General features: G+C 40.9%; 1 protein-coding gene, 1 long non-coding RNA gene and 2 pseudogenes across 2 annotated transcripts; 3 read left to right on the plus strand and 1 right to left on the minus strand.

The window, feature by feature from the left end:
* Positions 1–3,053: 3,053 nt before the first annotated feature.
* Positions 3,054–4,180, minus strand: LOC101711740 (TLC domain-containing protein 4 pseudogene; annotated as a pseudogene).
* Positions 4,181–5,139: 959 nt separating this feature from the next.
* LOC101711369 (alpha-ketoglutarate dehydrogenase component 4 pseudogene) lies at positions 5,140–5,614 on the plus strand (annotated as a pseudogene).
* Positions 5,615–16,872: 11,258 nt separating this feature from the next.
* Positions 16,873–18,396, plus strand: LOC147823730 (uncharacterized). The gene is made up of 3 exons (XR_015443398.1): positions 16,873–16,950; positions 17,528–17,610; positions 18,173–18,396. It is a non-coding gene; the product is annotated as an uncharacterized LOC147823730 (long non-coding RNA).
* Positions 18,397–35,964: 17,568 nt separating this feature from the next.
* On the plus strand, positions 35,965–103,422 carry Rassf3 (Ras association domain family member 3). Its single transcript, XM_021241425.2, has 5 exons — positions 35,965–36,612; positions 93,438–93,545; positions 95,634–95,850; positions 98,046–98,155; positions 100,713–103,422. Exons 1-5 carry the CDS (start codon positions 36,502–36,504, stop codon positions 100,860–100,862), a joined length of 696 nt encoding a protein of 231 aa, XP_021097084.1. The 5' UTR covers positions 35,965–36,501; the 3' UTR covers positions 100,863–103,422.
* The last annotated feature ends 15,308 nt before the right edge of the window (positions 103,423–118,730 follow it).

Raw genomic sequence — 118,730 nt, forward strand, 5'->3', positions numbered from 1 at the left:
CAGGAGCTTTGTTTTCATTTTTTCCTTCTATTTTCACTTTTTTTCTTATCCCTTCCTTCCTTCCTTTCTCCCTCTTCCCTTGTTCCCCTTCCCATTTGAACACTTTCTTCCCATTTCCAAACATCCATTATATGTTTCAGTCCTTATTTCCACTTTCAGTTTCTCACATCAGAGAAATAATGTGGTATTTAAACATGCGTGTCTGATTTATTTCACTTAAGAGTATGGTCTCAAGTCCATTTGGCTATAAGTGTCTGAAGCACATCCTTCTTTATGGCAGAGTAGTATAAAAATAAACCACATTGGGGCTGGGGATTTAGCTCAGTGGTGCCATGCTTGCCTCAGAGGTACAAGGTCCTGAGTTCAATCCCTGGTGGTGGGGGGAATAAAAAAACCCACATCTTTTTTATCCACTCATCTGTTGATGGGCATTTGGGCTGTTTCCCAGATTTAGCTATTACAAATTGTGCTGCTATAAAAATGGATGTGCATATATTGTTACAGTATGATTCTTTTAATTCTTTGGGGAAGGTACCAAGAACAGGTATAGCTGGGTCAAATAGAACCTCTAGTTAGTTGCTTGAGAAATCTCCACACTGATTTCCACAGTGATTGCACCAGTCTATACTCCCACCAGCAGTGGAGAAGTGTTCCTTTTTCCCCACAGCTCCGCCAGAATTTGTTATTGGTTGATTTCTTGATAGCAGCCATTCTTTCTGGAGTGAAATGGAATCTCAGCATTGGTTTAATTTGCATTTCACAAATGACCAGTGATGGTGAACATTTTCTCATATATTTATTTGCCGACATTTTCTCATATATTTATTTGCCGATTCTAATTCTTCATCAGAGAAGTGTCTTTTTATTTCAGATGCCCATTTTTTATTGCATCTTTAAATTTGGGGGGGTCTGATTTTTTTGAGTTCTTTATACATTCTAGATATTAGTCCTTTATCTGAATAGCTGGTAAAAATATTTTCCCACTCTGCAGGTTGTCTCTTCACTCTGTTGGTTGTTTCTCTTGCTGTGCAAAAGCTGTTTAAAAAGATGAGGTTCCAGTTGTTATACTTTGTAGTATTTCCCATGTGGTCTTGGTTTTGTCCATGAAGTCTTTGCCTACTCCTATGTCCTCAAGTGTTCTACTTATTCTCTCTTCTAGCAGATTTAGTGTTTCTGTTTTAATATTTAGGTCTTTGATCCATTTTGATTTTAGGTTAGTGCATGGAGAAAGATATGGGTCTAGTTTCAATCCTTGGCATGTGTAAAGCCGGTTTTTCCAGCCACATTTATTAAAGAGGCTATTTTTCTTCCAGTGAAGGTGTTTGGCTCCTTTGTCAAAGATAAGGTGGTTGAGTATGTCTGGAGTTGTTTCTGCATCCTCTAGTCTGTTCCATTGATCTTCGATCCTCAGGTCTGTTCTTTTGCCAGTACCATGCTGTTTTTATCACTATAGCTTTGTAGTATAATTTAAAATCAGGGATTGTGATACCCCCTGCTTTACCTTTGTTGCCCAGAATTGCCTTTGCTATTCTAGGTCTCTTCTGGTTCCCAATGGATTTTAGGATTGTTTTCTCTAATTCTGTGAGATATGCTATTGGGATTTTGATTGGGATTGTATTGAATCTGTATAACAACTTTGGAAGTGTGGCCATTTTCACTATGTTGGTTTTTCCTATCCAAGAACAAGGGATATCTTTCCATTTCTGATATCCTCTTCAATCTCCTTCTTCAGAGTGCTGTAGTTTTCAATGTAGAGGCCTTTTACTTCCTTTGTTAGACTGATTCCTAGGTATTTCATTTTTTTGGATGCTATTGTAAAAGGGATTGTTTTTCTAATTCCTCTCTCTGTGAGTCTGTAATTCAAGTACAGAAAGGCTATTGATTTTTGAATGTTGACTTTGTATCCAGCTATGCCACTGAATTTGGTTAGCAAATCTAAAAGTCTTTTGCTGGAGTTTTTGAGGTCTTCTATATAGAGTATCATGTCATCTGAAAATAATGATAATTTTTTTACACCCACAGAGTCATTTATTTTCATGTTAAGACTAATTTTGATAACCAAAATGCTTGTATTAAATTACCTTATTCCTTCCTGCTTTTTTAAGAAAGACAGAAGTTCAAAGCACTCAAAGTGCTGAGTAAGCAAGTGTGCGTGTAAACTGAGTAAAACACAAATACCGATTATTTTGTCATTTTGGTCTAGTCCAGAAGAGGCCTATTTCAGGAGCACGACAAAACATACTGCATAAGAAAACTACTGATAATGTCAGGCTCTGAACTCGGGAGATTTTACACATAAAAATAATGTATTTTTTGCCTGCCTCACAAGTGCAAGTTCCTGAGTTCAACCCCTGGTATCAAAAAAAAAAAAAAAGTACAGGAGCAAATAATATATTTTTCTTAGAAAAAATAAAAGGGAAGCAAGACAGCAATGCTAAAATGATTTTTCTTATAGATCTCATCTACAGTATTAGCCTAGTCCAGTGGTGGCAAACCTATGGCACACGTACTGCAATAGCTGTATCACTGAAAGCTCTAAAAAGTTCACCATCACTAGCCTAGTTATTTATCAATGTGAATTCTTAGAAGAATCTCATCCTTAAAGGAAGTCCACAATATCTGCCTTAAGCCTTACTACAAAATAAAAAGAAATAAGGTGATAAAATGCTAAAATAGAAATAAGTGACATCTAAAAAAATCTTTAAACCCAGGAAGTATATTCCATGATCAAGCTAATGAAAAATCCTCAAAATGAGTAAAATACTTTATTGCTAGTAGATGATTGCATATCTAAAACAGAAAATGTCACTTTTAATAGCCTGGAGAAAAGATCATGTCAACAATTTGGAAATGAAAACCTACATAGGTGTTGACACAAGAAAAAAGTACAACGCAAAAAAATGTGGAGAGTTATTTACAAATTTAAAAGTAGTTCCCATCTTTTCAGCAAAAGTGGCAGCACATTAAGTACACCAAATTATCACAGTCATCTCTCCACAGAGAAAAATGCTAATGCAGGCTATGAGATTTCTGAAAAGATTCACCACTATATCTATAACTTTTATTTAAAACTTTAAGATTTTATCCATGCTTATAATGCAGAAGAAAAGAGAAAATCTTGGAATAAAGACTAAATTTTAGTTTCTTCTAAAAAGAAGAAAATATGACACTGAAACCCTGAATAACAATTATAATTCATAAGGAAGCACAAGAACATGCCAATTCATCCTATTAGTAAATATAATGCTGGGTAGTAATGAAGATTGCTTATCTAAACAAAGGTGTTTGACAAACCACACCTTTAATCAAGTTTTCCATTCTGAAGACTATTATTGGCTTTCTCTTGTCTGATGAGAGAGATGACTTTGATGCACCCTTTAGAGATTTTGATCATCCACATGACATTCATCACATCCAAAACAATACAAGTAGAGATCCAAGAACACTGGATTACAAATCTCAGCCTGATGTAGGGTTCTGTTCCATACATGGAATACAAGAAGCTATAGAAAGGAAGTATTACAGCAATCCGCACAATGAACACCACTGTCATGAGAATTCCATTGATGACATTAGCTTTGGAAAACTTTGGATACTTCAGAGCTTCAAAGAACCACCGCTGATTCACAAAAGGTCTGGAAAGCTCTGCAAGCAGTCGAAAATTTGCAATGTATCCTAGCACTTGATATTTCAGTACAAAGCAGTATGTGTACAGCACTGCACAATGATGAATTATGAAAAAATTGTCACTAATCACTTTCCAATAGAAAATGAGAATCAACAAATCAGAAATGAGGTACCCTGAAACAGTAGCAATATTTAGTTTCACAAATGATGAATCACTCCAAAATGGATCAGCTCTAGTAGCATCATCAAAGAAGAAAATATATAGGCCCAAAATCCCAACCACCAAAGAATGGCATGTAGATACTACCCTTGAGCTCCATTCAATCTTCTCTTCCAAACTGAGACTATTAAAACCTGAAGAAACTTTTGCAGAAAACCAGTAACTTACAAAGTGGAAAAGAAACTGAAAGGTGAGAAAGCTGGTACAAAGAGTGCTAATGACCAGTTTGGTGTCGGTATCCATATTTCATCAACAGGTTTTGGTCCATAATCAGCTGTTCCCAAGGAGGATACGGAGCAGCAGCAGTTCACAGCAGCAGAAGCAGCAAAAGCAACAAGGGGCTGCAAATAATGATAATTTAACTTCTTCCGTTTCTATCCTTATTCCCTGTATTTCTTTCTCTTGACATGACTTCTTTCTGTTTTGTTTTGTTTGTTTTTGGTAAGGGGGATTGAACTCAGGACCTTGCTCTTGCAAGGCAAGCAGCAGCACCACAGAGCTAAATCCCCGGCCCCAACATGACTTCTTTTTAATTTCTAATTTGCCAAAAACTATGACCCAAATTGTAAAAAAAAATTGATGCAAAAATAAGAATTCATTACATTTCAAAATGTAATAAAACAAAATATTCAATTAACACCATATATGTTACATAAATAAAAAACAAAGGCACCCTGAGAACTTAAGACAGAAACCAATTATTTTTTACATTAAAAATGTCAGAGAAATAAAAAAAAATTTGTTGTTGTTTTGAGATGGGGTCTTGCTGTGTAGTTCAGGCTGGCCTTGAACTCACCACTTATCCATGCTGGCCTCGAATTTGTGGCAATCCTCCTGCCTCAGACTCCCAAGTTTTTGGATTACAGGTGTGCACTACCATGCCCAGTTGTAATAAATATTTAAAGATGATACTCTACAAAAAAAATAATACTCTGTAATTAAATTAAGACAGCAGTTCAATAATGAAGGCCTTCCCACATTTTAGCATTGCTTAAAAAACATGACTCTAAAAAACAAACAAAAATTAGTGTACAGGGCTCTTTGGGAGACTGAGGCAGGAGAGTTGCAAGTTCAAGCCAAGCGTGAAATTTAGCAATTTAGCAAGACTCTGTCTCAAAATAAAAAGCCAGGTGTGGTCGCGCATTCCTGTAAGTAATCCCAACACCGGAGAGGCTGAGGCAGGAGGATTGCAGCGAGTTCGAGGCCAGCCTGAGCTACATAGTAAGTTCAAGGCCAGCCTGAAATACACAGAGAGACCGAAAAATAAAAAAGATACCACTGCAGCTGGCTCGGGCCCCGGAAGCTCCCCCTTCCCGGGATCATGATGGGCAGCAAGATGGCGTCTGCTAGCAGGGACGTCCAGGTGGTCAAGCAACATACACCATTAATAAGGTTTCCTGACAGAAGAGACAATCCTAAACCCAGTATATCAGAAGCTTTGAGATCAGCAGGGATCCCATCTCACTCTTCTGTAATTTCACAGCATTCTAAGGAAAGTAAATCACCGGAGTTGCTGACGCATCCGGGTCCACCAGACACTGCAGAAATACTAAAAACGCTGCCTCGGAAGTACAGAAGGAAACTTATATCTCAAGAGGAAATGGAGTTTATGCAACGTGGAGGTCCAGAATAATGATCGTGGCTGCTGTTTGTCATCAGACAAAAGAATTATCTTTACAATAAAGGACTTCCAAAATGACATATGAAAAGTTGTTTATTAAACAACCTTAATAAATCTTCTGCAAAAAGAAAAAAGAAACAAAATTTAGATGGATACTTGTATCTTTTAATTTATGTATCTTGGTCAGCTTCTCCACAAGCTTACCTAATTGTTTATATACTTTATACTTATTAAAGTATACATTTGAAAATGTTAGCCTATTAATTTACTCTTAACAAACTAGAAAAAGCACACCATCTATAGTAAACTACAGATTTCCTATGATCTCACTTTTCTTTCTGATTCTGTTTAGAAACAGAAAAAACTTACTAGATAGAATTACTGCATTAGGGAAGTAGTTTTCCTGAAATTAGATGAGAATCAATAAAATAACTACATTACCCTTAATTCTGTAATGTTTTTTCATTCACAAGATTACTGGAGTAAACTGGCTTAATAAGCATATCCTATTGTAAATGATTGGTAAGTATATAACCAATGACTGGGATTAAGACATGGAAGACAATTCAAAAAGATGTATTTGTAACCTTTATTCGGAAAAAAAGTCAGTATAAAATGGAAAATCAAGAGATTAAAATGAATATAGATAGGAATTTAAAAAAAAGAAAAAAAAGAAAAAGAAGGGCCGGGGATTTAGCTCAGTGGTTCTGGCGCCTGCCTCGAAAGCGCAAGGTCCCAATCCCGGGTACCAAAAAAAAAAGAAAAAGAAAAGAAAAGAATGAAGATGAAGCTCACTGTGAAGGCTTTCAGTTCAAGCCTTAGAACCAAAAGAAAAAAAACATAATTTAAAAATATTTAGAGCTGGGCATAGTGGTACACATCTATAATCTCAGCACTTGGGAGGCTGAGGCAGGAGAATCACCATGAGTTCAAGGCCACCATGGCCTACATTAGTGAGTTCAAGGCCAGCCTGAACTACACAGCGAGACCCTGTCTCAAAAAAGCAAAGCAAGTGCTGGGGATTTAGCTCAGTGGTTCTGCCGCCTGCCTCACAAAAGCAAAGTCCCAAGGTCAATCCCTGGTACCAAAAATATATATTTAGTATATGTGCTGCCGAAGTGAGCACCCAAAAATATATATTTAGATGTGCTGTTTAAAATCAACTGCTTTTCTTTTTCCTCCATAAAAATAAGATGTTCAAGACTTGGGTTTTATTTGTAAGAATCCAGTCTGTAAATACTTGATGAACATGAACTTAGTAGCTCAGTTCTTTTCTATAGGAAAGAATAAGACCAAGACAGATCACTTTCAATAACCATTGTGTTCCATGGTAATTATTTTGTAGACACAAGTCCATGAATCTGACTCTCAAATAAAGAGGAAGAGAATCCTTCATTTCATTGAAAAGAGAGGAAGATGAGTACACACACACACGCACACACACACACAGGCATTTTTGTTGCTGTTTTGGAAGTGCTAGGGATCAAACACAGGGCTTCCTACATGCTAGGCAAGCATTCTACCACTGAACTTCTCTCAGCCCCGACACAGGTTTTTAACTAATTCTAGACTTTCCATTACATATGGAATTTAAGGCTTTAAGGTGATCTTTCGAATATGGGTAATACCTACTGTGAAGTAAAACCTAAAGTATGAATTCCAACCTCATTTTTTGATGTCAGTTTCTGCTGTCGTCTGTATATGACAGTAGCCAATCACAAGTAGCCAACTACTATACCAAACTGCAGTCCAGTTGGCTGTGAGGGAACCCGAGTCTCAGGGTTAGTTCAGTGGGGATGTGGAGATATCATTTCACTTCTTTGATACTCAGTTTCCTATCTGTGAAGAGTCAGTAATTACCACCCTTTAGGTGAAGCCGAGATAACTACATAAGAAAGTGCTGTGAGCATTTTAAAAAGCATGGTCCAAGACACGTCAAGCTGTTATTATTATACTCTGTTATTTAATTTCTCCATGTAGAAATGCACCCATTAACTGAAATACCTCTCAATGACATGGTGAAGCTCTATCTTTAAGATTTTTAAAGGCCTTTGAAGATGAAAGGGTGCCAAGAGTTGTTTTTTTGGTTTTGGGGGTTTTTTTTACTTGAGTTCCAGTCTCACCTGAATTAAATGACATGAGGGGGCTATGATTGTGTTCTAGTGGGATTATTAAAAGTAAAGAGCATCTGTTCTTTTGAAATTTTTTATTATAAAAATTAACACAGAATAGAGTGGTATAATATATCCCCTCATGCCTGTCATTCACATTCAACAATTGTCAAGATTTGGCCACCTTCTTTGTTTCGTTTCTGTTGTTTGAGATTTGGTCTCACTATGGTTCTCAAGCAAGCAATCTTTCTTCCTCAGCCTCCCGAATAGCTAGAATGAGAGCCCAGCCACCAAGCTCAGCACTGCATTTCTTTTATTCATTTTCTGTTTCTTTCCTTCTTTCTTTTCTTTTTTTTTTTTTTGGTACCAGGGATTGAACTCAGGACCTTACACTTGCCAGGCAGGTGCGGCGCCACTGAGCTACATCCCTGGCCCTCATATTTCTTTCTTTTGCTCAATCAAATTCCAGACATTATGTCATTTCAAGATATACTTCCTCAAAATATAGAAATAATTATCAATTACTTTACCATATAGAATACCTTTAATTAATTAATTATTTATTGGGGGATGTACCAGGGATTGAACTGCGGTCCTTGCACTTGCGCAGCAGGTGGCAAAACCACTGAGCTAAATCCCCGGCCCTACTTTAATTATTTTTAAAAGGCAATACCAATATAATACTAATGCAGTTTAAAATTACTTGGTGAGACAGGTGTGGTGGCACATGCTTGTGATCCCAGCTCTCAAAAGACTGAGGCAGGAGGATCCCCTCGAAGTTCGAGGCCAGCCTGAACTACATAGCAAGACCTTGTCTCTAAAAACCAAGGAAAATAAAACAAAACAAAAAATTTCTTGGTGATTATTTCGTACTTAGAATATATCACACTATGTACAATAAAATACTTAACTCAAAAAAATTTTAAAAACATTTTATTAGTGTACATTTGCAGGACATGATGATGACATTAATCATGGGGACTTGGTACACGTATATGTATATATTCTCGATGTTAGTCCTTGGTTCAAGGACTACCTGGCAAAAATGGTTTCCCATTCTGTAGGTTGTCTCTTCACTTTTTTGGTTGTTTCCTTTGCTGTGCAAAGGCTTTTTAATATAATAGATTCCTGTTTGTTGATTCTTGATGTTCTTTCTTGTCCCACTGGGGTTCTGTTCAAAAGTCCTTGCCTATGTCTAGGTCTTCAAGAGTTTTACCTATTTTATCTTCCAGCAAATTAAGTGTTTCTGTTTTAATATTTAAGTCTTTGATCCATTTGATTTTAGTTTAGTACTGGTGAGAGCTTTGGGTCTAGATTCAGTCTTCTGAATGTGGATAGCCAGTTTTCCCAGCATTTCCTGAAGAGGTTATCTTTCCTCCAGTGTATGTTTTTGATCCCTTTGTCAAAGATCAGATGGCTGTGTTGGGTGTGATGGTGCACACCTGTAATCCCAGCACTTGGGATATTGAGGCAGGAGGATTGCTTTGAGTTCAAGGCCAGCCTGGGCTACATAGTGAATTCAGGGCCAGCCTGAAATACAAAGCAACACCCTGTCTCAAAAAAACCAAAAAAGGGTTGAGGATTTAGCTCAGTGTTTCCACTGCCTGCCTCGAAAGCACAAGGTCCCGAGTTTGATCCCCAGTACAAAAAAAAAAAAGACCTGGGATGGCTGAAAGCACCTGGGGTTGTTTCTACATCCCCTATTCTCTTGCTGCTTCTTTTTTTTCAGATGGGGTCTTTCCATGTAGTTCAGGCTGGCCTTGAACTCATAGCTTTGTAATATAACTTGAATCTAGAGGGGTTTTTTGTTTGTTTGTTTTTTGCAGTACCAGGCATGGAACTCAGGACTTTGCACTTGCCAGATAGGTATGGTGCCACTGAGCCACATCCCCAGCCCAATGACTTGAAATCCAGGATTGTGATGCCTTCTTCTTAGTTTTTGATGCCCAGGATTGCTTTTGCTATTCTGATTCTTTTCTGATTTCATATGAATTTTAGAGTTGTTTTCTCTAGTTCTGTGAGGAATGCTGCTGGAATTTTGATTGGGATTGCATTAAATGTGCATATCAATTTTGGTAGTATGGCCATTTTGACAATATTAGTTCTGCCTGTCCCAGAATAGAGAATATCTTTTCATTTTCTGATGTACTCTTAGACCTCCTTTTATCAGAGTACATAGTTATTGACGTTATTATTGAAGTCTTTCACTTCTTTTGTTAGGCTAATTCCCATTATGGTTTGTGTCTAGATGTCCCCCCAAAGCCTCATTCAGTCAGAGGGGTTTTTCAGAGGTGGCTGAATGTAGAGTGTGTGATACTGTGATTAAGGGTGTGTGATTACTAAATCATCCCACTGATTGGTTTGGCACCACTCTAATCAGGGTAGTCCAAATAAGATAAAAGGGGAAGAAAGATGTTGTTAAGGTCTCATGTTGCCTTTGCTAATTTCTACCCACTGAGAACTGTTACCCCTCTGCTGTGTGCCACCCTGCCTTGAAGCCAGACAATTATGGACTGAAACCCTCTTCAACTTTGGGTGTCAGGTATTTTGTCTCAGCAACGAGGAAAGTAACTAAGATGGAATTTGGTACCAAGAATTGGGTCATTGCTGTGACTGTACCTGGCCATGTGGCTCAATAGCTTTTGGAACTGGCTTATGGGAAGGGAAAGAGTTGGGAAGGGAAAGAGTTAAGAAGGGTTCAGAGATGCTGGCTGAAAGAGCAGAGCTGGAATGCCTTAGGCTACACTGTGTGGGAGATTCTGGTCAGAGCTCAGAAGACCAGAAGGCTGATAGAAATGCTGCTGGTAAAAAGCAGGCTTGGGAGGTTTCTCCTAGAAAGAAGGACTGCATTGGCCATTGGACTCCAGATGAAGTGTGTTATACCTTGGCAGAAAGTTTGTCTGCACTTTGCTCATGTCCAGACACTTTTCCTGAGACTGAGATTAAGGGAGGGGACTAATTAATCTCACTGAAGAAATTTCAAAGCAGTCTAGTGTTGAGGTTGTGACCTGGCTGCTGTGGGGGCTTTTAGCCAGATCTATGTGGGCAGTCAGGAGCAAAGGGCCCAGCAGGATGATTTAAAATGTTTTGAGTGTATTCAGAAAGGAAGCTCCAGTAAAGCTGTGGCCTGCAAAGATGGAACAGAGGAGAAATAGTTTGCTGAGAAGACTAGCAAGGAAAAGCCAAGTATTTCAGAAGAAGACAACAGAAAAGATGGCCTAAGGACATCACAAGAACCAGCAGGACTCCAGCCTTTGCAGCCTCAGAGTTACAAAGGTGAGAGACTTCGCTTTGAGAAGAGAGCCCCAGAGCACCATGTTCCAGAATGGCAATGGGCTAGGGAAGCTGTTCCTCGGGATTTGGTTCATAGCCACCAAACCCCTACAGCCAAGAAAGAAGGAAGCCTGGCTACCACCCCAGTTGGCAGCAGACCTTGGCATCATCCACATGGTGCTGGTTTTAGGCACATGCAGAATGCAAGAGTTGTGAGGTCAGGAAGGCTTCAACCCAGATTTTAGAAGAAGGCCTGGGAGGCCAGGCAGTGTGCCCCTGAAAGGGCAGTGTGTGAAGCTGTGAGTGTGAACCCAAAGGTACAGTGGAGACCCCAGAAGTTTGGAGAAGGAATGTGGATCATCTGAGGAAAACTGTAAAGAGAGAGCAGAGCCAGCCACGGAGAGAAGCCATGGGAGCTGACAACCACAGAAGTGCCGTAGAGGCAGAGCCACCCAAGTCTTTTGAAGTTCACAGATTGCCGGGGATGCTGGAAGTGGAACTGTGGGATTTAATGTTTGCCTTGCTGGATTTTGGACTTGTTTTGGTAGCATTGCTTTGTATCCCCCTGTTTATTACTTTTGGAATGGAAATGTCTATCTTGTGCCATTGAATGTTGGAAGTATTTAATTTTCTTTTCATTTGTACCGGGTTTCACAGCTAAGAGTTTGCCTGAAATCTCAGAGGAGGCTTTGAACTTGGACTTTTCAGTAATGCTGAAACTGTTAGGACTTTGGTAACTTTTAGAGATGGACTAAATGCCTTTTGCATAAAGGGTTGTGCAAGATTCTTTGAGGGGCCAGGGGCAGAATGTTATAGTCTGTGTCTAGATGTCCCCCCAAAGTCTCATGTGTTCATTGGGCTTTTTCAGAGGTGGCTGAATCTAGAGTATGTGATGCTGTGATTCAGGGTGTGTGGTTACTAAATCAGTCCACTGATTGGTCTGGCACCACCCTAATCCCAGTAGTCTGGATAAGATAAAAGGGGCAGAAAGATGCTGTTAAGGTCTCGTGTTGCTTTTGCTAACTTCCACCTGCCATGAACTGTGCCCCTTCTCCATGTGCCACCCTGCCTTGAAACCAGCCAATTATGGACTAAAACCTCTATGAACTGTGAGCTGAATACACCTTTCCCCCTTTACCTTTGGGTGTTGGGTATTTTGTCTCAGCAACAAGAAAAGTAATTAAGACAATTCTTAATCTCTCTCTCTCTTTTTTTTTTTTTTTTGTGGTACCAGGAATGGAACTCAGGACCTTGGGCTTGCCAGGCAGGTGCAGCGCCATTGAGCTATATTCCTGGCCCAATTCTTAAGTACAGTATCTAAATTTTCTTGAAGCTATTATGTATAGTATTGTTTCCTAATTTCCTTCTCAGTGGGTCAAAATACTTGATTTTTTTTTTTTACCAGGAATTGAACTCAAGACCTTGCACTTGTCAGGCAGATGTAGCACCACTGAGCTACACCCCCTAAAATTTTAAAGTACATTCAGTGCAGTTATTTTCTTCGTGTATTTCCCATAGTAAGTACTCAGTTAGGCTCATTTATTTTAATTTTTTTTAATTAACCCCCTTTTGCTCAAACTTACATTTTAATTTTGTAAACATTCTTACAGTTTCAGGGTCAGAACTATAGACCAAGATACATTCGCAAAAGCTGTGTTCCCTTTTTATGTGTTTCCCTCAACCCCCTTAAAATAACTAATTTTTGTTATTAATTTTTTTCCTCTGTTGACGGATGGATGGATGGATGGATTGATGTGCTGTGGGGAATCAACCCAGGGATGCTCTGCCCCTGAGCTACATCTTTAGACCTTTTTACTTATTTACTTAATTTTAAATTTTGAGACAGAGTTTTGATAAGTTGTCCAGGTGGGCACAAACTTGCAATCTTCCTGTCTGGAACTCCCTCAGTGCTGTGATCACAGGTGTACTGCAGAGCACCTGGCTCTGTGGCTTCTTTTAAAAGATCTTGTCTGGCCAGGTGTATCACCACACTTGCCTGTAATCCCAGCACTTGGGAGGCTGAGGCAGGAGAATTGCCACAAAGTTCGAGGCCAGCCTGGGCTACATAGTGAGTTCAAGGACAGCCTGAACCACATAGGGAGACCCTGTCTCAAAAACAAACAAAAAAACAAACAAACAAAAAACAAACATCTTTTCTAAGTCAGAGATGTAGTTGGGTGATAGAGTGTCTGACTTTTACTCAAGGCCCTGGTCTTCCCCACCCCTGCAATTCCAAATAGCTTATGTATGGAAGCCTTAAGTTTACTCTTTTCCCTCTTAAGGTTGATCATTTTAGTCTATGAAACAAACTAACAGTGGATGCCTAGCAAAGTTTATTACATGCCTAAGGCTTTGGAGTATTAGACTGGCCTTCATCTGGAGCTAAAAGCAGTAGGGACTTGGGTTTCAGGGTAGAGGGCAGTGGCACAGTTTATGAAGGCTGGGGAGAGGAGGTCACAGCAGTCTGCATCTGTTATGCAGATACAATCTCCTAGGTAAAAGTCACCTGTAGCCCTCTCTCTGGGTCAGATGTCAGACCCCCAACCTCCTCTCATGGAAAGCTCTGTCCTAGGCAGGAGGGAGGATATCAGATCAAATGCCTCTGTCTTCATCTATTTACTAATGAAGATAGATGCAATTTGCTTTTACAAAAGGCCAGGTTTTTCTTGTTTGTTTGTTTTGGTACCAGGGATCAAACTTGGGTCCTTGTGCTTGCTTGCGCAGCAGGCAGCAGGCGGTGAAACCACTGAGCTAAATCCCCGGCCCAACAAAAGGCCAATTTTGACTGTAGTGTGCAGTTTCTCTGAACAGCTAATTCTCAATATGCCAGAGAAATGTATTTCAGGTGGGATATTTTACTCTCCCACGCATACTATAGAGTTTTGCACTTTTCTTTAGAGATGGTTTATTCTAGAAATCATTCCATATCAATGTACAGTGCTCTGATTTCCTTTTACAGCTACATAGCATTCAATTTAGCCAATCACCCAAATAAACCAATTGTCCAACAAATGGATATTTGTTTTCTTTTTCTCTTGTGGTGCTGGGCATCAAACCCAGGGCCTCATGCATACTAAGCAAGTGCTTAGGAAATTAAGCAAGTGTTTAGGAATTAAGAATTCCTACTTCCTGTAACTTTTAGTAACAGTTACCAGTTCGATAGGGAAAAAGTAGTGTCTCCCAGTAATTTCATTCATTTTTAATTTTTTCTTGTTTGTTTGAGACAAAGTCTCACTACCGTAGTTCAGGCCACCCTTGAACTCACTATGTTGGCCGAGCTGGTCTCAAACATGTGGCGATCCTCCTTCCTCCGAGTGCTGAAATTAGAGGTGTGCACCACCATGCTTGGCTCTCCAAGTACTTTTACTTTGTGTGTTTTGTTTTGTTTGGCAGTGCTGAGGCCAAACCTAACTCCTCCTGCCCTGGGAAGTGCCTTGCCCTAGGCAAGTGATCTAACACTGACCTATATCTCTAGCCCTTGTTAGTGTTTTTATTGTGAGTGAAGTTGAAAACTTTTTGTGTATTTAAGGGTTATTTTCCCTGGGTGGGGTGGTGCACACCTGTAATCCCAGCTATTTGAGTGGCCAAGCAGGAGCTCCATAAATTTGTGACCAGCCTAGGCAATTTAACGAAACCCTTTCTCAAAATGCAAAGGTTTGGGAGTGTAGCTCAGTGGTGGAGCACTCCTAGGTTTGATCCCCAGCACTGTTAAGAAAAAAAAGGTTATTTTCATTTATTATTCTGTGAACCATCTGGCCTCTTCTTTTGCCCATTCTTGAGAGCTTGTTAGGAGATTCTAGCAGGGGAGCACAGCTAGTCCTATACACTTGACTGAGTCCTATACCCTTGACTGAGTCTTATACCCTCCTCTGTCAGGGCTGGTCATCCTCCTCAGCCAAGCAGTTTCGGGAGGGACGAACATCGAGCAATGAGGGAGGAAGGGTCACCTGCCTAGCCAGCCAGATCAGCCGAATCAACCCTAGTGATCAATGGGGTGACAGATGTCACAGCCAGATCGCCCTCGCGTCCATTGCCCATTTTTCTCTTGGGTTATTTATTACTCTTCTAGATGTTTGGAAATGCTTCATGGATCATGGATATTTGTTCTTTGTGACAAAATTTGCAAGTACTTTTCCTTGTTTTGTTCATCCCCCCCATTTTAAAAATCAGTGTATAATTTATGTACTGTAGAATATGCCCTTGTAAAGAACAGAGTTCAAATTTTGACAATTGTGTAACCCATCGTGACCATGATAAAGATTTGAAACAGTTCCTGTCATTTGCCTCTGATTTGAAACAGTTCCTGTCATTTGCCTCTGACTCTGTCTGTTGCATTCTATTTTGCTATGATGTTGCACAATTTTTTTTTTAGCTACCACAGCCATGATTTAATGCAGATAGTTTCTTTCCACACATATATCATAATTATCTTGTGGATTTTAAACAAATAGATTACTTATCGTGAATACAGTATATTCTACTTGGTGAGGTGAGGACACATTGTTAAAACTAATATAGTTACTTTTTTTCTGTTAAAAGAATTTATATACTTAAAATTTAGAAATTCCTATAGCAGATCTGGATAGAATTGTTCTTTTTTATTTGATGGCTCATGGAGCAAGCCATAGGATGAAGTGGCAAACAGGAATTTGAGTAGTTTTGCTGTTTCCAGCACACTGCTGAAAAGGATGAAGTAAGCCACTCCAAAATACGCCTCCTTGGTGTGAGGATTATTTTGAGCCAAAAGCAATTGAAGAGTGGCACATTCAAGAAGAGTACTAAAGGACTGGTGATTTAGCTCAGTGGTTCTGCCACCTGCCTTGAAAGCACAAGGTCCTGATTTCGATCCCTGGTACCAAAAAAAAAAAAAAAAAGAAGAGCACTAAAAATAGTGCATAAATTTCTCTTTTGAGGGACTGGGGATATAGCTCAATTGTAGAGCAGGTGCTTACTTAGTATGTGCAAGGCCCTGGGTTTGCTACCCAGTACAGCAGGGGTAAAAATCTTTGTGTAAAGTAAATTTACGTTTATAAAGAAATTTTCCCTTTGTTAAAGTGTCTTTCTCTCCTGTGCCAGAAAGAGAAGAACGATAATCACTAACACTGGTGGCTTGAATCTACCTGAACAATTTTACCAAATAACCTTTATTTGTCATACATTTCCTAGTCAGTTGTTTGTTTGTTTATTTGTTTATTTGGGGGAATGTTCATTTGTTTGTTTGAAATAGGGTCTGGCAGTGTAGTTCAGGTTGGGTGTGAATTCATTACGTAGCCCAGACTGCCTCAAACTCGGTGATCCTCCTGCCTCAGCCTCCTGAGTGTTGTTTACAGGTGCACACCACCACACACAGCCCTAGTCAGCATTGTACAACCCACACCCACACCCCCAAGTCAAAACTGGTTCTTCTACCTTTTATTAAAGTGGTATACGAGGTATACAGTGGATACAAGGATAGTTACTTCTTTGGGCTTGATTCTCTCCCAGTGAAACTCTTGTTTGTATGAGGAGTAACCATTTTTCTCCTGCATGTGTGTCTTTTGTCAGTTTCATTGGTAGGGCCCCAGCCACTGCAGCTAAGAGGATAAAAGAAAAAAGTTCCTTCCTCTCTTGCCCTTGCCTATATCACATGAGCCTTGTGAGTTTAGTGGGAGAATGAATTCTGTTTGTTGTTGTCTGTTTGTTTGTTTGTTTGAGACAGGGTCTCCCTATGTAGCCCAGGCTGACCTCGAACTCCTCCCAATCCTCCTGCCTCAGCCTCCCCAGGGCACCACCATGCCTGGCTCTGAATTCTGTTCTTGACAACAGCAATCAGTGATTAGCAAAGTTCAAGGACTGAGAGCTCTATTTCCCAATGTACAAGTGCTCACTCTCTGCACTGCAGGAGTGTTGTCCTAGACCACAGGAAGTTTCATAAGCCAGTATCAGCTTGTTTGTCTGCTCTCCTCCATGGGTTACAACACATGTCCTACCCACTCCAGTCCCCAACCCTCCTTTCCTCATGTTGTAACACAATGCAGTGAGTTCACCTCTTAATGAGTGCAAACCCAGTAAGCACAACCAGGAGGTAAGAGTGGAGAGAGAATCATTACTTGCAGCAGGTAAGGAGGACACGGGGGTAGTTTGCAAAGCAATGCTGTCCTGGAACAGAGAGAGCAGGGTTATTTTATTGGGGAACCTATACACAATCATATAGGAAATCACATTAGGAGTGGGCACATTCCTGAGCATGCACATATACACTTCTGAGCATCAGTTTAGGGTCATAGATCACATGTTCTAAAAGGAAAGATGGCAGACAGAAGCACTTTCCAACAAAGAATTTAGTATTATAATGAGCAAAGTATACTCGAAGTTGCCTAAAAGAATGAGTAAAATTACTCAGGGACCTTGGCTGGTTCCTATAAGTTTCTCCAAAGAGTTTTAGCTGAAATAAAAAAAACATTAACTGTCCTTTAAAGAGGTAGCAGACCCCCCTACCCCCCACCCCCCCAGTAAGTGTGAGTAGGTCCCTAAAGTGTCTGCCTCCCTTAGTGGCTAGCAGTGGCATGATCTGATTCAGTTTCCAAATGTCTGGCAGATAAAGTCTTACCTTCTCAGTTTATCTTTTAAGTCCTTGACCTATCTGGCCAGTTTTTCTTTTCACTTTTTAAAAAATTTCCCTTTTGCTTTTTAAAGACAGGATCTTGCTATGCAGCCCAGGCTGACCTCAAACTCATGGCAATCCTCCTGCCTCAGCATCCCAAGTGCTGGGATCACAGGTGTGTACCACCACGCCTGGATTTATTTTTTATCTCTCTCACTCTCTCTCTCCCTCTCTCCCTCTCCCTCTCCCTCTCCCTCTCCCTCCCCTTCTCTGCATGGGGAATAGAACCTAGTCACTGAGCTGCACCCTCAACTTCCCAATTTTTATTTCTAGTTTTTCTCAATATCACATGTTTGTTTCAGGCTGCAAATAGACCTTTCTTCTCCCTATCTTCCTAGTCCCTTTCTCTTGTCTATCCCCACCACCACCACCACCATACCGGGGATTGAACTCAGGACCTTGCACTTTTGAGGCAGGTATGGTGCCTCTGAGCTAAATCTCTGGCCCTTGTCTATTTCTCTTTTAAGAATCAAATTAAATCTCACCTCCTTTGAAGACTTTCCAGACCTACTCATCACTTTCTCTTGATCTTTATGTTATAGTTCAAAGTATTCCTCACAGATTGATTGACCAATCACAAATCTCTGACATTATTATATAATTGTTCCATGGGATATGTTTTTTCTTCAACTAAATCATAACCTTTTAGAGGGCAGGTCTTTTTGTGTCTTGTGCAGTCTCCTGGGTGTTATGGACCTGGTGAGGTGTCAGCAACAAAGTAGTGAAGAATGGATGTCATCGCACTGACAGTGCAAGAGGAGAGAACCCTTGCTGTATGGCCTCCATAGGCAATCCTCCTTTTCTAGGGACAATGTATGCAGCCCAGTGTAAGCTGCCTCCCAAAATAAAAATTCTGCATCTACCATTGGCCCTCTATTTGTAAATTAGGAAACACATCTCCCTGGAATGCCTTTCTTAAACAACAACAGTAACAAGCAAAAGGATTTCTATTTATCAAAAGCTATTATCTTAGACAGATTTCAAAGTCAGATTATGTTGGGCTCTGGATAGAGATAATCCTTCACTGACAAACAGATTTGTACCTGTTTTGGGGCCGGTGGGCTGAAGGGAGGCCTGGTCAGGTGAAGTTCCCAAAGGAAAGAGCACACATGGAGCAGACATTACAAAGCAGGAACCAAACTTTTTTTTTTTGGTTAGAAATTATATTTATTATCCCCTGCCCCCATCAACAGATTACTTCTCAGAAACATGAAGATATTATCCATGTCATCAATTAGTTTATAGAAAATAACTCATATCCTGTCAATAATATATTTCTGTCATTTTTAAAACAGCCATTTTATTTCTCATGTTAGTTCAAGAATAGTTTTATGGTGGCTTTTTTTTTGGATCAAATCAACACAGTCTTTGTTTATAGGTAACAATTTCCTGACAGAGCCCCTCCCCCAAGCAGGAACCAAACTTTAATTTCCAGTACACAACTTATAGTGGCCATTATCAGTTTTTCTGAGACACAGTGAAACAGCTATGCAAGCTTGCATGGCCATGTAGTACACTGTCCATGGCGATTTATTATTATTATAACAAAGTCCATCCTGCACCCGCACTAAATGACAGAGTTGGGTCCTCAGGTGCCCTCGAGCACCCTCAGCCTCCCGGGCTTTGACAAATCTGCCAGTGACCTTCTACAACCCTGCGTTTGTGACAATTGTTCCATCTAGCCATGGGATACTGTCCATTTCTCCCTCCACCTCTTAGGATTAGTGAAATTTCAGACAAAATTTTCAGCAAATGTCCTTTTACTCTGCCTAGATTACAAAATGAATATGTCTGTGGAGAGGAGACCACCACACAAGTGGGTGATGATGCACAGCCGTAATCTTCCAACCACAACTCTGCCATCAGAGACAATGCCAGTGCTGAGGGACCATAATCCCCCCAGCAAAGGTTCCATGGCAATAAAAGAATTCAAGTTCTCTGTATGTGGATCCAAAATAAGGGTAAACAACTTAAAGTCCTGTAGTGGATGTATGAGGGTTAGGAAGTTCTAAAATTAGTTGTAAGGACTGATCAAAATAAATATTGGAAAGTTTAGTGTCATGATCAGGTGACTAAAAGCATTCTTTTCTCTTATTTAAAATCTTTGAGGTTGGGCATGGTAGAACATGCCTCTGATCCCAGCTCTCTTGGAGGCTGAGGCAGAAAGATTGAAAATTTGAGTCTGGCCTGAAAAATTTAGGGATTTAGTTAGACCCTGTCTCAAAATTAAAAAAAAAAAAAAAGGCTGGATGTAGTTCAGTGGGAAGGTCTTGGGCTCAATCCACAGCATCAACAATGAAACAAAACAAAACCAACAAAAAGCTCTGAATGGGGGCTGGAGGGGTGGTTCATGGCACAGTGCTAGCCTAGCATGCTTGAAGTCCTGGGTTCAATCTCTAGCACCACAAAAGACAAAAACAAAAAGCTCACCAAACACTGAGGAGTAAACATCTCTCACACTAATGCACTCTCTACAACATATTCCCCACCACTGTACTAGAGGCTGAGAGTAGAGCTCAACGGTAAAGCACTTGTCTAGCATATGTGTGGCCCTGGCTTTAATCATCAGCACTAGCAAAAAAAAATCAGTTCACTGCTAATCACTTCTGGCTGGCAGAAACCATCAGAATTTTCTCCAAGGCAGACTGACTTCACCCTTCCTCTCAGTGAGTTGAGCCCCAAGGCAGTGTTGGAAAGTGGTTAGCAGAGTGCACTTAGGACAGCTTTGCCACCATGGTTGTGACATCTACCCCACCTTGCCCTTTCTTGGAGCAGTGAAGGATGAAGTGAGCTCCCATAGACCACTCACCCAGAAGAGTGTGATACACAGCAAGAGCTCAAATAATGCACAGTGAAGTTTTTCCTCATCTAAAGGGCCTTCTTTAGGAACTAATATTTCAGAAATTTAAAAACACAACACCAGCTGCTTCAGGTTTTGTTTTGTTCCCTACAGGACTTTTTTCACTGGACATGAATAAACTAGTTCTTTAATGAGAGTGTGTTTATCCAGTAAAATTCCCAAGTATTTGAGGAACAACCCAACTAATTAAGTTTTAGTTTCAAATAAGAGCCCTATATCTTTGCCAAAATGATCCAAACATTAAAGCTGTTTTGTTTTTCCTCATCTGAGGGAAGCTAGAATTCTCTACTGTTTCATTCCTCTTTTTAGCTTGGCTTAAATCATAAAAATAAACCTTCAACTGTGACCTATACTTAGGTTATAATAGAAAGTGTAAATTATGAACAAATATCTTAGACTCCAGTAGGTTTGTGTGGTATTGCATTGGGGGGGGGGGTTAGATATTGCATTTTTTACAAATTTACAAAGCTATAACTTTTTAAAAAAGTTTTTATCTTTTTATTTATTTAGTTAGTTTTTTTGTACCAGAGATCGAACTCAGGACCTTGTGCTTGCGAAGCAGGCGTCAGCACCACTGAGCTAAATCCCCGGCCCTTATCTTTTTATTTTTTACTTTTCTGCAGTGCTAGGGATTGAACTCAAGGCCTTTCTAATATAGGCAAAACCATTATACCACTGAGCTATGCTATTAGCCCCAAATGAATGGCTTTTTTTGTGGTGCTGGGGATTGAACCCAAAGAAATATTTTAAATGATCGTTACATACTATATTTAGTTTCTCAGTCTAAAACTAATTTTTGCCCTGCAATATTTTTGGTCTTTTTCTGTTTATAATTTCCATGGGAAAATCAAACCATATATATATATGCAAATTTCAGCCGTGTGTGGTGGCACATGCCTGTAATTCTAGCGCTTGGAAGGCCGAGGCAGAATCACTGCCATGAGTTCAAGGCCAGCCTGGACTACATAATGAGACCCTGTCTCCAAAAAAAAAAGTGCTAATTTTTTTTCTTCCTTTCTTCACAATTTTTTCTTCAAACAATTGCATCCCTCTACAGTGCGTATTTGAGTTTTACCCATCTAGCCCTGACTTAAATTAGTCTCTTTTTTTTTGAAGCAAAACATTTATTGGTATATTTTAGATATACATAAGGATAACATTCATCATAGGGAATTTGTACCTGTACGTGATATATCTTCCTTCTTTTTTCCCATTCCCCCCTCTTCAACCTCTCTTCCCCTCCTTATTTACAAAAGCTTTGTGTCCAGTTTATCTACTCTCTTTTTTCCTTGTCCCCTCTTTCCTTTTGCCCTCCCCCCTCCCTTGTTCCTCTTCTCATTTGAACATTTTCTTCCCATTTCCCAATATTCAATTTTCAGTTTCTCTTACCAGAGAAACAATACAGTATTTAAACAAGTGTGTCCAATTTATCTCACTTAAGAGTATAGTCTCAAAATGGATCCATTTAGCTAGAAATGTCTCAAGGCTATCCTCCATTGTATAGAAAAACTCCACATATTCTTTATCCACTCGTCTATTGATGGACATTTGGGATGTTTCCAAGTTTTAGTTATTACAAACTGTGCTGCTATAAACATGGGTGTGCATATATCGCTGTGGTATGATGTTTTTAATTCTTTTGGGAAGATACTAAGAAGCAGAATAGCTAGGTCAAATGGAATCTCTAGTTTTAGATTTTGAGGAATCTCCACACTGATTTCTACAGTGGTTGTTGTACCAGTCTACTCTCCCACCAACAATGGAGGATTCCTTTTTGCCTACAGCCCTGACAGCATTTCTTATTGATTTCTTGATAACAACCATTCTTTCCAGAGTGAAATGGAATCTCAGTGTTGTTTTAATTTGCATCTCTCAAATGACCGGTGATGTTGAACATTTTTTCATGTTTATTTGCTATTTCTACTTCTTCACCTGAGAAACGCCTGTTCACTTCATATGCCCATTTTTGGACTGAGTCTTTAAATTTGAGTGGTTTCATTTTTTTGAGTTCTTTATATATTCTAGATATTAGTCCTTTGAGGAATAGCTGGCAAAAATTTTTCCCCACACTGTGTGTTGTTTCTTCACTCTGTTGGTGGTTTCTTTTGCTTTTCTTTTGTTTCTTTTTTTTTTTTTATTAAGATGAGAGCCCAGTTGTTGATTCTTGGTGATGTTTCTTGGGCAATCAGGGTTTTGTTCATAAAGTCTTTCACCAATGTCTTCAAGAGTTCTACTTATTATATCTTACAGAATATTTAGTGTTTCTGTTTTAATATTTAGATATTTGATGCATTCTGATTTGAGTTTAGTGCATGGTGAAAGATATGGGTCTAGTTTTAATCTTTAGCATGTGGAAAACCAGTTTTTCTAGCACCATTTATTAAAGAGGCTATCTTTCTTCCAGTGAAGATGTTAGGCTCCCTTGTCAAAGATAAGGTGGCTGAGTATGTTTGGAATTGTTTCTGCATCTTCTATTCCAGTGATCCTCAAGTCTGTTTTATTTAGTTTTGTTTTTTTTCCAGTACCATGCCATTTTTATCACAGTAGTTTTACAGTGTAATTTCAAGTTGGAGATTGTAATGCCTCCTGCTTTGCCTTTGTTGACCTGAATTAATTTTTTCTGTTCAAAGTCTCTTTTGTTTCCAAATGAATTTTAGGATTGTTTTCTCTAATTCTCTGAGATATGCTATTGGTATTTTGATCAGGATTGCATTAAATCTGTATAACAATTTTGGGAGTATAGCCATTTTCACTATATTGGTCTTCCTACCCAAGAACAAGGGATGTCTTCTCATTTTCTTATATCCTCTTTGATCTTTTTTAGAGTACTACAATTTTCAATGTAAAGATCTTTTACTCCCTTCATTAGATTGATTCCTAGGCATTTCTTTTTTTGGGGGGTGCTATTGTGAAAGGTGTGGTTTCCCTAATTTCTGTCTCAGTGAGTTTGTTATTTGTGTGCAGGAAGGCTTTTGATTTTTTGAGTATTGACTTTGTATCCAGCTACCCTACCGAATTTAGTTACTAAATTTAGAAGTCTTTTGCTGGAATTTTTGAGGTCTTCTATATACAGTATCATGTCATCTGCAAATAATGATCATTTAACTTCTTCCTTTCCTATCTTTACTTCTTTTATTTCCTTCTCTTGTCTAATTATTCTGGCTAGTTTTTCCAGAACTCTATTGAATAACAATAATGACAGTTGCCATCCTTGTCTTGTTCTTGATTTTAGAGTGAAAGCTTTCAGTTTTTGACCATTTAGTATGACGTTGGCTGTTGGTTTTCCATAGATGGCTTTTATTAGCTTGAGATAAAGACCATCTATTCCAGTTTTCTGTAGGAAGTTTATCATGAATAGTTTACCTTAAATTTGGACTTTGTCAAATGCTTTTTTTGCATCTATTGAGATGATCATGTGGTTTTTGTCCTTGGCTCTGTTAATATAGTGTATTACATTTATTGATTTGTATATTTTGAACCATCCTTGCATCCCTGGGATGAATCCTGCTTGGTTGTGGTGTATAACTTTCTTGGTGATTTGCTGCGTTTTGTTTGCCAGTAACTTATTGAGGATTTTGTGTTTATGTTCAGTAGGGAGATTGGCCTGTAGTTTTCTTTTTTGGTTGGATCCTTCTCTGGTTTTGGTATCACAGTAATGCTTCCAAGAATGAGTTTGGGAGTATTGCTTCCCTTTCAATTTCATTAAAGAGTCTGAGGAGTAGTGGCATTAAGTCTTCTCTAAACTTCTTGTAAAATTGAGCAGCGAATCCGTCAGGGACTAGGCTTTTCTTTGTTGGTAGGTTTTTAATTACACCTTCAATTTCATTGACTTTTATTGGTTTATTTAAAATTTTTGTATCTTCTTGGTCTAGCTTTGGTAATTCATATGTATCTAGGAATCTGACCATTTCTTCTGTGTTTTTTATCTTATTAGAATACAGGTTCTCAGGGTAGATATTAATGATCTTCTGGATTTCTGCAAGATCTGTTGTGATTTCAACCTTTTCATTCCTAATTACATGGATTTGAGTCTTTGAGTCTTTTCTTTCTTTTTTTGATAAGATTGGCTAAGGTTTTGTCAATTTTATTTAATCTTTCAAAGAATTAACTCTTCAATTATTGATTATTTGTATTGCTCTCTTAGTCTGTATTACACTAATTTCTGCTCTGATTTTTTTTTTTTGTACCACAGATAAAACTCAGGACCTTGTGCTTCTGAGGCAGGTGTGGTGCCACTGAACTAAATCCCTGGCCCTCTGCTCTGATCTTTATAATTTTCTCCCTTGTAAAAGTTTTGTGCTTGACTTGCTCTTCTTTTTTTGAAGCTTGAGGTTCAACATTAGGTTGTTTATTTGAGCTTGGTATTTTTTCTGATATGAGAATTTACTGCTATAAATTTCCCTCATAGGACTGCTTTCATTGTGTCCCATAAATTCCAGTGTGTTGTATTGGGATTATCATTTAATAGGAAAAACTGCCTAATTTCTTCTTTAATTTCATTTGTGACCCACTGGTTGTTCAGGAGGGTGTTATTTAATTTCCATGTGTTTTCATAAACACATGTGGTTTCTTTTGTCATTAATCTCCAATTTCATTGCTCTATGGTATGATAATATGCATAGGATAATTTCAATTCCTTTGTGTTTACTTAAGCATGTTCTATGATCTAGTATGTGGTTTGGTTTGTACAATGTCCCATGTGCAGGTGAGAAGAATGTGTATTCTCATGTTGTGGGCCTTAACACTGTAGAAATCTACTGAGTCCTTTTGCTGAAAAGTTTGGTTCAGTTCTGATATTTCTTTGTCTAGTTGATCTATCTATTTGTGACAATGGGGTATTGAGGTCCCCCATTACAATAGCATTAGTGCTTATTTGATTTTTTTTTAATTTTTCATGTCTGTAAAAATTGTTTTATATAATTGGGTGCACTGGTCCACTTCTTCTGTAAATAGAATAGCCACCTTTGCTTTTTTCTGGGTTCTTGTCATGTGGAATATTATTTTCCATCCTTTGATTTTAAGTCTATGAATTCTTTTTTAATTAAATGTGTTTCTTGTATGCAGCATATTGTTGGGTTTTGCTTCTTGTTCCATTTTGCCCATCTGTTTTTTTTTGATTGGTAAATTGAGACCATTTACATTGATATATAACTGATAAGTATTAACTTACCCCTGTCATATTATTTTCCTGTTTTTGGTTCCCTTTTTTCTCCTCTGTTTAATTGCTTACCTTGCTTGGTGGATTCATTCTGTTGGGGTTCATGGAGTTATAGTCCTTGTTATATCTTTCTAGAATGTCCTTCAGAACATTTTGGAGTGCTGGTTTGGTAGTCATAAATTTTTTCAGGTATTCTGTGTTGTGGAGGTATCTTATTTCTCCATCAATTTTGAAAGATAATTTTGTGGGGTACATCAACTTTGGTTGGAGTTTGTTTTCTTTTGGGGCTTCAAATACTTCATTCCAAGCTTTCCTTGACTTGAGGGTATATGTTAAGAAGTCTGTTGCGATTTTGATGGGCTTTGCTTTACAGATGACTTGTTTCTTTTCTCTAATAGCTTCTAATATTCTGTTCTTACGTTGAATTTCTAGAATCTTGATTTTTTTTTTTTTTTTTTGGTACCGGGGATCAAACTCGGGTCCTTGCACTTGCACAGCAGGCGGCGAAACCACTGAGCTAAATCCCCGGCCTAGAATCTTGATTATTATGTTCCTTGGTGTAAATTTTTTTTTTTATTAAGACTAGATGGAGTTCTGTATGCCTCATTTAACTGTATGTGAAATTCTTTTTCCTTGCTTCAAAGTTTTCTGCCATTACCTCTGTGGACAGTTTTTTTTAATGTCATTTGTGCTATCTCCTGCTTTTTCATTGACTCTGATCAACCTTTTTTTTTTTTTGTACCGGGGATCGAACTTGGGTCCTTGCACTTGTGCAGCAGGCGGTGAAACCACTGAGCTAAATCCCCAGCCCTACTCTGATCAATCTTATGTTATTCTTCTTTGCATCATCTAGCAATTATTGGATTGATTTTTCCTGGTCCCTTGTTATTTTTAAGAGATCTTTCTTTTCATGATCATTAACTGCAATCTTGTCTTCTACCTCTAATATTCTGTCCTCACATTGCCTCATTTGCTGCCTGGATATCTGTTTGAATCTGTGTCATGGATTCCATTTCTTTCCTATGTTGGGCATTCATGGTTTCCATCATTTTTCTAAGCTCCTTTATGGTTTTTTTTTTGTACCAGGGATTTGTGTGTGTGTGTGTGTGTGTGTGTGTGTGTGTGTGTGTGTGTGTGTGTGTGCGCCAGGCAGGGGCAGCGCCTCTATTTTTATCTGTATTGGCTGTAGAGTGACTAATCCTGTCTTTCACTGGTCACCATCTCTATGGTCACCTGAGAAAGTACTTTTGATTTGATTTTTCTAGAGCCTCATTTACTTTGTTACTTCCACTGTTACCACTTTCGAGCATCCAGGTGGGTAGGTTTCAAATTGTTCCATCTCATTGCCCCTGGGTTTGCCTTTGGTGATCTGGAAGTTTGGGGGTGCATCTTGCTGAAATGTTTTCTCATTTTCTATTTTTTTGTTTAATTCCTTTGTCAGTCCTTGTAAATTTTGTATGATAAGTAGCTTTATTGCTAGTATTTAGAACCCTTAGGAAATGACTACTTCTCAGAGATCTCTTCCAGGTGTAGCTAGCTGGCTTTTGGATTTGAGTACCCATCTCTTCAATTTATTGGGGATGAGAAGTTGCCACCTATTTGGCCTAATCCCTGGTTCTTTGGCACTGGCCTATAGTATTGTTTATGACCCTTAGGCAATCTCAGTCTTGGCATACCAGAAAGAACAACTGATTAGAACAATTATGTCCTCTTGGCTAACGTAGTACAATCCCCAATAAGAACAGCATCAAATACAACCTAGAAAATGACAAACTGTGGTAACTATTGATTTGTCACCTTTAATCCTATGAACTAGATTTGTGGTTATATAACAATATCTAAATCAAACCAGAAAATTGTATACAATATCTATGCCCTCAGTCGGGCAATTTTACCTTCAGAGGAGAAAATTTAAAAGGAGTTAGGATGAAGAAATAGAGAAATAGAAGAAGAGGAAGAGATTAGAAACTAGGCTGGAGGACAAAGGAAGGTTACACAAACTTTGAGGAACTGATAAAGAAGACAGGAGCTAAAAAGAGAAGGAAGAAATAAAAATTGAAACAGAACAGAACAATGATAGAAACTAGAAATAATATTCACATTATATAAAAATAAGAACAAACAATCAAGAAAAAAGAAAGGGGAAAAAATAAGAAAAAAAAGTCCACTTTAAAGCGTGTCTCTGCTGTTCCTGGTAAACAAATTGGCCACATAGAGCCCAGATCTGTGCTGATTAATCCCAATAATTCAGCTATAGATTTACAGCGGGTTAGTGGACAATCCCAGCAAGCCTGCACCTTTAGTTCTGAAGCTCAGGCTGGTTTCTAGGGTTTTTTTTTTGTTTTTTTGGTACCAGGGATTGAACTTGGGTCCTTGAGCTTGCACAGCAGGTGGTGAAACCACTGAGCTAAATCCCCGGCCCTCAGGCTGGTTTCTGGCTGTGAGGCTGGAACCTAATTTGTTTAGTCTGTGACATTCTGTGTGTCACCTGCTGGCTTGAACTCAGCTTCTCGACCTCCTGCCAACTTGAACTTGGTTCCATCACTCTGATGGAGCCAGCCTGCAGCTGCTCTAAATTCTGAGCTCAGTAGGCCCCTCTCCAAGATGGCTACTGGCCAGTCACCCTCTCCAGGGGGCCGTCTGAACCCGAGTAACTCACTAGCCACTGCAGTCTGCTGCACCTACTGTTCTGTTCCACTGGTGTGTTTGTGGAGGCCTCTGGGGTTGCCAGTAGTCACTGTGCAACTGTAGGTTTGAGCCACTCTTCCCACATGGTGAGGGGTCAGGGAGAAAGTGGTACCTGCCACTTCCTTCTTCTTTGGTGAAGTCTAAATCCCCAGTCTGCTTCACTATTATGATTTAAGTTTTCAGAAGTTTCAGGTCTGAGACCCCCCCTACTCTTATTCCATAATCTATTGGTGAAGTTCCTGATGCCATTAAAATATAATGGTTTTTTAAAATTGCAATTATCAGGGCTGGGGATTTAGCTCAGCAGCATCGCGCCTGCCTTGCAAATGCAAGGGCCTGAGTTCAATCCCCTGTACCAAAAAAAAAAAAATCCAATTATCTTCACTTTAGCTTCTAAAGTATAAATACTATAAAATTAAGAAATATTCCAGGCATACAATGAATTTAGACAAATTTTAAAAATTAGTGTTTCCAATGCCCAGATAAAATACACATTAACATTTTGTCCTATTTGCTTCAGCTTTTTCTTCTTTAAAGAAATAAATGCTAAATAAAGATTGCTCCCCATTCTTTCCTTCACCCTCCCACATTTGGGATATGGCCCTTCCACCCCCAGAGGCCTCTCTCGTACTAAGCATATTCTCTGTCACTGAGCTATGCTCTCAGCCCCCCCTTGTTTCTTTGTCTTTTAAAGGAGACCAATAATTATCACTTGATAAGAATTAATTCTTGTGTCAAGAGCTTTGATGGTCTGAAACAAAAGATAACATGACAAAGTATTATAGTGATCAAGGATTTTTTTCATCAGATATATGTTTTCCCTTGGCCAGTTCTTGCAACAGTAATGAGGAAATGCAGAAGCCCATGATGAAATCTACTGAGACATAGACACCAAATTATGAGGTTCGCTTTACAGTACTCACACCAGGGAGTGTCCCTTGCATGAAATATTTCAGCTTATTCTAGTAGGTCCAAGGTATGTTAGATTGGCAGACTAGCAATGGGAATGATCATTTGTTTTCCTCCTTCATCTTCTATAAACCTGGGTGACTTTAACTATCAAACACACTGTACTTCAGTTATTATATTGTTTAGTTTTCTCATTGTCATGAACAACATAGGGGTTTCTAGGGTGACAGGCAAAGCCATAGGAACTGACCAAACAGGAGACACTGATTCTATCAGTGCTGATACCTGAGTGCCTATCTTCTATCAGCTCTGAAGTAACCAACTTGCATTACTTTTGAATTTTAGTGGCATAGAATTTTTCTTTTTTTTGCCCTCCCTCCCTCCCTTCTTTCCTTCTTTCTTTTCTTCTTTTGTACAGTACTAGGGATTGAACCCAGGCCCTTTCACTTGCAAAGAAAGAACTATGTCCCTTGAGACGGGGTCTTGCTGTATTGCCTAGGCTGGTCTCAAAGTTGTGATCCTCAGCTTCCATAGTAGCTGGGATTGTAGGTGTTTGCCACTAGTCCCTACTTGTCATAGAATTTTTGAGAGAAATCTTAGCACACACTTTTTTTCTTTATTTATTCTTTATTTTGATATGGAGCCTTACTTTAAAGCCCAGTTAGACTTCAAACTCCTGGGATACTGCTTTACCTCTTGGGTAGCGAGGACTCAAGGCTTGTGTCACTAGGCCTAGCTGAGAAGATTATTGTCTCACAGAACAAGAAGTCCTCATAAGGATCCCTTTGAAGTTGGTTAATTCAAAGACCCCTTCAAAGGTTCCTTGAATTGTTCTGCTCTGCCATCTTTAGGGTGCCAGTTTTGACTGAGTGTGGCTGTAGAATGCCCAGGGTCCATGAGCAGGCAGGCAAACTCTACTGCAAGAAGAGGTTATTTTATTGTTTTTGTTTTTTGGTAATGGGATTGAATCCAGGACCTTTATACTGAGCTACATTCCCAGCCCCCCCCCACACACACCTCTTGCCCAGGCTTGGCTGGAACTTGCAGTCATCCTGTGTCTCCCAGAGTGCTGGGATTTTAGGTGTGTGCCAACATGCCTGGCTAAGAGTTGGGTTTGGGGATGTCTTTTTTCAAGATGAGGGAACTTTTCTCAAACATCACTACGAAGTATTTCCCTGCTGGATCTGCAAGAACTGCCAAAGCCTAAAGTAATCTGTGGTAGAGGAATTGACCACTGCAACTAACTGAACATCTGGCCTTACTAGGAGCTGGGATTGGACCTCTTGCCAAGGAGAGGATTCTGGAACTAAAGTCTTTATTTAGTTAACAAGGAAGAAATGGTTAATAGATGTTGAGTATGCACTAATATCTAATATTGGAGTAAGAAAAACTAATATCTGCTTGGCCTATTCTATGCCAATGTCTTTACATGATTTCTCTCACTTTATTCTTACAATAAACCAGAGAGTAAAATGGGAATGCTGTTATTCCCATTTTACTGATGATGAATCTGAGTCACAGTGGAGCTAATTGAATTTTTAAAGGTCACACAAGGGGCCAGGGATTTAGCTCAGTAGTTCCGGCGCCTGCCTTGCAAGGGCAAAGTCCTGAGTTCGATCTCCGGTACCAAAAAAAAAGGTCACACAAGAATCTGGATATGGAGGCTTACACCTGTAATCCCAGCACCCTGGGAGGCTCAGGCTAGAGGACCTCAAGTTCAAGCCCAGTCTCAAAAAAAAAAAAAAATCCCAGGGGGATGTAGCTCAGTGAAGACTCCGGGTTCAGGCCCCAGTATGAGGGGGGACATGCAGGTCACACAGAGTGACAGTGTTATGATTTACATGTAGAGCTGCCTGACCCACAAGGCCAGGCTTTTGCTTTGTTGTCCAGGTGTCAAGGTAATAGTTATCTGTGAATGTGACCTTCATGCTAAATCTCCCCATTAATTTCTCTTAACTCTTATCACACTAACAAAATTATCTATGATTTCAGTTACACAAATGTGATCATATTACTGTATAATGCAGTTTCATGACTTGTTTATGTAATATTTGCCAATCTCATGAGTGAAAAATGATTGTTTTATTTGCTTGAGTTTTCATAAGACTTAACAGTTTATTATCTACTCAGCAACCAAACAGTTCCTTTAAAAAGGTGAGCCAGCCAGGCATGGTGCACACGCCTGTAATCCTAGTACTGGGAAGGCTGAGATAGGAGGATGGCTGCAAGTTTGAGGTCAGCCTGAGCTACATAGTGAGTTCAAGGTCAGCCTGAACTGCACACCAAGACCCCCGTCTCAAAAAATGAAACAAACAAACAAACATAAAAAGATGAGTCAGAATTGAGAATGTAGCTCAGTCAGTGGTAGAGTGCTTGCCTAGAATGTGTGACTCCCTTCCAGCCCCAGCATGGGGGTGGGGTGTTGAGTCAGATATTGTCATTCCTCTGCTCAAAATGTGCTGTAATTTCTCCTCTCAGAGTAAAAATCAAAATGAAGGTCTATACTATTCCATTCAAGGCATTATGGGATTAGTAACTTCTTTGTCCCTATGCCCAATTGGGAAATACTGCAACTCTTCTTTGAAAATCCCAAGCACACTCCTGCCTCAGGACCTTTACACTTGCTGTTTTCTTTGCCTGAAATGCATTTCTTATAAAAATCTGTATGTCCCCCTCCTTCACCTCCTACTCATTTTTGCCCAAAGGAGACCTCAGTGAGACTGTCAATTTAAAACATTTTTTTGTATTTTTTGTTTTGAGACAGGGTCTCGCTATGCAGTTTAGGCTGGCCTCAAACTCATGGCAATCCTTCTGCCTTGGTCTCTTGAGTGCTGGGATTACAGGCATGTGCCACCACGCCTGGCTTATATAAAACATTCTTTATCTTTTTAATGATTTATTTGAGTATTTATTACCTCCTAACTTACTATATAATTCTCTTATTCTTGGCCTGTCTCCTTCCAACCCCTACTAAAATATAAGAATTTTTGTCTGTCTGTAATGTATCTTTGTGCTGAGATCAGTGTCTGGCAGATAATATATGCTCAATAAATATTTGTTGACTGCATAAATATTTTAGTATATAGATGATTAGCCAGGTATAATGGAGCATACCTGTAATCTCAGCTACTTAACAGGCTGTGGTAGGAGAATTACAAGTGTCAGGCCAACCTAGGCAACTTATAGAGACTGTATTTGAAATAAAAAGTAAAAAGAGACAGGGATGTAATTTGGTGATGGGGCACTTGCCTAGCATGTATGAGGCTCTGGGTTCCATTCCCAGTCCCACTAAAATATGTGTATATACATACATATTCCTATGTTTTATATACATATATACATACTATGTATATAAATGACTGATGAGCTAATATTTTTCTTTTCTTTTTTGAGACAGGATCTTGGTATGTTGCCCAGGCCAGTTTCAAATTTGTGATTCTCACTTTAGCCTTCCAAGTACCTGGGATTATAGGTGTGTGATCTGCCATGAGGCTATATATTTTTCCTTTATGAACTACTTATCCTTTTCCTATTTTTCTCTCAAATATTTTCAATATTTTTATTGATTTACATGAGATCTTTATATTTTAATTATCAGCCTTGTGCCAATAAAGTTACAAATATTTCCCTCAGTTCTTTCCTTATCTTTTAGGCCTGTACATTGTATGTATGCTAAAAATATTTACGTTTTTACATAGTAAAATCCAGAAAGCTTTTCCTTTGTGGTGTTATGGTACCTTTATTAGGACAAGTTGACAGAAGAAAATTTTTACTTTTAGATATATTTAGTCAAATGGTAAACTGTGTTTCAAATGTTTTTCTGTATTTATTATATTTTTGTTTTTATTATTTGTGGACTTGGATATGTAGTAGAGAATCTGAACATAATTTAAACTTTTTTTTTTTTTTTTGGTACCAGGGATGGAACTTGGGTCCTTGCACTTTTAAGGCAGGCAGCAGAACCACTGAGCTAAATCCCCAGCCCTTAACCTTTTTGATGGATAATCACATTTATAGAATTTTTTTCATGATGGCCTATCTGGTGAACAAGGATTGAAACTTTTGTCTGGGGAGACAGCTCAGTGGTAGAGCTCTTGTATAACATGAGCGAGTCTTGGTTCAATCCTCAGCAATGCAATTAAGAACAATTTTAATAAAGCCTCCTCTTTTACATTAATATAAAGGAAATGATTTGATGTACAAGACAAAATAATAAAACATTTGTGTATGTTTATAATATCTGAATATATTTACCATGTTTTAAATACATTCCCTGTTTAACATAAGAATAAAAGATGACTAGGCTAGAAATTTAAATCAATAGGCTCTTGTATCACTGGAAAATTTATAGTGACAGAGTCCATTTAGAAATTCAATTCTCTGACAACAAATCCTTTCAAAAGTGAACTTGACTACATGTATTTATTCCACACCTTCCCTGAATTTTAAATGTTAAAAATATCCAGTTGTTTAGAATGGTATTTTGAATTTTTACAAACACTAATTTCATGAGCCAAAAATTTAAAACTCTTAATATTTTTATTCATAATGCTATAAGAAAAATATGAACTATGATTATTATGCTGTTTTTAGAAAACAGATGCCAATTCTTTTTTTTTGAGACAGGGTTTAACTATGTTGTTAGGCTGGCCTTGAACCCACTATGTAGCCAAGGCTGCCCTTGAATTCCCTGTGATCTTCCTGCTTCAGCCTCCCAAATTCTGGGATTACAGGGATGTGCCACCACCTCCAGCTCCTAGAACGCCAATTCTTTTTCCCATTTATTTTTTTGTTGTTGTTGTTGCATAAAAGCAGTATTTCTTCATTTTAAAATCATCCCACACACCGACCCCTCATCCTTTTCAGGATTGAACCTAGGGCCTGCGCATACATTCAGGTGTTTTACTATCGAGCTACAGCCCCAGCCCCCAGTTTTTGTTATAATTGATTCTGATGGTGTGTTGATAAATACAAAAAATTAGCCCACTGTGGTAGTGCATGCCTGTGGTCTTAGCATTTTGGGACGCTGAGGTAAGAGAATCACAAGTTCAAGACCAGCATGGGCAATTTAGTGACTAAGACCCTGTCTCAAAATAGAAAAATAGGGCTGGGGATACAGGTCTATGAAAGGCCCTGGGTCCAATCTCCAGGGTTCAATCAGCCACCATTTTTTTAAAAATTCAATTCTTTTGGAATTTAAAAATAACCTGAAAAAATCATTTTGAGATTGGTGTGGTGACACAAATTTGTAATCCCAACACACTAGAGATGGAGGTAGACCATCCTGGGCTACACAGCAAGACCTTGTCTCACAACAAAAATAAAACAAAAAATTTTTTATGGTGCGGTGTGGATCATAAATATTTTAAGTGTATTTTTCCTTTTAATATTTTTTCCTGAAAGTACTCAGAGACTTAAAATAATTTGTTCTGGGTGAGATTATTTCCCCTTTCTTTTTTATCTACATTAAAACACATTTACTCAGATTCTTTAACCTATATGTTACTCTTAAATTGGAGTACTTGATAAGGTTTGTATTAATGCAGTTTGGTAACATTTGAGTAATGAAATAATAGAATTCAAATAAGAAAAATCTTTCATAAAGTAAGTAAATCGTACTCTTCCCTTACATTAGGTTACCTGCATGGCACACACAGGGACAGTCAGGTTCCTGGTTTGTAATCATTCAGCACCTGTGTCTGGAAGAAGCCTTTGATGCAGGCCTTATAAAGTGGGTTGTTATTTCGGTGGTCGTGAATCATTTGGAGTAATAGAGTATTTTGTAAGGGGTTTGTGTGCGTAAGCCTGATGGAAGGCAGGGAGGTCTGAAAGCCTCCTTTCAGCCTGAGAGTAAAATTTCTCCTTCTATCTCTGGTCCAGTTGACCACGCACCAGGTGGAGAACCCAAAAGAACTACAGCAAAAGCTACAGCGAAGACTTTAGCAACAGCAGAAAGCAAAACAGAGAGCAGCAGCCTGCAGCTTATCTTCCTCTCTCTGCCTCAGATGCTTTCTAGATGTAAAGCTGGCATAAAATAGCACTAAAACCTTACAGAGTTGTGTTGAGGATAAGGGGGACATCACGCAAGAAAGTTTAAGTATAACGCGTGAAACCCTCCTCTCTTTTAACACATTTCTTTCCCTATTAATGAAACACCTGCTGAAACCTGCATACTATAGTAGTCCACGCCAAAGCTTCAAAACAGTCCTTCAGTCAAGATCTCAGCAAAGAAATTACTAGGATTTAAATCAATCCACTAACATCAAGGTGCAGAAGACTGGTTCTCTCAGGTGTCTTGAAGGGGAAATTCGCATTTTAAAAGAGGCTTAGCTCACTGGAAGGATTTTAAGAAAAATGTACTTTTTTGTTCGCCAATGCACAGAATTCCGATTTCCTTACCTTCACCATTTAACCTCTGCCTCGTAAGTGACCACAATGTAAGGCTGGCTGTGTGACATTTTGTTTTTTAAAGCAAAACATTTATTGGTACATTTCAGATATACATACGATAACATTCATCATAGAGAATTTGTACCTGTACGTGATATATCTTGCCGCTTCTTTTTTTCCCATTCCCCTCCCCTCCCTTCGACCCTGGAAGGGGACATTTACAAAACAATCGTGATTAGTAAGTACTTGATTGTCCTCTAACTATGGAACTAGTTCAGGCTGCACCAAAAGTCTTCTAAGGTCACAACGGCCTCGGCCCTTGTCCTTTGAAGGAGCGTTAGCTAGAGTGAGGGCGAAGGTAAACCCGAAGCTCCAATGAACGACCAGAAAGGATGTTTTCATTCGAATAAACTCCACCCAGAAGCTATGGCCTCACTCCTCTGCTAACTTTCAAGCTCCAGGAGGGGGCCGTGGCGGCCTCGGGGCGCTGGCTGGGCTAAGGATCCCGCAGACCGGGGGGACCTCACTGCTAGCCCTCGAACGGGAGCGGAAAAACTTCTCTGCTCCGTTCTCGCCCTCGCCAAAACTCCAGCTGGCAAGGTGGGGGTGAGGGCGGGCGGACTGCTCGGAGAGGAATTTGCAATTTCCGGGTCGTGGGGAAAGCGACCCCAACCCAGCTCCACTCCCTTGGACGCAGCCCGAGAGCCGGGTTCCCGTGGGGCAAAGCAGCTCCCCGCCGCGCCCAGCCGGGAGGTGTGGCTGGGCCCGGCCACCTGCGGCTGCGGGAGCTGCGGGCCACGCGGGCGGGGGCGTGGCCGGGCCGGGGGCGTGGCGCGGCCGGCGGGGCTGGCGACTGGAGAGGCTAAGACTGCGGAGTGAGCGGCGGCCGCAGCTGTAGCCAGGCTGCCCGCCGGGGCTGGGGCGCGCACCGGGGACCCCGCGGGGCGGACGGGCGGGCGCTGGGTCCCCTGCCTGGCCGCCTGCGCGCCGGGACCAGCAGTATGAGCAGCGGCTACAGCAGCCTGGAGGAGGACGCCGAGGACTTCTTCTTCACCGCCAGGACCTCCTTCTTCAGGAGGGCGCCCCAGGGCAAGTCCCGCGCCGGCCAGCAAGTGAGTGGCGCTCGGGCCCGGGCTCCACGTGTCTTCGCCCGGCGTGCCGGGGATGCTCGCCGGGACGGAGGAGGGGGCCAAGGAGTTGCTTCTGTCGCTCTGGGTCCCGGGAATGTGCCCGGAGCCCCTGCCTGTGGGCGAGGGCGCCGGGAGGAAGGGTGGGGAGGCCGCCGCGGGCTGCTGCCTTCCGCACCAGATGGCCTGTGCGCCTCCGCCTGGGGCCAAGCAGCTCCGAACCAGGCGTCGGCCCCCGCCCGTCCTCCTTGAGAGTCTGCTCTGTGGTTTGTGGCCTCCGAGTGCTCGGGGACCGACCCAGTGGTGGCCTCGGGGCGCGCGGTGGGGGAGGGGCCAGGGCCCCTTGGGCTAGGTGGTGGTAGGCGCTCACTGAACAGGCTCTGCGTTTTCTGTAAAGTTAAGTTTACGGGTGCTCGCAGGTTTTGCAGACAAGCTCCGGTGCTGGGTAAAAACTAGCCGGCGAGAGCTGGGCTTTAGGCCGGATTCTTCCTTTTTTGGAGGAAGCATGCCGTGGGAAGCATGAGTTGGGAGATGAGAAGGGAACTTGTGCCAGTTTTGCACGGTCGTGACCGTGGTGTTTTTGTTTTGTTTTGTTTTGTTTTTAAACGGAGGACTTCCAGACGGGGCACTTGGGCTGGACTGGAGGCTGGCGCTTGAACCCGCGGCCTGCTGGCCCCGGAAACCACACCAGGGCGCCCGGCCAGCAGGCCGCGCTCACATCAGATCAGAGAAGGCTGTACTGTAATAGACTTACAGCTTTTAAAAAATAACAGGCGCGCACCAGACGTTTCTATCACACAGTCCTCGAGACTAGAAGCAAGAGAAGTAGTCTAGTAGCAGGACGGTGTGAGGTTGGGTTTTTCCGGTGGCGGGAAAGGAATCTGACCAGGGTGTCCTTGCCAGACCTTTTAAGTTTTACTGAACCACTTTCTGAGGTCAAGTTTCTTTCTAAGATTCGAAAGTTGTAGTCTTTTCAGCCTTAGTTCCCAACCAGAAGGGGAAGATGCGATGGCAATAGTGAAGTCAAGGGCCGTTAATCTGCAACGACTTTTAGTCTAAGTGAAGCGCGGAGTAGTAGGTGTCCCGGCTCTATTGTTTCTCAGGCTAAAGTATGATTTCTTATTTTCAGTAGAGAGCGTGCTAAGGGGCACCAGTTTGGAAAACACCCCCCGCCCCTTTAAGGAAAAATGGCTTGTCCTTGTGTTTTCTTACCCTCCTTTTTCTCTTTCTTGGTCTCTTCTTTTTTCCTTCACTTCGTATTTTCTGCTTCCACTTATGTTGCTGTTGACATTTGACACGTGGAAGCAAGCATGTGCTAGTTTGAAGTCCAGTCCAGAGGATGGTCTTAATCTGCAAAAAACTTTCGAGTTCTTAGATTCTGCCGCCATGACATTCTCCTTCACAAGGGCTGGAATATCTAGGTTGGAATTGTATGAGGACCCTTTAGTGTTTTAAAAAGTAAAGACATTTTTTTTCAAGATTTATGTACATATAGTGGTTCTATGTTACTCATATGCAGTAGTTTGGTGTAATATTCCTCTAGCATGTGTATTTGTAATATTCATACAATATATATTACATGAGTTTTATATATATGGCATTTAGAATGAGAAAACATTAATACAGTATGTCTTTTGAAGGATTGTGCCGAAAATCAGGACAATAAGTTCTAGTTTCTGGCTTAAAAAGTTTAATATGGATACCCTGAAGCCCTTTTGCCTGTATATTTCCCATTCTGGCATAACACATGCAAGGTACTGAGTTATAAGTGTTATTTGCTGGGTAGAAAAAGTGTTCTAAATTCTGAATTTTAATGGGCATTGGTTTATTTAAAGAATTGACTCTTTTTTAAGTTCCTGATAAGATTTGTGAATAATGAGGTAAAACTTATACAACAAACGTTTTTGTAGACCATTTGTTTTATGTAAGGTTAAGTAAGTCTTCATTTGATTATGCTTATAAGAATAACACTGGCACTTCTGACATACTGTAGCAGTAAAAGTTCTTTTCTCTAGAAAGGTGGAGAGATGTTGCCCTAGGATCAATCATTCTCTGTTTTGTTTTGTTTTGTTTTGTTTTGGTACCGGGATCGAACTGGGGTCTTTGCGCTTGCGAAGCAGGCAGCGAAACCGCTGAACTAAATCCCCAGCCCTTTTAGGATCAATTATTGATAACAGTGTTTTTTCTTTTCCTTTCTTCTTTTTGATGTTGTACCACCTGGTGGAAAGGTAAGAAAATGAGGTTTATAGAATTCCTGAAAATATTCTGAGAAAGCAAGATGTTTGTGGTGAATGCTGGATGAAGAGGAAGCTGGGTGGAGGGATGAGAAATTTTTTTCTTTTTCCAGGCAAGGATGTATAATCCAGTAATAACAAAAACCTTAAGACAAAGAAAATGTTATCATTTTCTTTATTATTTTATCTTGGACCCCTCCCCGCTTTGTGCTGGGGATCCACCCAAGGCCTTGCTCATACTAGGAAAGTGACCTAGTACTCAGCTACGTTCTCAGCCTTCTTGTTCTTGTGCTGTTTTGGTTTTTTGAGACAGGATCTCACTATGTAGTTCAGGCTGGCTTCCAACTTACTATGTAGCCTGGAATGGCCTCAAACTCACTGTGATCCTCCTGCCTCAGCCTCCCAAGTGCTGGATCACAGATGTGTGCCACCACGCCTGGCTTCTTGTTCTTTTTTTTTTTGATGGGGGGGGGCTTGGTTTTTTATTTTTACTTTTTTGAGACAAGGTCTCACTTTGTAGTTCAGGCTGGCCTTGAACTCACTATGTTGCTTGCCCAGGCTGGCTTTGAAGTCAAGGAGATCCTCCAGGCTCAGCCTCCCCAGTGCAGGGATTACAGGTGTTCCCCACAACACCCAACCCCTGTTCTCTCTTTTTTTTTGTTTTTTTGTTTTGGTACCGGGGATCAAACTTGGGTCCTTGTGCTTGTGCAGCAGGCAGCGAAACCACTGAGCTAAATCCCTGGCCCCAACCCGTTCTCTTTAGAAAAAAAAAAGGGAGGAAGAGGTAGTGACACGGCGCATAATAGTCACTCAGTGAATATTAGTTGAATGAATGAACAGTTTCCTGACTTGATAGTAATTGTATCGTTAACATTTTCAAATATACTGTCTCAAAATTGTCCCAAGAACCCTCTGAAACATTAATCTAATGAAAGATGAAATATTGTGAAATAATTTCTAATTGCCCACACTTAGCAGGAAGGTTCAGACTTGGGTTTTTTTTTACTTAAATTACATTTTCCTTTTTTATTATTTCTCAGCATAAAAATAATTTTAAAATTTCATTTTCCTTTGCAAATAAGGGTATCTGTAAATTAGGGGTTTCTTAAAATTTTTACTCTCACATATTGTCATTATAGTGCATCATTTGTTTGTGGATCAAATATTTCAAAGGATCCACCTAATTGTAGTTTTAAGCAGACCAACAGTATCAGCAGTTCTGCAATTGGAGTTTTTTCGTTGATACTGGGTGTGTAGTTCAGGCTGGCCTTGAATTCACTATGTAACCCAGGGTGGCCTTGATCTCAGCAGTGATCCTCTTGCCTCAGCCTCCTGGGTGCTAGGATTACAGGCAGATAACTTGCATGTATCACCACACCTGGCTTTGAATTTGTAATTTATCTTTTCTGATTTCCTAGCAAAATCAAACTACCTATAAATACAGGACACATTCAGATTTCCAAAGATAGAATGACCTGAAACTATTCATGTAATTAGTTACAGCTTTCTTTACACTGGTTTCTTTTCTTCCTGAGCCTTTGGTAGTTAACAGAAATGAAGGAGTGAGACATTATTTTTGCTTTAGAAGTAGATTAGTTGAGACATCTCAAGAAACTTGAAATTGTCTTCTGAAACACCCACACTTTAAAAAAATCTTATACTGAAGACCGGCACGGTGGTATGCCCCTTTAATCCCAGCACTTTGGGAGGCTGAGGCAGGAGGATTGCAAGTTCAAGCCTAGCCTTGGCAGTTTACTTACTTAGGGAGACATTGTTTCAAAATAAAAAAATAAAAAAAAAAGACTGGGGCTTTAGCTTAGTGCAAAGGTCTTGGGTTCAATGCCCAATACAGTAAACTAAAAAAAAAAAAAAGGAATTTTAAAGTATAGCATCCCTTTGATATGCCACATAGCAAGCCTCAGTTTTGCCCTTTGGGTTTTCTCCTTGTCAGTAGTTTTGTGACTCTTTATTTGGTTATTGCTAGAGTCAGCAGTAATGAGTGGCACTCTTGCTGTGTCCGCAGAAGCTTTGGAGGTAGCTCACAGGGGTTTAGCACAGCAGTTCACAGCATTGGAGGTATTTGGTCGATGCTCACTTTTTTCTTTTTTTTTTTTTTGTGGTACCAGGGATCGAACTCGGGTCCTTGCGCTTGCGCAGCAGGCGTCAAAAACACTGAGCTAAATCCCCAGCCCTCGATGCTAACTTTTAATCCCTGTGCAACTGAATGTGGTTATAAGCTTCCCCACCAGCCATTTTGCCTGGTGTAGAGTCCACATGTCTGAGACTCTGTTTTCACACGGTTTTATCAGTGAGAACTTTGTGGGGGTTTTTTTGGTACCAGGGATCAAAGAGAATTTTATGTTTGTATGAGCAGGACTCATGAGCAATACCTCTTTACTCCATTTCTTCTTCTGACTAACTTTCATGATTTGGAATTATTTGGAAAGCAGTGACAAAACATTTATGAAAAGAAAGGCTAAAAATATCCCATAATGTGGTTATTCTTTTTAGACTTCCTTTGGCAGTTAGTGCCTGTCATACTTTGAACATTCTTTTTCTAGGAGGAAAAAAAGCAAGGCTGACCCAGTGCTTCCTAGTGTGGCCTGATCCCCAGCCAGAGCCTCAGTCCCACATCCCCCACTTCTTTACCATAAGTAGCTGCCCTTTTTTTTTTTTTTTTTCTGGTACAGGAGATTGAACTCAGGTCATTGCACTTACGAGGCAGGTGGCAGCACAAGTAGCTGCCTTTTGATGAAGGCTCTTTTGAGGCTTGCTTTTGATTCTTATTTTGACCCAACACCATTAGCTCTTGATAAGGGTCCCTCTTCAGAGGGAATGGTGAAAAGACGGAGTAGAGTGTGTTGTAGATGCCTGCCAAGAAGCTTCTCACCTGCGAGGGGTCATGGCTGCTATAGCCTGTTGGGCCCTTGTCTCATGAAAGGTTGTATACATTGCCTAGTAGCAAGTTTTTGTTCTCATAGCTAAGCAGGCATTGTCTATATCACAAGACTCAGCTGATTGCTCACCCCTTATGATAACCGTAATTTACTTATTTATTTTTGAGACAGGGTCTCAGTATATTGCCCTGAGTGGCATTGGACTCCACGGCTCAAGGTATATCCTCCTACCTCATCCTCTCCAGTAGCTGGGACTAGATTTGCACACCACCATCCCTGGCTTGTAGTGGCTTTTAAATAGTAGCATATAGCTGGAACTCTGTTAGTTTTTTCTCAGTTCCTTTCAGAATCTAAGTTATTCCCCATGCCAGAATCTTGACCAGGAGTTGCTTCCTTTGATTCTTCGTGTGTCAACTTAAATGTCACCTTCTCAAAGAAGTCTTTCTGAACCACCCATCTAAAATCAGCACCCTCCCCTCTTAAATTCCTCTTTCCCTTTGAAGCAAAAATTGTATTTGTTACTGTGTTTTGTTGAATGGAGGCAGAAACTAGAATGTTTACCTAGCATATGAAATAGAGGCCAGGTTTGAGTGAATGAAAGCCTGCTCATTTTGGATGGATGTCCCAGTAGTTGGTACTGTTAGTGTTCTGTTATATACAACTGTGCATAATCCTCCCTACCCTCTCTCCAAACTAGATCATAGACTGCCACAGTATTTTACAGGTGGTAGTTCTTGAGATTGGATTGTAATTACTAGTTAGAAATAACTGTTTCTGTGTGTTACCCTTGTTTGCTTTTTTTGCGTTTTTTTGTTTTGTTTTGTTTGAGACAAGGTCTTGCCATGTAGCTCAGGCTGGTCTTGAGCTCACTGTGTAGCCTAGGCTGGCCTCAAACTCGTGATGTCCTCCTGCCTCAGCCTCCCAAAGTGCTGGGATTACAGGCATGTGCAACCATGCCCGGCTCATGTTAGCCTTGGTTTTTGTTTTTTTGTTTTTTTGTTTTGGTACCGGGGATCAAACTTGGGTACTTGTGCTTGCAGGGCAGGCAGCAGAACCACTGAGCTAAATCCCCGGCCCATGTTAGCCTTGTTTTAAGAAAGCTCTTCATTCATTTAAACAATTTATTGAGTGCTTATTATGTGCCAGACTTCCTAGTCTTTGGGGGATAGAATGGTGAACAAAATGAAGTCACTAGTCTCATTTAGTAATATTATTTTAAAAAGCTTACTAAATATTTAGACCAAAGACCAAAGTATCTTTCTGATTTTTCTTTAAAATACTTGCTCCTTTAATGTATCTAAGAAACTCTGATCTTTCTTACAGTTTTCCAAGAACACACCTATTGTGTAAAGTGTGGTAGAGCTATACATCTATCAAAATGGAAATGTTGATATGGAAAGGTAGCTTTGTAAAATAGTATTTGATATTTCCTTATTGACCTTTGCTGAAGTGTACCAAAGGTCATTTATGATAGTGATTTACTAAATGGCTATCTTCTAACAGAAAGATAATTATCTTCAAGGGTAGAAAATGCATTAGTAACTCTAATCAGAGTTAGCCAAAATATCAGCCAAAATATTAAAAAAACTAAATCAGTTTTACTTTATTTTCCAGGTTTTTCTTTTTCTTTTTCTTTCAGTGGTATTGGGGATTGAACCTAGGGCCTCACGTATGCTAGACAAGCAGTTTACTACCTTCCGCATCTTGAGCCTTATTTTCCATGTTTTTGTATCCTCCCCTCCTTTCCTTCTCTTTCTTTTTCTGTTTTTTTTTTTTTTTAGATGGAGGTATTGTTAAATTGTCCTGGCTGGACTGAAACTCTCAATCCTCCTGTCTTAGGCTCCCAAGTGCTGGGATTACAGAACCACCACGCCCAGCTTAATGTAATTTAATTTAGGCACAAGATCTTGCTAAATTGCCAAGGCTGCCCTGGAACTTGTGATCTTTGTGCCTCAATCTCCTGAGTAGCTGGGCTTACAGAAGTGTAGGATTACACCTGCCCTTAGGAGTGACCATTCTAAAGTTGTTCAGTCTAATAGTCACTGGTCACATGTAGTTACTGAGCCCTTGAAATGTGGCAATGTGAGTTGCAATGTAAATATAAAGTACATACCAGATTTTGAAGACCTAACTATCAAAGAATGATGGTTTACAGGCCGGGGATTTAGCTTAGTAGTTCTGCCACCTGCCTCACAAGCTCAAGGACCCGAGTTCGATCCCTGGTACGCAATATATATATATATTTGTTTTACATGTTAAAATGACATTTGGGTTATATTGGCTTAAAATTAATTTTACCTACAGGGTAAATAAATAATTTAGTGATGTTGGGAATCAAACGCAGGGCCTTGCGCATGATAGGCAAGACTCTACCACTGAGCCCCTTCTCTACCTGTTACTTTTACTTTTTAGCATTTCTGTTGGAAACTTTAAAATTATACATGTAACTTGCATTATATTTCTTTTTTTTTTTTGGTACCAGGAATCAAACTCGGGTCCTTGAGCTTGCTAGGCAGGCGGCAAAACCACTGAGTTAAATCCCTGGCCCTGCATTATATTTCTATTGGACGGTGCTTTGGGCTGGAGCAGAATGGGTAACCCAGGCCAGAGCTTTGAATGTCCATCTGGGTGAGTGGATGGGGGTGCCGGGCGGGTGTGCTGGAGTGATTGTTCATTGTGAAGGGGAACTTGCCCTTCACCGTTGGGAAGAGTTTTCTTCTTGACCCATCTTAGGTCATGTATACCAGGATTTTGAGGTTGTGAAACTTTTGTGTGGGGAACTTCTATTTTTCACTTGTGAGCTAATGGGATAAAACTGTCCTAATTTAATTCTAATTTTTTTGAGGGGAGTACTGGGAATTGAACTCAGGGCCTTGAGCTTGCCAGGCAGGCACTGTGCCCCTGAACTACATCCCCGGCCCTTTTTTTAAAAAAAAATTTTTTTTTCTTAATGGCATTCTAAATGCAACTTTGCCTTTGGTTTATGGAGAGAATAAGGCCCATTATTTCATAGAGTATTAAAACAGCAAGCTTAATGTGCATTTTATGCACTGTAATTGCTATCCACTGCTACATGGGTCAGTCAGCTAAGAATAATTTACTAATTATATATTGTAGCATTCATTTCTTTTTCCAGATGCTAAACAAAGTGAGATAATTAGAACAGGAAAAGAATAAATTTGGGAATTGGAGACCAGAATTGGATTTTTAGATAGTGAATTTAACAGACTTGGAATGTAATCAGTGTTCTCTTGAAAATAATGAAGGTATGGTTGGTGGTGCACACCTCGAAGCTTAGCACTCAGGGAGGCTGAGATAGAAGGATTCCAAGTTTGAACCCAGGATGGGCAATTTAGCGACTTAGTGAGAGAGTCCCTGTTTCAAAATGAAAAGGGCTGGGGTGTTATGTCGCCTAATGAGAAGGCCCTGTGTTTAATCCTCAGTACAGAAAGAGAGAGAGGAAGGAAGGGAGGGAGGAAAGAAAGAAGGAAAAGAATTTAATGCAAATTGAGCTTGTGTGGATGTATGTATAAGACTGGTGAAGGTACATTTCTGAATTCATTTTCCAGGTGTTTACTGAATATTCACAATGCGCTAGATGAAGTGCTAGGGATTTGATAGTCAACTAAACAGATCAAAACCTACTCTCATGGGGCTTAAAAGTCTATGTAGATCATCTGAGTTTGCCTACTCCTATAAGTGAAATCTTACAGTCCTGGATTTGTCTTTTTATGACTGGGTTGTTTCACTTAGCATAATGACCTCAGGGATCTTGCATGTTGTAGCATGTGTCAGAATTTCCCTCCTTTTCAAGGTTGAATAATACTTCATGTATATATGATTGTTTATCCATTCATCCCGCAATGGACATGTGGATTGTATCCACTTTTGGTCCCTTGTGAATAATGCTACTGTGAACACAGGGGTACAGGTAACAGAGACCTTGCTTACAGTTCTGGATGCATATCCAGAAATGGTATTACTGGATACAATTTGGTAATTTTATTTTTCATTCTTTTATTCTAGTACTGGGGATTGAACTCAGGGCCTCATGAATGCTAGACAAGTGCTCTAACCCTGGGCAACATTTTAGCCCTTTTAATTTTTGACTTTGAGGTAGGATTTTACTAAGTTGCCCATGTTGGCCTCAAACTTGGTATATTCCAGCTTTAGCCTCCTGAGTCATTGGGTTACAGGTATGCTCCACTGTGTCCAGTTTATTTCTTTTTTTTGAAACAGGGTCTCACTGTGTAGTTCAGACTGGCCTTGAACTCACTATGTAGCCCAGGCTGGCACAGCGATCCTCCTGCTTCAGCCTCCCGAGTGCTGGGATTATAGACTTGCGCCACCAGAGGTCTTGCCCCTCTAATTTTTGGATGAATGTTGTAGTGACAAATTTGAAAACTGTTATTTAAACCTAGAATTATGAGATGTTACTACATAATTTCAGTTTTCATTTTGAGGTCTATGTTGTATTTTATTGAATAGGTATTATACTTCAAGCGGAAAATTTTAACACTGTCATGAACATTTTGAGCATAAAACTTTTACATTCTGTATTAGCTTTTTAGGTTGGATGTACAAAAATGGAATTTTACTGAGCATGAGGATACGACATTTTTATGTCTTTTTTTTTTTGGCAGCTTATACCTGCATTTTTAATCAGTTTCTTTGTATCCTTTGCTCAGTTGGATGTGGTCATTAAAATAAAAAATTTCTTTGATGAGCAAAGACAACTTATTGTTTGATTTTCATTCTTTCAATTAGCAGGGAATTTAATATTTCTCTGTACTGCTGAGTGGGTCTTCCTCTTTGTGTGAGCATTGTGCATGCATAGCTTTTGACCATTTGTTAGGTGGAAATCTTGACAGCATCATTCTGAGTTCTGTGTATATTTAGCTGGGTAGATGTTCCCCTTTTTTTGTGGTTGGCCGAATTTCAGGTTGTTTTTTACTTAGACATTGTACCAAAGGGACATTACATATTTTGCTATTTTGAAATACTTCAGAATGTTTCGGGCTGACATCACTGAAATAGTAAAGTACTCATTCCTCTTTTAGGTACCACACAAGAAAGGCATTGCTAAGAAGGCAGCACCAACAGAGGATGGGCAGTCAATAATGTGACTATTTCTAAGCCCCGTGAAAAGGGAGACCATAAGTTTTTGCTTTTCTTTGCATTTCAATAAATTTAGGTCTTGTTTTCCAACCACCCTTAAGATTTGGAGGAAACTAGGTTATCTCAGAGATAGAGGAGTTATTGGAAGAGAAATATGGCAGGACAGACTACTAAAAACCCTTTGCACCAAAGAGAATTTAGACTGTTTGCTTGTCATCTCATTGAAAAATTGCAGTTAGAAAGGAGTCTGGGATCGCTGTGTACTTAAAGGCTTGCTGTTACCATGTAGGAAATTATTGCTTAATTAATCTCTAACTATCTGAGTCCTGATTTGCTGTTTTAATTTCTCTTTTTTAAATGATTTTTTTAATCAAGTAAATGTTTTGAAAAGGCAAGAGTTATTTCTGGCTTTATGATAGTTTATGAACCCTTCTTAATCCAGTTCCTATTTTGCAACTCAAACAAGCTTACCCTTAAAACTCCCCACAGTGCTTGTTTAGGACTCTTTTTTGATTTTTTTTTTTTTCTTATCCTGTAATGAGAATTGAACCCAGGAAATCATGCATGCTAGGCAGATACTTTACCACTGAGCTACATCCCTAGTCTTTTTTTTTCCCAGTACCAGGGATCGAACTCAGGACCTTGTGCTTGGGGTACAGGCAAGGGGCCACTGAGCTAAATCCCTGGCCGCATCTCTAGTCCTTTTAAAATTTTGAGATAGGGTCTTGCTGAATTTTCCAGGATGGCCTCAAACTTTCTGTCCTCCTGCCTCAGCCTCCCTATGCCCAGCTCTTTTTATATTTTTCCAGCATGTGTATAGGCCTCAAATAGCAAAAAACCAGGTTTATAAAATTAGAAAACAACATAGATAATTAATAGGAGGAAAAGTACCAGTACCAAAATGAAGTTTAGCAGTCCATAGTGCTTTATAATTAGCAGAGCATCCCAGGAAAAGTAAAATTGATTTTATTGAATTTTAGTTTCAGTGGAACTTTGAGATGAGAAATTAACCAACAGAAGTTTTTTTGGCTCAGGCCCTAAGCAGATGCAGGTTTCATGGCGTTTGAGAGGTGAATTTAGGGATTCTTGAGTCCAGTGAGTAATTTTCCAGCTATGGTAAAATGTAAATATTATGTAGATGGTTAAAGAAACAAAAATATTACTTTTGTGCGTTTCAGGTCTGTTTGTTTAAAGACTGTCCATTGCTTTTTTCTTTTCCTGCCAGTGTTCTGTAAGGGGGAAGTACTGCTTTTTCAGATCTTTCTGAAGTTTGAGAATTGCTTTCTTGCGTTTCCTTTGGCTGTCATTAGTCATGTGACACAGACAAAAAACTGCTGTGGTTAATTTGATCCTTGGCATCTTGTCATCTCTGCTAGACAACCTTTGTTCTGTGAACTTCACCCAAATAATTGTTAGTGCCATTTGGTGGAGAATATTTGGAGGCAGGGCATGTAGGAGAAGGAAGTAGCTTTTGAAAAGGCAAAGGTGGGCTGGGGATTTAGCTCAGTGGTTTCACTGCCTGCTGCGCAAGTGCAAGGACCCGAGTGCGATCTCCGGTACCAAAAAATAAAAAAAATAAAAATAAAAAGGCAAAGGTAGCATTAGTATTAGCAAATCAACTTCAGATCCATTCCTACTATGGTTTTTGTTAGTTTTAACAGGGATGGTGGCACAGGCCTGTAATCCCAGCACTCGAGAGGCTGAGGCAGCAGGAGTGCTGTGGGTTCAAGGCCAGCATGGGCTACCTAGTGAGTTCAAGCCCAGCCTGATCTACAATGTGAGACCCTGTCTCAAAAAGAAAAGGAAGAAAATAGGCTACATGTTGTGACGCTAGCCTGTAATCCAGGCACTTGCCTGTAATCCTGGTGCTCGCTGAGGCAGGCGGAATGATCTGAGTTCGAGGCCAGCCTAAACTACACGGTGAGACCCTGTGCCCCCCCAAAAAGATAAAACACTAGAATGGATCTGCATTATTTGAGGCGAGGGCTTAAAATGCAATATTGGGGGCTGGGGATTTAGCTCAGTGATTCCACTGCCTGCCTCGCAAGCACAAGGTCCCGAGTTGGATCCCCAGTACCAAAAAAAAAGAAAGAAAGCAATATTGGTGGAGGGAGCGGAAGTGAGTTGTTTAGTGCGGAAAGGTATGTTACTGATTGCAGGCAAGCAGTGAGTTTAAATCAGTGATAGATAGCTGTGTTGTCTTGGGAAAGTTATTGTATCTCTTTGAGCCTCAGTTTCCTCATCTGTGATATCCTGTGTAGCAGGTAATAGGCATTAAAAAATATGATTGTTACCGTTACAAGATTCCATTACATGTGATTACTTACCTCTTCACTTGATAGTAGGTGGAATGGAGATGGAAGAGGTTTAAAGTGAACTAATTAATACATAGTCACTAGTAGAGAATGAAAAGGTGGCAAGAAATTAGGTGTCTCTGGCTTTACTAACTAAAATGCACTGGACGTCAAATTTAATTCATAAGGAAGGAGCTTCAGTCATTCCTGTAGTTATTACTATTTTATTTTAAAAGCCTTCCAAAAGCCTTTGCTTTTGACTTAAAGGAGCTGTTGCCTCCTGATCAAGCCTGAGGCCACATTTTTCCTTGAAAACAGGCCTCCCTAGCTTGAAAGAAAGAGAATGATTGTATACAGTATATGAAAGTATGGTTCTTTTGCCCGGGATTTTATGTATAATTTAACACGTACCTTTTTTTTTTTTTTTTGCATTTCAACTTCTTCTTCTCCCCGCTTGTGTGCAGGAGTCTTGCCTGGGGCTCATTCTGCCTCTTCCTGGGGGCTTTCCTTTTTCCGGTGGTAGGCCTGGTGCTCATTGTTTAGGGACTTAGTCATTGCCTTGTTTCTGGTTTTCAAGAGATCAAATAAAATGAGGTAATCTAAGCAATGGCTGCAGTTGCTGGAGCCCTTTGCGCCCCGCCCTGGTCTCCCACCCACAGAGTGCCTGTTGCAGCTCTGAGGGATTTCAGCTTTGCTGGACGCTTCCAGTTTGGAAACAGGCTTGCTTATGCTCAAATGCAGGCGTTAAAGAAGCTCAGTGAATCATATGATCTGTTTGGCCAACTTCAGAGTTCCTTTGTGTTCTCTGAACCTGGGATGAGTTGTGGAATCTGGTGGGAAACCTCTTCCTATGAAGGCTGGATGAGTCTTCTGGGTTTTGTTTGTATGTTTATTTTATTTTTATTTTTTAGCTATGTAGTCCAGGCTGGCTTTCTTTTTTCTTTCTTTCTTTCTTTCTTTCTTTCTTTCTTTCCTTCCTTCCTTCCTTCCTTCCACAGTAGAGTCTTCCCTTGTAGTTCAGGTTGGCCTTGAACTCACTATTGTAACCCAGGCTGGATTCAGTTTGTAGCAGTCCTCCTGCCTCAGCCTCAGGAGTGCTGGAATTACATGCCACAGGACTCACTTCCTTCTGAGTTTTCCTGTTCTCTCACCCTTAACCTGCCCTGCCTTTGGTTGTGTTTCTTACAAAAAAATTGGTAGTCTGAAACTGGCTTTATATAATTCCAAATGCCATTATGTGCATTTTAAATAGCTTTTAAAATTTTTAATTTGCCTGAGCTATAGTATTATCGATATATTCTTTTTGTTGTTGTTGTTAAATTCTTTTAGTACATTGTAGGTATACAACACAATTACATTTCTCATTGGGAGTTGTACCTTTACATAATGCATCTTGGTTCTTATTTTCTCCCCATTCCTAGCCCTCCCTTCACCCCCTCCACCCTTCCCTATTTACAAAGACTTTATTTCCATTTTTTCCATTTCTCAGCACTTTTCCTTTCCCTTTCCTTTCCCCTGCCCCTCCCACTACCCCTACCCCTTTGGACCTTTTCTTCCTATTTTACATTATCGATTATTCATTCTAATCATTGGTACATTTTAGGTATACAATATAATGACATTCATCATTGAAACTTTGCACCTTTACATAGTCTCTCTTGGTTCTTATTTTTCACCCTTGCCCAGCCCTTTCAACCCCTCCATCCCTCCCTATTTACAAAGATTTTGTTCCTATTTTTCCATTTTCTCATATTAATCCCATTCCCTTCTATCTTTTCCCCTATCCCTCCCACTTCCTTCCCCTTTGACCCTTTTCTTCCTATTTCACATTACCTATTATACATTTTAGTCCTTATTTACACTTTCAGTTTCTCACACCAGAGAAACTATTCGGTATTTATACATGTGTGTCCTATTTATTTCACTTAAGAGTATTGCCTCAGTGTGCATCCACTTAGCTATAAATGTCTCTAATTTCTCATTTTTTATGGCTGAGTAGTACTCCATTTTTATAAAAAAAACCACATTTTCTTTATCCAGTCTCCAGTTGATGGGCATTTGGGCTGTTTCCAAGTTTTAGCTATCACAAACTGTGCTGCTATGAACATGGGTGCACATAAATCACTGTGGTATGATTCTTTTAATTCCTTGGGGAAGATCCCCAGCAGGGGAATAGCGGGATCAGATGGGACTTCCAGTCCTAGTTCTTTGAGGTATCTCCGTACTGATTTCCACAGTGGTTGCACCAGTCTACACTCCCACCAGCAGTGGAGCAGGATGGTTCTTTCCCCACAGCCCTGCCAGCATATGTTATTGGTTGATTTCATGATAGCAGCCATTCTTTCTGGAGTGAGGTGGAATCTCAGCATTGTTTTCATTTGCATCTCTCGAATGACCAGTGATGTTGAACATTTTTTCATGTATTTATTTGCTATTTCTACTTCGTCTGAGAAATGTCTGTTCATTTCAGATGCCCATTTTCGGATTGGGTCTTTAAATTTGGGAGGTCTGATCTTTTTAAGTTCTTTATAGATTCGAGATAGTAGACCTTTGTCTGAGGAAGAGCAGGTGAAGATTTTTTCCCATATTGTGGGTTGTCTCTTCACACTGCTGGTGGTTTCTCTTGCTGTGCAGAAGCTTTTTAATAAGAAGAGATCCCACTTGTTGATTGTTTGTGCTAGTTCACAGGCAACTGAGGTTTTGTTCATAAAACCTTTTCCTACACCGATGTCTTCAAGAGTTCTACCTAACCTCTCTGTTCCAACTGGTTCAGAGTTTCTATTTTAATAATACACTATATCAATAGAGCCAAGGACAAAAACCATATGATTATCTCCATAGATGTAGAAAAAGCATTTGTCAAAATCCAACATGCATTTATGATAAAAACCCTACAAAAAATTGGAATAGATGGTCTACCTCAAACTGATAAAAGCCATCTATGAAAAACCAACAGACAATATCATACTAAATGGTCAAAACTGAAATCCTTCACACTAAAATCAGGAACAAGACAAGGATGTCCAGTATCACCACTCTTGTTCAATATAGTTCTGGAAACGTTAGCCACAGCAATTAGATAAGAGAAAGAAATAAAAGGAATAAAGATAGGAAATGAAGAAGTCAAATTGTCCTTATTTGCAGATGACATGATACTCTATATAGAAGACCCCAAGAACTCCACCAAAAGTCTTCTAGACTTAATAACCAAATTCAGTCAAGTAGCTGGTTACAAGGTCAACACACAAAAATCAATAGCTTTCCTCTGCATGAATGACAGACTCACTGAGAGAGAAATATGGCAAATAATTCCTTTCACAATAGCATCCAAAAAACTGAAATACCTAGGAATCATCCTAATGAAAGAAATCAAAGACCTCTTCTCTGAAAACTATGGCACTCTGAAAAGAAAGATTGAAGATGATATCAGAAAATGGACAGACATCCCCTGCTCCAGGGTAGGAAGGATTAATATAGTGAAAATGGCCATGCTTCCAAAATTGCTATATAGATTTAATGCAATTCCAATTGAGATCCCAGCAGCATACTTCATGGACCTTGAGAAAACAGTCCAAAAATTCATTTGGAACAAGAAGAGACCCAGAATAGCAAAAGCAGTTCTAGGTAACAGAGACATGGCAGGGGGTATCCCAATCCCCAACCTGCAACTCTACTACAAAGCTACTGTGATAAAAACAGCATGGTACCGGCAAAGAAACAGACCTGAGGCCCAGTGGAACAGATTAGAAGATGCAGAAACAACGCCAGACACACTCAGCCATCTCATCTTTGATAAAGGACCCAAACACCCTCACTGGAGGAAAGATAGCCTCTTTAATAAATGGTGCTAGAAAAATTGGGCTTCAACTTGCCAAAGATTAAAACTAGACCTATATCTCTTGCCATGCCCTAAACTAATATTGATATATTCTTAATTGAAGGATAGCATAATTAACTAGTTAATTCATGTGCAAGACTTGGGACAGGAGCTGGCGTGGAAATGCATGTTCAGTAAAAGTTAACTTACTATTTGTAGATACTATGATTAATTGAAAACAATTTGGTAGGAACTTTTACTAAGCACTGTTATTCAGTAGGAATCTCTGCGGACCTAGAATTGGCGAGACTTCGTTTTGGATCTGTCATTTACCAGTTCTGGGAGCTTGAGCAGGTTCCTTAATTAACTTCCTTGAGTATTGGCTTCTTATTTAAAAAAATATATTAGAGAGGGATTAAATGAGATAGCCTGTATCAGAGGTATTCCTAGATTGTAAACTGTTACAATTGCCAGTACCACATCACAGATGTGGTTAGAGACCACTGTAAAAGTGTGTTCTGCTTCTTACCCCTTGTCTTACATTAACTAATTATAAATTCTCAGCTTACCATAGCATTGAAGGTGACACTTGATGAATCATTGTTGAATATGAATTTATTCCCTCATCTCTATTTTTACCTGCAAAGTGGTGATTTGGGGGACCTGCACAGTTGGTATCTTAAGTTTAAGTTGCTTTCAGAATTGATTTTGGTGCTTATGAAGCACTCTGATTCTTTGGAGAAAGATAACATTCCAGCTCTCTGTTGGATATATGAGGTGGCTTGATAAAACTTGGTTTTCAGTCGTCCAGGATATCCTGTCTGCAAGCTACAAAGAGGAGATCACATGTCTAGTTCACCACCATGTAGTCACCATGCAGTCATGGTGATTAATGATGGGAACGTGTTCTCAGAGATGTGTTGTTTGGCAGTTTAATCATGTAAACATCAGAGTTTACTTACACAAGCCTAGGTGGTGTAGGTCAGTGTGACTTCATCCTGATTTGTCAGCTACACTGGCTTAAGGAATGCCCAGTAGATGGGTGAAGCGTGCTCCTGGGCGTGTGTGAACGGATCATGGAGGTGCGGCCTTGGGAACTCTAGATGGCTACCCAGATCTTTTCAGGCGGGATTCCTGTTTGGCTTCCCAGCCATCATGAACTGAATATCTTTGCCATATTACACCTTACAGCCTGCTGACCATGGACTGAATGCCCTGAACTGTGAATCAGGTGAACACTCTCCTCCTTTACGCTGTGGGGTCAAGTCTTTTATCCTGATGCAGTCAGTCCTTGACATGGCCTCTTGCTGTGATCAAGAGAGGCAGTAAACATGAGATGTGTGAGACTAGTAACATGAGATGTATGAGGCTGTTTTACAGTGCCCTTTTTAAATAAGAGGCATACACTCTAAAATAATGATAAGGGCCGGAGATTTAGCTCAGTGGTTTTGCCACCTGCTGTGCAAGGACCCGAGTTCGATCCCCGGTCCCAAAAAATAAAAAAAATAAATAAATAAAATAATGATGTTTAGTAAATACCTAAACCAGCAACCTTGTTGATTATCATTATCAAGTATTACTATACGTAACTGTATTGTTGTACTTTATACCACCTGCAAAGCAGTAGGTTCATTGGGTGGTAAAGAGTTATGCTACAGTGTTACAAAGGCTACTGTTTTACCTGGTCCTAGGAATTTTCCAGTGGCATTATGTAACCAGACCGCTGTTGTATATGTCCGCTGTTGGCTGAAACATCACTATGTAGTACAGGACTGTATTTTCATTATTATATGGTGCCTGGCACAGGACAGAGCAGGTCCTGTTTGTTATGTGCTGGGGATTGAACCCAGACCTTGTGCATCCTAAACACTACCACTGATCCCTATTTGCTCATTGGCTACCTGGTGTTCTTTTGATCAGGTGCTTTGGAACTCTAGTCAAGAAAAAGAAGTTGTTGCTGGGCGTGGTGGCACATGCCTCTAATGCCAGCATTTGGGAGGCTGAGACAGGAGGATTGCTATGAATTTGAGGCCAGCCTGGACTATATAGTGAGTTCAAGGCCAGCTGAACTAAAAGCGAGACCCTGTTTCAAAAAAACAAAGAAAAAGATGGATAAAGGCAATGAAACAGATTAGCCCCCCCCCCCCCGTGACAGCACCCCCCCCCTTGGTGACAGCAATTATATGAAGATTCTGCATTCATGTGGAAGTGAGACACTTAGGTCAAATGCAAAGAGTATTGGGCTGAGGTATAGAGACCTGGGTGCTAGGCCTGACCCTTTATTAACTAGCACAAGTAACTTGGGGTGAGTTACTTAATCCTTTTGGGCTTTAGTTTCTTCCTCAAAGCCCCTGGCTAGTTCTGTGACAAGGTTAATTTACTTTGGAGCTGAATTACTGATTGGAGGGAAAGAAACAATGATAAAACTTGAGAGAAATTTCATTCATGAGTGTTTTTGAATTAGTTTAGAACCAGCTATATTAGGTTATACTTAATTGGATGTGGAAAATGTAAGTGATTTGATTAGTCACTGATTTTTTTTTTCTGAGACAGGGTCTTGCTATACAGTTCAGACTAGCCTTGAACTCCAAGCTGGCCTGAGCCTTCTGCCTCCACTGGAGTTCTGGTATTACAGGCATGCACCACCACACCCAGCTCTAGACATTCATGTTTGAGAAATGAGTAGAATGTATAGAATTCTTTCTTTTCTAAAAAAGGAATGTCCCCCCCTCCAGTAAAAAAAGAAAAGAGGAATGTCTTAGGAAAGAGATCAAGGGGCCTGTTGTGGTGTATTTAATTTATTCATACCTAGTGCCAACAAGAATAGGTTTCCTGGAAGCCAAATGGAACACTTAATTGCTCTGAAAGTCTACATTTCAGAAGAGTAGTATGGTATCAAGAACATTTAAGAAAGAACACACTAGAAGGGTGACATTCCTCAGAGGGCAGCCAGGCCCAGCCTGTGCAAATGGTGTGTGCTTGAGAAAGCTAGGAGAGGTGGGGGTAGATATGCCACTGTGCTTCCCGGGTGCGGAGCTGGGGCTTGGTCCAGCATTTGGGAATGAGGACGTGTGTTCATTTCCTTTGGAAGATTTAAGTTTTTCACTTACTTCTGGTGTCTCTTCACTGGTCTGCACTTACCCTTGCCAGGTAAATGTTCTTAGAAAACTTCCTCTAGGAAGTTCTCTATTATGAAATGAGAGTGTTGTCTAACATAACGTGTCTGAACAGGAGGCTTCCAGAGACTTCTGTCATCCTTCCCCTTGCGACACTGCTGTCTGTAGTGCCGTATCCAGACTCTCCCTTCACTGGTTGTGGAATACGCACTTCAGCTGCTTTTTTACAATGTGTTTTGTTTGCTTGTTTTTGTTTTTGTTTTTTGGTGGCTGGGGATTGAGCCCAGGACCTAGCTCATGCTAGGGAAGTGCTCTACTGCTTAGCCACACCCCCAGCTCCCACTTAATTCATTCTTGAGATGTCATCTTTCCAGAGAAAAATTAGTTTTCATCTGAGCAATTTCTTTTAAGAACTTTCATCTGTTTCTTTTTTTTAAATACTCATTTTACTTCTTTTTTTTTTTTTTTTTGGAACTGGGGATTGAACTCGGGACCTTTTGCTTGTGAGGCAAGCGGTGGTACCACTGAGCTAAATCCCCGGGCCCCATCTGTTTCTAGCATATATACTTCAGAGGATATTTCAACAAGGTCCTATGGCAGAAAGTAGTTTTTTAAATTGGGTTTTTAAGCATTTGAGGGATTATTGATAATTTAGAATGATGGAACTATAAATGCCAAAAGAATGGACCAGTAGGAATGGTTCCTTTTAACCTGAAGAGTCTGAGTTCCTATTCCAGCTAAAAGGAACATGTTTAAATGCATAATTGTAGAGGTTTTGTTTTCAGCTATGAGAATCCTAAAAAAATTTTTCTGGCAACTTGGGTTCTTTTCATTAAACATTCTAGTTACTATCTTTGGAATTCTTTGGTACATTTAAGATGGATGATGTGATAATAAGTGGTTAATGTAGGTCGCTGCTTACATTTTGTATTTAAGAATTGGCCAATGAAAATGAGTAATGTGTGAAAATGGTTTGTGTGAACTAAAAATGTTATTGCATCTTGTGACAAGCAAAGGCCCAAGTTCCTAGATGTTGCAGTTATTAAACATTTGAAGTATCTCTGAATTTATATAGAGGCATTCTATTCATTTAGGTACCCTGGGGCGGGGGAGGAGATAGGATCTCCTGCTGTAGTTCAGGCCATCTTTGAGCTTACTATGTAGCCCAGGCTGGCCTCGAACTCACAGCAGTCCTCCTGCCTCAGCCTCCCCAATGCTGGGATTACAGGTGTGTGCCACCATGCCTGGCTTAGGCACTCATTTATTTTAACAATTTTTATGATTAAAGGGGAAAATGTGAGCAAGTATAGAAAGAATAGATTTCCCCATGTCTATAATTTATGTCACCATAAGAAGTAAGAGGTATATGGTTAAAAGGCTGCCTGGACACACTGAGCTGTCCTTCACACTCAGGCATGTGGCATTCAGATGTATGTCTGTCTCAAGAGTAGGTTCTAGCCACTTTTCAGTGACGGTTAAGTTGGAAGCAGAGACCAAAGTGGGAACAAAGCGGAAGAGGGGCCAGGTTGGCACAATTCATGATGGAAGGACTTTCTGACATTGAATGTGGCCCTAGGGGTGGTGAACAGAGTTGGGTGAGTTCTGGGTTTCTGGCTTGGGTGCCTGTGAAGATGGTTCTAGCAGTCACTCACTCAGGAAGGGACTATAGAAGAAAGATCAAGTTTAGGAGGAAGGATGTATTCAGGTAATGAATGTATGGAGCACACCAGGCAGTGGATGCATTTTGATTTTTTTGGTACCAGGGATCCAACTTGGGACTTTGCAGTTTTTGAGGCAGGTGGCAGAACCACTGAGCTAAATCCCTAGCCTTCAGTGGATGCATTTTGAATGAATAAATCTGGGGTGTGCGTTTTTGCTTTGCTTTGTTTGTTTGCTTTGCTTTGAGACATTTTGCTATGCAGCCCAGGCTGGCCTTGAATTTTCCATCCTCCTGCCTGGTCTTCCAAGTGCTGGGATTATAGGCAGACATGTACCACCATGCTGGGCTCTATGGACCCAGAGATGTCTGTGGGATGTCAGCGTTTACTGGTTTCATGTTTGGAAGGTAGAACTGCTCTGTAGAGACAGCTTTAGGATGATGGGTCTGGATGCAGTCACCTGGCATGTATGTGTGAAAGTGAGAAGGGGTCTTTGGGCAGAAGTATGGAGGATACCACAGAAGCATGGGGACACTAGCATTTAAAGGGTAGGCATAGACATAACCGAGAAGGAGTGGCTAGAGAGGCTGGAGGGAAAGCAGCGGAGAGGGCTTGTCCTGGAAGCTGAGATGGGGGCCACACATGTCAAGAAGCAGGACTTGCTCACTGGCATGGGTGTTTGAGAGAGGCCCAAGGAGGACTGGGGTTGTGGGGGCAGAGGCCCCTGGGGACCTTGGGGAGAGCAGGAGGGGTTGGGCCAGACCCCCGTGGGTGAAGGTGAGTAGAGGGAGGGCACTGGAACATGAGTGTAGGCTGCTACCCTGAGGCTGGCAAGGAAAAGCCTGTGTGGCAGAATGCGGAGGTGTAAGGTCAGAGGCAACTGCAGGAGGGTATTGTCGCCATCATCATGTTTAGGTGAGAGCGACCTGAGTGGAGAGAACAGCCAGCTATCGGGCAGGGAGAAGGTATTGTTGGAGGAGATGTCTGCCTTCACAGGAAGGATGGATTTGGATTCCAGGTGTGTGTGGGGAGCTGTTACCCATGGTGGGTAAAGAGGAGCCGAATCTGGAAATGTGGGGGTGGGGTGGGTGGGGGGGTGTTTGACTAGGAGTTTGGTGGCTGGTGAACATTGATGGAGGACGTAGGTGTGCATGAGAGAGGTGTGTAGGGAAACCCACAAAGGCGCCCAGACAGAAGAGGAGTGTGCTGGGGTGTCTGGGGAACGAGTTTCTGTTGTGGTTGGAGCAAAGGGTGCCGCCCATGGGTGTGGTGAGAAACTAGGCTGGCAGGGGAGGGCTGGGAGGCTGTGGAGAGCCTCGCTTGCCAGAGTAGCACTTTGGATTTTATTTTTGAGTAAGGAGGAACTGTTGAGGGAGAAGTGATGTGGCCAGACCTATGATTCTGAAATCAACAGTGGCTTATGGCCCAGTTTAAAGAGAGAGGGGCAGGGGTACTGAAGGTAGTTAGGGAACAGGGCAGGGCAGATGCAGTGGGAGAGATGAGGCTTCTGATGGGAGGTATTTCAGAGAGGGACGGAAAAAGAGATGACGCAGGAGGAGGTATGAAGACCGCTGAGAGCACTGTGCTGTAGTGGAAAGTCAGTGGGGTGGTGGGACAGTTCAGCGTTCAGCCATGCACAGAACACTGTAGCACCAGCTGCAACTAGAATTAGGATTCTGAAGCTCAGGACAAGGATCACTGTTACAGACAGAGATTTGAAAGCATGGAATCATCATTCTTACATTGGAAGTGCTTTCGATTTGTTTGAAGATAGAGAAATGTGGTAGTACACACCTATTAATCCCAGCACTTGGGAGGCTGAAGCAGGAGAACGCCTTTGAGTTTGAGGCCAGCCTTCACTACATACTGAGGTCAAGGCCAGCCTGAACTACATAGCAAGACCCTGTCTCTCAGAAAAAAAAAAAAAAAGATTTGTTTGAAGGAACAAGAAAAACTTACATTTGTTTTGTTTTTGTTTTTTGAGACAGGGTCTCACTGTGTTGTTCAGGCTGGCCTGGAAGTCACTATGTAGCCCATGTTGGGCTTGAACTTGTGATCCTTCTGCCTCAGCCTCCTGAGTGCTGGGATATCAGGCGTGCACCTCCTCCCCTGGCTGAGAAACATAAATCTTGAAGTGGAAGAGGCATGGAAGCTACTTTGTATACTATTTGAATACATTTTTAATTTTCTTGGGAAAAATCATTTGATGATCTCAATGTGGGTTTGCCCCCAAATTGCTCAAAATTAACACAAGAATAAGTTAGGAAATGTATTTGAAAAGTTTCAATATTATGCTGTTATACTTCTGGCTGTATTTGATATTTTTCCTATTAGGTTAAAATCTTGAATCCTTTTGATTTTTTTTTTAATTTATTTTTTTCTAACATTTCAGAAGACTGGTAGTGGCTAGCTGGTTTTATTTTTTTTAAAAAACTTTTTAATATGACACAGTTTTGAGTGTGGTATAATTATATTTTATTCACCGGGTCTTTTGTTTTTGTGCATAGGTGGTGGTGAAAGCCAGCACTCTCCCTGAGTAGACCTCTAACCCCAACTCATCTGTTTGGACACCATGGGTATATAATAATGTTCTAATGTTTAGGAATGGATTAAAAAGTGAAACTAAAGTGGTTTATATTTATTTGGGGGGAAACGGATATTTATATTTAACTAGATAATATTTTGTAAGACCTTTCTTTGAATCAGCCATAAAATCAGTCTGCATTTTTCTACTTGCTGTCTCCAAATGTATAAGTAATACTGCAGTTTTGTGAAAATATTAAACAGTAAATTCTTTAAATCCTCTGGTACTTGCAGCAGAGTCTGGGCATTCTAGAGTTTGTGTAGGGATACAGGTGACTTTGTTCTCTGATTTAATGCTTTAGAAGAGATTATTATTCCTACTTATTTAGTATCAACAAGTATTTATTGAGTGCCTGCTTTATACCCAGTGCTGTGCTTGGCTGTGGGGAGTCAGAGAGCAGCATATCATTCTCCTTGCCTGAAGCGTGCATCCCCTGGGGAAGGTCACTGAGAGCCATGAAGAGGTTGTGGGTGCTGGTGGAGGAGCACAGTGGCTATCAGTAATAAAGATGGGTCACCTTTGTGACACATACAGGATGCCTTTTACCTGTACTGATTTTGCATCTCTTACACTAGCTTGTGAAGTGGGCAGTTAGGTTAGTTTGCTTAGAGGTACTGAGAGGTTCAGTAGAAGTTGATTAATAGAGGAACCAAAATAGAAACGGGGCATTCTTGGGGAGAGTGGGGGAGGTGGCACTCTGATTAGGGTGACGTCACACCAGCAGAGATCAGGGTATGAGGACTTGATGCTGTATGCATCGTGCTCGGTGGGGTAGAGGGGTAAGAGTAGAAGAAATTACAGGTTTTGGTTCAATCAAGTCTCAGTAGACTAGCCTGAAATCCAGTGGTAAAAGGTGAGGACCAAAAAAAAAAAAGGTGAGGACCAGATTTTGGAAATATGCAGGTTGTCTCCTTATATATCAAAGGTTACAGTGAAGTTCCTAAAGCTGTATTCATAGTGTTGCCTTACTGCACGCTTACTGTGGAACTTTTAAAGTTTCCAGCATTCTTATTTCCATATTGATTACATTCATTGTCATCCAGAAATATCCATGTACAACGTGGGTAGAAATTATAATTTTTATAATGAGAGTCGCCTACAATTCAAAAGAAGTCTGGATTTCTGCATGATTTATTGTAATTTAAAGAGCAGTCTGAAATGAGTAGGCTTTGGAAATTTGTTTCAGGGGATGATAAATGAAGGCATTCTAGAGGGTGGTTGTATATTTATGTTTCTTTTTCTCTCAGATTGGAAATAAAATTGAAAGAATCTGGGTATATTGCAAAAATTAAAGTAAGTCATACACACTTATTGGCACACTGGAGCTATTCAAATGTTTGCATTATTACTGAGCAGGGACAATACTCTGAGGTTTATGCTGCATACAATTGGGTTATTACAAAGATTTCTATTTCCCCTTCCTGTAAGGAACTTTCCAGTGTATATGGGGAGATCAACACCATCAGGTGCAACTTTTGAACACTGTAGGTGCTATAGGAAGAGCATGGAGCAACCCAGAGGAGGTTAAAATGAACGGAGTGAAGGAGGAAAATATGTCGTACACCCTTGACTTAGGTGTGGTGCAGCTGCCATTTAGCACTGGGCACCTTGAGGGCTGCCCTAATGAGGAGTTTCTCCTGAAGGTGGCTTTGGGTTTTGGAAAGGCAAAACCTCAGTGACTGAGCAATCTTTTATTTTTCTGTAGAAAAAGCATTGGTGTATTTTAAAAGAAACATTTTAGATTGCCTCAAAATCAGAATGGCCTTATAAAAGACTTAGATCCAGAAATGCCTTGTGTCTCTGATAAGGATACCTACCTCTAGGGAAGAGAGCAGTGGTATGAGTAGAAACACTAGAAACATGACAAAGTGCGTCTGTGAAATTGCAGTGGCTCTAAAATCAGGATGTTCCTGTTTTTCCATAATTATCAGATCAGATATTTCTACTAGAAAATCCAAGATCTGTAATAGAAAGGAAAAGGCTTACTTTGAACTAGTATATTGTCAAGGTAAATGTTAAGTTCTTTTTTGTTTTATTTTGTTTTTGTTTGTTTGAGAGGTCTCACTGTGTAGTTCAGGCTGGCCTTGAACTCACTATGGCCTCAAACTCATGGCAATCCTACTTCTGCCTCTCGAGTGCTGGGATTACAGGCATGTGCCATCATACCCGGCCAAATGTTAATTTCTTGAAGAAAGTCAAAATGTTAGGGAAAAAGGTTTTCATTTTACCATTGTAAAGTAATTCAGGGATATGGTAATTATATAAGAATAGTATGAATACCTTTTAGCTACTCTTCAGCTTAAAAGATAAAACTGCAGATATTATTAAAACCCCTGACCTCATTTTCTCTTTCCCTCTCTTTTTCCCTAGTTTGTTCTTATTGCCACCGATATATTTTATATTTTTACTAAAGTATCTGCTAAGTGTCCATCATTAATATTGTTATTTTACCTGTGTTTAAACTTATGTGAGGAAGTGTTCTGTTGTATGTTTTTGTCTGTAGGCTTCTTCCATTGTTCTGTCTTGTTTTTGAGATTGGTACGTCTTGTTCTAATTCATTCTTTTGAGCTACTAAACATATCATATAGTGTATCCATTTTTCTATTGATGGACATTTAATTATTTCCTCCTATTTTCTCTTTTACAAATAATACTTCAGTAAATATGTTTACATGTCTCTCGCTTGTGTGGGAGAATTTATGTAATCTGAGAAGCGGAATTGCTTAGTCACAGGGAATAGAATGTATGTTCACGTTCACAGGCTGCTGTCATGGGTTGGTTTGGTTTGTTTTCTCCAATTCCAGCCTTGAAATGAGAAGTTTGGGGGTTAAGATATGATGACTTCTTTTTAATATTTTGAAGTTATAATGGATCTATGTTTGTGGTTTAGTGAGAAAAAAACCCTACAGAATAATGACTGTTAATGGTTTAAAACTCGTGGTTTATGTAAAGTTTTATGTAATTGATGTATAGTTATATATCTTTTTCTAGGACCATAGTGAGAAACTGAAGAAGAAATTTGAAGCTGAGGCAGCAAGGTCACAAGTTTGAGTTCAGCCTGTACAACTTAATGAGACCCTGTCTCAAAAAAAGCAGAGAGGATGCTAGAGACATAGTTCAGTGTGAAGGCTCCAGGTGTAAGTAAGTCTCATTACTGAAAAGAAGGAAGAGGAAAAGGATGAACAGAAAGCGGGTGGTGGGGAGGAGGAAGAAGAGGAGGAGGTGAAATTCCTAAGGCTAGGGATATAGCTCTGTGGTGGAGGAGGCCCTGGGTTCAATCCCTGGTGCCACAAAAATAAATGTAAACTGCACTCCTTTGGTATTTCAGCTTCTGCTTGATATTTGACTTACACCGAGTGTGGCTTAGTGTGGGACAGAGTAGACTTTAAACAGATAACATTTTTTCTGGTCTTTAAAGTTTCTGTAATTTATTTTATCTTGTTTGGTTTTGTTTCTGGTACCGGGGATCGAACTCAGGATCTTGCACTTGCAAGGCAGGCTTGGTTCTGCTGAGCTAAATATCCGGCCCTCTATAATTTATTTTAAAATCTGTTTTTAAACCCTCATGTCTCAAGAGTGCTTGAGTAGAAGGTGCCTGAATTATGAAGAATGGCATAAATCACAACAGGCTCATTTTGAAGTCACCTGCCATACTCATGTTGGGTGAAAGAAGGTTCTGTTTTCCTAGCATATTTTTCCTGCTCAAGTCACCCAGGTGTAGCTTGTGGTTTCTGAGATACCTGCTTGACTGGCTTTAGGCCGATGGTGTCAGTTCCTTCATAGTTCCTTTGCATCAGTTTCAGAACTTTTATGTAACTCACCTCTTTATTAAGGCCCTAAAACAATTTTGCTGTAATAATATACTTGCTTCTCCAAATGTTTGTTGCCTAACTGGCAGGAATTGATGAGAAAGTTACCTCTTTTGTGGATCTTAGCCACAGGCTCTGTGATGTGTCATTATTGGCAGAGATAAGGAACTGCTTCACAAAAGATCATGCCATCCTGTGAGAGTGAAATGAATTATACTGTGATAATTTGCACAGTTAGTGCAGGTGCACCAGTGACCGATTTGATTGATCTCAAGTTTCTGACCATTGTTACTTCCTGATATCTCACCATCATCGAGATAACAAACATCACCTCTACAAGTTTCCTGGGTCACTCTCGCCTGTGTGGTGAGAACATTTAATATGACATCTATTCTCTTGTTAAGTTTTTAGTGGGCAATACTCTGATGAACTATGGGCACCATGCAGATCTGTATGGCTTACTCATCATATATGCTGGTAACTACCCATTGATCAACAGCTCTCCATTCCCCTCTACTATTTCTGGGCAATCACCTATTTTCTGTTTATCTGAGTTTGACTGTTTCAGACCCTGCCTCGTGTAAGTGTAATTGTGCAGTATTTGTCTTCTGTGGCGACCTACTTCTCTTAACCTAATGTCTTCAAGGTTTGTCCATGCTGTAGATGAATGGTAGGCTTTCCTTTTTAAAGGCTAAATAACATTACACTGTTTATATAACACATTTTCTTTATCATATCATTCTTTTTTTTTTTTTGGTACCGGGGATCGAACTCAGGACCTTGCGCTTGCGAGGCAGGCTGTGGAACCACTGAGCTAGATCCCCGGCCCATCATATCGTTCTTATTTAATGCCATTTTGCTTTTTGTTTGTTTTTTTGAGACAAGGTCTCTCTATGAAGTTCAGGATGGCCTTGAGCTCACTATGTAGTCTAGGCTGGCCTTGAACTCCGTGGCGATTGTCCTGTCTTATTTTGCTCTCATTAAGGTTATCTTCTAATGATTTTTTTTGTACGGGGGATTGAACTCAGGACCATGGACTTGCGAGGTGGGCAGCGGCGCCACTGAGCTAAATCCCTGGCCCTCATTAAGGTTATCTTGTAAGATATTCTTCTTTAATTTAATGTAATAGTCACTGGGTTTTTTCCACATGACTTAGTGTTTTAAAGCAAGTGATGCCAACATCGAATATGATGGGGAACCTTGTGGATGTAGAGACGAGAATCTGCACGCTGTCCAGAAAGGGTTTGCAAAGTAACTGACTACGAGGGACATTTAAAGTGGTTAGTTTGTTATTCAGTACCAGCATTTTAAAAATTTATCTGTAGCTTCCCTGGTGACTCTCTAGAGCAACTCAAGATTCTGAACTCTTCTACTTGGAGCCATCGAAATTATAGGTATGTGTAGCAAATACTATATCCACAGATATGTGTAGCCTATGGGCCGGGAATTTAGCTCAGTGGTTTCGCCACCTGCTGCGCAAGCGCAAGCAACCGAGTTCAATCCCCGGTACCAAAAAACCCCACAAAAATATGTGTAGCCCAATAATTAGTCTGTCTTGTAAATTAATTACAACAAGCTCTGGTTGATGCCTCACCTGGCCTATCCATTCTATTTTTAAAAATTTATTCTAAGAGGGCCAGGGATTTATTAGCTCAGTGGTTCTGGCCCCTGCCGTGCAAGCGCAAGGTCCCGAATTTGATCCTCGGTACAAAAAAAAAAAAAATTTATTCTAAGAGAAAAAGTCAAGGATATGAAAAGATGTTTTGGCAAGAAGACTGGCTCATCAAAGCATTGTTTTTAATAGTGGGAAGTTTGGAAACAATTTAAAGGCCCAACCTCAAACCTGTCAGATAGGTTGGTATTTTAGTATTTAAAATTATTTGTAGGGGCTGAGGATGCAGCTCAGTGATAGATCATTTGCCTACCATGTTTAAAGCCCTGGGTTTGATCCCCAGCACTGAAAAAAAAATGCTGTGGTTGAAAAGTGTAGGTTCTACATCCAGACTAAGGATTTCTAATTCTGGTACTGCCGGCGCAGAGCTTTGTGATGTAGGGCAAGTTTCTTAATGGCATAAATAGTTCTGTTTACTAGCTTTCCTTGGGTTATTTTGAATATCATAGTGCTTATTTATTATTCTTCACAGTAAATACTTATTAACATTAGCTACTGTTATTATTAAAAGTTAGATGCATCAATATTAACAATTTTTAAATGGAAAAGATTTTAAAAACAGCACATGTAGCATACTGTCTTAGTTACTTGTTGCTGAGACAAAATATCTGACACCTAAAGTTAAAGGAGAAAAGTTTTATTTAGCTCACAGTTTGTAGAGGTTTTTAGTCTATAATTGACTGGCTCCAAGGCAGGGTAGTATGGCGGAGAGGGATCTCAGAGGAGAAACAGTTCATGGAGGGGGGAAGGTAACAGAGCAACAAGGAAGGGACCTTAGCACTGTTTTTCTGTCCCTTTTATCTTATCCAGGCTACTTAGGATGGGTAGCACTGACACCCTTAATCCTAATGCCCTTGAGCCTAGCATTGCACCATGAATCAATCTCAGTATCACACACTCTATATCTGGCCACCTCTGAAAAAGCCCCACCTATGACCACATGAGGCTTTGGGGAGGGGTACATCTAGACACAAGCCATAACATATACCATTAAATATTTAAAAAGAAAAGAAAAACTGGAAAGATATATCTCTTGGTGACTGGACAGTCTCTTTTTGCTTCTGTAATTTTTTCTTTCCCATAGTCATCTTGTTTTTGTTTCTTTTCTTTTCTTTTTTTTTTTGGTACCGGAGATCGAACTCGGGTCCTTGCGCTTGCACAGCAGGTGGCGAAATCACTGAGCTAAATCCCTGGCCCTTGTTTTCTTTTTGTAATAGAAAAATATTTTTTTTGCACATAAATTTTATTGCAGGGACTCTGTGTAAAAACACCCAGAAGGACTGGCAGGTTAACCTAAAAAAGGACAGTTTGATTTCATAGTTTTATCTTGGAGTTTCATTTGTGATTGACTGATTGTTTAAATAAAAATTCATCATGATGTGTATACAGTTGTGTAAAAAACATACTTTAATACAAAGACAACTTCCTAAAGATAGCCTTAAAATTGTATATAGTTTGTTAGGCTTATTGTGGCATTTTATTTTTCCTAAATACTGTTTCCTGTTCTTTCCCTTTTGCATGCCAAAATTACTGAAAATAAATATTTTGCTCTGCAGAGCTAGTAAGCCAGATGGACTGGTGTTTATAATTCAAGGAAACAGCGTAAACTGTTTTCAGCTCAAAGTGCATTAAAAAGTCTGGAGCACTTTGATTTGTTTTTAAGGTAGGGGCCAGGAGTTTTCTGTCTACCACTGTGCATGCTGTTAACACTGAAATGAGAGTGGTGGGAGGGATGGGTATGAGGCCCAGAAGTGAGAGTGCTAGACCAGGAGGAGCACAGCTGGAGGTGACCAGCTGCTGAAAACACAAAGCTGCTAGAGCTTTCTCAGGAGCATCCTGTGTTACCTCACCAAACTTTGTCATCTTATTAGTGTCTCTTTACATCTAAGTATGTTTTCTTCAAAATCTTGAGCGAGATGGCTGGCCTAAGATACACAAGCTGTGCTTGTCCTGTGGCTGGGTGCCTTGAGGTTTGTGTATGGTCAGTGTGAGAAGCAGAGCCTGGAAAGCCCATAACATGGATTAAAGTGGGAATTGTTTATGGTTTGCATGCTTTCAGAGAGCCTCTCTGAATTTATTAACAGGTCTTTTATTTTTTTAAAAAACTTTTTGGGCGTGCTAGGTAGTTGATTCAGGGGCTCTCACATGCTAGGCAAGTGCTCTCACTACCACTGAGCTGTGCTCCCAACTCTAAAACAAGTCTTGAATACTTGCTTGGTTGAGAATTTTTCTGAGATCTATTGAAAAAGATTGAAAGAAATGGACAAATAATTGGGAGAAGCCATTATTGAGTGGTGAATATGTGCCTGGTACTATATAAAGTGATTGATTATGTTATCTTGGTAAGGTTCCCTTATCACCTGATTTACAGGAAGAAGTACATAATGGACAAATTCATCTTTTCATAAAAAAGCATTTTATTTTGAAAGTTTTTGTGTGGTTTAGATGTCTTTTCTGTTTCATGAGGATAAACTTTTTATTACTAGACTTCTCTCTGGTTTTCCCATCTCTTACCAAAAAAAGAAAAGAGAGAGAGTGGAGGGAGGGGGGGAGGTTTATTCCATAGGTTACGAATAAGGCATGTAGAGCCAGGTGTGGTAGTGCACGCCTGTAATTTCAGCACTTGGGGGAGCCTGAGGCAGGAGGATTGCTGTGAGTTGGAGGCCAGCCTAGACTATGTAGTGAGTTCAAGGCCAGCCTGAACTACATAGCAAGACCCTGCTTTTAAAAATTTAAAAAAATATAAGGTATGTTACACTTTACAGAATCTTTATGGAGATACTTGAATTTTTTTAGATCAAGGCATAATATATATGGTAAAAACCACAAATCTTAAATTGTACAATGTTCTGTGTGTGCTTAACTACAAGATAAAAATACACTTCTGTTGCCCCAGAAGGTTCCTATATGTCTATTTTGACTTTTATCACCATAAATCAATACTACCTCATGTTTAATTTCATATAAATGAGATCATGCAGTATGTACTTTTTTATACCTGGCATCTTTTGCCAGTGCAATACTGTGTGATTAATTCAAGTTGTTGCATTTATTAGTAATTCTTTATTACCACTGTATGAATATTATATAATTTTTATACCCATTCTCTTGCTGAACATTGGAGTTGTTAGCTGCTTTGAGCATTCTTGTAGGAGCACATGTCTTTTGTTGGACATATACCCTCATTTCTTTTGGATATGTACCTGTGAGTGGAGTTGCTGTGTTTTTGGCCTTAGTAGATATCATCAGTTATCCAATGTAGTTAGACTGATAGACATATTCACAAGTGATGTCCGAGAGTTTCATGTTTTCTATATCCTTGCCAGGGTTTTTTTTAAGATTTGTTTTAAGTGGTGCAGGGATCAACCCAGGGTTTTGCTCTTGCTAGGCAAGCAATCTATACTGAGCTATAACCCCAGACCTGGTCAGAAAGACTCTTGACTATCTGCCATGTAGCCCTCGAGGTGTTTGCCACTGGGGGAGGATTAGTTGGGCAGAGCTGTGCAGCATGTGGAGGTAGAGAGGTGGTAGAGGGTTTATAGTAGATGTTGGCCAAGTGCCACTGAAGGTCAGGAAGTAGACCAGAGAGAGAAGACAGACATGGGAGTGACAGAACTGGCTGTAGGAGCCATGAGAATAGACAGCCTCTTGGTACAGCTATAGGATAGTGAGTTTTCCAAGGTGGGTGTCAGAATCACTTATGAAGCTCTTAAATACATTGGCCTGCTCTGACCCAAGGGCTTCTGATTAGTGGTCCAGGGGTCACAGCACCCATCTGGATTATTTTGAGATGGCATCTCACTCTGTTACAGTTCTGAGGATCAGAAAAGCATGTTGGTGAAATAAGCTAGCATGTCTCCCTGTAAACCTTTCACAGAGTGGGCCTTGCAGGGAACGCAAAGCTAGTAGTGTACTGGCCAAAGGACATTTTATACTTAGGAAGATGATTTTCACATTTCCCTCCAGCTTTTCTTCCACAGTAAACATGCCCAGTATACTCCTGTGTCCTTTCCAGAGCCTTCATTATGATCCCCTTTAGGCAATTCCTCTTTGCTGCTGATGGTTTTTCAAATGAGGTACCACAAAACTTGGGCATTTTGGCCAGCACTAAGTAGAGCTAGGATCATTTATTTCTCTGTTGTTTTGTATATAATACACTTCTGCATTTTGAGGGCTGTGGGGAGATCCCAATATAGACCTTAAATGTACTTTTAATTTCATTGTGGATTCACCCTATCATTTGAGTCTGGGTTATCTGACTCACTCTCCCATCTGTCAGTTGCCAATTTGATAAGCAGATTTATTCATAGAGGCTGCCCTGCCATGACTCTGGTATTGTGCTCAGCTATGAGCTTATTGAAAAGGCCAAATTCAAATATTTAACTGAAATCTTAATAATGAGTTGTCCTCAGCATGCTGAAGTAAAGATTATTTATTTATTTTGGTACCGGGGATTGAACTCGGGACCTTGTGCTTGCAGGGCAGGCGGCAGAACCACTGAGCTAAATCCCCAGCCCAAGATTATTATTTTTTAAACCTCAGGAGATGGAGATATTTATTTGTAAAGGAGCTTTAGGAATCTTTCAGAAGCCTTTTCTTGTACCCCAAAGAATAATTTCACTAAGGTGACTGGCTATTATTTCAGATGTTTCATATTGATTCTTACAGTTTTGCTCAAAATATATCACAGCACTCATTGGAAAGTCCCTGCACTGAACATTTACTTTTAGTTACACCTCCTGTAAACCTTGTGACTTGGACATGTGAAACTGATTGTGTGGCTAGTTCTTTGCCTGTTGCCTTGACTGCCACCAACACTGATTTTTTCTTTCTTCTTTTCTTTTTTGGTACTGGGAATTGAACTCAGGGCCTCGCGATTGCCAGGCAGGTGCTGCGCCGGTAAGCTACATCCCCAGCCCCAACAGTGGTTTTTTACATTTTTTAAAAATTTGTTTTTAGTGCTGGGGATCAAACCTGGGACCTTGCACATGCTAAGTATATGCTCTACCACTGAGCTCCACCCTTAGCCCTAGGTACCATAGTTTGCTTTATAGAACTGGATGATCTGTGACTTTCTTGACAACACTGGGCCTTTTTTTTTTTTTTTTTTTTTTTGAGATAGGGTCTTGCTATCTATGTAGCCCATGCTGGTCTCATACTGGAGATGATCTTCCTGCCTAATCCTCCCAAGTGCTGGGATTACAGGCATGCACCATCATGCCTGGTGACACTGGGCATTTTAAAACTTTTATGTGTCTTTCATAGTATGCACTACAGTGTAGTGCTTTATTCATGGCAGGTGTTCAGCTCTTCCCTTTTTAAAAAAAACACATCCAGTGACTCAAATTTCATAGAAAATATGTCCATTTTGTAGAGGAGACAGACAGGTTAACTTATTTGTTGCCCTGCCCTTGAGCAGCATTAGACTCTGGGAGTGTGGCCACAGACATGAAGAGGACATGCTGTGCTTTCAGTGTTGTTTCTTGCTTTACCTTATCTCTGGGAGAGTCCCTTGAATACATGATGACATAATGTCACAGTTTCTACAGGAATAGTGGTACCTCGGTTCACGAATGTGGTTCTTTCCATGATTCTGACTGCCAACCAAGTTGGATGAGAACATCAAATTCAGTGGTTAGGGCGCATGCCTGTAGTCCCAGCACTTGGGAGGCTGAGGCAGGAGGATTGCTGTGAGTTCGAGGCCAATCTGAACTACGTAGTGAGTTCAAAGCCAGTCTGGACTACATAACAAAACTGTCTCAAAAAAAAAAAGAAAAGAATCAGTGGTTAGGTTCAATGTTGACTTTATGGAGAAATTGAATTTGGACCTTGTCATTTGGTTTGTGACCAGAATTGTGGAGAGAATTGAGTTTGTGAACCGAGGTACCACTGTACACTCTTTATATTTTCTACCTGTGTGGAATTTGGAAAATGATTCTATTTCAGTATGTAATTTGCAGTTTAATTTTATTTATATTTACAGTCTTGATATCTGTGTTGGTCTGCTAGGGCTACCATAAGAAAGTATTGCAAACTGAGAGGCTTAAACAATAGAAATTTATCATCTCACACATGTATTGGGAGGATCATGATGGTGTCTTTACCAGCCAGCCGGCCAGCAGCATTTTCTATGAACTCTGTTTGCCCGATGATGACCACATGTCCCAGCTCAGCATGTGACCCTAAGGGCCACCAGGTTGGTGAAGGGCAGTTATTAGTGGGTCACCTTCTTCATGGGTCACAAGCAAGTCCATATTGGGAAAGGATAATGTTACTCCAGCATCAGCTCACCAGATCTCAGCTGAAATTCTGACTACAATCAGTTTGGAAGCACTAGAAGAGGAGTCATTTTTAGTTGGGCACCACAACCTTGTCAGTAGTCTGACTAATTTTTGTTTTTGTTTTGTAGTGCTAGGATGGAGCCCAGGGCCCTCGTACAAGCTAGGCAAGTGCCCTAACACTAAGCTACATTCCAGCCCAGTCTGGCTATTTTTTAATGAACTTTGTGTTCCCCTTAGAACTGATTCACTGCCAATGTTGTCTTTTCTCATCTCCACGTGACAGTTTATAGTCATTTTCTCCTTTGTTCTTTGCACTAACATCTGTGAATACTATCTAAAAACTATTTGTATGTTCTAATTTACTGGCTATTCAGAACTAATCACAGGCTAAACTAATCCTAGTTTAGCAGTACCCCCCTCCCCCACCTAACAAACCACTCCAAACTAATCACACCAACACTCCTCCCGAGTGGATTGAGTGAGGGGAGATATTTAGTTCAACAGTGGTTTATGGATGAAGCTCAGGCTTCCTCTCAACTACACTGGCAGAGGTCTGTAGAGGTTTTCAGCTCTACATAATGCTTTGAGTTTTTTATTAGTATTTAGCATTCGGATTTTAAATATAGTAGTACCTTGGCCCATGAATGCTTTGTGTTTTTTGGGGGGGGGAAATAATTTGGTTTGCAAATGGAATTTGGCAAAATTTTGTTTTTGTTTGCAAACTCTGCATGAGGTGACAAACATGACCACAGCCATCTTTCCCACACAAACGCAGATGTGGCCATCTTTTCCAAAATGGTAGAAAAAATTTAATTTGTGAACCAAGGCACCACTATAATTAATTCATTTGTTATAAACCTTATGAGTTCCCATTTCATTGATATTGTTTTGAGAATTTGCATAAATTAGAAATACACATTACTAAACAAAATGGTAATAGCCTGTGTGTTGTTTGTGTCTGGAGAAAGGCAGGACTCTCCAGAGCAGGTGGCCAGTCCTAGCCCATCTGCAGACAGCAGAGAGCCTAGTGTCCTGGAGAGGAGTTCTCTCCTAAGGTGCTGACCTTAGCCACAGTTATTTCTTTTAATTGTAAAAACCAAATAACAACAACCACAAAAGTTACTGTTTTAAGCCCATTGATCTAGTGTTTTAAAAAGTCAATTTATTTTTTCTAACGGGAACTTCAGTTTATTGGAATATGCCTCCTAACATAATTTCCAAAGATGTTTACTGGAAAGAATTGTGTTTGAGGTTATTTGTGGAATATGTATATATATGTATTTGATGGTAGTGAATGAGTATTTATTGGACTTTAAAGTGCTTGTTAAGTACTCTGGGAGATGTAGAAGGGGTGTCAGATTATCCACTGGATTACAAAGTTTAAGATCACATTAATGGGAAGGAGTGGGCTATGAACATGAATGGCCCTGGGGTTTCTTTTTTTTTTTTTTTTTTGGTACCAGGGATTGAGCTCAGGTCATTGTGCTTGGGCAGCAGGTGGCAAAACCACTGAGCTAAATCCCTGGCCCTGGGCTTTCTTTGTGAGATGATGAAAATGTTCCAAACTGAGATCATGGTGATGGTTGCACACATTTGTGAGCATAATAAAAACCACTGACTTGTACTTTTAAATGGATGAATTTTATGGGAGTGTCAATTATTATCTCAATGTGATGTTTTAAAAAAAATCTTAACGAATTTGCAGTGCCAAAAAAGAGTCTCTGCTTCCCTTTTTCCGTTCTCCTTCTCTCCCAAAGAAATTGTAAAGAAAGACATCTTCTGATGATGGGTTAATGCTGAGCGGCCTCCAATTTGTGCAGTGAGAGATGTTTACCCAGCCTGAGTCGGTTAAGCTTAGAGATAAGAAAAATCCCTGCCGGCTGAAGCCCACTCTTGCAAAAACTGGCCAGCAAATGAGGCATCCTGCTCACCTTATAGAAAACCCAGGACTTCCTGATTTGAGTCCTTAATTGTGAACCATTGTAGGCTGTCAACAAAGTAGTAAAATTGTGACACATGCAATGACAGGATGGACCTTGACATTGTTCACTGTGAAATAAGCCTGTTAAGAAAGGACAAATATTGTGATTCTATTTATTATGAGGTACCTAAAGTGGTCACACTCATAGAGACAAAGTAGAGTGGTGATTATGGAAAACAGGGTTTGGGGTTTTAATAGGTATGGAGTTTTACTTGAAGAGGTTGAAAATGTTCTGGAGATGGAGAGTGGTGATGGTTGAGCAAGGGTGTGATGCCACAGAATGGCACAGAACTGTACACTTTAACACAGCTAACTGGTAACATGTATGTTATGTGTATTTAGTCACAATCAAATATTTTGAAAAGGAAAAGAGAAGATGGGCCTGAGGATATCTGGACTCTACCAGCTGGGCACCTTTCATCATGGCCCTGCCTTTGGTGCAGCCTGGAGTGTGAAGGAGCAAGGAGGCTTAGTGAATTCTTACCTGTGCCACCTTCACTCTTGTCCTCCTGCCATTCACTCATGGAGCATCTCCTGCCTTCCAGAAGCTGAGCACAACAGGGTGAAAGTGTGTGTGCAAGGCATTTTTGTTCCAGAGGGAGGTTGTAAGAGCTGCATTTGCTTTTAACATTGGCACATTGCATTGTGCTTCTCTTCAGTGGTAGCTTGGGTGGTGGTATGTGGATAGTATTTGACCCTGAGATAGCTGGAAACCTAACTTAAAGTAGGAAAGTCAACATGTGGCTGAAACTTGGTATGCACAGTCATATTCTTTTTAAAAGACAGAACATCTCTAGAAGAACAAGACATGCCTCTAAACATTCTTCATGGAGCAGACGTCCTCCTGGGAGCCAAAGGGATGGTGTGCTTTGGCCAGCAGCCCTGAGGAGAGGTTGAATTATCTGATGGCATCTGTTTCCTGAGGCAACAGAAAAGGGACACACAGCTGGGTTCTTAGGAAGCTGATAGGCTAGTCACAGAGGAGACCAAAATACAAATGCAAAGCAAAATATATTTGTTTGCAAGGCACTGTGTAATAAGTGAAAGGTAAGTTTTTAAGAACAAATTATGGGGCTGGGGATTTATCTCAGTGGTGTGGCACCTGCTTTGCAAGCGCAAGGTCCTGAGTTTGATCCCCGGTACCAAAAAAAAAAGAACAAATTATGGAAGAGAAGTGTGAAAACCAGAGAATAGGTCAGTGGCCAAGGTCCAGAGGCTCTAGTTTTAAGCTCGTTCCATCGTCCACCAGTGTTTTAAGAGATGGTTCTCAGAGACAGTCTTCATCTGTTAAATTCTTTGTGGGGGAGATGGGTAGGAGGTGGAATAAGAGGTGAAATGGGATGAGGATGTGATATTTTTGGAACACTTTGAGCTACAAAGCAAGTTCCTGATAAGATTGGTTTCTTCCTAAGTGAAACTTGGACTGCAGTCATTTTCTAACTAATGAAAAAATCAAAGCAAACTGGACAGGCTTGAGAAGACTGGTTGTTAGCTCTTGTGCTGAATTCTGAGACTGTGTCCTCAACTGGCTTTAAGAATACAGAGGGATCAGTTTTTGTAGACTGCCTTATTTTGGTTTGAGGTTTGTGAATTTCACAATAAAACAAATCAATCTCTTAATTTTTCTGTCATGTTTCCACTTGGGTTGGGGTTCAGGGCAGAGTTGTAACAATTCAGAATATAGTAGACTTTGAAAGGAAACTTACAAAAAAATCGAACACTAAGAATTATTAACCTAATGTTATTGGAAACAAATCTTCTCTCAAGAATAGGAAGTCAAGGCAATAATTACACTGCAAATGATGATACATTTCTTTCCTTCCACTTGCTCATAATTCCATGATCATTGTCCAGTTAAATTCAGGAGCCTCTGTATCTATACTTTAAGGAAAACCTGTGAGGCGCTGTCTCATTGTGTCTCAGGTGTGTGTTCTGAGGAGTATGTTGGCCAGGGTTCTGAGAAAACTGCTTGAGGAACCTGGCTCAGTGCTATTAGATACAAATACAACTTAATGTTTTGTAAGGAAGGTAATACTTGGTCATGAGTCTAACTTTTTGACCTTTAAGGGCATCGCAATTAAAAAAAAAAAAAAAAAAGATAGTGACTGATTTGCATTTTTCCTCTAAAAGTAGGGGAATTTCTTTTTAACATATATTTTTCCCTATTGACTAATATATACTCCATGCAGAAAACTTAGAAGTTAGAAAGAAAAAAAGTTTGTGAAAAGCCTTGCGTGCAGGCTGACTGCCGGTTTTGCTTTCATCGAAAGGTGAGAGCAAGCTGTGTCCTGGCTGCCTTGCCCTATCTGGCCCCTAGCAGCCCTCTCCTGCCTCTCTCTGACCTCCCCACTTTGAGGACTTTGGTGTCCCCTGGCCTCCTTTTCCTGTTGCTTCTAGTCTATCCCCAGGAGCACCAGGAGCTTTCCTTTGAGTTTGTTAACCATTCAAGCTGTAGTTCTGATAGAATACCCTGCTGCAGCCCTGGATGTGCACGTCTCCTAGGTTTGTTTCTGCCCTGGGGCTTGATAAGCAGAAGGTGTTTTGCAGAGGGAAACAGCCCTTGGTTGGAGACACCAGATTACTGATTCTGGGCTCAATTGAAAGGTAGCTGTGACGGGCTGGGGATTTAGCTCAGTGGTGCTGCTGCCTGCCTCGAAAGCTCAAGGTCCTGAGTTCGATCCCCAGTACCAAAAAAAAAAAAAAAAAAAAGAAAGGTACCTGTGGACAAGTGGATTCTTTTGCTTATGCTTAAGGAGTCATAATGACTGTTAGATGGAATTATCTGATTTAACTGTGTGGTGGTGGCGAACCTATGGCATGCTTTCCTCAGCTGGCTGTTTATTATCATTGAAAGCTCCAAAAGTTTCACCATCCCAGAACTAGGGCATGGAAGGCTCTTAGAGTTCTCAGGGGTGTGATACAAACATTTTTGTTTGTTTCTTTCATTGAAAAATGTTTATTGAGCTCCAGCTATATGCCTGGCCTTGCTGTAGGTGCTGGAGTCCAAAATGGAGAAGAAAATCCCTCCATTGTGGAGTTCCCATGCCTGTGGGGGAAGCAGGTAATAAATAAGATAAATATGTAAAATACAGGATATATTAGATAGTGGTAAGTGCTAAGGAGAAGAAAGTAAAGCTTCCATGAAGAGGGATGTGGGGTAGGTGTGAGCTGAGGGCAAGGAAATGTTGAAAGATTATAGTAGCTGTGTGTTGTTTTCATGTGAAATGTGTCTTTAGGCCCCAGCTGGGGACCAGACCCCACCCCTATGTGGAAATGGAAGTTCCTGGCTGTCCCTGGCGTGTTTGGCTCTGAGTCCTCCCTGGTTGGGAATGAGGTCCCCAGGAGCAAGGCTTAGGGTTTGAGGGGAAGTTTGTGTATGGTCTTATATATACATGAAGATTGCTTAGAATAGTGTCAAGCATCCAATAAATTTTAGCTACCAGTATTATATGTGTTAACTCTATTATATCTTCTGTTATAAAATTTAGAGCTTTAAATAGAAACTGGAGGGGCCAGTTTCTTGGAAAAAGTGCCCAGTGGTAGAAGCAGTCATTCCTAAGTACCAAACTTGGAGTATACATGTAATGTTGGTCTCCCCACCCCCATCCCTTAATCTTTTCCACACGGCTCTTCCTTTACCCTTTCGTCCCCTGGGGGCGTTTTTGAAGAATAAGTTTTAAGGCAGAAACCACAGATCTGTTTTTTCTTTTGGTTTTTGTTTTCCACAGAGCTGTTGGTGGCATGGCCTTGTTGTGTTATCTAATGAATCCTTAGGCAAAAAACTCAGGGCATAGTCAGGTTCCTAAAAACATACTTGGATAAAGGGAAGAGGATGATAAATCCAGTCCAGTATAGGTGTGATGCATGATGATTGACGGGAAGAAAAAGAGACCACAGTGCTTTCCTAAACTCTCACTGTGTCTTTAGTGACTAAATTTGGGGTTTGGAAAATAAAGAAATCATTTCAGGGTTGTTCACTTACTCTGTGGCTTACAATTCAAATTTGCTATTCTCAGTGGTGCTTTTTAATTGGAGGAATATAGATTCTATAATGAATGTTAAGAGTTGTACTTTAAAAACTATAGAATGCTACTCTTCATTATATTAGTTCTCTATACATTTGTAGCTGCACTTAACAGATATCACTAATTCATTTCAGCAGTAAGTTTCATTGACAATGTTACAATTGTCTTCCTCTGATGTTGCCCTTAAAATATCAGAGGTCCAGAATTAAAAGATTTGAAGTTCTCTGTTTATGGTATTTTATGGGCTAAATCTTCTAAAATCAGAAAAGTAGAGTATGTTTAGGAGTTGCATAGATTTGGGTTAGAATCTCAGTCCTTTCAAAGTTAAACAGATTAATCTCCATCTCTGCTTCCTCATATTTGAAGTAATTATTATCAACTCATGAAGTTCTTGTGATTAAATGGATTAATATTTAGATATCTAGGACATATAGTACATACTGACATTAACTCTCAGAAATAGTGTGTTCAGAAAATGATGCTGATTTTGAATCTAGACATGGTGGTGCACGCCAGTAATCCTGGCACTTGGAAGGCTGAGGCAGGAGGATTGAGTCTAAAGCCAGCCTCGGCTACATAGTGAGTTCAAGGCCAGCCTGGGATACATAATGAAATCTCCATGACTGATATGTTTTTGCAGAGAAGCTTTACCAGGTGCCATCACCTAGTGAAAGCTGAACCTTTTGGGGCATCCTAGCCCGAAACCTGGAATTTGGTTTGGTCTCAGGTCGGGCAGCTGGAGACGTTCGGTCTCAGAAGCCTGGATAGGCTTGGAGTTGCTCTCTGGTTACAAAATGTTGTTTCAGCCCACTTGGGCAGTATTGTGAAGAGGCAGAAAATGTACTTCTGTGCTTAATTTATATTGCCTGTTGCTCATTTGTGTGTTACAGTGTTTGGTGTTTTTTCAAGATATGCAGTAAGAAATAACTGTAGTCGACTTTCTTCCCAGTTCTCCTAAGCAAATACGCTGGTGTTTGCCATAGAATGGAATTGGTTTCAGAATGCTGATTGTTTATTTTCTGTTTTAGGATAAGGCACAAAGAAGGTAAACCATTTTTTATTTGATGTAGAGTTGAAATAACTTTCTTTCTCTTTTCTTTCACTTGCTTGCTTTTGAAGTACTGAGTTCAGAGTGGTTAACTGAAACAGACTCTTAAAATACAACTTAGCAGCATTCTTAGTATTTTCCCTTTGTCTAAAATTAGCTGATTTGAGCTGTGTGCTCTGGCTTTCCAGAGCCCCCTGTTCGGTGCTCTGCTACTTCTTCCTGTGGTGCCGAGTGCTCTGGGTAACATGCTTCATGGAGAGCAAACACTGAATGACTTTTACAGAGGAATCTACAAAGCAGTTCCCTTCTCCTCAGGGACCTTCCAAGCTGTCTTTCCTGTGCTGCTGCCTTCTCTCCCACCTGCCACTTTGTACCGGCTTAGTGCCATTTTCCATGTCCCAGCTGGGCCCTGCAGGGCAGAACCTACCTGAAGGGCTCCTGAGAGGGTGGCCTAAGGTGTACCCTGAACAGCTGGGACCCTAGACCTGTGCTTGTTCCCCCGCCTCCTCAGAACCAGCAGTGCGGCTGTCACCCAGCCAGCCTCTAGGCCAGGCCGTCACCAGTCCTCTTACCGTTGGCTTGGAGCCTCAGGAAACTTGGTGATTGGAGGGTTAGCTCTCAGTAGAGTGGAACTTGGATGTCAACTTTTTTTTTACTTTTTTGGGAGGAAAAAAAATGTTCCTAAGAAAATAAAGTTTTAAATTGAAAATTTTTACTTATTTCATGTACCCCAGGACAACTTGGATCATACTTTGAATTGATTTTTTAGTCAAGAGTTGAACAATGTGGGGCCGGGGATTTAGCTCAGTGGTTCTGCCGCCTGCCTCACAATCGGAAGGTCCCGAGTTCGATTTCCGGCACCAAAAAAAAAAAAAGTTGAACAATGTGTCCTGTTTAACCTTGAAGAACAAATACCTGTCTATTCTAAATATTCTCATTTATTTCCTAGGACATTCTGTAAGTGCCTATTTTAAAAGGTTCATTTTGTTTCCATGTTAGAAGAATCTGAATTAGTTCCTAAGGGAGGAAATTGATGGCTTTGGTGAAAGGGTAAAAAAGTGAAGTCTTCACGGCTTTGTGTAAGGGATCTGGTCCAAAAGGTATAAAACTCAACATTTCCTTCTTGTCTTGGTGTTTCCTTAGATGTCCTGGATGAAACACTTCCCCAGCCCTCAGGGACACTTGATTCAGCTGAGGGCACACGTGGGGAGGAGGATGTGGTCCTGAGCAGTACACATCCTGTGTTTAATATTGTGCTGACCCTCTTCTTTTGGTGTCTGCCGCTTGCTTCCTGTCCAGATCTTTAGCTTGGAGTGAAGTAAACCCGTGAAGCTGAAACTTTTGATCCACTTGTTTCAGACCTCCGGTGCCAACAGTTGTTAAATTCGGTTTTTTTCCTTCCTCACTGCAAATCAGCCTTTTCCTTTGAACAGGTCTGCAGTCCAGACTCCATAGCAGAGCCCTTGCCTCAAAGGCTGACGACTCAGTGTGGGGACGGCTGGCTGGGTCGCTGACCCTTAGCGCTGAGGAAAGGTGGAGTGGGCTTCCTCTGGGCCTTGGACTTCCTGTGCACACCACTGTGGAGGAAAAGAAGCTGGAGTGTGTGAACCTTCAGGTCACACAGGGAACACTGCTGCATGACAGAGACAATGCAGAGTCCTGTGAATTAAAAAAAAAACAAACCTGGCAGTCCGCTTTCCAGGGCAGCTGGAGGGTACCTTTTATTTTATTTATAAATTGGTCAGCAGATGGGTGATGTTGAAAACCCTCCTTTCCTTTTGACAGCTCTTGGTAATAGCATATATAGATGTAGGGTTTTTTTTTAATGGCTAGGGAACCTTTTTTTGTCAGATCACAGTGTCATCTCTATTAAGGGGACTCCACGTGCTCTCTCTCTGGCACCTTCTGTATGTTGATCTCATGGTGCAGTTGGCTGTCAGGTGAGGAAGACAGACAGTACTGCCATATTGGTGCCTCTGGGGAGGTTGCAGTTGACAAACGAAAGTTGAATTCAGTTATACTAGCAAAGTCCTGAATTGCTTCGTATTATTTTTGTTTTCAGGGCGATTTATTTTATTTTTTTATACATGAGAGCCTCTCTCCTCTCACAGATTTTACTTTTTTTTTTTTTTTTTACTTTTTTGTTCCCTGATTAAGTTGCACAGATTCTGAAAGAATTTGGGGAGTGGGAGTGTGCAGAGAGAAACCATTCCAAATCTCACCAGTCAGGCATCAACACTGTTAATATTGTGGCACATTTCCTTTTAGTTTTCAGGCACTTCTTTCTCTTTATATTGTTTGTTGTACTTGATAGACAGTTTTTTCTCTGATTTTTTTTTTTTTTTTCATTTAAAAGCTCTTCTGTTGGCCTGATGTTAACCACTCTATTTGGATAGCCCTTCTTAGGATATCATGATATTTAGCCATTTCCCTTATGCTGAAAAGACAGTTTTCTGATTTTTTTAATTAGTTCTTTTTGGCCTTGGTCAGATTAATAATTTCCTAGGGAGGTGCCAGGTATGTTGCTACACTATCCTCTGAAATTAAGATTGAATACTGTAACAAAAAGCCTCCAGCAGCTGGCACCGGGCAGCCAAGAGGATCCTTCCGTGTCCTCCCTGAGTCTCTCCTGTCTTGCATGACTTTTCGGCTTTGAATCAGGCCGACCTGGACCTGAACCGTACTTGCCTCCCTGCTATGCCTCCCTGCTATACCGGAGGCAGATTAACCCTTCTAGGTCTCCATTTTCCTGTTGGCAAAATAAGGAAAACTGTAGTTCTCAATTCCAGGGATTTTGTAGGAATGGGCAGGTTTGAAAGGTGTGGGATGGTGTCCGGAACATTGTGATGACAAGCCCACCTGTGCTCCCTCCTGGGGGCTTGGGCTGGCTAATCGTTCCCCATCCATCTGTGGTCAAGGGACCAGAAAGGGATTGGGGCGGGCGGAGGGGGGGGTTGAGAAGACTTTTTCCTTCTAAATATAGAGTTGAAGAGTTTGTTTAGGCAGTGCCTGAGCCCTCAAAGGCAGTGGGTGTGGCTGGCACTGGGCCCTGGGCTGAGTTCTGTGAGGTCACCAGGTGCACCTGGCCCTTGGCATCCTCCCTGCAGGGCTCTGCCTCCCTGGTCCCTCCTCTCTGGCCTGTCTTTGAGCACTGCCTGTCTCACCCCAGTGTCTGACTGACTCACCTGTGTTCTTGATAAGCCTCAGACTTACGTGTCTCTCATCCACCTGTACCCAAGCAGGAGGTGTGAGAGAGGATCTCTTCGGAAAAGGATTTCTTTAGAACTCAAGTTACATGAGGCTCCTGAAGGTGCTTGTCTTCCTGGGGTTTTTTTTTCAATCATTTTACCTTTTCTTTTTTTTTTTTGGCACTGGGGATCAAACTTGGGACCTTGTGCTTTTGAGGCAGGCAGCAGGCAGAAGCACAACTGAACTAAATCCCCGCCCCCATTTTTCCTTTTCTTGGGGGGAGGGTATAATAGGGTTTGAACCCAGGGCCTTGCACCAAGCCTCATCCCAGCCCTCTTTATTTTTTATTTTGAGATAGGGTCTTGCTAAGTCACTGAATTGCCCAGGCTGGACTTGAGCTTGGGATATTCTGCCTCAGCCTCCCAAAGTGCTGGAATTACAGGTGTGCACCACCATCCCCAGTTTGCCTTATCATTTTATTATTCCACAGTAGTTTTTCCTCCTTGGTTAGGAAGGTAGGGAGGAGGAAGATAATCCATCTGTTCCAGGTATGTCCAACCACTTGACTTGCCTGGGCCACATTAAAGGAAGAGGAATTATCTTGGGCTGTATTTAAAATATATAATATAGTTAATGTGTACAAGTAACAAAACTTTAAAAAATATACTTGTTATAATAGCATTAAAAAAACAAAACAAAGCAAGCAGTTTTGGGGTGGGGGCCAGGCTAGACACGCCTGCGGTGTAAAAGCAGCTCCTGGACGCGGCTGCAAGGTAGAGCTGGCTGCTTGGCAGTTCTCTGTGGGCCAAGTCCTGTGCACCTGTGGGTGTTCTGAGAACAGAGGGTGCTAGAGGGGCATCTGCATTGTGCTTTATGTGTTGCCTGTGGATAAGGGGTCCTGTGCACTTGGAATGTCAGCCGTGTCTTTTAAGGGCTGGCAACAGACTTATCACAAGAGCCATCTTCAGAGGAATGTAGGTTGTGAAGAGATGGATTGAATTAATGGGAATAAGAATGATATAAAACAGCTTAACTCCTTGTGGCCCTTTGCAGTCTTTCAGATTTGTCTCTTTAAAACAATGCTCACAGGGCTGTAGCTGTAGCTCTGAGTGCTTGCCTAGCATGGGTGAGGCACTGGATTCCATCCTATGCATCACCATAAAACAAAACAAAAAGAAAAAAGAAAAACTGCTCCTGATCAGGACATCTGGCTTAGAAAGATGGCTGATTCCTTATTCTTTGTGGTGCTAGAGACCTTGGGTTGTTTAAGAGGGAGCTCTATAAAAGTCTGAGGGTTTTTTATTAGTTTGATTTTAAGATAGGATCTGGCTATATAGTTCAGATTGGCTTTCAACTTACTGTGTAGCCCAACTGGTCTCGAACTTGTGGTGCGATCCTCCAGCTTTACCCTCCCAAGTGCAAGTACAGGGATGTACAACCACACCCAGCTTTCTAAATGTATTTTGACTAGTGTATTAATAAGACTCCAATGAGTAAGAATTACAAATCCAGGCTTTAAAGCAGTTAAATGTGACTCTTTCCCTGGAAATTCTTACTTTATACAAGTTGTCATCTACATTTATGTCTGTTGCCTGAAAACAGAATTTAAGTTGGTGGAATTCTCATTTTATGTAGTGGCAGCATAAACTTGTAATAGGCAAGGAGGAAGATACCAAATAGCTTTCAGGTAAGCTTGCTTCAGGTGATTTTCTTGGAGTACTGCTCTAGAGACTGCTGGTTTTCTTAAGAGTCTGTTCTCTCTTCACATTAGGTGGCAGTTGGCAAAGCGGCCACTGTGTTTGCTTGCAAATCTGTCCCTAACTTTCAGGTTTCTGCTGTTGGTGGCCTTGAGCAACCTGGAACCTGCTGTGTTTCCCAGATGGGCCCCACCTGCCTTCTTGACTGCTGCAGCATTCCTTTCAGCCTCCTGTCTGGCTGACTTCCAAATGAGCCTGTTCATTTCCTTTCCCCGGAACCTCCCCTTATCACCAGAGTTCAAAGGTTTGATAGGGGATACCTGACTTCCAAACTCCGCCCTTAGTAAAAGCTTCCATTTTCCTTTCGCAAACCTGAATTGGTGGACTGTCTGGCTCTGGAGCACAGTTGTGATTGTTGTTAGCTGAGGGAAATGTATGGCTGCTGGGTGACACGTAGGGCTTGGGGCATACTTTAATCTAGAAATGGGGGCAGGTCTCTAAGTCTTCTTCCTGGCAGTCTTTTATATATCTTCCTCTCAGCAGTCTCTCATATTAATTTTTCCAGTTTTTCCTAAAATAGACTTGCTTTGGAGTAAGTAAGGTAGTTTTTAGATACAGGAGAATCCTAGAAAACTTATGCTGGCCACGCGTGGTGGTGCACACTTGTAATCCCAGCATTCAGGAGGCTGAGGCAGGAGGATTGCCTTGAGTTTGAGGCCAGCTTGAGCTCCATAGTGGGTTCAAGGCCAGCCTGAACTACACAGCAAGACTGTCTCCCAAAAAAAAAAAAAAAAAGTTACGCTGAAACGGACTTAGTCCAGTGCTCTCTTATAGTAATCAGGGAAGCTGAGTCCTTGGGGCCACACCTTATTGTGAAAACCTAAGCAGCCCTGCTGCCTCCGTTCTGACAGAGGCTACCAGGGAGAGGGGAGCTTCTACTGACAACCTTTTCTGGTTGTTAGAGCTGATTGGCTATATTTGGTTGTGCATGGCCCTGAGGCCGCTGGTCACCTTTCCTCTCCTCCTGCACTCACCTCACATTTGAATTGAGTTAAACTAGTTGTAAAATGTGTCACCTTTCAGAAATATCATCTTAATCGACTCCCCTTGAAAACATGTCAAACAGATCTGAGTCTGGGTGTAACCTGGTATGCCTTGAGGTTGGGCCCTCGAGCTAGGGCCCTCTGGGGAGGCGAGTCCACCTCCAAGTTTGTTTTCTGGCTCCAAACAAGTGGCTGGCTGTTTGACTGCTGGCACGTGACCTGGTTTTAAAAGTACAGCCATATAGGGTATTGGCAGAGTGGTAACCCTGGGGGTTTAAAAAGTGAGGTCATGGAAGGCCCAGATGAAGCTCTTTCAGTGCTGTATCACAACTGCAATTAATCTTATTAACTTTCTGGGCCTGTGCCTGCTTCACAAGCCCTGGGTGAGCAAGGGTATTTAAGGGGCATGTTTTGTAAGACTAGTTCTTTGATGATCCTGATGGATAGCAGAAGCTATAAAACATTGTATCTCATACTACAAAGGTCTTTTGTATGCCTCTAGATTCATTGCTGTTTTGAGAAGTGAGCGTAAAACCTCCTGCAGACTGATAAGGCATACAAAGGAGAGTGAATTGCAAGAGCAGGTTTGTGAAGCTGGGCTCCTCGGTCAGATCAGAATCATTTGACTAGGCTGGAGCCCGCCTCTGTGCCCAGCACTGAGCTAGTTCCACCACAGTATTCTGAGAGCAAGAGATTCAGTAACACATTTGGGCAGTGGAGAAGCCAAAGTGAACAGGTAGCCCCTGGCGATGTGGATGCTGAACCTGTGTTAATGGAGTGGCATAGGGGCTCCACCCAAGGGGTGCTGTGGGTAGGCAGCTTCCTGGGTGGGAGCAGAGAGAGCTCAGCTCCCCGCCTGCTGGGCCACCAGTATGGGGGTGGTGGTGGTAGAGCAGGTTGGGAGAGTAAACAAACAGCAGTTAAATGGCATCTGTTGGTTTTTCCTTTTGAGTATGTTCTTGCTCTTATTTTTCTTTGTTGCCTGTGTAAGAGAAGGCTGGTGCAGACCTCTATCCTTATATAGTTGCTGCTTAGTTTTATTCTAATAGTCCATCTTTTCGAAGTCATCTGTATTCCTCTGGTATCTGCCTGGCTGTTAACGAGTAGCATCAGCCACAAAGGTTGCTTAGGATTGTCTAGTTCCACAGGAGGGGCTTTAGATATGCTAGCAATCCCGCAATGAAGACAGAATCCTTTCACTAAGTGAATAGTTAATGAGACTCAAGAAATACCTGTCCTTTCCTCATAATCAATGAGCATCACATTGATAACATTATTAAGAGCGTGATTTCTTACTGTGTGCTTTCACTGGTTTCTTAACTGCAGGATTTGTCAGAGCCTTTAGCATTCCAGAGAGCGCTGGGAGTCTCTTAGGAGGTTGAGGGAGGAGGAGGAAACGTTCCTTTTTTGTCCACAAAACGTCTAGGAAGAATAGTGTTCTGTGGAACACCCTTTGGGAAATGGGGCCCCCTGCCGTTCTGGAGTGCTGTGTGCCATGCTCTTGTCCTGTCCAGTTGGCCTCAGTTTTTCACCTTTCCTACCTTGACGTAACAATGATGCTTCTATTGCTACGAGGAGGATGGGGTGGGGGAGGCTTTGAGATTCTTCTTTTCCCTTTTCTTGGCTATCAGAAGCATGAATATCTTCTATGAGTGCACAGGCAAATTGCTTGCCTCCACGCTGAATTCTGGCAACAGGAGCTTCCATCCTCACGTAAATGGAACTAGAGCACCAGCTCTATATCCTATTTAAAAAAAAAAAAATCCCCATCTGGCCTGGGAGCATTCCCAACTGCAAAGTGGCCAGGATGAATCAGCAAACCAGGGCTGTACACCAAGATAAGTCCCGAGTCTCCAGACATGCACCCCTATGGGTTTTCAGCATCAGCACCGTGAGAACACAGCAGTGGGCACCATGCTGTACTTTTAAGGTCACGAACAGCACCATTGAGCACCCTAGGAACAGCTGTTCTGATTCTTCAGGAGCAGGTTTTCTATGAACAGGTGTCTTCACTTCAGCATCCTATTTTACACAGTTTTCTTGTTGGCTTTTTACCTTGTTCTTCAGTTATACCTGTGTGCATTAGAGTCTAGATTTCCACTGTCCAGTGCAGTAATTAATGAAGTTTAAATTTCAGTTCCTCCTTTCAGATGCTCAGAAGCACACATGGCTCCTGGCTGCTGCTGGACAGCACATTCAGTATATTTCCGTTATTGTAGAAATGCTGTTGGGTAGTCCTGGTGTATTTCAGCAATGCTGAGCCTTATTTAAGAAACCTTTCTGGGCCCCCTGAGCCATCTGTCTATTTTAATCTGTTAGAGGTGGTCCTGAAAGTGAAAACTACCAGTTAGTGGATATAACTGCAGAGCTGTCTGTTGCCTGTGCACCAAAGTTGAATAACACTTGGTTCTGTCCTGTAGGACCCTCTTAGGGCTTTGCAGGTTTACCTCTGAGGTAGCCCTTTCTGTATTCTGCACTGAGGTTGTGGTTTTGCACTTCTCAGAACAGTTTTGTTTCTCCTGCTAATCCATACTGCTAATCTACTTCAGGAGCATCTAATTTAAAGAAAATTTCAAAAGAAATTGTCAGTACGTAAACCCTAAAACTACTTTTTCTTTGGCCCCTGGAAGTCACTTGTTTACTGAATACAGCTTTAGCACAGACCACACGTAGGACCCTCCCTGATTGTGGTAGAAAGATAGCTGTCCCAGGTTTTCTTTTTTGTTTGGGTGCATCCATGGTATTTTCTTTGATCTCCATGCTGGAGCAAGGCTGATAGGAAGATGTGTAAAGGAATCAGCACTTAGGCTTGATTGAGCACGACCACACCATGAAACACTCTTTGGGAGTTCCGTTTGCACCAAAGGCCTATTGCTATAAGAAATGTGCTATTTTAGGTTTGAAAGGTGCTTGGTGTTCTGTTCTGCGTACAACTGTAAGGCCAGAATGTATTTGGTCTGTGCTGCATAGGGCCCCTTTCGGAACATTGTAGGTAGCGGCCCCTTCCCAAGACAGATGAAATTAATAGTAGGAATTTGTGATTTCAGAGTCTAGCCTAAAGAAAACACCTCTTGGTCTGGTAAATTTCCCCTTCTCCCCTGACACAGGCTGGACCCCAAACAGCCAGGTATCACAGCAATTGCACGTGAGAGCTGTGTGACCTCTCCAGGGAGGGCTGATGGCACCATTTATTGAGTGTCTGCTGCGCCTCTGGCATCAGCACTGTGCATACAGTCAAAAAATCTGCACTGTTTGTCTGCCTTGGGAGAAAGGTCAATAGCTTGTTTACTTTTTTTTTTTTTTTTAAGGTGCTGGGAATTGAACTCAGAATCTGCTACATCCTGGGCAAGTGCTTTGTTTGAGATACATCCCCAAGCCTACTTTATTTTTTAAAGAGGTTTGTGGTGCAGAATAAGAATAAGAAAAAGAAAAACTCAACCATATCCAAGGGAGTAACGTCAGGAGTAAGGCAGACTTGTCTGGGCTGTCAGCCAAGAGGAGTCAGGAACCACAACTGTCTCTTGGAGTTTGAAGAGCTTGACAGAGACCCTGGCACCATTAGACACTCAGTACATTGTGAATAATGGTTTCTGTTGGCATCTTCTCACAGTGGTATAAAGTAGTATTGTTGTGCACATTTTTACAAAGATGAGAAAACCAAGGCTTAGAGAGGTTAACTTGCCATTGGTCACACAACTAGAAGATGGCACAGCAGTAATTTTAGACCTAATGATGTCTGAACCATAATCCACATCCCTTCACTAGGCTAAAAGAGAGCAGTAGGAACATTCTCATCTTTTGAAGTCACTTCCAATTGTTCTCTATTTTTTAGAGATTTTTGTTTTTAATATTGTTTCATATTTTAAATTTTGATATAATTTCAAAATTTCCTAAGAGTTAGCCTAATTAGCATAAGCAATTAGCAGACCCTTAGACTTGGTGGAAGGTCTGACAGGTCCTTGAGGTGGGGTGTGCCCCTTCTGAGAAAGTTCACTGGCACAAACATTCACAGCAATGTGACCCCACCCAGGCCAGCTCTCGGGGAACAAGCCCTCAGGGACTTCTGGGATAGAATTTCCCTTGGAAGAACTCTCCTTCCAAGAAGCTTCAGGTTTGGGGAATATAAAACAAAATCGATTTAGACAAAGATAACTTGTAACCTGCCAAGCAGACATTCTCAGGCGTGGCCTCAGCACCTCCCCGCTGCCAAGAACAATAATCCATGCATTATTCACAGGCTGCTGCACCCCATGCCATTTCCTCTTCTGCCTTGGCCGGGAGAGTCCTGTTTACGCTCTGTGTTTTACCCGAGCCACGCCCATCACACCACTGCTTAACCCTCTTCTTGCTTTGATTGCCTGTCGTACCTCCTTTGCCCCTTCTGGGCTCCTTTTTCTTCTCCCCCTCCTTCCTGCCAATGGCGCCTATGCCCAGGCTGCTGCTGTGGTGAGTCTCAGCATGCTTGGAGGGAGGAGGAAATTTCCCTAGGTAAGCTTAGGGGGAGAAGGTCCTCTCTAAAAAGTTTAAGCCATTTGCAGGTTTTCCAAGTTAAGGGTCTTTCTCTGGTTTAAACACTAACAGAAAACAAGAGTCCTGGACCCCCAAACTGAGCTTGTGGCTTCTCCCCAGCTGCCACAGTCCTCCACTCTCAGAAGTGGTCTTACTTAGGACTGTTGAAGCAATTCCTTCCCTGCCTCTCTCACTCATCTCAGCCTGTGCTAGGTGTAGACGTTAGCCACCGTGAGGTGGTGTGGACCTTTGCCCTGCCCCCTTTAGGCAAGTACCTGGCACACAGCAGATGCCTGGCAAGCATCTGCTGAATGAACATACAGTTGTTACATGAGTTGACCTAAAAACACAGCTTCACAGCCCTTTGAGCATTTAGCTGCTTTTCTGGGGTTTATTTTTTGGTTAATCTTTCAATAACAAGATGTTTAGCCTGTAAGGGATCTTGGAGATCCTTGAGTCCCACTGTCTTCTGTTACTGCTCCCTGCAGTTCCCTTGGTTTTTAATCTCTGAGAAGGAAAGATAATTGCTACTTGAGAGCATCTCATTTGTCTGTATGTGGGTGATCCAGGGGCATTGCTCTTTCAGACTGGGTTGCTGTTTTGATCTTCTAGCTTCCTGGACTGCTGCCGGTGGCCTGCTGACACCAGGGAGCCTAGGATGGGTGCCAAGTCTAGTATCATCAGCAAGGCCTGATTAACAATGGCCCAGCCTTACTCATTAACCTTTCTCTTTGCTCTTAATCACTCCTTTTACCCCTCTTTCCTTCTGACTCCTGGAATGTTCACTTCCAATAAAGCCCCTAGCTGAGGATGTTGTGTCTGTGACTGTATATGTGTTGTTGGCCCTTGGTGAGCTTTTAATGATGAACCTGTGGAATGGCTTTGCCCTCTTGGTCACACCAGTGAAAGCAGCATCAGATCTTTGCAATCAGATCCATTTAGGTCAGAAAACACATTAGAAGTGATCTGCTTAAGTCTCTTCATTTGAGAGGAAGTGATGGAACAGGTTCAGAAAAATTAGTAAGCCTGGAGCCCGGGTGAGCTGGTGATGGACTAGGGGTCAGAGTCCCGGTCTTGCTAGACCAAATGTACTTTCCACAACACCCTTTTCCCTGCCAACTTCTCATTCTACACTGAGACTTTGTAATTTGCTTTTTTAGTACAGTCTCCCCTGAGGGATCAGTGTCTGTGGATTCAGCCAACCAGTTGTATCTGTATTTAATATATGCAGATTTTTCTTGTCATTATTCCTTAAACAATACAGTGTAACAATTATGTACATAGCCTTTACATTGTATTAGACACAAATAATCTAGAAATGATTTAAAGTGGACTGGATGATGTGCATAGATTATATGAAATACAACATTTTGTGTAAGAGACTTGAGCATCTAAGAGTTTTGATATCTGTTGGGAGCCCTGGAACCAATACCCTGTAGATACTGAGGAACAACTGGGCAATTAATAGTTGAGAATGAATGTAGAGGCTGAGGCAGGAGGATCACAAGTTTGAAGCCTACCTGGGCAATTTAGGGAGACTGTCTCAAAATGAAAATAAAAAGGGCTGGGGATATAGCTCAGTAGGTAAAGTGCCCCTGAGTTTGATCCCCAGTCAGGGGAGGGGAAGCAGAGAAAAAGGCTACCTTATTTTCCCCCAGGCTATAGCTGGTAGTCAGCTAATTGTGGACCAGAAAGAGGAGGACAAGCAGAGATGTGGTATATGTTTTAAATTTCCTTGGAGATAGTCACTGAAGCGATAGTTTGAAGTTATTTTAATCCACAGCTTTTTTATCCCTAACCAGTAACACCAAAAATAAGATTGCTTTGGGGTTTTGCATTAGCCAAGGGAATACTTTCAAGGGGCTTGGGGGCCTGCCCCAAAGCAAGGGAAAGAGCACACTATCTGCTCCTATTCACCATGATGAGACACACCCATCAGATCTTGAGGGAACAGGGCTGCTAAAATGGCAAATGCTGAGATAATTTATAGTCAGCACACCCCCTTAGGGTCTCAAATCAAAGAACTTGAGACTTGAGTGGCTCAAGAGGCATTTTATACTCTATATGGCATTCCTGCAAGTTCTGTAGTGACCATTCCTGGTGTATTTATAACAGCAGCTCACAGCGAGTAGATGTGAACAAATGCCTGCTTGGAGAATATCCAGCTGTGAGGATAGTGTGTTAGGCCTGGCTGGAAAAGGCCTATGCGCCTCCTCTCTTAGTCTGGAGCATTTTTAGGCCCTTCTTTTCTAGGTTGCTACATAGGTTTGAATCTGATTATGCAGACTTTAAGTTTTCTAATGTTTACCCACATCAGGTGGCAGGGTGGCACATTATGCGGGAGGCTAAGGCAAGAGGATCATGAGTTTGAGGCCAGCCTAGTTACATGGTGGACCCTATCTGAAAAAAACAAACAACCCCAAATGTTTACCCACACCAGAGCCTTGGAGACTTACTCAATTTAGTAGAAACAATATAGAGGACTTGGATCAAAATGAGGCATGATCTGGTGGCCAGTGGGGTTGTCCTTGCACAAGCTCTTTGACTTCTGTAAATCTGCTCTTTTCTGTAACATGGGGTTGCTGATCAGCTCATTTGAGAGGGTTTATTGAGACCAACCATGTGAAGTTGCTGAGAGGCATCCATACATGGTTGGAGTCAGTCAGAGTTGGTGGGCTTTGGGCTCAGATTTCAGGTAAGTTCATCACTTCCACTGAGCAGTTAAGTTTCTTTTAGCAGTTTGGTTTACTGCCTGGAACTTGACCTCATCTGGAAACTTCAGTAATAATACCTATTCTGTGAGTTGTTGGAAGAGTTAAGTGATACATTAGGTGCCTTGTATATAGTGACTTTGTTGGCATCACAAAATATTGCAGTTTGGCCATTTGTAATCACATGTTACCTACTTCATAATGTCATGCACTGTTGAGCTCTTTAGACAATTTTTTAAATGAGGTCTTCATAGTGATGCAAGAATTTAACCAGTAATTTCCTCCCCAGGTGAGGAGGCCAAGGTGGGGTGAGAGTGGAGGGGTGGTAGGAATGGGTGGGTGGAGGAAATCTGGCTACCTGTGTCTTGGCATAGGAATTGGTAGGGAAGGTAAATTACCCTCTGGTACTTGTTTTTAGTTTTTAAGAGGTCTGTGATTAGTGCTGCTCAATTAATACTTATTAATTACTATACTTTTTGCTAATAAATGTTATAAAGGCATAAATGCCATAATGTTAATAGCATTTGCTAAAGAGAGGCTTTTGGTATGTACCTGTGTGGATTAAAGTAAAGTGGGGCGTGGTGGCACACATCACCTGAACTATATAGCAAGACCCTGGGCCCCTTCTCCCCTATTCTTTTTTTGGGGGGGGGCGGTAACCAGGGATGGAAGTCAGGACCTTGCGCTTGCGAGGCAGGCTTGGTGCCACTGAGCTAAATCCCCGGCCCTCCCGCCCCCATTCTTTAAAGTATAAATGGCCAATCTAGGAAGTATTCTGGAGGAGGGATGTTTTTGCAGAAGGGAGATTTAGCAATGACGGTTTCTCAAAATAGTATTTAGTGAAGTGTTGCTTTTAGCTGCTGACTAAGTAGTTTTAATTACTGTATATCCTAGGAAGGCTGTAGTCTGAGGAATTTACTATAGCATTGTAACTTGGTAGATCATTCTGGAAAGACCGTGTGTGTGTGTGTGTGTGTGTGTGTGTGTGTGTGTGTGTGCGCGCGCATGTGCACATTTCAAGGTAAAGTGCACCCGCTTACTTTGGTATGGGAGATAAAAAGAATCCTGGTTTATCTGCATTTTTTCCTATGATTGCTCATGTGTGGCACTATTTGTTTTTCTTCTAGGATGTAGAGAAAGAGAAGGAAACTCACAATTACCTCAGCAAAGAGGAAATCAAAGAGAAGGTTCAGAAATACAATTTAGCTGTCACAGACAAATTGAAGATGACCTTGGTAAGTACCGTTAGTACTGTTTAGGTTGGCATCCTTTGAAGGACAAATGTAAATTGTTGAACTGTTTAGGCTGACCCTCATCAAAAGACAGATAATAAGTTGTTGATGATATAATCTGTATATTTTACAGAGTCTGAATAACATTTATAGAAGTTTAATGGTTAAGATATGCAGAGCAGGAAAATAGAATATTTCTGCAGCTTTCAAGTTAAATCTGTATTCTGAAGTAGCTTTATCTGAAAATTTGTTGTTAGGTAAGCTTTAAAAAATGTAACACGTTAAAATTTTATTTTAGAAGAGTTTGCAACCCTTCTTCTTTAAAGGATTATTTCCTAACATATAGATGACAACTCAGATTCTAATAAGACCCCAGATAATTTCCATCTCTTATGTCAAGTAAGGATGGAAGTAGCAGGATGATTTTATCCCCATGGATTGGAATATAGTTAACTGTATTACACTGGTCGCCAGTGTAAGATGAGGTACTTAAACTGTAGCTTCCCACACATTGTTGTAACACCATTGTGCTGCACTGTTTGAAGCGGGAAGGTGTCAGTGCTTGGTGACAAGAAAACGAGCTGACATCTGCTCACCCGTCAGTTGCCCACCCAGTTGGTGTCCTTACAAAAGCTCCTGTCATCCCTTGGTGCTCCTTTCCAGGACCCTTGGGTCCTGTGAATTGACAGAGCTTGGAAAAGGATGGGGTAGCCTGTTTAGAACAGGCCCAGATGAATTCTTTGACCTTGGGGAGGAGATATAAAATATAAACACCTATGGCAACCAAGGTCCCTCCTCAGTGGCACTGTGCCAAAAGTAGGAGAGGGTAAGATGATCCCAAAAGTCCCTTCATTATTCCAGCAGTGATGCTTCTTTTTCAAATACATTTTTCATCCATGGGGAAAAACTCCACTTGCCGTAGTTTTTTATTTCTTTCCCCGTGGAGAGTAAAACAGATGCAAGTTTCCATTATTGTTTTAAGGATGAAAAATTTTTTGTTTTGTTTTGTTTTTTGGTACTGGGGATCAAACTCGGGACCTTGTGCTTGCGAGACAGGCGGCAGAACCACTGAGCTAAATCCCCAGCCCCAGGATGAAAAATTTTAAGTGTTGTACAGTACTTTATTACAAGAGTGGACAAAGGAATTTATATTGTAAATTGATCGCTTGGAAGGGAAAAAAATGGACCAAAAGGAAGATTTTAAAACCTTACTTTAACTCTGGTATTTATATGGCAATACCTGATGACTTATTTTAATAACACATGCTGAAATTTTTTTCTAAATAAAGTGAAAACAAAAGCATTATTACTGTTTTGGCAACCAAGAAATAGTAATTCTACCATAAATTAAGACAAGTGTTTGCAATATTTGTAGTTCATGTAGTAGCTTGAATTTGTTGTAAAAATATTGCTGCTTATATATTATGTAAATGTACAAATTCCCTGTGTTCTTTATGTATGGCAAATATATACTAATAAAAATAAATTTTAAAAGCATTGCTGCTCAGGGTACTTGAAATGCATCCCATGCTGTGTAATAAATTTGACACATAACAAGGTTTAAGCAAGATTGGGAATCTCATACACAGCCTTGTAGCCACTAGGAATAAAAGCACCCTGTTTTCTTACTGTCATCTCATTGTTGATTTAGGTATTTTTGTCCTAATGGTGACCTTCCTATTTTGTGTATGGCTAATTATCAGTTGGGGATGTTGTTTTCTTTGAGCACTGAGCCTAGACATACCCCTAAGCTTTCATACATTTCCAGTTTGGGCAGTGGGGCTATAACCTCACCAAAGGTCACTCGCTGACTTTTCCCACAAGCTTTGGACTGGGGCTGAGTGCCGTAAAGACAGAAGAGAGCCTTCGGTTGCCACATCTGCCCTGCAGACCTGACCCCTGGAAGTGCTTTACCACCACTGATGTGTGTTCATCTCCCTTTAAGGTCATCCCTCAGGGCAGTCTTCAGTGAAGCTCTAAGAGAAAAGAACCAGAGAAAGAGTGGCTCACTTCCTGTTTGCCTTTGATGCCCTCCTTTCCTAAAATGCCCCTAGCCAACTAGCTAAGAGTGGCTTTTCTTTGCCTCTTCAGAATTCAAATGGGATTTACACTGGCTTCATTAAAGTTCAGATGGAACTCTGCAAACCTCCACAGACGTCTCCTGGTAGCAATGGCTGTATGAACACGCTTCATATCAGCAGCACAAACACTGTCGGGGAAGTTATCGAGGCCCTGCTCAAAAAATTTCTAGTGACGGAGAGCCCTGCCAAGTTTGCACTTTATAAGCGTTGTCACAGGGAAGACCAAGGTATGTGGCTGTGCTAACATGAAAGTGGTCTCTGTTTCTGTTCATCTTTGTCCTCATCAGCAGAGGGAAGACTAAGAGGTGTATCTGTGTCCCGTGTTTGGGCCCAGGGACACATTTAGGAAGCCATGGTGATCATGGAAGGAACTGAGCATTTCCTGGGTGTTCATGTTTTGAAAGCTTAGAGGCATCCATGTGTGTTGAGGATTTATGCAGGATTTGGTAATGTGCACAGAAGGGTAACTTTGATTTGGAAGAGGGGCAAGAGACTTTGATTTTAATGCCCTTTAGAAGATGAAAGAATATTTTTCGCCAGGCAAGGTGCCTGTGAGCCTAGCTACTTGCAAGACTGAGGCAGGAGGATCGAAAGTTTAAGGTCAGCCTTTGTGACTTAGCAAGACCCTACCTCAAAATAAAAAGGGTTGAGGATGTAGCTTAGCACTAGAGTACAGGTCTAGCATGCACAAGGCTCTGGCTCCAATCCCTACTCCTGCAAAAGCAAGCAAGAAACATTTGTGATTGAAGTTTTCAATAGCACCTACCTACACATACATACAGTGGCTTGATGGACCGTGTCCTTTGGTCCTTTGCAGATGAGGCTCGTGTGTAGCTTTTCAGCATACTGCTCCAAACTGTCCCGCCCTGTTTCCTTAGCTGTCTTGTTGGCCATTACACTGATCCATTTGGTATCCTGCCTTCCAGAAGCACATGAAAACAAATGAGTAATGTTCTGATCTGGGATATGTCTGTCTGAACTTCATATAGGTAGAAAATATTAAATCACTACATGAAACCAAATAAGATGTTCAGGCAGCTGAGCAGAAATGGACAACAATGATTTAATGATTCACTATATTTGGAAATGGTATGTGTGAGTAATAAACTGTTTACCCAGAAAAACTGAAGAAAGCTTAAAGACTAAAGCAGCCATAAAGAAAATTTACTGACCTTGACATGTCAGTAATGTCCTTCAGTCACACAGGATTAAGCACAACTAACTGCTCAGTGTGTACATTTGTTTGTTGAACACTTGCCATGGGGTTGGGCCCTGCATAGTACAGAGATAAACAGCTCAAGGCTCCTCTGCTCCAGAGGCTGCAGGCTTAGCAGCCTGGGGCAGTATGTGTCACAGAGAGGTGGGCACCTGCAGTGCAGTTGCATCTGGAATGCCAAAGTAATGTAGAGAAGCTTGGATGGCATTTTTATCTTGCCAGCTTTGCCAGCTCACCTGGACTAGAGCTGTACAATCTGAAAGTGATAGCACCCTGTTGACACATTACCCTCATGAAATCTTTTAATACTTATAGGTGATACCACACACTTGTGTGTGTGTGTGCTTGAAGCCACCAGAGCCTATATTCTGATTGCATATTTATTTTTGTTTTGTTTTGTTTGTTGATTCTGGGGATTGAACTCAGGGCCTTCACACTGAGCTACATCCCCAGTTCTTTTTATTTTTATTTTGAGACAAGGTCTCACTAAGTTGCAGAGGATTAAAGTTGCAGTCCTCTTGCCTCAGCCTCCCAGAGTGCTGGATTACAGATTGTGCCACTATGCCCAGGTATGGTTGTCAATTCTTTTTTTTTATTTGGTACCGGGGATTGAACTCGGGTCCTTGCACTTGCACAGCAGGCACCAAAACCACTGAGCTAAATCCTTGGCCCAGGTTGTCAATTCTTAATTGATCTGTAGAGGAGTTTTTGACTAGAGCTTTGAATTCTTGTTATTTGGACGGTATATTCTCATTGTTTTTAAAGGGGTTTGAAGGTGTTTTTTGTTTTTTTTGAAAAAGGGTTTCTCTGTGTAGTTTAGGCTGGTCTCCAACTCCCAGAGATCCTCCTGCCTCAGCCTCCTGAGTGCTAGGATCGCAGGTGTGCACCATCATGCCTAGCTGGAGTTGAAGTTTTTAAAAAAATGTTTATCTTTCTAAAAGAAACAGAACTAATAAATTTCAAATGTGTTTTGTGACTAATACCCATTTAAATTATTGTTGGACATTATTTCCTCCTTGCTCAAGGCATAGTTTTTATTGAGCAGGGAGAATGGAAGCGGAATAGATTTTGTTCCACCCTGGGCTGAGGAGGAGGATGGTGACCTAGAGGCTGGAGAAACAACTGTTACCTTGATCTGGAGGAAGGGTGGTGAAGGGACCTCAGAGATGATGAAATGATGCCTGTAACATGTGTGTTCCCTTACAGTCTATGCCTGCAAGCTCTCAGACCGAGAACATCCTCTCTACCTGCGTTTGGTAGCAGGGCCCAGAACTGACACGCTTAGTTTTGTTCTTCGTGAACATGAAATTGGAGAGGTAAGTGATTCTCTATTATGGCTGTAAGAACAGCTGGGCTTGTTTTATTGCTCTAGTCTAGAAACCTGACCAGGAGGAGGAAAGAGAGAGGCAAGGTTAGTGGAAAAAAGGGAGAGGGAGAGACTTTGAATTGTCCAAAGTGAACCCAAAGTTAACTTAATTCTCCCATGATTATTATATTGATCTGTGCATTTCAGAGGTGGGAGAAAGTAAAACTTTATTTATCTCCACTCAGTCATTTTTGCCCCATCCCACTACCAGATGACTAACTGCACTTTGAAAGTTGACGCTGTCCATATGTCTGCTACTAAGAAAAGTCTCCAGGCTAATTTCGTACTGAAGGGAAATAAAAGGAAATCTGATCTCTTTACCACCATTTAACTTTCTACAGTCTTTTTTTTCCTGTGCCCAAATGATTAAGAAATTATGTTTACATGTATGTTATTTGCCATTTTCTCTCCAGGGATGATTGTATTTAGGCCAGTTTAGTGGAAGAAAAAAGCTCTTTGGACTGTTCTCTAGATCCAGTGTTTAAATGACACTTAAGTGGATCTTCTCAGGCTCTGGGCCTCAGCCTTCTGTGGAGAACAGAAATAGCGTGAAGTGTCCACGAAGAATGGGGTTTCTAGGTTAAAAGTTAGAAACCAGGACTCCACTTCCAGCTGTTTGTTAAGTTTGGATTGTGACCTTGGGTGAATCTTTAATTGTTCAGCCTTCTGTGTTAAGATCTGTAAAGTGGACTAAAAACTTTAAAAGGTGGTTTTTAGTCACAAGTGAGAGTGCACATAAATATGGTAAGCGATGTATTCATATGTAAATGTAAATGAGAATTTGTTCAGGGAAGCTTAGGAAGACAGTGATTTGAGACAGTTTTGAAACTTTGTAAGAAATTCAGGATGTCATTTTGGGGAGAACGTAGGGTTCAGAAGTCTTATTGGGTTTTGCAGTTTGGCAATATTCCCTCTGAGAAACCTAAGCTGGACATATTAGCATGCCTCTTGTTGGTGTTTTATTTTTGTTATTGGATTTCTAGCATTTCATGCAGTTCAGTGTGATTAGAGCAGCCTTGTGGGGAGGAATTAGTTTTGAAATTATCATTTTGTTTTAATGTTCCAGAGTCCTTTATTGAACCCATGTCTGGATTCTTGATTCTCACTTATTTAAGGAAACTTACCTGAGGGAAGAAACTTTCTGTAGCTGCTAGGGCTAGGAACGAGAAGGTGTTTTTTAATGTCTGTGTTTTGAAAACCTTCACACATGTGAAAAAATGTTAAAATTTTTATAATTAAGAGAATTTTCTAAGGTAGAAAGTTGTGCTGTCCTCCATGTTTCTCATTTGCTTTAATAACTCTTGAAGAACCCTTCTGTCATTTGGCCCTTTTGTTGTTTTTTTTTTTCATGCTCCTTTTTATGGATTTATAATGGGTTGTCTAGAGTCTCTTCTCTGCATTCCTGGCCTTGGCAGTGATTCTCAGTCCCAGGCCCCTCTGGGACTGGAGGACAGATATATTTGAAAAAAAACCTTCCAGAGGATATCAAATACTCTCCCTGACATTCACAGCTTTAGTTTAAAAGAATTACCAGGTGCTATTAGGGAAACAGAACCAAGAGCCTCAAGGGCAAGAGACAAATCCCAAACAGCTGCGGTATAGGTAAGGCGCAGAGATACCAAAACAATTATAATAATTTAAAGATCTTGGTTGTGGTTAGGGATATGAGTGGCCCAGTGAGAGTTTCTCATAAACCTAATCCTGGCTGAGACGGAACAGAAGGAAGTCCTGGAGGCCTTAGAGAAAGTGACATTTAAGCTGAGAGTTCACTGCCGGGAGACTGCCGAGTCACTTGAGATAATGAGAAATGGTGCTGGAGAGGTTCGAATCTGTCAGACAACCTGAGCAGTCAAGAGAAGCCGGCAGAATGCTTCTAAGCAGAACAGGGCCATGACTATGACTATTTGGCAAACAACTGGGGAACTTGAGAGTGGAGTGAGGAGGGCTGGGGATGTAGCTCGGTGGAGCCCTTGCCTTACATGCAGGAGGCCCTGGGTTCAATGGAGGCGGGTAGTAGAATGAGAGTAGGAGGCCATCTGAAGGGTACAGGAGAAGATGTTGGAAGTCAGCACTGGGGGGCAGTAGAGATAGAAAAGCCAGTGCATCTGAAAACTATTATAAGGTTCCTCGTGGGAGGTGACAAGAAGGACAGTGAGAATGATCACTCCAAGTTAAGCTGCAGGGAGTTGTTTCTTAAGTCTTTGGAGGTTTATGTCAGGTGAGGAATAAGGACAGTATCTAATGGACATAGGTGTGTGGAGGTCTTTGGCAGTGAGTTCTGTGTTGGAGAAAAGAGTTGGAAGGGAAATGAGGGGCATTTGAGGTGAGCTGAGGAGGGAATGGGGTGCAGGTTGATGCTTCTCATAACTCTGCTGAGCTCCACAGATCTGTGTCCTGAGGGGTTTGGCAGAGGGGGAGATTAGTCATACCGTGCACTTGGGCAGCATTCCTAAGTCTTGATTCTGAGTTAAACACCTGGCATTTTTCTTTTCTGTATTATCGCACAGTGGGAAGCTTTCAGCCTTCCAGAACTGCAGAATTTCTTGCGCATCTTGGATAAGGAGGAAGATGAGCAGTTGCAGAACCTGAAGAGGCGCTACACAGCCTACAGACATAAGCTGGAAGAAGCCCTGGGCGAAGTGTGGAAGCCCGGCTAACGTGCAGGCCCCCTGCTGGGAAGGCAAGGCTTGGGACCTCTGTATACAGGAGCAGCAAGTGCCTTTCTGCTCGGAGAGCTGTCTTCGTGCCCCAAAGCTAGGGTCATCCCCTTTTATCTCTAGAGTTAGTTCCCAGCCCCTGGCCACAGGCATCCTGCACCCCCTCGCGTCCCTCGTGAGGGGCCCTGCAAGCTTGTTCTGTTACAGCACCGCGGTGTTACCTCTTGCAAGCTGTGAACCTGCAATCATCAGGAGCATCCTAGAGTGCTTGGAAGCATGAACTCTGGGTTGATTTTTCTTTATTTTCTTCTAGTTATTTTAATTACGTGATGGTGATGTTAAGCTTAAGGATGTGCAAACAAGTTTTTAAAAACTTAACAAGGAATCTCTCTGAATACTTGTTCTATGTTGAAACTACCTGTTTGTTTTTTATTTTCTGTCAGAGGAAACCATCCATGTGAACCAAAGGGCAGAGGAATCCAGGAACTGTGGGGAATTTGGGAAGGATGTTGGAGGAGTTGGAGGAGTTGGATTTTAAAAAGTAATGAGCAAGTTTGGAAGAAGGCTGTGTGGAAGTGAAAGCTCTGAGGGCCACTGAGGAAGGTGGTAAGGCTGGTACAGTGGTGGTAGGGGAGCCAAGTGTATTGCTTGAAAATGAGGTGAAATTGTTCAGTGTTGAGATGTTAAGCCCATTCTAGGATTGCTTGATTTCCTGTTGGGTATAATGTGGAGGTGGAGCCAAAGAGGTAGGAACTAAACCCAAGAAGGATCCATGAACTGTGCAGTTAACTGGAGACCGAGGCAGGTGGAGGTGGGCCCCATACAGTTGGATCTGGCCCCCTTCACGTGAGACCCCAATTCTGCCCTCTTGGAGTGGAAGGTCTTACTGTTGTAGCAGCTCTGGATAAGTGGTCCCTGACCCGTGGCTGACTCCTTAAATTGCATGGATTTCCCCACAGAGGTTGTTTTCCAAGTTGAAAATGAGTTTAGGGTAGGGTAGCTGTTTTCTCCTTGTTAGCTAAGGAAGTTTATCAACTACAGAGCTCACTTCAAATTTGTGACAATCACTCCCTCCCCCTTTATTCTACCCTTTTTTCTTCCTTCCCTTCTCTTTTCTTAACTCTCTCCCTCTGCTTTTCCCTCTCCCTTTCTAAGTTACAGTCTGTTCTCACATAATGTAGAACAGGGATTTTAAAGACTCAATACTCCCATGTCATCCTCAGTTCTAAAGGACTTGACTGCAAGTAGGGGACCCCAAGGAAGGAGGAAAATCCATACCCGCTGACCAGGCAACAGGTGTTCATCATGGAACTATTTTAACAAAAGTGCATGTTCCTTCCAACCAAAGAAATGCATGTGCAATAAAAAGCCTTAAAAACAGGCGAAATAAACCTCATTTTCTGAGCGACTTACAAACCTGAGAACGGAGGGGAAGGTGTGCTGTGGTTCCAGAGGGGCCTTACAGTCAGTCTGGTTTTAGTCTAGATTTTTTTTTTATAAATTCCCAAGGAATTGTTAACACTTCGGTGACACCTAATGGATTCTTTGTGAAGTTCCAAGGTGCTTTGGTTCTTTGCTTAAGTGAACTGTGCCTTTTATTGCATTTCTGTTTCCTCTTGGTGGCTCTTCTAACTTTTTAGAGACTGGCTGTCTTGTTGGAGGCAGATGTAAGTGTTGGTTGTGCTGTGCCACACAAGCTACCGAGACAATCAGATCTTCCTAGGCTTTTAAGAAAAAAATGGGGGGAAAAAAGAGTAGAACTAGCTATAAAATATGTATGGCACATCTTGTTTAATTTTGCATGTGACTTCTATTTAGTGCATTAATGAGGTTTTAGTGACATTGTCATCCAACACTTTACCTTTATTGTTCAGGGATTGCCTTCATGACTTTTATACTAGTTTTACTATTCATACTATAGCTTGGGTTTGAGTATACTATTATCAACCACCTGGCCTTTTAATTACTTGTCCCAGTAAACTTATAGTTTGTGAAGCATTTGCTTCTCAGATTAAGACACTGTTAGAACCTAAAGTAGTAGCTGATGGGTATCTGTGAATTTTTTTTTTTTTTTTTACTTGAAGTAGATTGTCTAGAATAGCCATCCTCGTCTATATTTTTCCAGAACCTTGCTCACTGTCATGTGCACTACAAGTTGCAATTTGGAAACTTTACTGTATTGAAACCTTGTCAGTTCATAGTTCTTGAAGACTGATGTTCTTTCCCAAACACTGGTTACTGCAGCAGCATTTTTAATGTGTAAAAGGAGGAAAAAGGCCCCTAAGGCCAAAGGTATTTTATTAAAAAATCATTGTACAAATCCTTGTGTTAAATTAAAATTAAGCTTTGCTGTAATACTGTTTTCTCTTCAAAATGTGATGGTACAGGAAAGGTGTTAAATGAAGGGGTAGTATTACAGGGGAGCATTTTAAATTGCAGAGGTTAAAAAGTTATAATATTTATAATTTTGATGTTTTATTTTTATAGGGAAGATTTTTCTCCCCTAAAACTGTTTCTTGAATGGCAAAATGATTTCCATTATTAAAAGTTGAAGTTGTTAGTTGATGTTGGTGTGTTTTCATTTATGATAATATATTAGATTTTTAAAAAGGTTAAAAGGAGTGGAAACTACCTACTTTGCAGATGCACAGGGACACTTGCTGGAATGCAGTAACTCATAGAAGGTTTGGAATGGGGCACATTGGTCTCCCAAATGTCATCTTTCTTTTTCCTTATTCTCTGGGGGAAAATTAACCCTAAGTGTGTGTCTGCCTATACAGCACAAGTACATTCCTATTTCATTTGTGAACTGTGCATACATTCAAAAGTGCACAAGGCAAATGAACACTGTAAAAATTACTGTAAAGCAGATCCTGTGTCCACTAGCAGAGAAGAACCTTGCCTGGCCCTCAGTAACCCTCTCCCTCTGCCCTCATTATGCAGAGGTCTTCAGCTCTTGGAACAGACCACTTTGAACACAAAGTAAGTATTTCTCTTTTGGTCAGTGAGACCAACTTTATGAGATGCAGAGTGAGAACCAGAGGCCGCTGTTCTACACCCTGAGTGCACCTTGGTTTTCTAGCATTCTGCCTCCACGCCAGCTGTGGGGAAGGGTTTTCACTACTACACTGCCCCCTAGAGGGTTCCAGACAGTGAGGAAAAACGTTTTAAGTACTGTTGCTGCTTCATAGTAAGTATAGACACTATGATAGAAAACAATGGCTCTAGATAGTTTTCCTTTTTTGCCAAAATAGCTAGAGGAGTCCAGTTTGGGAAATCAGCCTGGTTTATAACCCAGGGTGCAGGGATATGTTTTGGAATTTTTATTCCTTAAAGAGAATTAGGTTCTTGCTCTCGGATTCTTTTCAGACTTTATCAATAGATAAGTAAATATTCTTAAGTTGCAAAAATATAGAATTATTGTATATTATATATATATTCTGGGTTTTTGTCCATGGTTCCTGGCTCATAACTCCTTCCCTAAGGCAACCCATAGAAACTAGAATTTTTTTTTTTTTTTGTACCAGAGATCGAACTCGGGTTCTTGCGCTTGCAAGGCAGGCGGCAGAACCTCTGAGCTAAGTCCCCGGCCCTAGAAATTCTTATCTCCATTGCTGTTTATATCATTCCTGTCTTGGAGCTGACCATAAAGAAATTACTGTGCGTGGGGGTACAGCTCAGCGGTAGAACTCTTGTCTAGCATGTTTGGCCCTGGGTTCCATCCCCAGCACAGCAGGGAAGGAAAGGAGGGCTCCTGCCCTGGAAGAAGGGAACACTTCACAGCAAGGCCGGGAAGAATCTGGACAGGCCTTACTGGCTAATTTAGCCCTGCAGTCTTAGCATGTGATCATATCCTTTTCATTCAGTCACATTTCTACGTGGTTGTCCATGTTTATGCAATCAAGTCTCCCTGAAAACCCCCAAAGGCAGGGTCTGGAGAGCTTCCAGCTGTCTGAAGAGAAGAGGTTCCAGGAGGGTGTTGTTCCCAGGGAGTGCATGCAAGCTCTGTGCTCTTTCCCTCATCTGTAACTTACAATAAAAAAGTAAACGTGTTCTTCTGAGCCATTCTGGTAACTTAGTGGAACACATGAAGAGGATTGTGGGAACCCTGACTCATAGTCCATGGGTCAGAAGGTGAAGTGTCCAGGGTTTGACATCTGAAGGGAGTAAGCAGTCCTGGAGATGGCTCTCCATCTGCGTGATCTGACACCAGCTCCAGGTAGGCAGTGTCACAGCTGACTTGCATAGAAGATGCTCAGCTGGTGTCCACTGCAGAACTGATTGCTTGCTGATGGGGAGAAATCCTCACACCGTTTGGGAGTCACGAAAGTCACTGTTTTGAGCATGTGGAAGAAACTGACCTTTGAGTTTTAACACAACTCAATTATATACACGCTGCATTTCAGGTACCGTCAGATGATCTTTATTAGGTGTTTTGTTTTATTCAAAGAGGAGAAAACCTGATGGTCAGTGCCAGCAAAGTACTAATGTGCCAGGCAGAATTCTAAAAGTTTCACCTGTATTAACTCATTTACTCCCCCAGGAGGTAGTTAGTATCTCCATTTATAGATGGAAGACTCGTGATATTCAGCAACTCGCCCTGGGGACTGAGTGGTCGAGCTGGGAATGGCCCACTTTCTCCATCTTTTCCTTTTAAGTCCTGTGAAGTTTTTCAGTTCAACTGCTTATTGGAAAAGCAGCTTGGTTGCCTCTCACAGGCATTTCATTGGTGAGCAGGCGTTTTTCGGTGCAGATGGGTTTCGTTTGATGTCAGTGCTTTTTCATCTTTTTCTGGGTTTATTATCCCATATAGGGGATTCTACTAAGTTGCACAGAATGAACCACTTGCCTGTGTTTTTGTGTAGAGGCCTGTTGCACCAGAGGAACCGACATGTCAGTGAACCAAACTCCGTGTTCTCACTGTGCTTGGTAAGTCAGTTCCCCAGAGCCACCAGAATAGCTCAGGGAGTCACCAGAGGAGCCACCCAAATCGCCATGGTTTGACTCAAGTAACTGTCCCCCAAGCCAGGATCATCTGCAAGGAAGGCAGAAAGGAAGTACCCAAGTCCAAAGTGTACAACTTTTGGATGTAACTGCTTAATTAAGTGTGGAAGAAAAGCTCTGGAAGGTAAAGGGGCTGGGGAGTAAGGGCAGGAGATGGTGGCGAGTTAACTACTGCTGGGTAAATGTATTAGTCCCATCTGCTGGGTTGGCTTGTTGGTTTCATTTTGTTTTGCTTTTTTGGCAGTTTTTCCCAGTTCATTCTAGAAGGTGAGAGTTTCTGAGTCTTGATGTGAAATAGTAGTTTTCAAAAGCCACTTTTTTTTTTTTTTGAGGCAGGGTCTCCCTTTGTAGTTCAGGCTGGCCCCAAATTATTTAGCCCAGGCTGGCCTTGAGCTCACAGTGATTCTCCTGCTTAGCCTCCCGAGTGCTGGGATTACAGGCACGTGCCACCACTCCCGGGTCAAAAGCCACTTTTCTTTTTTTTTTTTTTGGTACCGGGGATCAAACTCAGGACCTTGCGCTTGCAAGCCAGGTACCAGAACCACTGAGCTAAATCCCCAGCCCCTCAAAAGCCACTTTTGATTCTCCTGTGTTTGGCTGGGGCAGGGCTCAATGGCAGCTGAACTTCCTGTTTGAGTTCCTCTCTTCTGGTTTCTGAGAAAGGTTAGCATTTAGGACTTTTAAAAATCTACACACAAAGAGCAAAACAGAGGATTCTGTAAACCTCAAAAGAAGTTGGGATTTGGCTTTGTTTTGGGAAAAAAGGTTTTTGTTCTTTTCTTTTTGGTACCGGGGATTGAACTCAGGTCCTTGTGTTTTCGGAGCAGGCAGCGAAACCACTGAGCTAAATCCCCAGCCTGTTTTTGTTCTTTAGCGGTACTGGGGATTGAGCCCAGGGAAGAGTACTGAGCTATATCCACATTTCTTTTTATTTAATCTTGAAACAAGATCCTGCTAAATTGTGTATGCCGGCCTCAAACTTGTGATCCTCCGAAGTACCTGAATTACAGGCTTATGTTGGCTAGGGAGGGAATTATTTTAACCAGGAGAGTTGTATTTTTCCTTCTGTACAAGGAGTCTTGGTTATAGTGCACGTTGGTCTTTAGGTATGCATAAATCTGGTTGTTTTCTTGACATGCATGGTTCCATCACTTAACCACCATTGCAGATGTGTGTGGTCAGTGAAGCCATGTGTAGTTCCTTTCCCTCAAGTGGAATTCTGTGGCTTCTGCTCTAGAAGGATTTCCCATATACAGGTGCAATACTATGCTTAAATTCTATGACTCAGCCAGGCAGTGGTGCATATCTGATGGTCCCAGTTACTTGGAAGGCTGAGTCAGGAGGATCACTAGCCCAGGGCCAACTTGGGCAAGTTATTAGACCCTGCCTCAGAAAATAAATGCTTGGGATATAGCTCAGGAGCAGAGCACCTCTGATTCTATTCAACAAAACAAAACAAAACAAAAAGTAGGACTTTCAGAGCAACAAGTTTAGTGCCTCACCCAAATTTATTTTTTTTTTTTGCCTGTACTGAGGATTGAACCCAGGGCATTTGCACTGAGCTATATCCCCAGCCCTTTATTTTTTATTTTGACACAAAGTCTTGCTAAGCCTCCCAAGTTGGGCTTGAACTTTTGGTCCTCCTGTCTCAGCCTCCCAGAGCACTGGAATTATAGGTGTGTGCCACTATCCTAGGGCCTGAACTTGGAATTTTTAAATTGGAGCTGTTGCAGATAGAGAGACAACAGCTTAAATTCAGCCTTTTTATTTAGAATTATAAATGATGTCTTTAGATTTGCTCCAAAATGGCAAACATTTCAAATCGTTTTCTTGGATATATTTTTTTCTCAAGGAAAACACTGATAATCAGTGATGGGGGGTGTGTGTGGATGATTTAATGCCTTATCCATAAAAGATGCTTGTCTGAAAATGTAAGGAAAACCACAGACATTAAACTTGGGTACTAGCTTTCAGAATGGTTCAAGTTTGTGGCCTTTCTGTATACATTTTTTTATGGGAGTTGGTGGGGCAGGGAGTAAGCTTCAAGAAGACAGACAGTGTGCAGAGGTATTGGGGAGGCCAACAACCATGTTCCTGTCTCCTTTGTCACTCTTGTGTCCCTCTCCCCAAACTTTTTTTTTCTGCCAGAGTGACTGAGCAGAGACATAGTAGGTCTTGTGAAAAGATACTTGTTATGAAAGCTGGATTGGGAAAAGGAAGTGGCTAGAATCTGTTGGAAGAGATGTCACATTGGGGTTACCACACTATTTCTACACCAACTTCCTTCAGAACCTCAAAGGTGCTGGTTTTGCAGAGGCAGGTTTTTCTGCATTGGTACCAGGCCCTCTGAATTTGCTGTTTTAATAAGTGGCCCATATTCTTTTCACATACTAACTGCAAGACCTAGAGCTTTACAAAGTGTTTCTAGGGCTGAAAAGATATAACAGGCTCAGTGCATAATAAAAAAATATGGAGCACACTGCTGCCAAATGCCATCCAGAGGAAAGGCAGGTTTGTAAAAGCATTATAGTATAGCCTCATCTACCTTATTCACCAGATTTGGTACCATGTGAATTCTGGCTCTTGCCTAAAGTCAAAATGATCATGAAAGGTAAACATTTATGGGTTTGAGACATTGTGGCAGCTGTGACAGAGCAACTAAAGACAACCATGAAAGAGGACTTTCAGAACTGCTTCAGAAAGTGACAAGAATGATGACAAGTGTTCTTGAAGTGAGGGGGGGGTTAATGGCAGTATGTCCTTTACTATAAGAATTTAAATTTTCAACATATTTTTAATCACATCTGATACTTGATATGAACATATTTTAGATCTTTGCATGAGAATGTTTTCTTAAAAATTACCATTATTTTGTGCCAAAAAGGTGAATTCTTTCACATTTTGTCTATCTTTTGAAAAGCTTGTCAAATGACAAGTGTCAGTGTTGCTGTGCTACTTTTTGTTTTCCTCTGAAATTTAGTTTATAGTAATCTAGAATATAACTTCAATACATATGATCAATTATATTCTAACTTTGTTTTAAACATTCATGCTAGGGGCCGGGGATTTAGCTTAGTGGTTCTGCCGCCTGCCTCGTAAGCGTAAGGACCCAAGTTCGATCCCCGGTACCAAAAAACCCCCCAAAACAAAAAACATTCATGCTTATGGAGGACATTCAAATTACAAGCAGAACAGTCAAGATTCTAGGTGATTGTTAGACCAAAGGAATCATTTAGAGCCTTCCCCTGTGCTCCCCATAAAGGTAGTTACAAAGTGCTGTCTTCCCTGATGAAGTAAGAACCAAAATGCTCATGGTAGGTAGCTGGGCCTGGGGATACCCAGGCTGTTGAGTGCTGCTGAGTGATCCAGATCAGAGGGCTGGTAGTAGGTGCAGCCTGCATCCTGCAGTCTTGTTTCTAGTCAGTGCTTGCATGCAATAGACTCTTCCCAAAACGGCACTCCCTTTGGAGACTGGGCCATATATCTTCAGTTCCCTTTGCCTCTCTCTTAGCTGCGGGGTGCAAAGTTTGTGGGAGTAAACACTGCATATGCAGGTCTACAAACAGCCACCTGAGCAGCTTGGAAACCCGAAGGGCTTCTCGCCAGGCCAACCCTGTACTGCAGCTTCCTGCCTCTGCTCCTGCAGTCATTGTTCACCTCTGGCTGAACTCATAAACATTGCTTCCCATGGCTTAATAAGAAGGAAGAGGCCAGGATGATTTGGGGCCAGACTTTTTGTTTCCCCTGCTATGGGCAGGGCCAGAAGTGACACCATGGATGCTCTGTGAGTGTAGTCGAAAGTGGCAGGTTACCCTAAGAGGTGATTTGAAACTATTAGTCATTCCAGACTGCTACAGAGAATCAAATTTGCATAGATTTTAGCCTAACAAGATTGCTGCTCACCTAATCTGGGAGATGCTAGAAGCCAAGGAGAAAAGTACACAAAAGCAATCACTTTTTTAGGAACTTAAGCAGGAACAAAATCAATTGTGCCTCTAGCTGCTTTCCCAGCATTGGAAGGTGGCAAGGGAGTAATGACAACAGGTGCCTCAGAAACCAAGCCCAAATCTTGGCATGCTGCAGCTGCTAAAGAGCTGCTTTTCTCCCCCACACCAGCTTTTGGGAGTTGCAGAAACCCACTAGAGAGGCTTAGATTTGTGACTGGAGCCTGCCAGCCAAGGAAGTCCATTAAAATATTTTCCAACATGTGCTGAGAACATTGTAGTGATCATTCCAGCAGAGAAATTTCTACTTGGTTTTGGTAATAATAGCTGAGAAGCAGTGTTTGTTTATATTTGTTGGGTATGTAATACATATGACTTTTTTCACCCTTTGGAGACAGGCTGAATCTCTAGATGGCTTTGCCCTGCTCCTGGTACCTGTAATTAGGTACCTGTAGTTGGGTTTGGGGGGGGGGGTTGTACAGGGGATCAAACCCAGGACCTTGCGCTTGCAAGGCAGTCGCAGTGCCACTGAATTAAATCCCCAGCCCTGTAATTGGGTTTTGACAGAGGCCTGGCCCAGGGCTAGGAATGGAGCACAGTGGTAGAACACTTGCCTGGTATGTGGAAGGCCCTAGATTTGAAGTTCAGCATTCCAAGAAGAAAAAAAAATGTCTGGCCCAGTTTCTCTCTTGGTAAACTAGCTTTGGTCATTAGTTGTATATTACTGCAAAACAAATTATCCCCAAATCAGAGCTTAAAACATTACTGTAGAGTGCTTAGCATGTGTGTCCAATTTATTTCACTTAAAAGTATGGTCTCAAGGTGCATCCATTTACCTAAAAATGTTTCAAGTTTATCCTTTATGGGATAGTACTTCATTGTATATAAAAGCCACATTTTCTTTATTTACTGATGGGCATCTGGGCTGTTTCCAAGATTTACTGGTTAGAGGTTGTGCTGCTATAAACATGGCTGTGCATATATCACTGGTATGACGCTTTTAACTCTTGTGGGAAGATAACAAGAAGGGGAATATCTGGGTCAAATGGAACCTCTAGTTACAGTTTTTTGAGCAATCTCCATACTGATTCCCATATTGTTTGCACCAATTTACACTCCCACTAACAGTGGTGGAGGGAATTTTCCTCCACAGCCTTGCCAGCATGTTATTGGTTGATTTCTTGATGATAGCCATTCTTTCTGGAGATGGAATCTCAATGTTGTTTTAATTTGCATTTCTTAAACAACTAGTCATATTGAAGTTTTTCGTGTTTATTTGCTGTTTTTTATTTTTTCATCTGAGAAATACTCATCTCAGATGCCCATTTTGGAATTGGGTCTTTAAATTTGGGGGGTCTGATTTTTTGAATTCTTTATATAGTCTAGATATTAGTCCTTTGATTAGCTGGTAAAAATGTTTTCTCATTCTGTGGGTTATCTCTTCACTCTGATGGTTTCTTTTATGGTGCAAAAGCTTTTTAATATGAAAGGTCCCAGTTGTTGATTCTTTGTAATATTTCCTGTGTGGATGAGGTTTTGTTCATAAAGTCTTTGTCTACACGTCTTCGTTTTACCTATTTTATCTTCCAGAAGATTGTTTTGATAATTAGATCTTTGATCCATTTTGATTTTAGTTTAGCGCATCTAGGTTTAATCTTCAGCATGTGGAAAGCCAGTTTCCCTAGCACCATTAAAGGTGTTTTTCCCCCTGTGAAGGTGTGTTTGCCTTCTTTGTTGAAAATAAGGTAGCTGAATGTGTTTAAAGTTATTTCTGCATCATCTATTCTGTTCCATGGATCCTCAGGGGGTTTTGGGGTTGTTGTTTTTTTTGCCAGTACCATGCTGTTTTTATCACAGTAGCTTGTAGTATAATTTCAAGTTGGGGATTATGATGCCTCCTGCCTTGCCTTTGTTGCCCAGAATTGTTTTTGCTATTCTAGGTCTCTTCTGGTTATAAATGAATTTTAAGTTTGTTTTCTCCAATTCTGAGATATGCTATTGGTATTTTGATCAGGATTGCATTAAATCTGTATAACAATTATGGAAGTATGGCCCTTTTCATTATATTGGTTCTTACCCAAGAACAAGGGATATCATTCCATTTTCTGATATCCTCCCTCTTTGATCTTTTTCAGAGAACTGTAGTTTTTAATGTAAAGATCTTTTACTCCTTTCATTAGATTGATTCCTACGTATTTAAATTTTTTTGGATGCTATTGTCAAAGGTGTCATTTCCTTAATTTTTCTCATTGAGTTTTCTATTTGCATATAGGAATGCTACTGATTTTTGAGTGTTGATTTTGTATCTGGCTGTGCTACTGAATTTGGTTATTAAATCTAGAAGTTTTTTGGTGGAGCTTTTTGGGTTTCTATATAGAGTATCGTCATCTGCAATTAACTATTTTAACTTCTTCCTTTCCTATCCTTTTATTTCTATTGTCTAATTGCTCTAGAACTATAATGAACAGGAGTGGTGATACTGGGCATCCTTGTCTTGTTCCTTTTTTAGAGTGAAAGCTTTCAGTTTTTGACCATTTAGTATGATGTTAGCTGTTGGTCTGTCATAGATGGCTTTTATCAGATTAAGATAAAGACCTTCTATTCCAATTTTCTGTGTGGTTTTACCATAAATAGGTGTTGGACTTTGTCAAATGCTTTTTGAGATGATCATGTGGTTATCCTGGGTTCTGTTAATGTGGTGTATTATGTTTATTGATTTGTATATGTTGAACCATCCCTGTACCCCTGGGATGAATCCTACTTGGTGTATAATCTTCTTGATGATTTGCTGCATTCTACTTGCCAGTGTCTTATTGAGGATTTCTGCATCTGTGTTCATGGAGATTGGCCTGTAGTTCTTTTTTGGTTAGATCCTTCTCTGGTTTTGGTTATCAGGGTAATGCTTGCTTCCAGGAATGAATTTAGGGGTACTGCTTCTGTTTCTATTTCATTAAAGAGTTTGAGGAGTAGTGACATTTGGTCTTCTCTAAATTTCTTGTAGAATTTAGCAGTGAATCCATCAAGGCCTGGGCTTTTCTCTGTTGATAGTTTTTAAATCACCTCTTCAATTTCATTGACTGATACTGGGTTATTTAGAATCTTTACATCTTCAGTAATTCGTATCTATCTAGGACTCTGTCCATTTTTTCTGCATTTTCCATCTTATTAGAGTACAGCTTCTCGAAGTGTCAATGATCTTACAGATTTCTGCAAGACCCATTGTGATTTCACCCTTTTCATTCCTAATTGAATGGATGAGTCTTTCCCTTTTTTTGGTAAGGCTAGCTAAGTTTGTCTATTTTAATCTTTCAAAGAACCAACTCTGATTCACTGATTCTTAGTATTGTTGTCTTCGCCTCAATTGCATTAATTTCTGCTCTGATCTTTATAATTTCCTTTTTGTGTTGTGCATTTAACTTGCTCTTTTTACCTTGAAGTTCAACACTATTAAGTTGTTTTTCTGATATGGGAATTCACTGCTATAAATTTCCCTTGTAGGACTGCATCCTGTAAGTTTCAGTATGGTGTACTGGCATTGTCATTTAATTGTAGAAACTCTAATTTCTTAATTTCATCTGTGACCAACTGGTTCAAGAGGGTGTTAATTTCCATGTGTTTATGGAGTTTGTGGTTTCACTATTGATTTCCCATTTCATTGCACTATGATCTAATAATATGCTTGGGACAATTTCAGTTCCTTTGCCTTTACTTAAGCATGTTCTATGGGCTAGTATGTGGACTACTTTAGAGAAAGTCCTGTGTGTAGCTGAGAACAATGTGTATTCTGCTGTTATGGGGTAGAGAACACTCAGATATCTAAGTCCATTTGTTCAAAGGTTTGGTCAACTCTGATATTGATTTGTCTAGTTGATCTATTCGTGACAGTGGGGTAATTGAGGTTCCCCCACAACAACTGTATACACTTACTTGATTTTTCATGTCCATTACTTTTTATATAGTTGGGTGTGCTGGTATTTGGTGCATATATATATGTTCTCTTCCTTTTGGATTGTTCCCTTAACAAGTGTATAGTGACCTTGTCTCTTCCTATCAGTCTTGGCTTGAAATTCACTTTACCCCTGTTCTCTGGGTTCTTGTTGCACAGAGTATTGTTTTCCATCCTCTGACTTTTAGTCTATACATTTATTTTTGAGTTAAATGTTTTTTATATGGAGCATATCATTGGATCTTGTTTCTTGATCCATTCTGCCAATGTTTCTTTTGATTGAATTGAGCCCATTTACATTGATGTTTTTAACTGGTATGTGTTGATTTATCCTTGTCATATTATTTTCCTGTTGTTGGTTCCTTTTCTTTCCCCTCTTCATTGCTTGCCTTGCCTCGTGGAGTCATTCTATTGGAATTCATGGAATTGTTGTCTTTTCCTAGAATATCCTTTAGAACTTTTTGGAGTGGTGGTTTGGTGGTCATGAATTTCTTCAGGTATTCTTATCATGGAAGTATGTTATTTCTCCATCAATTTTGAAAGTTTTGTGGGGTACATCAATGTGGGCTGAAGGTTGTTTCCCTTTTGGGGCTTGAAATACTTTAAGCTCTCCTTAAGGGTTTGTATTGAGAAGTCTGCTGTGATTCTGATGGGCTTTCCTTTATAAGTGATTTCTTTTCTCTAACAGCTTAGTATTCTGTTGTGTTGAATTTCTGGAATCTTGACTATATGCCTTGGTGTAGTTTTTTTTTTTTTTTCCTAATCATGGCTAATTGGGAGTTCTGTATGCCTTATCTGCATGTCAAATTCTTTTTCCATGTGTTAGGTTTTCTACCATGATTTTTCATTGATTCCGATCTTATTCTTCTTTGCATCATCTAGCATCTGTTGGATTTTTTGTAGTCCTTTAAGAAAGCTTTCATTTGATAACTGCAAATCTGTCTTCTAGATCTGATATTTTGTCTTCAGATTGGTTGATTCTGCTGCACAGACTTTCAACAGAATTCTTAATCTCTTGGATATCTGTTGAATGTTTCATAGTATCCAGTTCTTTTCTATGTTGGGCATTCATGGTTTCCATCACTTTCCTAAGCTCCTTAAAAAAAAAAAATCTGTATCTATTCTAGATTCACTAACCATGCTCATTATGGTCATCATTTCTTTGGTTATCTGTGAAATTTGATTTTTTTTTTCTTGAACCTCATTTATCTGCTGTTACTTCTGCTACCGTTTCAGGAAGTTCAGCTGGGTAGCTTTTGCTTTTTTCCACCTCAATGCCTCATGATTTGCCTTGGGGAGCTGGATGTCTGCTGCAACCTGTTTCCCTGTCTTCTCATTTTCTATTTTTTAAAGTTTTCTGTGTTGATGCTTGTAAATTGCTCACGGTCGGTGGTAGCTAGTATCAAGACCTCCTTAAGAAATGACTTCAGAGATGCCTTGTAGGTATAGCTGGTTTTCGGCTTTTGAGTCTGTCCCAAGATCCTGCCTCTTCAATTTATTAGGGATGAGAAGTTATTTATTTGGCCCAGCACCCAGTTCTTTGGTGCCAGACTATGGTATTATGACCACCCCAAACAATCTCAGTATTGGTATACAAGAACAACTTACAACGTAGTCACCTTGGCTAAACTAGTACAATTAGCAATACAATAGCATTGAGTACTGTGTAGAAAATGCCCAATCAAGGTAATCATTAATTTGCCACCTTTAAAGGTACAAGATGTATAGTTACATAATAATACCTAAAACAAACCAGAAAATTATATACAGTAAATATCACTTCAATAGAGCAATTTTACTCTCAGGGGAGGAAAATTTAAAAGATAAGAGAAAGAGATTAGAAGCAAGGCTGAAGAATACAGGAAGATTACACAAGCTTTGGTACATGAAGGAAAGAAAAAACAAGTAAATAAAACAAATTTAAAACAATGTTCATACTCATGAAAAACAAAAAGCAAAAAAAGCTAAGAAAAGATTTATCTGTGACCACAAAACTGTAGTTATCTTCTGGAGTCTATAGTTTTATGGTAGTGTCCAATTCAAGGTGTCTCTGCTGTCTGATAGACAAAGGAGATAGAACCCACATCTGCCCTGCATGATCCCAGCAAGCTTGCACTAGGATTAGGGCAGGTACTAGATAATCCCAGGAAGCCAGTAGGAATAGGGCAGGGTGCCACTTCTGGTGCTTTCAATTTCACAGAAGTTCAGGCTAATCTTGTCTCTGGTTATGGGGTTGGGGCCTGAGTTGTTCAGCCCACAACACTCTTTGGTGTCCCTTGCCAGCCTGTGCTCTGCTCCCTGACTCTGGATGCCTCTCTTAGGTGGTCTTCACCCTGAGAGGGAGCCACCCCATGGTTGCTCTGAGTCTTGGGTTCATTTGGCCTCTTCCCAAAATGACACATAGCCAAGCTCCCTCTTCAGGGAGTCACTATCTATTGTAGTTCACAGCATCCACTGCTGTTCCACTGGTGAATTTCTGTGGAGGCCTCTGTAGTTACTACCTTTACTGTCTATAGATTCGAGCCTCCTCTCTCACACCATGAGCTGGGAAAAAGTGCAGCTTGCCACCTCCTTTTTCGAATGTTGAGGTCTGTTTCTTCACTTTCTCTGTGGGCTTCAATTCTTCCTTCAGATCCTTCCTGGGACCCGGGGATCTATCCCTAAGTTGTTATAGTCCAGTGTCTGGATTCTGAATTTCGGAGTGGCTGACCCCACTGCTGCTTACTGCTGTGCCCTTTTCCTGGAAGTCTGTTTTTATTTTTTGAGACAAAGTCTGACCCAATTGTTAAAAGTAGCCTAAGATGGGCTTGGACTTGTGATCTTCCTGCCTCTGCTTCCCAGAGTGCTAGGATTAAAACTGCCACTGTGCCTAGTTATCTCTCCCTTTAAGAAACAAATCTGTTGACCCCTGTAAGAAGTCCTTCTCTACTGTAGGGCAATGGATCAGACATCTGGATATCAGGGCAAAAAACCTTTGGAGGTGAGCCTGGTCTATCTACTTGAGAGCCAGTCAAGGTAAAAAAAAATTTTTTTCCTCCACAGCTGTAAATAATGGCTTAATCAGGAAGACCTTACACTTGGCTACATCTTGCTTCACTCAGGGCTAATCAATCCATAGGAAAAATATATTTAAGAACTATCCAGGTAAAGACTATAGAATGTGCATAGGAAATGGATCATTTTTAGTATAGGTGAGTGATTAAAAGAAAACAGCATCAAAAATAACAAGAATCTTGTCAGCATTACTACGTGTGGACTAAACAAAGGACACATTCTCACTAGAACAGAAATAAATTTTAATTCATTGAAAAGTGCAGCAGTGAACAGGATCCTTTGAAGGGCACTTTCTAAGAGAAATGACTGAGAGGACAGAGCAGAGTAACTTCTAGTAACAGATGATGCAAACACAGGAATTTACACAATTTGGTGGGAATCAAGTGGTGGAAAAACCAAAGAATGCAAATATACTCATCTAATTCCATTGGCGGGTCAGTTGAAATAACTTGCTTTCTCTTAATAAGAATTCTAGGGCAACTTATGTTTCATTAAAAAGCATTAATCCTTAATTTAGACACTTGGAAATAAACAACATTTCTTACAGATTAAGGTAACTTTCATGGTTTTGATTTATTTTGTACAAAAACCCTAGTGTTTTCAATTAAAATGTGTTTGCAACAGCACCGTCTGTCAAGCTCAAAGATACTTAAAATGTGTTCTTTAAAACTGTATGTGAGGGAAAGTTTGGGAACAGGAAATCTTGTAAGGCAAAATCTCTTTTCATTCCTAAGGCCTCTGTTCATCTGAATGATTTATGGTCCTCTATTTTGAAGGGCACCAAAAGACACGGACCTGACCTTTTTTTTTTTTATTTTCCCCCCCGTAACAGGGATCAAACTCGGGCCTTTGCACTTGCGCAGCAGGCAGCGAAACCACTGAGCCAAATCCCTGGCCAAGACCTGACCTTAAAAGGGAAAATAATTAAAATCCCAATCAGCAGAATTAAGAACAAAGTGAACCTTTTGCAAGTGGGTTCCTCATACATAAATTCTGAAAACAGTACATTTTGCAGTCGGTTAAGATATAAACTGAGGTCTCTTCACTCAAAGACTAGGTAAGAAAGACACCAAAGCTAAAAGAGGTACAGAGAGAACCTCACCACATCCCACCACCCAAATATGTGAGCTCAGTGTAAGAACACTGTAGCAGAGACACTACTAGCAGCAGCTGGCCTGGGTCATTCTCATGACTTCACCTCCTTTTAAAAGCCAACACCATAAAACTGAATAATATGACGTCACAGTCCAAGACCTGGTAAGAGATGGTTTCTTTTTATTTTGGAATAACTATGGCCAACTTTCATTAATGTTGAAGTTGACCAAAAATGTTGAGAGTAAAACCAACACCCATATTCAACATTGTAGTTTTGCTTTCAGTTACATTTTTTTTTTTTTTATCATCTCAAATATTCACAGCAGAGGTGTTCATTTCACCTGCCTTTTCAACTCTAGATAATCACAGTTGCTGGGGAGATATGAGGTAAGATAATAAACCCAATGGCTATTAAACCAACATGGCTATCTTGAATTCTGATAGAAAAGATACTTGTGGCCATGTATTACATGTCTTACAAAGTGCTTAAAGCTCGACAGAAGGCCTTAAATAAAGCTAAAATCACTTTTTGCCTGAGTTGAACAGGTTATAAATCACAACATTCTCCCCTGCTGTCTGCACCACCAATTAGCATTCTTGTGAAGAAAATGTTAGAAATGGAATTGGTCTTCAAGCCAAGAAACAAAAATGCAGGCGTGCTGAACAGAAAAATCAGACAGATCTCACTTGACGGGGGACTACTGAATAGAGCCCTAATTACAGTGTAAGACTCCAAAAACTCAGAAGAACCTATCTGAAAAGGGAAAAGGTGGGATAAAGTAGTTGATACTTTGCCATCAACTAGAAGAAATTTGTACATCTTAA

This window comes from Heterocephalus glaber, unplaced genomic scaffold, assembly GCF_053883595.1.
Source record: "Heterocephalus glaber isolate CG9 unplaced genomic scaffold, H.glaber_assembly_v1.0 deba00001569, whole genome shotgun sequence".
NCBI classification, from domain to species: domain Eukaryota; kingdom Metazoa; phylum Chordata; class Mammalia; order Rodentia; family Bathyergidae; genus Heterocephalus; species Heterocephalus glaber.

What these genes read in the sequence shown, in the direction of transcription:
- Rassf3 (XM_021241425.2), top strand. Translation starts at nt 36,502, where the DNA reads ATGAGCAGCGGCTACAGCAGCCTGGAGGAGGACGCCGAGGACTTCTTC. An exon ending in ACAAATTGAAGATGACCTTG is followed by an intron (nt 93,546 to 95,633) that starts GTAAGTACCGTT and finishes TTGCCTCTTCAG; the next exon opens with AATTCAAATGGGATTTACAC. An exon ending in GTGAACATGAAATTGGAGAG is followed by an intron (nt 98,156 to 100,712) that starts GTAAGTGATTCT and finishes ATTATCGCACAG; the next exon opens with TGGGAAGCTTTCAGCCTTCC.